The 144,179-nt window shown below is 41.2% G+C and overlaps 1 protein-coding gene and 2 long non-coding RNA genes across 9 annotated transcripts; 2 read left to right on the top strand and 1 right to left on the bottom strand.

Annotated features, from left to right (window-relative positions):
• The first annotated feature begins 22,588 nt into the window (after window positions 1-22,588).
• LOC139042282 (uncharacterized) lies at window positions 22,589-36,532 on the top strand. Its single transcript, XR_011498837.1, has 3 exons — window positions 22,589-22,730; window positions 34,890-34,975; window positions 36,041-36,532. It is a non-coding gene; the product is annotated as an uncharacterized lncRNA (long non-coding RNA).
• Window positions 36,533-48,101: 11,569 nt separating this feature from the next.
• On the top strand, window positions 48,102-142,491 carry ERI1 (exoribonuclease 1). Of its 7 annotated transcripts, XM_044760483.2 has the most exons (8): window positions 48,427-48,689; window positions 50,505-50,713; window positions 52,318-52,496; window positions 55,612-55,822; window positions 59,972-60,055; window positions 61,415-61,524; window positions 63,570-63,684; window positions 72,258-73,379. In XM_044760483.2, exons 3-8 carry the CDS (start codon window positions 52,444-52,446, stop codon window positions 72,498-72,500), a joined length of 816 nt encoding a protein of 271 aa, XP_044616418.1. In that variant the 5' UTR covers window positions 48,427-48,689; window positions 50,505-50,713; window positions 52,318-52,443; the 3' UTR covers window positions 72,501-73,379. The 7 variants fall into 7 exon arrangements, with proteins under 7 accessions (XP_044616414.1, XP_044616415.1, XP_044616417.1 ...); XM_044760479.2 differs by lacking the exons at window positions 48,427-48,689; window positions 50,505-50,713 and adding an exon at window positions 48,102-48,378; XM_044760480.2 differs by lacking the exons at window positions 48,427-48,689; window positions 50,505-50,713; window positions 72,258-73,379 and adding exons at window positions 48,121-48,378; window positions 142,240-142,491.
• On the bottom strand, window positions 119,587-131,942 carry LOC123281392 (uncharacterized). Its single transcript, XR_011498899.1, has 3 exons — window positions 131,806-131,942; window positions 123,588-123,643; window positions 119,587-119,944 (listed from the first exon to the last, which is right to left on the bottom strand). It is a non-coding gene; the product is annotated as an uncharacterized lncRNA (long non-coding RNA).
• Window positions 142,492-144,179: the final 1,688 nt, after the last annotated feature.

Raw genomic sequence — 144,179 nt, 5'->3', positions numbered from 1 at the left:
CCAATATGCCGGCACACTGGGAGTTTCTTGGGGCCATTCATTGTATTTTGATTTTTGGATTTTGAGCTCAGAATCTGGCAAATAGGCGCTTAATAATTGCTGAATAAACATTCACACCTGCATTCTAATCATCTCATCTTCAATTCCTGTTTAGAATAAGGTGGGGGGAGGGATTTAAGTGGATAAAAATTGGAAACTGACATGGAGGGATTTATATTAAACAATGTCTGGACTTCAATTTGCTCTATGGAAATTCATCTTTAAACAAAGAAAAATGGGACCAGATGACATAGGGTCCCTTTCCATTTCAAAGACCTGATCTAAGAGGAAAGTCCCTCAACACTCACATCATTCTCCCCCCATGAATTTCTCTTATACTGTCTACCAACCGCGGACCCATTTAGGTTAGCAAGTTACTCTTTTCAAAACATCATTCGCTAGGAAGGCTAAGCCTTATTTACCCCTTAGTGTGAATTGCTCTAAATAGACACCCTCCTACAGAGAGCTCTGTGCTGGGGGCAGTGAGCACTGGAGACGCATATTTGCATGGAGGGCTCTATCTTGGCATACAGGTCACAGCTCTATTACTAATTCATGCTCCTAAGTTGCAATCCACTCTTGGCCCAAATTCCTGGCCCATGGGAAGCCAGTCTCTGCAGTGTAAAGGGTCTGGGCATCCTCGCAGACGAAGCTCATTTCAAATCCTGGCTCTGTCAGCTACCAGCTCTCTGACTTTGGGTAAGCTACCTAACTTAGCAGAGCTTCTATTTTCTCCTCTGTAAAGTCGTAACAACAGTGAATACCTCACGGGTTGCTGAGAGGATTAAATGAGATAATGGGGGTCCCGTCATATAGCAGGTCCACATGAATAGTGACTCTGACATCTTTGAATGACTCTGGGGCTCCAGAGACTTCCCCCGAGTAGGTGTGGGTTGGTGGGTTATTGAGTCTTGCTCTGAACTGGCGATGGGTGGGGTGGGGGGTGGTTTGGTCATAGGACAGGATGCCTGGGGGATACTCAGTCAGGGATGGCACACTGTGCAGCCCTGAGGTTTGATCTGCTGGGGGACACAGTATTCCAGGAGCTCCAGGACAGTCATTACTCTCAGGCTGCCAAAGGAGGCACTGGCTGACCAGATTCTAGGGTCTACACCCTCTTCCGGTTGTGGACCTTTTCCATTCCTAGCTGTCTGAACTAAGGAAGCCCATTGCACTTTATAGAACTATAAAACACACAGAAACTCTTATTTCAGGCAAGATATAAAATACCAGAATCAGTTTTGTATGTGTATGTAATCCATCTCTCTATCTCACCTTTGGAGGAGAAGCCCGTGAAGGATTATTTCTCCAAGTGGGGCATTCAGGGCAGCTACACCTGAGCTCCATCTCTGACATGTTGAATCAAGATCTAGATGGGGATGGAGAGTCAGCATTAAGTCAAGTCCCCCAGGAATCCTGATGCACCTAAACCCTCGCTTCTTCAAGTGCGCTCCCTCGGACAGCAGCAGTGGCATCATTTGGGAACTTCTAAGAAATGCAGAATCTCAGGCCCTGCCCCAGACCTACTGATCTGCATTTTTAAAGAATCATGCTAAAACACACATAATACAAAATTTATCATCTTTATTTTTTTGAGGCAGATTAGCCTTGAACTAACATCCACCGCCAATCCTCCTCTTTTTGCTGAGGAAGACTGGCCCTGAGCTAACATCTGTGCCCATCTTCCTCTACTTTATATGTGGGATGCCACCACAGCATGGCTTGATAAGTGGTGCACAGGTTCATGCCCAGGATCCGGGCCGGGGAACCCTGGGCCACCGAAGCAGAGCACGCAAACTTCACTGCTATGCCACTGGCCGGCCCCAGCCATCTTAACTATTTTTGAGTGTACAGTTCAGTTGTGTTAAGTGCATTCACATCGTTGTGCACCAATCTCCAGAACTCTTGCCATCTCGCAAAACTGAATGTCTATGCTCATTAAAACAATTCCTCATTTTCCTCTCCCCCCAGCTTCTGGCAACTACCCAGAATCTGCATTTTACCGAGATCCCTGGGTGGTTCATATGCCCATTAGAGGTTGAGAAGCACTGTCCTAAGCATGAGAACCACAGATGAAATCAGGAGCCACTGGGAGCTTACTGGGGCAACCAGGCCACAACCTTGGGCAGTGGAAACCAGCCCGCAGAGCAACGACAAATCCCTCTAGGCAGTTCTGATGCATTCTCAAGTTTTGAGAACCACTGCTCTAGAACAGTGGCTTGTACCCCCTGCCTACATATTACAATACCTTGGAAATTTAAAAAAAGTTTATGCCCAGGACCCATCCCAAACTAACTCTAGTCTCTAGAGGCAGGGCCCAAGCATCTGTACTTTTGAAAGAGCTCCCAGCAATTCCAATAACTTAGCTAGGTTTCAGAACCACTGATCTGGAGGGAAGGGGCGGAGGAGGCTGTAAGGATGAAGTGGATTCTGCAACCATGCATGGGCATTAGAAGGAAATGGTGATTCCAAGGAAGGCGTTGTAACTGCGGTTCCGTTCTATCTCTGCTCAGCTACCCAGGAATGAGGGAGCATTCAGGGGGAGTTAAAATAAAGAAAAAAAAAGCTGTTTTTGCAAAGAAATAGCTGTCTTATTAGAAGCTCTAACATTTTAGATGCAAAAATCCCTACCACCTCTCTCCCATCGCATGTCCTTATTTCCTATCGCGGCGCTCTATTTTCTTAATAGCGTTTACCACAATTAGCAATTATCGTGCTTATTGTCTGCCTCCTCTCACCAGAGCAACAGCTGTGTCTGTGTTGAGTCAGGTTCACAGCTTCTGCTCGCCTCTCCCTCTCACAGAGGCTTAGTGACAAAACTGATCCCTCCTTAAATAGTTGAGTGAATGAAACACGTGCTCCAATCAACCGGCTATGCCACCGAGTCCCTTCCCACCTTGTGGCCCCAAAGCACTGAGCGTAATGTAGAAAGAGAGAAGATTGCTGAACTGCCAGACCCGAGAGAATCACAGGGAGGAGTGGGGAGGAGAGGGGATCTGCATGGAGCAGTCAAGGTCGGCGGCGGCCAGTTTTCCCCGGTGGAAGAGGCCAGCGTGCCTAGCGGTGCAGACTGATTCATTGGGTGAAATTAGAATTCTTAAATGAGTAATGGGGACTTTGAGCTGGTAAAATCTGAATACATATAAATGTGACTCATCCAGAACCTCCCAGCTGGTGAGGCTTCGATTACAATGCATTTATGAAATCCGAATGTAGAATTCTGTGGTGCAAAGAGCATAGACTTTGGAACAGACCTGATTTCAAATTCTGCTCCCTCTCCCGGCTGGCTGTTCAACCATGGGAAATTACCTATCTGAGCTCAGCTTCCTCCTCTAACATTGGAATAACAATGTTTATCCCATAGATTATGAACGCGCCTGGTAAAGTGCCTGACACATAGCAGCCCTCAATAAATGGTAACTCCTGATCTGCAATCTGGATTTCCTCGCCCTTTCCTTTTCAAATCTTTTCTTCCATTAGTTATGCTCTTATTTCCTCCCCACTAGAACCACATGCAATCATTTATAGTACTTGTGGTCTATACCATTTGATTAGAAAAAAAAAAATTACATACTGACTTACGGATTGTCTTCTATCACTATACTGAGAGCTCTTATATAGTGAATACATGAAAATTGAAGGATTTATTTGACTTGTCTCCCAGCCCAAATGCAAATGCCTTTTGGAACAGAAACCTTACCTTCTGCTTCCTTCTGTCCTCCAGCACCAAATTCTGCAGTCAGACACACAGATCTGATGTGCACTCTCCGGACCTCAATAAGTACAGTTAATTGTTCTGTTGGGGAGCAGTGGTTACTCCCTGAATATTCTGCACCCCTGCAAGCCACCTCTCCCCAAATACAGCCCATTTGTGTGTCGCTGACACTGGATCTGTTTAAATTCTGATGATATGCTATACTGATTGAACCAGGTTTTCCTCTTTGTTTAATGAGATTCTTATGTGCTTTACCTTTAACGGAATTCAAAGTATTATGAAAAGAGATGTAACATCCTTAAATCATCATGATGTTATTTAAGACAGTGGCAGGGAACACAAATTTCTTCCCCCAATCTAATCTCCCCTTTTCCTTTAGTAACAGATCCCAAATTTTTGGTTGGCACATTGCAGTCCAGTTAAAAGATGACATTTCCTAGCCTTATTTGCAGTTGAATGAGTCAGATAGCTAGGTATCTGCCATGGAGATGTAAGTAAGAGTACTGTGTAGTAGTTCTGGGGGAAGTCTCCTTATAAAGAAAGTATTATGTGTTTAGTCTTCCTCTTCTGTTGCCAGCCTGGAACATGGATAAGAAGGCTGGAGCACTAGTTGCCTTCTTAGACCATGAGTACAAGGGCCATACCTTAGAGATGCTAGAGCTGACAGCCAGAAGGAGATTGAGTCCTTAATGCATTTGGCTCACCTTGCCACACCAACACCAAACTGCCTACTTGTAAAAATTCCTTTCCAAGAGAAAGTGGCCCCCTGTTATATGCAGCTGAACCTAATTTGAGCTAATACAAGGGATAGTTAAGTTATGCTTATTTCATATTCAATTCACATGAATGAGGTTCAATCACAGATAATTAATCCACTGATTCCATGACGATCATGAATTTTATAGTCTACTAATTGTACTGACCTGCTGGGTGAATGTAGCCTTTGCTTTATAATGCAAAATAAAAAAACGTTAAGATGCTTAAGAAAGTGTAGCTGATCCAAAAAGCCAATTTTAGACAGTAATAAATAGCCCTAAACTTCTCTGGGCACCAAAGATTACCCTTAAGGAAAATACATGCAAAAAAAGCACATAATCTAGTCAAAGTAAAAGTATTGCTGTTGGTTTTATGGATTTTACTAGTGACTTTTCTCTGCCTTAAGTTTGAAATAGATTTTAGAAACATTTCTTGTGCTGGAGAATTTTCATCACTAGTAAGAAACACAGTCTCTGTCCCAGAAACACACATATATATAATTTTGTCTTTGCTTTTTATCGGAAAATGAGCAGAGTGGGAGAGAAATAGAGATGGCGTGGAGACCAAGGGAATAGAGCTTAAAGGGAATGGAGTGGAAGGTCATGACACTGGTCAGCAGGAAAACTGGGAAAAGTAGAATTTGGAGCAGAAGATGATAGAGGGTGTCCCATGGGCTGACTGGGACATAGGGTAGTGATAATATCTACTATTTGGATAGCGGATTTCTGTTTACAAAGCTGGTGAATTATCTCGCTCAGAGATAAGGTGTGGAAACACAGGGAGGGTTGCTGGGGATTATGGGTGAAGAAAGGGATGACTACAAAGGAAGAGCAGGAGGCAATTTTTTTGGATAGAAAAGTATGAAATCTCCATACTCTGACTGCCCAAGATAAGCACGGTTGTCCACAATGTTTGTCGTGTATATCAATATCGTGGGATGATTCAGCTTTTGTACCACATTCTTATGCCGTTTTGGAGACTCTCTTTATGAAAAGCACAGAATTAAGTTCAGAGACTCGTGCAAGTGAGAGCTCCAGAAGCTTAAGCTTCGTTAGCTCCACCATAATCCAACTCTGGTCATTATTTGTACTTTAAAAATAACCTATAGTAGACATTGTCTGTAAACGTTTTTCCCCTCAACTCTGTATCTTGGGTACCCTGTCAATACATATGATTCTAGTTCATCTTTTAAAATGATCCTGTGGTTCTCACAATACTCATTATACACTTATTGAATGATATTTAAATTACTTCCATACTTTGGTCCTCTCACTGGGGGATGCTTCACGTAACAACAGAGCCTGGAATCCAATAAGCCCTGAGTGAAGATTTGTTGAATCAGTGCATTGTTCTGAGCCGCGTAGTTTCTAGGTTTGACAGGGTTAAAAGATGGTGATCTCTCTTGGAAGTTGCCCCTGGCCAGGGTGGAGGGGGAGAGAACAAAGCTCCACTATTCTCTTCTTCCAGAGGCCTGGCCCTCTTCTGTGTATCCTGCCTCCCTCCCTCCCGCTTCCCTGGGCTGTCAACACGCAGCCTGGCTCCTAGTGAAGGGTGGGAAACCTCACTGAACAGGTTCGGCCAGAAAACACGACGGTGTTTCAGGAATATGCTTTAGATTTCAAAGCACTTTTAACTTTATAGGGAAAGTTTCCCGAACATTCTTTCTGCGGACCGATGACAGCAAAGTCCCAAACATAAAACTTAACAGAGAGTGGCAATCTGAGGGTCTTGAGTACATTTAGCTGCTGTGAATCTGAAAAACAAAGAATATTTAAAATGAATAAAAATTTCACAAGATCAAGGAATGTGGGACTCTAGAAATAAAGTTATCTTTATATTCTTACGTGATAGAATGGACGATGAATAAATCTACTTGAGCCGGGCCCAAAGGCATAATCGGTTCATTTGTGATTAGAGACATTCTCTAGAAATAATAAGCAGACTGAATGTACTAGCAGAAGACGCAATAGGTTCAAAAATCTGTCTTCCCAGAATAATGAATAGAGTTTTGGTGTTTTTAATGAGAAAGTTTGTATATGCTCATTTCCTTGAATAAATCTCTATTTCGTTCATGAAAGATGGTGGAATGTTAAGTCTATCAACTTCTCTTATTTCCAGCCTCTGTAGCCTTCTATTCTGAACTGGGACCACTCTTCTCCATGGATTTAGTCATGTCCCCAGGCTCAGGAGAATCTAAGGGACCCAAGGACAGGTGCTCAGCGCAAAGGACAGTTACTCTTGTTCCTTTCTACCTTCTCAGCTTTACAGTTTTATCGGGAGCAGAGCTCTCGCCTCATTCCCAGTGCCCAAGTGCCTGTCAAGCACGAGTTTGAGTAACCAGGTCACACATCTCTCCCATAGTTTGCTCCAGATCCTTGAGCTATCTTGGCACTTCTTTTCATATCCCAGTTTTTCCAGAGCTAGGATCCCGAGTGGACATTGTTAGTTCTCTAACCACCATCTGTTCCCATTTCCTAAAGTTACTTACACTGTCTTCCTGATATTTACCTCTTCCCCATGCAGCCCAGACATGTCAGGGAAAGCTGACCCCACCCCCAGCTCAAGAGATGGACTCTGGTGGGCTGAAGGCCATCAGCCCGTTGCAGTCCCCTGATCAGTTCAGCTGTTCAGGGATGTGCCTGCCACTCACGCAATCCAATCAGGGTGAATCTCAGTCTCTTGCCTAGAATGCTGGGACCAAGATGCTCTATTCTCTCTGGAAATAAGCTAGAAAACAGTTGACTCCGATTGCTGCTGGTAATTAGTAGTTAAATATTCACCAGTGTTTCCTTTTTTTCTTGGAAACACAGCTCAACTCCATTTCCTAGACTCCTTTGCAATTAAGTATAGCCATTTGACTGAGTTCTAGCCAACGGAACGTGGGCCAAATTGATGTCTCTGCTTTCAAGCCTGACCCCTCATGAGTGATCTTCCATCTTCTTTGCCTGTCTGCTGCCTGAATGGAGAACCACGACGGAAGGAGCCTGAGAAACCACTTGGAGGACAGCTTCCCAGGGCTGTTGCTTGACTGGGAACACTGGACTGAACGGTCTCATGGAGAAACAAATGTATACTCTGTTAAGTCCCCAGAATTTTGAAGTTATCAGTCACAGTGTTAATCTTCCCTGATGAGTTCACTTGCTTACGTCTGAATCTCCCTTTTTGTGATCCCCTAAGCCCTTTTTCTTGATTACACATGTTCAAGGTGGGGTTTTCTGTTACTACTTACAATATAACTGATACAGATCCTGCACCCCTGCACGCCATCTACATTGCACTGTGGCTTTTGGCTGTGCTGTTGATGCTTATTTGATTCAGTTTATTTCTGGCCTTCAATGTCACCTTGCCCGGGGAGAGTGGCTCTTGTTTGGTTAATGGCTCAACCAGCGATTGTGGTTGAGTGTTCTGCCTATTTTCTTCATTCACTAAGATAACTGTAATTTTCTCTCCATTTAGGGATTGAAGTTAATCATTATTGGCTCAGTGCTGCTCTTGGTTAATTATTTAATGCTTCCTAATTGCTTATTAAAGGGCCTAACAGCCAAATAGTTTAAATAATAGTACGAGGTAAGAAAAAAACATAAGTTTGGGGGCCTGCCCAGTAGCGCAGCGGTTAAGTACGCACGTTCCGATTCAGTGTCCCAGGGTCCGCCAGTTCAGATCCCAGATGCGGACATGGCACCGTTTGGCACGCCATGCTGTGGTAGGCATCCCACATATAAAGTAGAGGAAGATGGGTGTCGATGTTAGCTCAGGGCCAGTCTTCCTCAGCAAAAAGAGGAGGATTGGCAGCAGATGTTAGCTCAGAGCTAACCTTCCTCAATAAATAAATAAATAAATAAATAAATAAATAAAAACAAAGACAAAGAAACAAAAGTTTGCATAGGAGTGCCTCACCCTTACTTTAATGGGGGTTAGATTTCTCTACGACCAGATCAAATCTCCACATTCTCTGTTCCCATAACTTTCACAGGGACCAAGAGACCTGGGAGGCAAATGACAAGGGTCATGGCCAATGAGGTGGTTTGCTTTGTCCTTTGCAGAGCGTTGTCTGTTTAGAACAAGCAGCCTCCTTTGTTACTAGGAAAGGTCACACCCTTGTCATGTCATATTCATAAACAAACTAATGTTGAGGAAGTATCAGATATAACCAGGAGCAAGCTCTTTGCTTTTTGCACCTACCTTTCTTTTTCACACCATTTTACTGCCCCTCCTAAGGAAACATTCCTGTGCCACTTGCCCCGTCAGTCTAGATACCTCGAGCCAGTATCACAGCCAACACTTTTTAGCCTACTAATCCCACTTCCCGTTCTTTCCTGCCTCCATTTGCATCGAACATTGGAAGTACAAAAATGCTTAAGGTAAATCTCCTTCCTGAAACCACTTGCAGCCTCATGAAGGAGACGCATATACATTTCGTTTTAACAAAATGTGGGCAGTGCTATGATAGAGTCATACACATGCTGCTGTGAGGCACAGAGAAGAGCCACTTCGCCCAACAGGAAGCTCATAAAGGTTTTCAGGGAGGAAATGATACCTAAGCTGAACCACAAAAAGCTGAATACCATTGGAACATAAACCATGAGCAGGGAAGTGCCAGGATCTGATGGATGGAGGGATGTGTACAGGTAGGATGCTGGAGAGCGTGGGGGGTCAGGGCTTACAGGGGCATCCAAGCTTGTCTTCAAATTATTTGTTTCTATTAGAATTTAAGTTCCCTGGGGCTGGCCCCGTGGCAGAGTGGTTAAGTTCACGTGCTCTGCTTCAGTGGCCCAGGGTTTCGCTGGTTCGGGTCCTGGGTGCGGACTGGCACCGCTTGTCAAGCCATGCTGAGGCAGCATCCCACATGCCACAACTAGAAGGACCCACAACTAAAAAAACATATACAACTATGTACTGCGGGGTTTTAGGGAGAAAAAAAATTAAGTTCCTTGAGGGTAGGAACCTGATCTGTCTTGTGCACTGATGTATCTTCAGAACCCAAAACGTGCCTCGTACCTAAATAATACTACATAAGTATTTGTGGAACTGAACGAATGCTTGGAAATGATGCCATCAGATGTAAACTTCATAGAAATCACTTTGGTAGCTGTGTGGAAGCTGGCAGGGAGACCAGTCATGGGAATGAGACCTCCATATGGCAGTGAGAGCAGGACAAGAAAGAGGGGACATATCTGAGATATGTTTACAGAGTAAAATCAGCAGGACTTGGTAACTGGATGCGGGAGATGAAGGAGAGACTAGCACGATTCTTAGTGATAAAGGATACAGAGGAAGAAGAGATTGGGACAAGAGGGATAAAATAGTAGAAACCCACATGACTAGGAATTTGCTTTTAACAAAATCTTTCTCCAGCTGCCTTCTCTGTCATCCACCCTTGAGTCTCAGAGACCCCCAGAGAGGTAATGTTCAAGCCACATTTCTACTGCCGTATTCATTCAAACCACATTTATGTACTTTTAAAATTGCATAATTTATAAAATTATAATTTAGAATATAGTTATATACCCTAAATAATCTGTTATTTAAAAAATGTATGTTTGACTTTCTCACTGTATCTTTCAGTCATTTCTCTCTGCTTTGTTTTTTCCATATTTTTGACTCCCTGTTCTAAATTCTTGATGCGTATATACGTATGTACATGTAGATGTGTCTGTGTGATTTCGATAGTATCGAAATTACAATTTATGAAAGTGGTTTTATTTCAGAGAAGACATATTTCTCTAACCACGAGAAGATAGAAACTTTTTCCTCTAAGTGTATTATTTATTATTAGGATGTAACATAAGATTATTTTTATTTAAAAAGACAATTTGGATGCACTCAATCTGACATGTAAATACATTTTTAGTTATTAAGTTAATATTTAGTTTATAAATAACACATTTCTTTGTCTTCTCTTTTATTTTCTTTGTTTTTACTATTAGTGAATTAAAGTCTGTGAATGGCCAAAACAGGGAACGCAGCATGTTTTGATTTCTGACTATTAGGTAACATTATACACGATTATATCCTAACTCTACAACTCATCTGCTTTTGTTTTGTTAATTGTTTTTTTTTTAAAGATTGGCAGCTGAGCTAACAACTGTTGCCAATATTCTTTTTTTTTTTTCTGCCTTTTCTCCCCAAATCCCCCCAGTACATAGTTGTATATTCTAGTTGTGGGTCCTTCTAGTTGTGGCATGTGAGACGTCACCTCAGCACGGCCTGACAAGCGATGCCATGTCTGCGCCCAGGATTCGAACCAGCGAAACCTGGGGCTGCAGAAGCAGAGCGCGAGAACTTAACCACTTGGCCACGGGGCTGGCTCCTGTTTATTGTTATATTACATAAATATTATAGACACATCCAGGAATAAAAATAAATGATAAACTAAACACCTGCGTCTCTTCACCCAGCTTAAGAAATACCTATTAGATTTTAAAATAATTTTCTGATCATAAAAATCATATATATTTGTTATAGATATTTTAGAAAGTATAGGAAAGAATAAGAAAGAGGAAGAAAAACATCTATGATATTGTTACCCAAGAGTAACCCACAGAGCATTTTTATATTTTATATTTATTTATATTTATATTTCATATTTCCACGAAATATTTTTATTCGAAAAATCGTATTGTAGAAACAACTTTGCACCTTGCTTTTTCCTCTTAATATTGGATCATAAGTATTTTCTTCTATTACCACTACATAGGCATCCTTTTTAATAGCTACAAAATATTCCATTGTGTGACTGAATCAGAATTTTAAAACTTTCTCTTAAACTGTCCTCTAAATTGTTGGATTTGTAAGTTACTTCCAATTTTTCATGATCATTAACATATTCTGATGCATACCTTTTGCATAACAACTTTTCTGTATCGGGATGCTGTGGCCTGTGTGTGAATCGTGAATTCTATCTTCCCTTGGACAGATCCCCGACTCGTGGAATCACCAGACCAAAGGAAATGAACACTTTGAGGTTCTTGATACATACTGCCAAGTTGCTTTCCCAAAGACTCCAGCAATTAGTGTATTCGAGAGCACGTCTTTCACAGCACTCTCGTAAACACGGATCTAGTTAGCCTCTGTTTTTCGAAAGCGCACGGATGAGAAAGTATAAATGGGGCCGTACTATCCGAATTATCCTTTTGTCTTGATTCTGTGTCCTGTTGATGATAAACATAAACCAACCTAATTTTTTCAATCCTAAAGGAAAATTCTGTCAATGGAGAAATTAATATTAGATAATTATGAGTGGTGAGAATTTGGTGGGGAGGAAGGTGGAAATGAGAGACTACAAAGACGTGAGGACTTATTAGGCAATGATTCAAGTCACATATATTTGGGCATAATTTTATAGATATTGTGCTTATAAGATTTTATAAAATACAGAGCTTTAAGATTGTAAAATGCACATGAAAACTTTGCTTCTTGGAGGTCATTTTTTCTTTTTTTCAGAAGAGGGTAATTTTTTCAAGATTTTATTTTTTCCTTTTTCTCTCCAAAGCGCTCTCAGTACATAGCTGCATATTCTTACTTGTGGGTCCTTCTAGTTGTGGGATGCCACCTCAGCATGTCTTGATGAGCGGTGCCATGTCCGCACCCAGGATCTGAACCAGCAAAACCCTGGGCCGCTGAAGCAGAGGGCAAGAACTTAACCACTCGGCCACGGGGCCGGCCCCTGGAGGTCATTTTTGATGGAAGTAAGGTTTTTAGCTGCCAGTTATTTTCTATTAGCATTTGAAGATATCATACCACTGGTTTCTGGCTGCCATTGTGGCTATTTAGAAATCAACTCTGGGTCTCGCTGACCTTTCTTCAAAAGTCATCTGACTTTTTCTCTGACTAGTCTTCTCCCCTCCCTTACCCCTTTGTTTTTAGTTTTCTTCAATTTCACTCTGCTATATCTAGGTATGGATTTTTAAATTGTCCTTCTTGATAGTAACTCTCGTAGTGGGTCTGGAAATAGTGTCTTTCCGTCTTGCTGGAAAAGTCTTAGTCGTTATTTCTTCAAATATGGCATCTTCCCAATTCTCGGTTTCCTCTCCTTCGGGGATTTTGATCAAATGTATGTTAGATGACCTACATATTTGATAGTATTATGAGATTATTATACATTTTTAGGTGCAAGCACGATATTTTGGTTTTGTTGTCTTTTGAGTCCTTGTTTTTAAAGGACAGATTTTTTCAAAATGTAGGTTAGATCTCTCCCCCTTCTGGGTCTCCTTCCTTTGCTTTTATTGTGCTTTTTTTTTTTGTTTTTTGTGGAGGAATTTCGCCCTGAGCTAACATCTGTGCCGATCTTCCTCTGTTTTGTATGTGGGTCACTGCCACAGCATGGATGCTGACAAGTGGTGTAGGTTGGGGCCTGGGAACTGAACCCAGGCCATCGAAGCAGAGTGCACCAAACTTAACCAATAGGCCATGGGGCCGGCCCCTTTCTTGTTCATATCTTTGACTCCCTGTTCTAAATTCTTGACAATATATGCTGAGCTACTTTCCGTTTGCTAATCTTCTGCTATACCCAAACTGTTGCCAAAGATGTCCATCCAGATAATACATATGAAATTTATAGTAAATATATAGAGATTTTATAATAAATAGCTATGAATTTCGTTTGGTTCCTTAATCTATGTTATTTTATAGTTTTCTGTTTCCTGCAAATATTTTTAGTTTTGTCATTTATTTTTCTCAACCCGGCAAGCAAAGTGGCTCTATCACCTGAGTCTGGGAATTCTGATCCCTGAAAGCTGTGTGGCCCTTTTCTACTGTCTGTGGTTTCTGTCGGTTCTCCCTCATGTGGTCTTGCTTTCTTGTGAGCCTGGTTACCTGTAACCGTGTGCTTGCCATTGACCTCGACGACGACGGTTCATGAAGCTTCCTGAGGCCTCAGAAGAACAGGCCTCCTCCTGGAAGGCTTTGCATTTGCTGCTGTCAAAGTCTTAGAAACACTCCCACTTGGGAACCACCTCAAACCAAATTTAAGGAGTGAGGTTCTCCAGCCCCTCAAACTATATGTACCCAGAATGTGAATGCATGGGAGGTCTGGCCTGTGGTCAATTTTCTATAGGATTTATTTCCCTTTCCTTTTTTTTGTCCTGTTCTGCTCAGCTCCGAGGTAGCATCTGCTAGTCTTTTGTGGTTGTGAGGCAGAAGAGAATGTTTAGTTTTGCTTAACTCACACAGAGGGTGTTGCATTTTGCTGTTAAGGGCTGTAGGGCCAGTCTTCCAGAACTGCCCCCTATGCTGGACTGGGACCTGTGTCCCCCTTACGCCACAGGGCTAACAACCTCGGCCAACTAGGTGTTGTCTTCAATTCCCTCAGGGCATATGCAGCTTTGATTCCCCACCCCCCCCACCCCTTCCAACTATTATTCTGAAAACAACCTTTTATCCAAAAACTAGCCAGAGAGTCCCCACTTATCAATTTTTTTCAACTTTTCAATTTTTTAAAAGTGACCCAAATAACCTAGCCCTCCCTGTCTAGGAACAAGAAGTCTTCTGCTAGAAATTTTTAACTTTGTAATTAGCAAAAAGGAAAATGACTCAGTTTTTTGCTTTGGGAATCTGACAGTAAAAACGTGGATGAGTGGCAGCTTGATTTTACTAAAGGATAAAATGCTTATTATTAATAACCAACAACATAAATAATTTCCATTGGCATCATTAGTCTGTAATACTGTATGAAATTCCAGCTATTGCGGCCTCCCTTCTAGATACCTGATACCCAATTGGCAAAAGTGTTTTGAATAATCAAGGATGATTGACCGATGGCGACATCTACTAGGATCTAGTTATATAAGTGTAGGCTTCCATTTTCTCAGGTCTGAAATGAGAAGGTTGAACTCTGACCTCTGAAATGAGAGGGTCATTTCAGTTCAAAAAGTAATCTGGCTTTTTTGGAGCTAATAATCTGGGCTAATAATATTTCAGCTCTTTTCCCTGGGGAAGGGGGGCAGAAAGACAGGTTTATCCAGTTACTACTTTTTCCTCTCCTCGGTCCAAAAAATAATTTAAAAAAAGAGTTTGTAGCAGCCTACAAAAATAAATCAATATAATAATACAGAAAAATATATTGAGATTTTAAAATCAGAGGAAGAGAAAAGAGATGAGCACATACAAATTTATTCCATAATGTCCTATAGTTGGGTCACACAGTCTATGCAGAACTTTCTGGTGGCCCAAGCAGAAAAGAAAAATTGGGGGCCGGCCCAGTGGCACATCGATTAAGTGTTCACGTTCCACTTCGGCGGCCCAGGGTTTGCCGGTTCGGATCCCGGGGGCAGACATGGCACAAGCCATGCTGTAGTAGGCATCCCACATAGAAGGTGGAGGAAGATGGGCACAGATGTTAGCTCAGGGCCAGTTTTCCTCAGCAAAAAGAGGAGGAATGGCAGCAGACGTTAGGTCAGGGCTAATCTTCCTCAAAAAAAAAAAGAAAGAAAACGAAAAGAAAAATTGATTAGTTACTAAACTCACATTGTTCATAAGATAATAGCAACAGAAGCAAAGCGTTTCCTAGAACCTCATTCTGAGAAAATCTTCTCCCATGGGTCTTGTATTAGTTTCCTAGGGCCGCTGTACAAATTACCAGAAACTGGGAGGCTTAGAACAACGGGAATGTGTTCTCCCACAGTTCAGGAGGATAGAAGTATGGAATCCAGGTCTGGGCGGGGTTGGTTCCTTCTGGGGATCTGAAGGAGAATCTGTCCCATTCCTCTCTCCTGGCTGCTGGCAATCCTTGTTGCTCCTTGGCTTGTAGCTGCATCCCCCCAAACTTGTCCTGTTTTCACATGGCCTTCTTCTCTGTGTGTTTGTGTCTCTGTACCCAAATTTCCCTCTCCTTTCTCTTATAAAGACACCAGTCATTGGATTAAGGGCCCACCCTAATCCAGCATGACCTCATCTTAACTTGATTACATCTGCAAAGCCCCTATTTCCAATAAGGTCATGTTGACAGGTACTGGAGGTTAGGTCTTGAACATATCTTTTTGGGGGACACAATTCAACCCATTACAGGTCTTTATAAAAGAAACCCTGAGCGTTGTATAGGAAGCATTTATACCTCCTCCAGCTGCTCTGCTCCCAGAGTACCCGGTCCCTCCCACGTTCCATCCTCTATATCCCACCGCCTTGATGCTGACTCCCTGGCAGCTGGGTGTCCCTCATGTTCTGACAGATTGTTCTGGACAACCTGGAGGGTTATTAATAAATAACAATCACTAGACCAACCAGTTCTTGGTCCGGTGATAGAAAAGAGAGAGAGAAGAAATACTGTCAACGCTTACTGAGAGCCATAGCTCCCTGGAAGAGCACCAGATTTTAGAACTGTGACCACGTCATCCTGACTGAATCGAAGCAAGGTTTGGGGTGAGGACCTAGCCATCTCCATCTTTGCTCCGGGTTTCTATTTAAGTAAATGGCCATGCTTGCTTCTTTATTTTAGCTAAAGCAGGTCGTTGGGCAGAGTTTTTGTGCAGAAGCCTGGGGAAGAAGTTAGGACAATGGAGGGACTGGCCTGGTACGGTCCTCTTTCCAGTTCTTGGGCCAGTTTTGAGCCCCTGTGGTTCAGTGGGTTAGAGACAGAAGGTGTTCTAGGAGCAAATCGAGGAGCCTCAAGCCTCAAGCATTTTCAGTGGGGCCCAGGTTGTGGCATAGTGCACCGGGGAGAGGAGTACTTTCTCTATTCCTCCATGGGACACAGCTTGGCTGTGGAGCCGGGAGGACCCAAAGGGAAGCTGTGCTGTTTCGTGTGCAGGAGGATTTGTAGCATAAGGAAGCAGGAAGGAATCAGCCTTTTTATTTTCCTGTGGGAGACCCTGGTGGCAGTGGCAGTGGATAAGTGATCACACTCTCAAAAGCTTCTGTGCAGAAGACTTATATAAGAGAGCCAAAATGCTGAACAAGACCAAATTTGCTTCTGAGCAAATGTGAGACAATTCTGGGGTGTCCTAGAAACAAGCAGGAGAACTTTCTATTTTTTTTTTATTTTCAAATGCCAACTTTTTATTTTATTTATTGTAGCAAAATATATATAACATAAAATTTAAATCATTTTTAAGTGTACAGTTCGGTGGCATTAAGGACATTCACACTGTGGAGCAACCATCACCACCATTCATCTCCAGAACTTCTTCATCTTCCCAAATGGAAATGCTGTCCCCATTAAACACTACCTCTCCATTGCCCCCCGCCCCAGCCCCTTGTAACCTCTGTCCTACTTTCTGTCTCTATGGATTTGACTACTCGAGGTACCTCACGTAGGCGGAAGCATTCAATCTTTGCCCTTCTGTGTCTGGCTTCTATCGCTCAGCATAACGTCTTCAAGGTTCATCCATGTTGTAGCATGTGTCAGAACTTCCTCCCTTTTTATGGCTGAATGATATTCCATTGTATGTCTACACCCCATTTCGTCTATCATGCATCTGTCAACAACTAGAACCTTAAACATGGGGACTAAGGTCCTGCAGCTATGTAAGTGGGAACTAACAAGTAACAGAGTTCAGACACTAGTACGAACGTGAACTTAACTTTCACCCATAGACTTAGTGTAGCTGTGGACATTCAGGTTGCTGAATTGTATAATTTTTTTTTCATCTGGCACATATCTTAATTTATAGCTGAGGAAATGAAACCCAACTTGCCTAAAGCCACCTAGCCTGGCCTGGCATGTCCCCTGACAACTGGACAAGGGCTCTGACTCTACCAAGAATGAATGGGTGGCCTCTTTCCCTTAACCCTCATAAGGAAATATGGCTCCCAGCAGCATCTGGGGGGTCACCCCACCCTGTCAGAAGAAAACTGAGATGAACATCTTTTCTCTGCTGACTGCCGAGAGGGTGGATGGCAAGAAATAAACTCTTTCGATCCTTGTTGGAGTTCTCACTTCTTTTTATGAAAATAGATCCTATTCTAGATAGAATCCTTTTGGATTTACTTGTTCATATTCTGTTAATAGTTATACAGAATTCGTAAATGTATTACTGCCATGTGACCCATCTGACTGATGGAGTGTTGACAGCATGTGACTTATGTATGCAGAACGACACAGCTGGAGGGCTATTTGGCTGTAATTACTTAGGGTTTTATTACCCTCCCTGCAAATGGAAAGTGTTAAAATGTGAACGCACCAATTGTTCCCAATTACTTTGGACATTTACTGTAAATATCTAACCCCTTCCTGCAATTTTATTAGCGACATTGAAAGGAAAATTATCAGATTATTGCATAGAATTTTAAAGCGAACCAATGGGCCTTTAAAATTGCTTAATAAAACAATTAAGTGGTTGAAATAGGATCATCAGAAATGATATGTAAGTTCCATTAGGATGGTAGGTGTCACATTTCTGGTGCTCAATGGAATGTTAAATAACAAAATTAATAAAAATAGCCACACAGAAAATACAACATAACTTTTCATGAATAACAGTTTATTGCCATAACAAGATACGTAAAATCTACTTGACAGATATAAATAGCAAAAGGAAAACCCCAAAACAAAACTTTTTTTAAACCAATTTTTTTCTCCTCTTAAAAAAAAACCCTGAGAAGTAAAATAAAATTAAATTAAGAATTTTCTCTACCTACTCGTCTGTGTCCTTCCAATGGACACAAAAATTTAAAACATGCATTTGATTGTAGCAGCCTGTTGACCCACTTAACTGGTTCCCAGCAGCATCTGGGGGGTCACCCCACTCAGTCAGATGAAAACGGAGATGAACATCTCTTCTCTGCTGACGGCCGAGAGGGTGGATGGCAAGAAAAAGGGGGAGGAGTTTGATTTTGTTTATCTGGCCTTGTATGAATACAGGAGGGCTAGAGTTCTTCAACCTGAAGATATTTCAAAATAAGAAGTAGCAACGAATCTTCAGGTTACTTATGCTGCTTGGGTTGAATTGCTGTGGTACCCTGAGCTTGTCGTCAGAGCTGCTGGCTAGCTGTCCCCTTTGGACCGCCTGTACCAAGCGGGTGGACATCGTGGGCAAACTGAAGAGTATCAGAGAATCTCAGAGCTGGAGAGTATCTTCTTCCCAATGAACAGCCTGCACATGCTTATACATAAGCCGTTCCCTGACCTAGGTGTTCGTTTAATTACTATCTCAAAGCATAATCTAAATAGTGATACAACATTTGGTCAAGTAATTCGCAGTGTTTAGTAACTTACCTGTGGGAGACTTGGGCCTGGGAAATGGTCCCTTTAACCCACCTGATTTTAGGGCTTTAGGAATCTAAGAGGACCATGTGATTATGTGCTGGGTCAGCTCTACACCTCTGCACCCCACCACTTCCACATGCCCTAGTCTTTATGGCACAAGTGGGTTAGGAATTTTACAGATGGAAGATTAGCCATCTTAGACTTTTCTCCCACTTTAGTTCCCTTATGTTACACATTTACAGGTCAGAAATAGAACAAATGTGACCATTTGCTGGAAACATTGCTGGCTGACTGAAAAAATAGATTGCCCAACCTCTCCGATGCATACACATTTATCTATACAACTTAGGTAAGTGAGATCTGAATCTTCCACATGCTTCAGGTGAAAACCATCATTCTTCCCTTGCTGCTAAATCCCTAGAGAGTTCATATTTCCTAGTGCCCCTCATTTGGCTTCTTTCTACTTTCATTTTTCTACTTAGTTGATGCTCAAGAGCCTCCTGAAATAGACTAACAAGAACTGAATGGAATTTCTCAGGCAGGAGTTTCTTATATAAAGCGGTCTCTCCCTAAACTCTGGTTTGGCTCATATACCAAACATAAGGAGAGAAGCCCACTCGGTGAAAGGGTCCGTCAGTGGAAGCCCCCCAAGTGCCAAGGAGCGTGCCCCTTCATTCGTCAGAGCACACACACGGCGAGGACGTTCCTCTCCCAGCAGCCTAATAATACAGTGATGTTCAAACTCAAGTATCAAGACGGCTTTTAAAAGAAAACAACATCTTCCTACAGCTTCAAAGATCCTGTGCAAAAACACGACTATTTTATGCTATAAAAAACCTCTTCGATTGTAAGAGGGAGTGTTTTTTGTGACTGGGTTTTCTATATGGAAATGATGAACATTTGGTTACCTTTTGACCCCCTACTGTGGTTATTATTTCCCCTAATGGAGTTAGGAACTTGTATTTTTCCTAGTCCCATTTTCCAAAGAATTGCAGACGCACTTGGCAGGACACATATCTGAGGGAAGTGCCTAGGCTTTTTAAAAAACAGCCTGGGGGCCGGCCCAGTGGCGCAGCAGTTAAGTGCCCACGTTCTGCTTCTCGGGCCCGAGGTTCGCCGGTTGGGATCCCGGGTGCGGACATGGCACCGCTTGGCACACCATGCTGTGGCAGGTGTCCCACATATAAAATAGAGGAAGATGGGCATGATGTTAGCTCAAGGCCAGGCTTTCTCAGCAAAAAGAGGAGGACTGTCAGTAGTTAGGGCTAATCTTCCTCAAAAAAAAAAAAAACAGCCTGTGTGCTATTAGTACATACATGAGGAAGTTACATCATCCCCCTCCCCAAAAAATGAACTCCCAGAACTATATGAGAAACTCTGAACGGAACTTTCGTCACCAGGGAAGAGACAAGTCACTCCCTGTGGCAGGGGTGACATCACCAAGAACATCGGGAGAATGAAAGAATACAAATAATGGCTGATCTGAGAACTTGCAGTTGGAGGTGAGACGAATGACGCCCCCTTCCAAACTCTCTGCTGCTCAGGAGTGATATCAATGTGTTGCTCAGTGTGGCTCTAGGGCCCATGGCGCTGGGTAACATCTTAGAGAAAAGGAATCAAAAGTCTCTCGTTGCAGATGCCAAAAGGAGGATTTAAAATAAGTGCTCCACTAGACTTTATTTTCAAATGTACTTTCTTAAAAACAAAAATAGGACGTCCTTAGAAATGATTTACACACATGTATTTCAAAAGGCATATATATATATTGTCACCAAAAAGCAGATAATATTGTATATACATATGCGTGTATATGAAGAGGAAATAGCTAGTAAAATATGTATAAACATATTAAGAGTGGTTACCTCTGGGGAATGTGAATAGGGCTGGGGACCCCTGTAGAAGTGAGTTTTTCCTTCTTGCTTTATTCTATGTTTGAAAAACTGTTCACCTGAAGTGGGTATCATTTTTATGATAATTAAACTTAAAAAAATATTTCACTGTGTACCTGATCTGCACAAGGAGCGAAAGCAGAAGAGTTGTTAGAACAATGTGAGAGAGATGTCAGGGTGCCCAAATGTGTTTGGATCCAGTAAGTCACTAATAATCATGCTTGGCTAATAAATACTGCTATCAATTACTGATTTGTAATCTCTTTATTACAGATACATAAAAAGGGCCAGTAACTAATTGACAAAAATTGGAAGCAACCAAGATATCCTTCAATAGGTGAATGGATAAACAAACCGTAGCATATCCATCCATAAAATGGAATATTATGGGGCCATGCCAGTGGTGAAGTGGTTAGTTTTGCCTGTTCCGCTTTGGTGGCCTGGGGTTCGCCAGTTCGAATCCAGGGTGCGGACACGCCACCACTTGGCAAGCCATGCCGTGGTAGGCATCCTATATATAAAGTAGAGGAAGATGGGCATGGATTTTAGCTCAGGGCCAGTCTTCCTCAGCAAAAAGAGGAGGATTGGTGGCAGATGTTAGTTCAGGGCTAATCTTCCTCAAAAAGCAAAAAAAGGAATTATCAGTGATTTTTAAAAAAGACCTATCAAGCCATGAAATGACATGGAGGAACCTTAAATGTATATACTATGTGAAAGAAGCCAATCTGAATACATACTGTATGATTCCAACTGTATGACATTTTGGCAAAGGCAAAACGATGGAGACAATAAAAAGATCCGTGGTTGCCAGGGCTTGGTGGAGGGAGGGAGGCAGGAGCAAGCGGAGCACAGAGAATTTTTAGGGCAGCCGAACTATTCTGTGTGATACTGTAGTGACGGATGCATGACATACATTTGTCAAAACCCATAGAACAGTGCAATACAAAGAGGAAACCCTAATGTAAACTCTGGACTCAGTTAATAACAATGTATCTATATTGACCGGTCGGCTGTAGCAGATGTATTACACTAATGCAAGATGTTAACAATGGGGAATCTGTGCGGACGGGAGCGGGACACATGGGAAGTCTCTGTACTTTCTGCTCAATTTTTCTGTAAAACTATAGCTGCCCTTAAAAAAGTCTATGAACTTTTTAATAACTTAATGCTGTTTTAAAATATTTACATGTGATAATAAAAAACCACTAATAACATAATATGATTAAAAACTAGCATTTCAAAACCAAGTCGATGATGCTCTAAGCGGTGTTTTACAAAGTGAGGCGCGGGAAGGCTTTTCTTCGCGGTCTCGTTTGCGCAGCCGTCTTGGGACAGTCCAGGTCCTCCCTCGCGCCCTGCTGGCGTGGACCCGGGGCGCCCTCGTTCGTTGGCGCGGCCTTGGCAAGCGCTCACCTCGTGCGCCCTCCGCCGCCAGGATCCTTCCAGCTCCCACCAGGGTGTGGAGCACCACCGGCAGCTCCCGCGTGCTGGCGCGTTGGTGATCACCGCGGCCGCGCCACCCGCCCGCGCGCCCCGCTGCGCCCGCTCCACCTGCGCGCCCGGCCCCGCGAATCTCCACCGCGCCGCGCCCCGCACCAGGGATGCCGAAGGATGGCTTTGCTGAGCCCTCCCTGCGAAGGGCGGCCGCGGCTAAGGGTGCAGGAGCAGGCGGCCGCTGGGCCGTTCGGCTGGGAAGAGAAGCCCCGTGCGCGGCTGGTTTGCTTTCCAGAACCCTTGGCCCCGCTCAGGGCCCAGGGCCATAAACCCACAGTGCAAGCGCCGCACGTACACACCGCTCTGGACATTCCGTGTGTCCCTTGTAAAGCCTGGGTGGTGGCGCTTACAGCCTAAAAATAAACACTCACTTCCCTTGGGGACATTGGGATTTATTCTATTTAAATTGCACAGATTGTTTTCATTCCTTGGTGTCTGAAGTATTGAAGGCAGAAATGTGCTTCTCGGCTCTTGGCGTGTATTTGTTTTAGTGATGGAATCACCCTGCAACACGGGCTGCTCCTACGGCAACCGCAGCAAAACAGGAGCAGCCTTCCATGGGGTCTGGACAGGAAACTTCGCAAGAACGCGGGCACTGTAGTCACTGGTGTGGGTCTCCCTGGTAGGGCCTGGTTGGGGAGGGAGGGCCTGGTTAGCAGGCGTTGAAGGAAAGCAGTAGGACAACGGTGTTTTCATGGTAAGTTCTGCATTGTGCTAACTCAGCTGGAATTTTTTTTAAGTATGCCCTACTCTCTGGGTTAGTAGGAAATACTGGAATTCAGAGTTAATGCTTATTTAAATTACATGAAGGGAAAGTGTTCCACATTAGCTCATATTCATACAATGGCATGCATTGTCCTTGATGTTTTATGTATATAAACAACTTACACATACCTGCATACAATGTATGATGTATATATAATATATAATGTGTTGTATATGATGTAACTATATAACATTCCATTTATTTTGAAACTTTGTACTTCAAAGCAGATATTGTTTGGAAAACACTTGCACACATTATACTTCAAAGTTTAAGTTCTTATGTTAAATACAGAATTGAGGTTTAAGATTCATCTAGATCCAGCCTAAAATGCAAGGCTTTCATTTCCTTCTAAAGGAAGAGTTCTCAACCCTATTAGCCTCCAATACTCAGTTTTTATAACAAATATTTTGCAACACTTCTTAACTATGCTAAAGTAGGTTTCATAGTTAATATCACTTACCTACAACATACCTTAAAAAAAATCAACAAATGCTGTAACTAAAATATAAAGGAGAAATAAAAGGAAAGTAATTAATAATGATAGAATATGAGGGCACGACAAGAGAAGATGTAATGAAGTAGACATATGCGGGCCTTTATACGTAGAGTCGCATATGAAGGTGACAGCTACACATGAAGGCTAACACAGGTGTCTCATATTGGCAAGTAAAACATCCCAAATTGGTGATAGGATTTCCTGAAATGGCAAACAGCTCTCGGTAAAGCAAGCAGAATAAAGTACCATCGTCCCTCTTTTTACATCGTAGTTGCTTTTGTGGAATTCAGTGTATATTAAAACCAAACAAAAAATATTTTGTGTTTATCTGTAAAATGGAGTTGGGCTCTGGGCTCAGATAATCATAAATAGGGTATTTGGTTTATTCGACCTTCTTAGATAAAGATCTGATGGGGTATTCAGAAGTTGACAGAACTGTCCGGTGCCAACAGGGCGAACCAATACCGTGACAATGAATCCTCACTCCCACACAGATTTCCAGAACATCCCCCAGGGGTAATTCCAAAACACTCCACCTTTAAACCACCGTTTTAAAAGACAGAACTCCGACTCCAACAGGAACATAATGTTAACGTATTTTATTCATTGACTTGAGATTTGCATCAAAGAATGGAAGGCAAAGTTGCCGAAAACCAGACTGTCTTAAAATCAAAGAGTGAGAAACTGACCACAATGAAAGCAGTCTTTTCCTAGTGCTGGCTGCTTCGGGAGAGCACTGCAACGACCAGGGTATTCACAAACAAAAAGAGTGAGGGCTACCAAAAGCTGTTCTGAGCATTTTATAAGTGCAGCTGGCGCCAGTTATGGAGAATAACACTGTAGCAAATCTGTGCCCAGTGATGAGCTGAATGAAATGGGAATGAGATGCAGCATTCTCAGCTTCTCCGTCTCAAACAGCTGCCTTCTGTAGAAAGCTTGTCAAGCTGGCTGGAGCACAGCATCCCTTCTGCAGGGCTGCATGCCATTTGCTTGTCTGGAAATAACGTGTCACAGGCAGATTCCATATGCCGTGTACCAAATCGTGGAGAAGGGCAGGGTAGGAAGACTGGATTAAGAGGAAGGAAGCGAGGCAATAATTCTCAATCCTGGCAGGACACTGGGATCTCTTGGGAAGTCTTTAAAAAAATATTGATGCCTGGGCCCATCTTTTTGTTTTTTGTTCTGTTTTCTGGTTTTTTATTATTGAGGTCACATTGGCTTATAACATTACATAAATTTCAGGTGTACATCATTATATATAGACTCCATTGTGTCTATAAAAAGTCCAGTTGCCATCTGTCACCGTACAAATGTACCGTTTTACCCCTTTGCCCTCCCACCCCCTTCCGCTCTGGTAACCGCCAATCTGCTCTCTGTATCTATGTGCTTCTTTGTTGTTGCTGTTTTTTTCATCTTCCACATATGAGTGAAATCATATGATATTTGGCTTTCTCCATCTGACTTATTTCACTTAGCATAATACCCTCAAGCTCCATACATGTTGTCACAAATGGTCAGATTTCTTCTTTCTTTTTGTGGCTGAGTAGTATTCCATTGTATGTATATACCACATCTTTATCCATTCATCTGTCAATAGGCACTTAGGTTATTTCCTAGTCTTGGCTATTGTGAATAGTGCTGCAATGAACATAGGTGTGCATATATCTTTTTGAATTAGTGTTTTCATGTTCTTTGGATAAATACTCAGAAGTGGAATAGCTGGATCATAGGGTAGTTCTATACTTAATTTTTTGAGAAATCTGCATACTGTTTTCCATAGTAGCTTCACCAGTTTACATTCCCACTGGCAGCATATGAGGGTTGCCTTTTCTCCACACCCTCTCCAACACTTGTTATTTCTTGTCTTTTTAATAATAACCATTCTGATTGGCTTGGGGTGATATCTCGTGTTTTGGTTTGCATTTCCCTAATAATTGGTGATGTCAAACATCTTTTCAGGTGTCTGTTGGCCATCTGTATCTTCTTTGAAAAATATCTGTTCAGATGAGACCATCTCTTTGGCATTCATTTTTTTGCAGTAAATGCTAGCTAATCTTACTAGTTTTGTGTCCTTATTTTTGTATGCTAGCTGCCCCCAGTAAGGTTATTTTTGATATCTCAATAGTTTTCTCCTTCGGAATTCAGGGTTCAGGATACTTATTACACATCTTGTTATGAAACAGAAAACTAGTGAGTCTATTTTGTTTCATTATCCGTTACCCCTTCACTTAAGCTCCCACTCACCGGGGCTGAAAGCAACTGTGTAGTTCTCTCCCCTTCTCTCTCGAATTCTCCTACACATGAACTTACCGACACATTCGCAATGCAGTGAGAGTCCCTTTTCTTTTTCCATCTCAATCCATGCAGTTAGCTTAACCTGCTCCATGGTGATATCCACCCACAGCATCCTGACTTCCTTGGCGGGACGAGGGTGGGACATTGGTGTCATTTTACAAGCTCATCAGGTGATCTTAATGTGCAGTCAGGGTGAGAACACTAATCTGGCAACTGGGAACAAAAGAAGAGTGAACCTTTGTCCCCTTTGCCAGGACAGAGGCTTTACAAGGTAATTAAATACGTAGGGAAGCCCCCACAAAGGAGGTTTGGGCCACAATGTTGTGTTCATCCTGAAATATTAACTAGCAGCACGACCTTGAGCTGGTTAATCTATCTAAGACTCAATATCATCTGTCAAAGGAGGTAGTTCTAGTACCTGCCTTCCACAGGTATGATGCTTAAATGAGATGATATGTGTCAATCACTTAGCACTGTGCTTGATGGATTTCATCATCATCCTCATCATCATATTATTATTTAATGGAATAAAAAATATTGGATTGAAGATTCATTCATACACAGCATATATGCTTCCATAAAGAAGTGCACATTCTACGATGTAAACAAAAAATCTTTTAAAATCATTCCATATTCTTGGAGGGATTTTCCTTTGAACATACATGGGGGGACAATTTAATAGATTTTCAGTTTTCATAATTGAATCTGTTCCCAGTCTTTCTTGGCCTTCCCAGCCTTGAACCTCTATCTTGTTAATTCTCCTGCACAAAAGCCCATACTAGGGTTTATTTATTGTCTCATAATATCCCTTATCTGTAATTTCTGTCCATTTATGCTCTATAAATACTAATTCTAGACTTGTGTATCCAGCACTTCTTGGCCCAAAGGGTTCCACAAAATGGACTAGGACTTTCATGTATATTGCCTAGTCTCCCGGGCTGGTGTCAGGGGGTAAAATGATCTGGGATCCATGGTACTGACTTTGAAAGAACAGGCTGGGAGAGCCAAGCTCCCACTCACTTCAGTCCTTCCCCACCACCAGGGGAGAGCAAGATTGGTTCAAGGCCTCTAGAGGGTTGTGAGGTGGGCTAAATGAGGTGAAGGTTCATCTGGCCGAGGCTAGAGACAGGCCCAGTGGCTGCACCCCAGCAGTGGGATGAGCGGCCTCAGCGGCCCTCTTTCCTCTAAGCCCAGCCCCAGTCACAGCCTCCCCAGCAGCCTGAGGTGATGAGGCAAAGCTGAGGACATCAAGGGGAATGCACTCCCTCCTGGGAGCTAGAGCAGAGCGCCTTTAATCCCCGCACGTTGCATCTGGCAAGGGTCTTATTGTAAGTAACCTACTCCAACTCCAGCAACTTAGGAAGGAAGAACATTATTAGAAGGCTCTTCGGGTGCTCCCAGGCATGTGAGAAAGCTGGAGGAGCAGCCTTAGAGACAGACACAAAGGGCGTCGGGCGGCTGGCAGAGCCACAAGCTAGAGCAGCGAGCATGCCACTGTTGCTGTCGCTGAACACTAGACCCCACAGCCTGCCCACTGCTGGTGCTGGTGCGAGACGGTGAGCGCGGCTGCAGGCTTTACTGCGGCCCCCCTTTGGGAACTTGATGCGGCCCCCCAGCTGCCACCGTCCACCTGTAGGTGGTTTCTCCACCCCTCTGCTTCTTGGAGCATAGCAGCCCTCAAACAGAAGCAGCTTCAGGCTACCTACCATGCTAGACCAGCCCTGTGTCCACGCCAGACAGCGTCTGTTGGTTCTCGGCTCCACTCCCGCCCGCCTCTGCTTTCCTTTGTGTCATTTCTCATGCTCCCTCCCTCCAGGTGAAGATGAGCAGGTGGAAGGAAGAGAAAAGCTGTTCTACTTCTGGCTCCATCAGTGGCGGTACCCACAACTGCATACAACAGGGGGCCCAGACAGCATCCGAGGCTCAGGTAGTGGTGGCTGGGGTGAGCATCACCAGGCATGCGGCGGCTCCGGCCCTGAGAGGGCAGCAGCTTCTGAAAGGACAATGACTAAGGCAGATTTCCCATCTGTAGAATGGGAATAATAATAGTAATAAAAATAACAGGACCTGTCCTCTTTTACCGCACAGAACTGTTGTGAGCATCCATTATGTAATGGTTACTAGGTTGCTTAAAGGTTAATAAAGATCTAATTTCAAAGTATTATGATCATGCAAATAAGAGGCTTCTCATAAGGAAACAAGTAGAGAGTAGTGAGATTTCTCTGGAACACAGAAAAAAGACAGAAGATTTTTTTTAAAGTGCCCTTACTGTATCATGATGCATTCTCCCAGACCAGGTTGTCCTATTTTTACAGATATTTATACTCTGTTGTCATCCTGAAGCAGTATAGGGTGGCTATAAAGAGCTTAAGTTGGTAGTCAAATCCCAACTCCACCTTTTATTGCTGGGTTGTCTTAGGCAAGTTACTTAACCTCTCTGTGCCTCGTTTCCTCATCTGTAAAATGGGAACAACAATAGACCTACCTCATTGGGTTGCTATGCAAATGCAATAATTCATACACGACCAAGATGTTGGATAATCAAGATTCGTGTGACATAATCAGAAAGCACTTTATTTTGTTTCTTATAGTCCATTTAAAAGTTCTTCCGTGGAAGAAAGTCTTTCCCTGCCGTGAATGAAAAGTCAGGCAGTTCTCGAATGTTTCCACTATCTTTAGATGATAAAAAGTTCTACAACCCCATTAAGATGCAAAACCCAGTCTCATTTTGATGCTTAGGAAGTTACGGTTCCATCTAATAATAAAAGCTTCCCATTTCCTCCAGAGTTCCCCCTAGCTGGGGTCTTCCACGGAGAAGCCAGGGATAAGGGGCACGATTCTCTTTTCTCTTTCCTCCGATCTTGCTCTCCCAATTTAATAAGCAGGCTTTCTCGTCAGTGGAGATGGGAGGAAAGGTCAGGGGGTGGGCAGAAAAGTTCTTACATAATCGGCGCCCTTGGAAGATGGCATCCCGCTCTCTGGGCTTGGCAAATGTGGAAAAGTGACTATTTTTCTGGTGTTTCAGAGTTTCCCACCATGACATTCAACTGCACCTCCCATGTTGACAGCAATGTCTTCTCCTAGCCGCTGTCTGGTTGCTGCCCCCTCAGCCACGTGTGCTTGCAGGCGTGTGTGTGTGTGTGTGTGTGTGTGTGTTCAGTTGCCCACTCCACATAGAATCTCTGTTGGGGACCCGTTATTCCTCCAGGCAGTCCCTTGGCCAGGGTTGAGGAAACCTCCAAGCCAGCCGTCTCTCCCTCGTGCTCCACGCGTGGCCTCTGTCCCGACATTCTGGGAGTGCAGGCTGATTTTAATCCAGCAGCAACTCTCCTTCACTCTGCTTCTAGTCTGCCCTGCTCTCTCGCCCTCCAGATGCTTTGGGTGCACATCAGACAGCAACCCACTGTGCCTGCTCACTGCAGGGGACACATGCCGACCTCTGGATGGTCCCAAGGAGCCCTTCTTGGCTTGAGATGGAGAAGGAAGCATCCTCATCGCGCCCCTTTGGTGCATGTGGAAAAGGACCCAGAGAGCACCTGTCTCCAAATACATTTGCTTAACAATTTTTTCTCTCAATTTCAACTCTTTTGTATATTGGACTTGGCTGAAATAGTCAAGAGTTGTATAAATAGTTTTCAACTATATCCTACTTCGTAAGCCCTCTGGGGTGGTCTGTCTTAAAACTCACTTTGGTATTAAATATCTATTGTCTTCAGGGCTTAGCCAAAACTGGGAAAGGAAGAGACTCATTTTTACATCTTTTGCTTGTGAAGAGCATTTATAACAGTGCTTAATAAATGTTAGGTATTGTTACGACCCTGGATGTAAAACCAGACACGCGGTTAGTTTAAAATAAGTAAGTGGAACCAAAACAAAAGAATCACTCAAGTTGTCCTTTTCGAACAAATACCCTGGGATAATCAATTTGATGTTGTGGAATATCTTTTCCAGTTTATTTTCAGAGTGGAAGAGATTTTCCTCTATTTGGAATGAATCAACTAGAGTTCAGCTTAGGAAGAGCAATGGACTTGTGATGTCTTATTTGTAGTCAGTGATGCCTTGAAACTCAGCCACACCAAGCAAAGGTATGTGTGGTGACAACTGTGGCCAGTATGAGGCCAGCAAGTATACAGGGCCACGGTGTTTCATGCAAAGGAAAATATGGAAAGATTAACATCCAACCCCTTTGGCAATGCAGTTTCTGTCATTTCCTCCAGCAGATGTAGTAGGGAAATTGAATGGTGCTTTCATACGCTTGGAGCAATTCCTCTGTGGTTGATTTTTCTAGGGAAAAAGGCTTATTGCTTTTTTTTTTTGGTGAGGAAGATTGACTCTGAGCTAACATCTGTTGCCCATCTTCCTCTTTTTGCTTGAGAAGATTGTCGGTGAGCTAACATCTGTGTCAATCTTCCTCTGTTTTGTATGTGGGGTGCTGCCACAGCGTGGCTTGATGAGCGGTGTGTAGGTCTGTGCCCGCGATCTGAACCCGCAGACTCCAGGTCCCTGAAGTGGAGTTCATGAACTTAACCACTATGCCACCAGGCCAGGCTTGGCTTATTGCTTTTTAAAACTGAAATCTTTTCATACATTGGGAAAGGTATGATTTTTTGGTTATATAACTGCAGTCCCTTTTTTTTACGCTGTGTTTTCCAAAGAAAGATGAGAAGTTGACCGGATGTGGAGTAGAGGATGTGGTTCTGATTGGACCAGTCAACTCCCAGCTGTGAGAGCCTAGGATGGAAGCTCTTTGAATCCTTGGCACCCACTTCTCCTCCATCAAGTGGAGACCACAGACCTGCCTTGACTAACTCTCAAACCTATTTTAAGGATTTGATTGTCAATATGTGTAAAAATAGTAATACTATTATTTCATTATTAATGAAAGTACTTGATAAGTGCAGCAAAGTAGCTAGTTTTCCCGTTGAGTCTGGATTTAGACTTGCTGAAAATACATTTTATATTGAGCAGCCTGAAAGAGAAAGCAAAGACTCAGGGAGCCTAGAGTTTTCTGACTCATAGAAGAATCTACATAAGAACATGAGGAGTCCGTTAACACAAGCCTGGAGAGTTCATTGACTCTAGTAAGCAAATTACAATTTTTTCAATCAACCCAATCTCTAGAACAAAAATTAATTCAATGTTTTATAACAGTGTGGTCCTCACTCATTTTGTGAGTGAAAGTCACATTTCCAGGCAATGGAATGAGGCTAAGTTTTTAACAGTTGTGTCCTATGGGTTGCCTTGTTCCTTCTCAATAAGCATAATAAGTGGTAGATCCTGCATAGATGAATAAATAAGATAGCTGAGTGACGACACAGCAGGGGCCATGGAGATTGAGCAAGCATGGTAGGGATACTGGAATTAGCAAATCGCCAACTATATCAAGAACAACTGGCATTGGAGTTTTTACTGTGGGAGGAGAGATGACAAATACGGTAGGGGGAGGTGAACTCTGAGGTGTTGGGTTGAAACTGGTGATATTGATGTGAACTCAAAGTTAATACAGATAAAGATAGGCAAATAGAGAAATGGTTTTATAGAGCATGTGTCTGTGTATATCTTTAGCTCTGTTCATGAGAGGGCTCCTAAGCAATGACATCCCAGTGGAAATGAGTGCACTGGTTTCCAATATTATTCTTCATTCAAAGGAACCGGGGCACCTTAGAAAAATGGAGATTCCAGGGCCAGGCCGGGGTAGATATGTGGTGGGCTTCAAACTTTTGTTGCATAAGAAAGTAGGGAAATGCTGAAGAATGATGGGAACATGTCAAAAGGACACAGGAACTGGCTTGAAGGGACTCCCTTGGGACAATTTGGGCATAAAAAAATTTGATAGTAATGGATTATAATCCCTTGAATAAAATAAGAAGCCATGAGTCCACAATGATACAAATACACAAACAAATAAATAAATGTAAACTGGTACACTTATTACGGAAAACAGTATGGAGGTTCCTCAAAAGATTAAAAATAGAACTACCATATGATCCAGCAATCCCACTCCTGGGTTTTTATCCAAAGGAAGTGAAATCCCTATCTATGGCGATGCGATGTCTGGGCGTGTCCTTGTTGGGAGAGGTCCACATTTATGGCTGTAGAATGATGGAGCACCTGTCTGAAGCTTGCACACAATGGTTCCAAACAGACTAAAGACTAAAGACGAGAGAGAGGTGGGGTAGGAGTGAAGAGGGAGAGAAAGCAAGAGCAAAGGAAAACTGGGGCATCTGGGTGAAGTGCGTGTGGAAATTTTTTAAACTGCTTTTGCAACTTTCCTATACATTTGGAACTATTTAAAACTAAATTTATCAAGGTACTAAAACTGTTTCACCATCTACCAAGTCTCTGAACAGTGTCCTAGATTCACGGTGCTCCTCTGATTACAGATTTTCAATGTTACTTAAATTTCTATTCCTTATCTTAATATCAGCTGTGTGGTTACCAGGTCTAAAACCTCGTAGTTTCCTCTTGGCTTGTTTCCAGTGTGACATATGGTCAGCGTCAATACCTACTTGGAACCTCTGAGGGTTAGGTAAAAATGAGCATCCTGAGGCTCCCCAGATCTATGAAGTCAAAAAATTGGAATGAGGACCAAGAATCTACACTATTACCACGCTCCCCGGGTGATTTTTATGCACACTAAGATTTAAAAGCTCTTGTCACGTGGTTTCTATGGTGTCGAGCTCAGCAATTTTGACAAGGACCAAAGAAATGCCTTCAAGACACACACGATTGTATTATGAAATCCTCATTTTAAATCTAATTCTTTTTCAGTTGCTCGAAGTACTTATTCAAGTATTTTTTCTATGGGCCCTTGCATACCTGAAAATTTCCGTTTACATCACACATGACAGAAAGCTTGACTGAGTGTAAAATTCTTGGGATACAAACTTTCCCCCTAAAAATGCTGTCAATATTGTCAACTGACTTCTGGAATTTAATATTTCAGAGAAAACTGGGGAAAGCCTAATTTTTGTTCTGTTTTTAGAGTTCTAGTATTAATTTTCTGCCTAGATACTTCCATAATCTTTTATCATTTTAATTGAAAAATTGCCAAGATGTGCCATTGATCACGTCTGTTGTACCAGTAAGAATGTATAATACTAATATCCTATATTACTAAGAATGTTTTTCACTGTAGGATAATTTCCTTCCATTGCATCTTTGACTATTGGCCTGGCGAGTACCTTTAAGATACTCAAGGATCAAAGAGGCCAGACAACCTTCAAGCCTCCTCACCTTCTCTCATACTGTTCTGCATGGCCCTGAAATGTACTCTCGTCTCCTTTGCCTGGAAAATCCCTCCTCATCATTATTTTTGTCATGGCTTAATAAAACACACAAATTTATAATTATTTGTATTGTTTAAAAGCAAAGTAGATGTTTATAATCTTTTGCAAATGACGTTTTTCTCTTCTGTGCTTTTTAAAATTGTGAAATGTATCATACACACACAAGACTTAGAAATAATAATAATACAAAGTCTTGTGTACCCGCCATCCAGGATGAGAAACAGAATGTAAAAGTTCGTTAGAAGCCCCCTCTGTACCTCTCCTTTATTGCCTTTTAAAAATAGAGATATATACCTAGCTGTCATATTGTTTAGTTTTGAAAAAGTAAGAGGCAAACACAAATTTCGCTGTGTGAGGAAAGGCAGAATTGTCCCTATTTAATGAAGGCTCCTGATAATCTGAACAGTTTTGAGTCACAGTCTGGCTTGAACTTCTATGACTGTTGACACGAACGCTTTGGAAGTCAGTGGGCAAAGTTGTAAATGAGTCCTGGGAACTTTGGGCCTTAGGGCATCTGAGAGAACTGAGGAGTGGAGTCCAGGACATCCAGAAGAAACATGGTTAGAGAGAGTGAGTCGCACGGTATTTTCTCCTTCTTAGTTTACCATGTTCTACTTCCAGCTCTCAAGTAGTTCAAAGCAGAATGTTTCTGTGGAGTGAAATGAATCCCTTAACTTAACATGGCCGTGCAACTTGGAGGAGAGAGTAGTAACTTCATCAGCTCGTCATCAAGACAAAGCCAGTTCAGATAAAAACCCAGCCAGGTTCGCTGGACCTTCTGTGCACCTGTTAACTAGCATCAAGGATCTGGGTGACAATAGCACTCAGCATGCCTGACTCTTGTGTTGCACTGCTCTGACCTTCACTGGTGTCCCTTGTTGGAGCACAGCTGTCATGCTGGGGTCTTCCTTCGCCATCCTGGGGATTCCCTTTGCTCCCTTTGTCCTGTGTTAGATCTCCTGTTTTCTGAATGCTGCATCTTCCTCTTTCTTGACTGACTCTCACATTTTGGGGAGCGTATCCTCAGTAAAACTTTGAGAAAGGAGGCATAGAAGAAAAGATTTTTGAGACCTTGTAGTCCGAATAGCTTTGTCCTATTCTCATGCTCTGTGAAGAATTGATTAGGTATAGAACTCTAAATTCCAAATAATTTTCTTTCCGATTTTGGAAGGTATTGCTCCAGTGTTTTCTTGCTTCCAGTGTTACTACTGAGAAGTCAGAAGCCTTGCTGTCTCCTAATACTAGACATCCTCTACATTTTCCTGTCTGGAAATGTGTAATATCTTCTTTTTACCCCTAGTGTTCTAATATTTCACGAGAACATGCCTCAGAGTGGATGCATTAGACTCCATACTTACTGGGCTCTTTCAATCCTGCAACTTATAGCCTTCAGTTCCAGGAAATTTTCTTGAATATTTTCTTTGAGTATTTTCTTCGAGTATTTTCTTCCCTCCATTTTCTTTCTTCTTTCCTTCTGAAACTTTGATTATTTGATTGTTTGATCTCCTGGATGGCCCTTTGATTTTTTTCATCCTTTCTTTCTACTTTATAAGAGAAGTCCTCAAATTTACCTTCTCAAGTGCTGTCGATAGAACTTTCTGCAATGATGGAAATGTTCTGTGACTGAGCTTTCCAATATCTAGCCACTAGCCACATGTAGCTTTTGAGTATTTGAAAGGCAACTAGTGCAAACAAGAAGTTAAATTTTTAATTTTATTAATCTTAAGTAATTTAAGTTTAAATGTAGTGGCTAGTGGTTACCACCTGGGACAGCAGACTGTTTGTTTTCTGACACCATGTTTTTAATTTCCAAGAGCTCTTTTTAGTTTTTTTCCTAAATCTTCCATTTCCATAGCCTTGGTTCTTATTTGATAGATGAAATGTCCCCTCTTATCTCTCTGAGGATATGGTTACAGGTGTTGCTTTCAAATTTTAAGTAACTTCTGTTTCCTCCCAGATGCTGCTTCTGTTTGTGCCTGTTTGATTTGGTCTCTCTCTTCTGTATTCCAGGTTTCCATTGGATGTCTGGTAATCATTGGTGGTCTGCTCAAAATTCAGAGTGGGAAATTTAAAAGCGGACTAGAAGCTCTGAGCTTGTGAGTTTCACTATAGGGTGATGTCGGTGAGGCGGCTGTTGGGGAAACCTCAATGTCAGCATCTTTAAGCATTTTCTTTTTGGGTGGCCAAATTCCCCAGTGAAGAGTCTTCTAATCTCCCACCTCAAGAGTAAAGATTGAGCTGCTGCATTCTGGGGACCAAGTGGAGAAGAGATTTGGGTGGGGTGATCTCTTAATCCCCCTCCATGAGAGTAAACATCCAGACTTCTGCTGTGGTCAGGAGGGTCCAGGGCTCTGATTTCTTCTCAAACAGCTTTCCCCTTGGTCCTCCTTATATTGTTGGCTCTTCTCTCCGTTTAACCTCCAGTCCAAGACTCGTGGTCACAACTTAAAGAGCCCAAGAATTGTGCCCTTTGAAGATTTTGCTGTGTAAATATGGTTGGTTCTCAGCTTTCCCACTGACAGCCTGGGATGCTGTTTTCTTAGGTCTGTGAAATCACTTACCACTGATCCATCAGTTTTTCAGCTTCCAAAATTTTGTTGCTGGTGTCTCCTCTCCTCTTCTCCTAATCCTTGTGGGTTTAGGTCTTAAAACAAAACACTTCCTATTTGATGTTTGTTCAAGAGGGAGGAAAATTAAATGCACATGTTCAACCCACCACTTTAACTTGGAGGTTCATGCGTCTACACATTCTGTAAGGTCCAGTTCTAGAAGGCATCCTTCTGACTCATTTGCCTTCAGCAGACTTAATCCTGTCCTTCACTGCTTTCAAAAATTTCCAGTGGTGTACACAACAAATTGGATCCTAATCCATTTGTTTATATATGCCTCTTTCCTCAGAGAAAATATTAATCTTAAAATGTGAGGACCAAGTTTTATCAACAGCAGCTATCGCAGTTAATAGTAAGCACTCAGTAAAGGTTTGCCATATTCAGGAATGTATAATGAGTTTCCACAAGGGTCGCGGTGAAGCTTTTCAAAAATTGAACACCTATGCAGATACATTTTCTACTGACTAGAAATGTTTAATTCCTTTTTTTTTTTTTTTTTTTGCTGTCTTCCCAAACTAAAACTGAAAATCGGTTGGCGCCGCCACCGCACAGAAGCCTGTGGAGCAGTTTTTGGATCGATCGCCCTCTGGTGGCATTTCAAGGAACTAACTTCTTGTACTGCGTGCGAGTCGTCGTTAAAGAGGACATCTACCTGGCGCTGCTGCTGTGAAAATCTCAGCGGAATGCATCTCTCTCTCTTCCTAACTGAATACGCATGACTTCTGTAATCACAGAAAAGCTATAATTTTCAAAACAATTTGATGAGTTTCTGATACAATATAAGGACATTACAAAGCTGAACAAAATTACAAATAGAAATTATACTTGTTTTTAAAACACAATCTATTTCTAATGTTTACTTTGTTTTCCTTATTTCTCAACCCACCTCAGTTGAATTACGATAACCTTCAAATGAGTCATTTATGATTCAAATGGTAAATAAATATCTAAAGTTCTTTATAATAGAAAATCCATTTTATTTTATGTAACAAAAACCCAAATTGTTTCTTCTGCTCAATTTCAAAATAAATCTGAAATCTTTAATATGCAGGTTTAAGCTTGTTTATTTAAACAAAGGCATATAAAAATGTGCAAAATAAACTTTCTTGGATGATCTGTTTAATGAAAGGGTCAAATTTGTACGCATCTCCCCTGTCACTAGGTTGTCATGCAGGGCTGTGCTTGTCAGCAAGGCTACACAGCCCCGGGCTGCGTGCAGAGCAGAGGACGCCATTTGTCTTGTGTTCCAGAGGAGATAGGACATGATTTTTACCAGGCCTCACATGTGTTTCTAATACCATAGAGAAGAGAAACTATTCGAACAAAGAATTATTTAGCTCACAAATTATATATAGCTCATATGCATACATATATATTGATATCTAAATTGAATAAAATTATTTAAACTTTCAAATGTTTTACAAAGGAGTTCATGCCAAACAAACAAGAGAAACGGATATTATTGGATAGGAGCCACAGAGAATAAAGATGGGCAAGATGCCCCCCTCTGCTCCCCATTTTGCTGAGAGCAGAAGCAGTGTTTAACCAGCCTGGGCCCAGAGTCTTTTCACTTCCTGTTCAGCAGGAATAGACCATTTCTATAGCCTACTGACTGTCTATGCTTTCCATTCTTAATCTCCTTCTTCTTTTTTTCCAAATAAGCATTCCTATTCTAGTTATCCTGCCTCTGCCTCTACCATTTTATAATGGGTACAGTCAGAGCAGATAACTTGTCTTTTGGTTTATAAGCAGCTGGACCAAGAAGAGCCCATCTGAGCCTGATGGAGAGGCCTGCACATCCCCCGGGGATCGTAGACACTGAGCCGGACGCACTGGCTGAATAGGATTTGGGGGTTGTTTCCACTGGGGAAGCCATGAGTGTGCTGTATGTGCACAAAGAAGGGTGTGCCTGGATGCATGTGTTCACCAGGATTGTGGCAGAGACTGTTAGCTGTCCAAATATTTGATCTCCCCTTTTTCAACAACAATGTACTTTCAATTGTCAGTAGCTAACTGTTCACAGAACCAAGGCAACATTTTCCCCAGCCTCTTCTGCAACTTGTGTGTGGTTATGTGACTAAGTTCTAACAGATGAGATATAAGCACAAATAATGGGCATGACTTCTGGCTGTGACCTTAAAAGAAAATGCACAATCTCCCTTTCAATGTCTGCCTCTTCCCACTGGCTGGAATGCACACAGAATGCCGAGCTGTCTGGAGCACGAGGACAAGGACAACACACTAGGAACGGTGGAGTCACAAGATGGAAGGACCCTGGGCCCCTGACATCTTTGCATTACGGAGCCAAGCTTTAACTTCTGAGAGAGATAAACTTCTATGTCATTTAAGCTACTGCTATTTAAGGTCTTTTTCTTACACAGTCAAATCTCTATCTACAAAAATATGCCAAGGAAGGAAGTTGATCTCATAAAGGGCAGAATCTAACAAAATCTGGGGGTTTGGGGGAAACATTCTGGAGAAGTGAAGTTCAATCTCTGATCTGAACAATGAGAGAAATTAGCCTGGAAAAGCCCTGAGAGGAAAACTGGCACAGGACGTGGGGTACTGAAAGAAGTTAAGTTTTGAAGGAGACAGAAGGTATTTCATGCTAAACCTGGAGAGAGAAGCATAGCCTGGATCCTTCTGAGCCTTGTAGCCATCTTGATTAAGGAAAGTGAAGAAGATGAAAAGCCACAAGTGAATCCCATGTTTCCGGCCTGGTCAGCTGCGTGGTTTATAGAACCGTTTACTAAGAAAAGACATGATGGAGAAGTGGAAGGTTTCGGTGGGAAGATGGTGAGTTCGTTTTTGGCTATGTTGAGTTTGAGGTGTGTATAAGTAGGCAATTAGTTATGTGGATCTCGTGCTCAGAATTATGATCTTGGATGGAAACGTAAGTTTTGGAATCATTGGTAAGTGGATGGTAAATAAAGCTAGAGGAATGGATAAGAACACCTAGGGTGAAAGTCTATACTGAGAAAAAAATATATGAGAAGATAGGAGGGTCTAGAATCCTGAAAGAATTCCTCTATTAAAGGATTGGATCTAAGAGGGGGGAACTGACCAGGGAGATTGAGAAGGAACGGCCAGAGAGAAAGGAAGGAAGTCAAGCAAGTGTGTTGTCATGGAGACCAAAGTAAGACAGTATTTCAGTAAATAAAGAATGGCGGACATTGTTGGATGCTGTTGAAAGGTCACGTAGGATGAACTCTGACAGGAGCCTACTGGGTTTAACCACATGGAGAAAATTGGTGACTTCAACGGAGAGGTAAAGGCCCTGGACGGTGGGGGTGAAATTCAGATTAGGGTAGGTTGTATAGTGAATGCGTGGTGTGGAAAAAGAGACATTTCTTTCAAGATATTTAGCTCTGAAGGGGAAAAAGAGTGAGAGTGCAGCAGCTGCAGGGGTTCTGACATTGAGAGAGGTGTTTGGTTTGGTTTGGATTTTTAAGTTGAAAAAATTTGAGTTGAGCCCATTTAAACACAGAAGGGAAAGGTCCATTTGCAAGGAAATGGTTGAAAATACAGAAAAGAGAGTGTACAGTACGAAATTCAAGGTTCCTGAGAAGGTAGGAGAGGAGGGGAATTGAGAGAACATGCGGCATATTCAGCAGAAGGGGAAGGAGGGAAGGAAGAATGGCGGGATGGAGCAGGGCCGGGACTAGGCTGAAGCAAATGCGGCACTCACCTTGGGCCCACAGTTTAGGGAGGCAGCAAAAAGCTCAGTAATTAAGATAAACACTATTTCAGTGCAATCGCTTAACAAATCAAAATTAACGCAAAAAAACTATGATGAACAAAACACCAAATTTTAAACAAAGACAAGATGGTTTCTGGGTGGGTGAAGATTTGGTGGCGGAAAGCTAAAATAGTTTTCTTCAGAAGGTTTCTATTTTCTTCATGAAGCACGAGGTGAGGTCATCTGGTGAGTAAGGGGGGGAGCAGATGGGAGGTTGGAAGTGAGAGCAGAGAAGATTTGCATAGGATGTGGAGAGGGAAGGAATGATGAGGAGAGACACATGGTAGGGGTGCCAGTGGGGATCAGTGCCCGGGGGAAGCGCTGATCATTCACTTATCATGGCACTATCTACCTGTGGTGTGGTCCCTAAGGCACCTGTCAGAACTCAGAGCAAGCACAGAGAAGGCAGACAGATTTATCACCATGGGGGTTCAGTCAGGGGAAGAAATTTAAGATACTGGCCAGAGGTTTACTTTTGAAAATGGACCATACAAGCTTAGCTGGTGAGGGAGGAAGTCAGATCATGAGAAATAAGCTAAGTCAAATGTAAAATTACAGCTCCAAAATAGAATGTAAATGCCATATGTTTTGGGCTGAGTTGTGTACTCCCAAAATTTGTATGTTGAGGTCCTAACCCACAGTGCTTCAAAATGTGACTGTGTTAGGAGACAGGAGTGTTTAAAGAGCTAGTTAAGTTAAAAGGAGGTCATTATGGTGGGCCCTCATCCAATAGGACTGGTCTCCTTATAAGAAGAGGAAATTGGGATACAGATAGTTACAGAGGGAAGACCATGTGACGACCATGTGACGGGAGAAGATGGCCATGCACAAGCTGAGGAGAGAGGCCTTTGGAGAAACCAACCTTGTAGACACTTGGATCTTGGTCTTCTGGCCTCCAGAACTGTGAGAAAATAAATTTCTGTTGTTTAAGCCCCCCAGTCTGAGGTACTTTGTTATGGCATCTCTAGCAAACTAATATACAATATATCTTAATATTGTAGAAATAATAATGTAGCTTCATAACTCATTAGCCTCTTTCTCTCATGAACCCTAGAGAAATTCTAGAATTAAGAAAAAAAACATGGATTTGAGAAATGAAAAGCAACAAAAACAAAACAAGAAACTCCTTGGGAATCTGAAGGCAGTTTTGAAATGATGCGGGAGCCACATGTGTTTATTTGGGGGGGAGGAGGTGCTCATCCTGGGGTAGTGAGTGAGCAGGAGCAGCCATGAGAAGGCCTGCAGGGAAGCAGAAATCAGCAGCAACATCCCCAGCCTGACCGTGTCTTATATCACAGTAGCAGCATTAGGGCACCTGGCAGGAGAAAGCGGTTGATGAAAACAAGAACAGGCTGACCAGCTCCCCTGGTGTTCATTTCTTTGCCTCTCCCCCTCCAAATTCTAGGGCTGGTGGATTACGAACTGGGAAATCGGTCTCTCAAAACTACTTCTTCCAGAGAGATGAAAGGTGAAACCCTGGACTTAGTTGCCTGGTGGAGTGACAACAAATGGGAGTGATTAGCACTAATTCTGTGGTGACTGGGGCTCCCTGGCTTCCTTCTTAAATCCATCTGGAGGGTCACACATGCCTCCTCCCCAGTTCACATCACCAGACACTGCCCTGCGCACCTGAGCTCACCGGCCAAAATGACCTGGCACCTGTGGAGGAGCAAAGAGACCACGAGATGCAGATAACAAACTGAATCACAGACACCAACTGAATCAGAATCATTAGAACAGATGAACTGAGAATTTAAAATATGCATAAGGAATATACTTAAGGGGATAAATGAAGATATTAGCCATATGAGCAAAAAGAAATCACTAACAAGTGGAAATATGAGTTAGGAAAAAGAGAAATTCTGAGGGGCAAATGGTGTGGGTCTGGCCTCAACAAGATGGAGGGGCTGCTGCAAAGCCACTGGCAGCCACACAGACAGCCTGGAACGGAGGCTCCCAAGTTAACTTCTCGAGGTTTTCAAAAAACCCACAAACTACTGAAATTGTTTTCTCTGATACCGCTATTGGCTTATTCAAGCTGCTGGCTAACCCAAATATGTGCACACCAATCACTATTTCCAGACTGTGGCCTCTTCCCTCCCTCCTTTGTCTTTTAAATCCTGCTTTTGTCTTTGTTTCTTAACAACAATGACTGCCTTCTTCATGTGACGAAATTCCTGAAGAAAATTAACTAAAGGTCCTTGAGTTATTCTTCGTCTAAATAGAATAGCTGGAGGGAAAATACAATAAATGAGAAAAATGCCAGGGAGGTGATGGGGTTCAGGGCAGGCCACCCCAAGATGCACCAATCTGGTATGTGGAGTATTTCAAGCTGAAGACAATAAAGGCTCAGATTCAGTAAGAATATTCAACTTTTCCCCTCTGACTGCCTAAAAGAAATATAAAATAAAGGCCTGTGCCCAGGACAGGCCATCACCATAGATAACTTTGGGTTCCAGTAGACTGGGAGGATCCTTGCTAAGCCCACTCTTATCAAAGTTCTATTTGCCATACATTTGCTTTTCCACTTCCATGTGGGTTGCCTTCCTCCCCTTTGAAGACCCAAACCACTACCCCAAACGTCCTCCTTGTCTGGAGCTGAAGATACTTAAACAGGCAGCCTTGGCCAATTGGCCGAGTTGCTCCGTTTTCCTGAGCCTCTCCCATGTATACCTGTTATAAAGCTTTGTTTATTTTTCTCCTATTATTCTGTCTCATGTGAATTTAATTCGTTGTCTGGCCAGAAGGACCCAGAGAGGGTAGAGGAAATGTCTTCCTCCCCTACAGAGGATACAACTAAAGAATAAGTTAGAGATTTGTAAAATCAGATTGAGGGGCTTTCCCAGGAGGCAGTAGGAAAAATAAAGACCCATGGAAGACATAAAAGGAAAGATTCATGTAGAGGATATGGAAGGGTGAAGCATAATGCCAATATCTAGATATTATGGGTTCAAGATGGAAAGGAGAAAAAAATTGGAAAAGAGGATACATTTACGGAGTAATGAAGGTAAAAGTCCCTAAATTAAAGAAAAATGAAAGATGTCAAACTGAAAAGAGTCACAGAAAACCAAACTGAGACAAAAAAGAAAAATCCCTACCTTGACCCATTAAAGTGAAATTTAAAAACATCAATGACAAAGATAAAATATGCAAAGTTTCCAGAGAGAAAGGGCAGATTATCTAAAAAAGAGCAAGAATCACGCTGACATCAGACTTTCAAAGCAACATTACATACAAGAAGAAAATTAAGTAATATTTTTAAAGTATTGAAGGAAAAGATTTTGGAGGCTGCCGAAAACATTATACTAAATAAAGAAGTCTTCTATGCAATTCCCATGAAATCAGCACGACTACCATTAGTATTAACGTATCACCGAGGCTCCTGGCCATCGCAATAATAGAAGAAAAAGATAAAATGGGTGTAAGGGTAGGAAAGGTAAAACTAAAACATTATTTGCAGAACTAGGATCATCCATCTTAGAAAAAAACCAACAGAGGAAAAAAACTATTAAAATTCATAAGAAAGCTTAGCAATGATAAAAATCAATAGTATTTTTCTCACCACAAATAACGAACCTAAATTAAAGAAAAAAATAGGGGCCAGCTTGGTGGCGCAGCGGTTCAGTTTGCACGTTCTGCTTCTGGGTGGCCCGCTGTTCGCCGGTTCAGATCCCGGGTGCCGGCATGGCACCACTTGGCAAAAGCCATGCTGTGGTAGGCATCCCACATATAAAGTAGAGGAAGACAGGCATGAATGTTAGCTCAGGGCCAGTCTTCCTCAGCAAGAAGAGGAGGATTGGCAGTAGTTAGCTCAGGGCTAACCTTCCTCAAAAAAAAAAGAAGAAAATATATATAACATTCAAAATAATATAAAATAATATACCCTTCATAATGGCAACAAAACCCATAATGCATCTAGGAATTAATTAACCGAGAATGTGCAAGACCTTCATGGACAAAATTATAAAAATTTAAAGACATAAAAGACGATCTAAATAAAAAGTTATATTTTTCAATAGGATGACAATATTAATGTGAGTTCTCCTCAAATTAATCTAGCGGGTTCAATTTTAATCCAAATTTTTGTTGGATTTTTTTGAGGACCAACAAATTTGTCCCAAAATGTATGTGAAAGATCAAAAAATCCATAAGTAGCTAAGTCAGTCTTGAAAAACAATAAAGAGGAGGAATTTGTTTTATAAGATATTGAGACATACTGTACAGCCAAGCAATAAAAACAGCGTAGGAAGCGTGTGAGAACAGACACCAGAGACCAACAGCAGGATGATCAAATACAAACGTAAAAGCATAAATGTAAATACACAAATGCGACACCGGGCAGCAGTGGGTAAACGACTTAGAAACAAATGGCATTCTACCCCGTAAAGGTCACGTATTTAGTTCAGCCTAGAACAATATACAAACCTGGTATCTAACACTATACAGATCCATCACTGACAGCGGATTAACTCAGGGACATTGCAGCTAAATGAAGGGCGGGTACATCTTTCACTGGGGTTAAGAAGAGAATAACCAATTCCAAAACCTCTCCTTTCAGCTTGGGCCATACCCGAAACATTTAGGGAGGCTTTCCCCTTAGCTCTCCAACTAGGGCACGTATTTTCTAAGCAGAAGGCACGAGCATCATTGGGATTTCTCCCTCGGTGGTATGTGGAAAGTCTCAGCAGAGTCAACATGTCACAACATTTGGGTCTCCTGCATGCTGCTATCACACAGTCAAATGAAAGGATGTGACACTGTGGTCTTTCTAGAACATTCCAGGCACATTCTCTGCTAAGGGCCTTTTCACTTGTTGCTTGTTCTACCTGAAACTCTCTTCCCCAGATATCCTCACAGTTTGGTCCTTCACCTCCTTCAGGTCTTTGCTCCAGTAGCACATCATCAGAGAGACCTCCCATAACTACTCTATTTAAAATCCCCCCTCGTCCCCACATGGGGATCCCCCCATTCTCCTTACCTGCTTATTTTTTCTCCATATTGTAAACATTTTATTTATTTCTTTTCTTTATTGTCTGTATTCCACTTCTTGAATGTGAACTCCACTAGGGCAAAGAGCTTTTGTCATTTTGTTCAATGCTCATTCCTGACGCACAGAAGGTGCTCAATAAATATTTGTTGGAGGAATGAATGGTTCTAGTGTCTTAGCATTCCCACAGATACAGGCAACAGTACTAAGGTACAAGCTCATCATTTGCAGTGCAGATAAATTATTAGTCCTTGATAGTGAATCTTCTTAACAGTTGTGACACATGTTCAAATCAAAAAGTTCAAGTGCAACAGTTTGTTAACTACCGCTTATTAATGTTCATGTAATGTGGATTCTGATAGTGTTCACTGGTAGCCGTGCATCAGGACTCAGAGTCATTATCTGAAGAGAAAATGAATAAATTCTGGCAAAAAGAGTTTATTGGTTCAGGAGTTGTGCCTTAAAAATCTCAATGATTTCTGGGGCTGGCCCAGTGGTGCAGTGGTTAAGTTCACACGTTCCACTTTGGCAGCCCAGGGTTTGCGGGTTCGGATGCCAGGTGCAGACCTACACACGGCTTGTCACGCCATGCTGTGGCAGGCGTCCCACATATAAAGTAGAGGAAGATGGGCACAGATGTTAGCTCAGGGCCAGTCTTCCTCGAAAAAAATAATCTTAATGATTTCTGAACCTGTAAAACTTGGTTTATAAACACAAAGGTAAGTCTGTAGTCATGAGGTGAAAAATACAGTCCCCTTAGGAAGAAACAGGTGACATCAGAAGTAGAACACCTCTGGTAGATTTCCAGTTATGTCCCTTTGTCTATTAGGGAATTATATGCCCTCACACATTGCCACGTGACTTGAAGTGATCCTGTATTCGTTAATTATTTTTATAATAATGCTGAATAACGAAGCATCCCAGTGGCTTACAATCAGCATTCATTTTGCTTCCTCACAGGTGTGCAAGTCAGCTGGGATGGCTCTCCTTCAGGACGTGGCTTTCCTGGGCTCGTTTGCCTGAAAACGTCTTTGTCTCACCCTGCTGAGTAAAGAATTCCAAGTTGAAAATTTTGTTTTGTTTTTGAACTTTGAAGTCGTCGTTTCATTTTCTTTTGGCTTGTAAGATTTCTAATGAGAAATCTATGAAAATTTTTTTTTAATGATATTTGGTGAGGAAGATTGGCCCTGAGCTAACATCTGTTGCCAATCTTCCTCTTTTTTTTTTCTCCCCCAAGCCCCAGTCCATAGTTGTATATCCTAATTGTAAGTCATTCTAATTCTTCTGTGTGGGATGCCAGCACAGCATGGCTTTATGAGTGGTATGTAAGTCTGCACCCAGGATCCAAACTGGCAAACCCCAGGCTGCCGAAGCAGAGTGCACGAACTTAACCACTCGGCGACAGGGCTGGCCCCCTACGAAAATTCTTTTTGTTCCTTTGTATATAATGAATCTTTTTTCTCTAGCTGTTTTTAAGATTTTTTTCTTCATCACTGTTTTCCACCAATGTGATTATGATATGCCTTGGTGTAGTTTTCTGTATGTTTACCTTACTTGGACTTTTTTGACCTTCTTAGATCTGTGGTTTATAGGTTTCATCAACTTTGGACCATTTTTGTCCATTATTTCTTCAAATATTTTTTTCTCCACCTCCGTTCCCTTTATGAGACTGCAATTACATATAGATCAGGCCTCTTTGTATTGTCATGAGGCTCCGTTCATTTTTTTCCAGTCAATTTTCTCTGTGTGCATCATTTTGGATTGTTTCTATTGCTATGTCTTCAAAGTCATTACTTTTTTTTTCCCCTGCAGGGCCTAATGTACTATCCACCCCTCTTAGATATTTTTTAAAATTTCAGATATTACATTTTTCATCTCCAGAAATTCTATTTGCTGATTTTTTTTTAATCTCTTCAGTTTCTTTCCTGTTATTTTTTCCTTTAAATCCTTGAGCATATTGAGCACTTGTTTTTGCTTGAGGAAGATTTTCCCTGAGCTAACATCTGTGCCACTTGTCCTCTATTCTGCATGTGGGTCACCGTCACAGCATGGCTGCTGAGGAGTGGTATGGGACTGCACCCAGGACCCAAACTCATGCTGCTGAATAGGACCATGGTAAACAACCACTAGGCAACAGGGCTGGCCCTGCGCACGTTTATAATAGGTGTTTAAAGTCTTTATGTGTTAATGACATCATTTTCATCATTTCTGGACACGTTTCAATTGACTGACTCTATGATATATTTCCCTACTTCCTGGCATGTATTTTTGACTGGATGTCTGATATTTTGAGTTTCATGTTGTTGTCTTGGATTTTACTGTAGTGTTTTAGAGAGAATTAAACTTTGTTCTGGCAGACAGGTTACTTACAGTCTGCTCTTTTGAGAGTTTGTTTTAAATTCTCCAAAGGGTCTACAATATCTTTTACTCTAGACCCTAGAGGCCAGGGCTAGTCTACCTCCCTACCAAGGTGTGACACCTCTGGGATCTCTACCGCGTATTTCAGGTATTCAACAAAGTCTCTCCACTCCGGCTGCAGGGAAGTCAAATGATTCCTGGTCCTGTGTGAGCTCTCAGAATTGTTGGGTTTATGGTTCCCCAATAATTGTTCTTTCCTGGCCCTCTGGAGTTTCACATGACATGTTCACTGATTTTTATTCAGCTAAAGATTCAAGAACACTCCTCTGCAGATTTCTGAAGCTCTTTGTCTGTGAACGCCACTCCACAAATTCCAACCCACCTGGCCTCCCCAAATCTTCTAAACCCCAATCCCCATCTTCTCAGTTCAGTGAGACCTCTGTCTTGTCAGGGAGACCTGGGTCTCTGAGTGCCCCTTCCCTGCACCTCTAACTGGAAACAGCCTGTTGACGCAAATAATCCATCACAAATCTATAAATCAAACTTGGGATGAGTTTATTATGAGCCAGATTTGAGAACAATATAGCCTGGGAGAGTACTTCCACAAAGGAATGGAGCACTCCAAAGAAGCAGGGGAGTACAGAGTCAAGGAATATACAGTCAAAGAGCATGCATCACATATGATTGGAATGTCCCTTTTACAACAGTCACGAGATTGCCCTGTTGGCACAGCGATTGATGGACCCAGCAGGCAGCAGGTCAGTTCTCTCGAGCTGGGTCACAGGGTGAGTGTAGCAATCAGTTCCTAGCCCACAGAGAGATGCTCACCGGTAAGGAAATGCCAATGTGGGAGAAGCTGCACCTTTATCTTAAGGGTATTTGTTCTTGTCTTTGAGACACAGCAAATGCTTAAAGCAGCTGTACAGTGCATGCTCAGTGGCCACGTCAGGCCCCTTTGGAAAATACAAGGTCAGGAGGAATTAGTTTTACACCAAACGGGCTTCCTCATATTCTCCAATATCCTACTGCTTGCCATTTGCTGATCAGGCCTCTAGGCAGAAAGCCAGGGTGATGCACAGCTCATCTCATTCGTTTTTTTTCTCCCAGGTCTAACAGTTCAGAACTGCCTGTTGTCCAGGGTTTCAAAACAGTCGGTTCACGTATCTAGTTCAGTGTTCTACTAAGCCCAGACCCATTTCTTCGTCTTGTCCAGAAGCGGATGTCTTGCACTTCTTATGGGAAATGTACGTTGTTTTCTAAATATTTGCTATGGTTTAAATTCCTATAGGGTCCCCCTCGTTTTTCTTCTCAGGAACCGTGGGTGGGATCGTTTACTCCGGTAGTGTCCCAAGGGACTCGAAGCTAGCCTCTTGCGCACCCTCCACAGGACCCCCGTCCTGCGCGCGCGGGGACCTCTGAGCCCTCCCCACCTCGCGTCTCCCGCCTCCCCCGCGCTCCCGCCTTTCATCCTCCCTCCCCGGCGGCAGATGCGCTCGCGCCAGCCCACTGCGCCTGCGCGGCGTGGGGACGCCGCACGCTCCCGGAAGTGGGAGGTGTCCGCTCGAGTTTGTGTGGCCGCCGCCGCGGGAACGCTAGCCTGGTAATTTTTCAACGGAGAACGGCGGGGCGTTCGGGCTTGGCCGGTGAGAGGGCGCGCGGGCCGGGCGCCGGCGGCTCGCTTCTTCCGAGACCCCCGGCATGGAGGACGAGCAGAGCAAAGAGCCCGGCGGCGAGGCCGTGGCCCCCGCGCCGCGGGAGGAGCCGCGGCCGGAGCGTGGGGAGGAGCCGCGGCCGCCCAACGCCGAGGTGAGAGCCCGCCCGCGCCCCCTGCTTCTCGGGTGGCCCGCGGGAAGCGCCGCCCGCGCGCCTCGGAGCCCAGCCCCGGCCGCCGTCCCTGTCCCCAGCTCCGGGACCGTGCCTCGGGGTGGTTGTCATTGAGCCCCTGTGGTCGGGATTACTTCCTGGATGAGCGTGAACAGTCGAGACTGTGGTTCTCTGAGTTCTGAGTGGGAATCCTGCTGTAAACATTCCGTGCGTGGTGTCGCTGCGGTCGTTCTGTCTAGTCTTTGTAGGTAATTGGTAGGCTATTTTTAAACAAATCGCATCGTATGCTGCAGGTATGTCACTTTTTATGATCTTTAAGCCTGTCTCATTCCAGCCTTAACAGAAGGTGGTTGTTTCTCTTAGTTGGAGCTTGGTCCTTGATTTTTGCCCATTTACTGCTATCTCACATAGACATAGTATATGACTGATTTTCTTAATGATTTTGACAGTTCTCTGGTAGTTCCTAGTTACAGAGGCAAAATTGTAAAAACGCGCTTAAAACTTGTTTACTCATCTTAGTTAACGAATATAGTTATTTTGACCAGCGCTGCGGATTGTAAATAATCTGATACCAATATTGGTGTTTTATTATTATTATTATGAATATCAAACAAATGTTGAGCCCCTCCTAGAGTGGGTACTTGGCTGCCTAGCTCTTGCTCCTCCTCCTGCAGCCGGTTCTTCGCACAGCAGCTGGGATGGTCCTTTCATGACATCAATCTGTCCGGGTTACTCCTTCGTCTCCAGCGTGCTGCCCCGCACGACCTGGCCGCCGCCTGCGTCGCTAACTGCATCGCGCACAGTGCTTCCCTATTGCTCCCTCTGCGCCTGGCTTCCTTGCCACCTTTTATGGTGGAAAGTCTTTCTCTTTGGGGTCTTTGTATGCTGCCTGGGTCCTGCATGCTCTTCCTCTGGGTCTTTGCATAGTTATCTCGTTCTCCTTAAGGTATTGCTTTTCAAAGAGGCCTTCCACATCCCTCCTCTTTAAAGAACCGCTCTTCCACCGCATCTCCCTCTTCAATCTGAGGTACTCAGTGTGTGAGTATCTCAGCGTGTAACATCGTCGTGTAAGTCACTTTAAAAATAATTTTTCAAGTTTCTTTTTAATAAGAGACGTGTGATTGAATATGCTTCATTATATTTGAAAGTCTTGAAACTTTGAGATATAATGACTTAAAGCCTGGGTCTATGTTCCGAATTGGTTTTAGTGACTGTCATATGTTAAAAACCTATTGTTGGATGCTCTTAATCAATGATAGAGGCTTTTTAAAAAACCTCAATTAAGCAGAGTTTTTTGTTGGAAGTCGGCTAACTGAATTTGTATTATCCCTAATGTCGATTATTTTGTAAACTAATAGATGTTGCATTTTTATATTTTTAACAGATAGGTTCAAATTTTATCAGAATTCTTCCTTTGGAAGAATTTTAATCAAGTTAAATTCTGCATCTAAGTTTTGTTTTTTAGTGTGCAGATGCAGAGTTGTTTTTTTTTAATAGATGATGCAGTTTTTTGGGGACAATAAAATAACTTCTATTTTCTTTTGCCACAGAAAAAGTTTCTTTTGATAAGCAGTTACTATTTAACTTATTGTTAAAACATATTTCATCTTGAAACAACAAATTGTGTTTGTTAAAAAAAACAACTCTAAGGATCAAGCTATCCTTTTTTCATCACAGAAAATTACAATTTTGGAATACCTCTATCTTTTTGTAAAAGAAAATGTGTAACTCATATTTAGGTTCAACAACACTTAAGTACTTCACAGTATAGTTGGTAAGCCTCTGTTTGGTATTAAAGGGTTTCATGGTCACGCTCCCTAATGTACAGATTCTCTTATTTGGGATAATATAAACCGTACAACCACTTACTTGGACACATGAAAATTGCGAAATCCCACAGTACTGAGAAGGTGGATATTCCTCTCTGTGCTGTGGAGTCTGTGCCACTTCCTCATTATATGGCCAGTACTGTATGTGGCATGTGACAGATGGGCATAGAATTGGGGAGGATGCCATTGTCAATGTATGTATTATTTAGTAAACTAATTTTGTTTTTGTAGATTAACAATACGTTGTAGGGTTTTTAATATTTTCTTTCTGCTCCTTAGCAGTTGGCTTAAGTAAGCATCTTTCTTTGGACACCATTAGTGTAGACCTGACATTTGGGAGGAAATACGAATCGATCACTGAGACCTGGACCCTGGCTGTGCCCTGAACTTCACTGGAGGAACAGGGCTGGAGTTAGACCGAGGAGAGGAAGCAGATCTTTACAGAAATCCTGCCTTATAACATGCTAGAAGAGGCCTGAGTGTTACTTGTGGGTAATGTTTGTAGCTACAGTTTTAGATAAGGATTAAGCAAGTGAATCAGACAGAGGATTTAGCGTTGAGAAAACTTGGTTAAATTAACTGAGACAACAGTTTTGGTAGACAGGATGTTACTCAGTGTTGACCTATATTTTAAGCTGACTGCAGATGAAGTTTAAAATTCAGTGTAAGTTTAAAAACAAAGGATAAATTATGCTGATTAAATTCTAATGATAAAGTAAGCTGGTATTGTCAATTTATTGTATTATTGAAAGCTGATTGTTTTCTTAGCTTTAGTCAAAGATCAGTGTAGTAAAGTCTTTTAGCTGTTTGTCAGCAAGGAATTTGAGTATAGTTATTATTCAGTTAATGCACAGTTCACGTGTTGGAACTGTTGACGTCCTCCTCAGAGGGGGTGGGAGCGAGCAGTTCTTGAGTACTCGAGCACAGTACCTAGCATTGCATTTCCAGTAAATGTGTGTTGCATTAAATTGAGAGTTTAGAGTGAGGAACAGTCCCTGAACCATCAGGATCAGTCCTAAGCCAGGGACTGTGGCCTGTCAATGGTTACCGCTCCTTAATCTGTAATAAAGTTCACAGGGGGTTAATGTGGTCAATTCTGGCTAACTTAACAAGCTTTAAATGGGTTAATAGAAAGTACCAATGTGTTTTTGAAAATTCTGGAACACCTAATGTTTGTAACATTGCATGTGGAAAATAATTAACTTTTAAATGAATCTTTGAAACATACCATATTAGTAATTTCAGGGACTACCTGTGGAGTGATGAAATTGTCATGTTTTTTCTTAACACGGATTTTTGGTTTAAGAAAAGAGAAAAGGTTTATAATACAGTAACTGTATTTTCCTGAGCAACTGGTGTAGCTGTAACTTTTGGAAATTATGTGTTTTACCTTGGGTACTAGGAAGTTTTGAACTGCATTTCTAGTTCATTTTGTTTTTATATTGGGGAATTTCTGTTCACTTTGTGAAATGAAAGGTTAAAAAATTCTCAGAAAGTTACTGAGTTATACACGCGTAATGTTGCGAAGATTAACTTAAAAACTGGTTCGTTTGTAAATTTTAGAGTATTGTCTGTGAAAAGGTTTGTTCTGCAGTCTGTGTTGCTAATAAGTTGCCATCTGTTAATAGCCACTGTGGCTATGGTATTAGGAGCCTTGCTATACAGAATCTCATTTAATCCTTATAATAATCTTGCCTAAATACTGTTTATCATTACCAAACACCAACTGCCACTTAAGACTATTATTATTATGCCCTATTTTATAGATAAGGAAACTGAAGATCAGAGGCTAATAAGTAACTATGCACGGTCATGCTGCTAGCTAATGGTCGGCTGGGGCTCTGTGCTGAGGTGGCTCTGACCCCAGCAGCCAGTGCTCTTTTTACTTAGCTTGCCTGTAAGGACCCTCATGACTCAGAAGAGAGCACGGTAAATTGTGTTAGAAACACATCCTTCTTCTTCCTATCCTGCCCTCCCTCTGCTAGCGGCAGTAGGTACTTTTGGTTGAACACGTAGCACAAAGAGACCTCAGGAGTTCGAACCTTCAAGATGTTTATACTAATTATAAGCTATCCCTTTTTTTCTTTTGTAGAAAAAGCAACGATGTAGATTTGATGGCCAAGAAACAAAAGGATCTAAGTTCATTACCTCAAATTCAAGTGATTTCAGTGACCCAGTTTACAAAGAGATTGCTATTACGAATGGTTGCATTAATAGAATGAGCAAGGAAGAGCTCAGAGCTAAACTTTCAGAATTCAAGCTTGAAACCAGGTAATTAAAAATCACTTTTTAAAATTATAAAAGTAGTACATGCTCATCCTAGTGAAAACGCTGAAAATGTAAGTCATCTGTAATCCTACATAAAAAGGTAACCATTATTAACAATTTACGTAACAGCTAATTTACATTCTTGTACGTGAATCTTTGTGTGCAGCTCTGATTGCTTCTGTCCGTCTTTTAGGTGATAGGCTAGGATTGCTGAGTCAAAGTCTATGAATATTTTGACAATCTACCAGCAGTGGTTAGGAGTATCTGTCTTTCTATGCCAAGTATGTTTTAGATTTTTTTAGTTCATTTGGTTGATGGATTATTGTATCTTGTTTTATTAGTGAGATCGAATATTTTCCTTTTGTCCATTTGTATTATTTTTATAAAGAGAGTTTCTTTGAAATCAGGCAATTTAAGAAAGTCATTCACCTACTGTAAAATATTTTTTTCCTATTTTAGTTTCTACAAATATGCAGAATGATAGTATACATTATGTTTAACTGTAAATTGAATGAGAAAACAGTGCAGCTTAGCCAACTCTATTTGTGTGTGTGTATGTGTATTTTAATGAGATGTATACATACTTAAGTTTTTAATAACTTTTTCCAAAACAAATCACTATTTTGACTTGGGGCATGGGGCAGGAATGGCCTTTAGAATCCAGAAAAACGTAGAGATTTTTGATAGACAATGGAACTGCCAGGCATCAAGAAAAAAATTAACTACATGTAATAGATGAAAACTGTTCTTGTTTCTGGGTGCCCCTGAATCCTTACTCTCTTATAAGCAGTATTCCCCCTCTTTGCTTTAAAATAGAGCTTCGCTCCTTTTCAAAAGAGCACACATATATTCTTTTCCCTTCCAGATTGTCTGCATCGTAATTCGTGAAGAACGTTTTTGCCTCATTTCCCCCTGACTCTTTCTATTATGAGGATATAATCTGTAGCCTGTGGAAGATTTTCTGAGCAAAATTTCGGTCCTTCCCAGGTGTGAAGATCAGTTGCTCACTCCTGACTTGCATGGAGCTAGAGATCTAGATGTGTGTCTATCCATTTATTCCACAAGCGCTGACTGAATTCTGAGCGCTACACTGGGCATTGATGTTATAAAGGTGAAACAGATCTACTCCCTGCTGTGGAAAGCTCACCGTCTTTGGGAAAAACACAGTGGTAATCACAATACAGAGTGACCAGGGCCACATTGAAGGCCTGGCCAAATACAACATGAGAACACAGAAGAGAGTCTGTCTCAGGAATTCAAGGGTGACATTCGAATGGATGTGCCAAACAGAAAGGGGAGGAGGATGTTTCAGGCAAAAAGAACTCAGAACTCCTAATTTCTGTTTGTATGTTTTCTGCTGCATGATCTTTGTTTTTCTTCAGCTGTTGTACAAGCAGAGTTATAGAACGTGATGAAAGCGCACTGCATAGGCAGGCAATGACTTGTGGTATGTTTTGTCTGTCATATGCGATGTACTGTGGGGAGGGGAGCATCTGAAGGTGACACTGAAATGATAGGTCGTAGTCAAATTGTGAAGGAACTCCGTGCCAAAGTCTGCATTTTACCTTGTGAACTGAAGGGAGCCACTGAAGGTATTTCAGCAGGAAATTGGCCTTGGGGCTTAGTTCTCAAGTAGGGTAAAGAGGGGACAGGAGGGTTGTGATGATGGAGGCATTTGCTGTAGTCCAAGAAGCTAATGGGAGCCATACCAGAGAGAATAAAGGGGAACCAGATTCTGCATGTTTTTCTGAGTTGGAATTAGCAGAAATGGTGATTATTTGGATGTGGAGGGGCAAGAGAACTGTTTAAGATGTAAGTTTCTCTCTGGAGCAACTGATTATATGTTTGTGTTGCCCTTGGGTTTGCAGGCAACCCTTTAGTAAAGTATGGTTCCTCCAAAAAAGAAAGAGAGAAAGAAAAGAGAAATTGAGACAAAGTCATCCAAAGCTGTCACATGACACAAGGGTCACTCACAGTACCTTAATATGAAAGGGTTAAGGGGTTTCTTTCCTAGCTGTTGGTAATTTGGAAAAATCTCAAGCAAATAAACACATTAAGACACTTTGTCTTAAAACAGCTAACGGGTTAATTATCAGTATTTTCGTGGGTAGAATTGCTTGTCAGTGGTAGTGTAGAAAGGAAAACAAAAGGTTAAAGCAAGTTTTTTAAATAGTCACTCATCGGTGATGTGACCAAAATGCCTTACTTGTCACTACACATTAATTGCAATTTAGATCCTCTTATTTTTACTGCCATTTTATATTTGCAAGCCATTACCGGACCCAACCAAGTAATGCTGAAGGAAGTCTGAGCATTGGTCGTGACTTTTAATTTTTTGAAGAAATACGTATGGTTTGAAGAACGTGACCACCACTGCAACCGTTGTTATCTGTTAGAACAATCCTTTCCCCACCCCACTGTTTGTGGGACATATATTTCAAAAATACTCACGATACTAAAATCTCCTACATCCTGTTCTGTCCATGGTGAGTTAAGAAATCTACTTCCAGTTAAGAACCTACTGAATAGGACGTGTTCTCCTGGACACGGTTTACTCTACATATCTTCTAAATTAGTTTTTCTAGTTAAATAGCTAACATGTTCAACTTTATATACTGGGTTCATAGTGCTTTCATATTTGGATGGATTTTTTTAGTTGTCTAACCCATAAAAGCCAAAAGAAAGGAAAGAGATAGCACAATATGTTCAATTCAACTGGATTTTCATACTCTGAAATTTATATTTGGCCAGTAGAATAATGCAATATTAATTTCAGTTCTTGTATCATGTGTGTCATCTTAGTATATAAGGCAGTGTGGCGTTGTAGGTGGTCTATGCTGACAAGGCTTATGGTTTGTAGAACCAGTATATATTAGAGAAAATGCTCTTATGTAGTATAAAAATGAAGTTAGTTGCAAAGGAAAATATTGATGCTCTGTTAAACATTTTAATTAGTTCTTTGCTAACTTAACTTTGAGTCTTGCTTTCTTTACATTTATTTTAGCTAACATTTGCTAAATTATGCTGTAACTGTGTTCAATCCAGTGCCAGCAGGTAAGAGTTCAGGTTCTTGAGTGTAAGATTCACCTAAGAGTTCATTTTATTCTTATTTTTTTAGGGGAGTAAAGGATGTACTAAAGAAGAGGCTGAAAAACTATTATAAGAAGCAGAAGCTGATGTTAAAAGAGAGCAATGCTGCCGACAGTTACTATGACTACATTTGTATTATTGACTTTGAAGCCACCTGTGAAGAGGGTAACCCACCTGAGTTCATACATGAAATAATTGAATTTCCTGTCGTTTTACTGAATACTCATACTTTAGAAATAGTAAGTGAATTGTTATATTTTAATTTTATTTTAGCAGCTGTTCTGGAGTTTGCTAGTAAGATGAAGCATCTCATTTGCTGTTTTCGCTAGAATTAGAATTCTAAAGTGGGCTTTTTGCTTTTGCTGTGTCTTTTGTATCAGCTTGATTAATAGAAAAGCAATAATAAAATAATTTCAGAGTCTGCTTCTCTTCTTTTCCAGTAGCAAAAATTAGGGTGTTTTTTCTGTTTGTTTAGAACACACATCTGGCTGGACATCAGAATCTCCTAGGGAGTAAAAAAATAAAAATACTGATGCCTGGCCTCCGTCCCAGAGGTTCTGGTTTAGTTGTTCTGTGGTGGGGCCCCTGCTGTCAGCATTTTTTTTTAAATCTTCTCAGTTGATACACAGTCAGGATCGAGAACTGCTGCTGTAGACTAGTTTGTACTCTGATGTCTAACAATGATAATTTACAGACATCGCCTTTCAGCTTAGAACTGGCCATCTTTCTGGTGAAAAGTTCATGGGGGAACCGACTCTCATAACCTTGGCGTCTAAGCCATACAATATATGTGCTTTAGAAACTTGTCAGTGCATTGTTAGTTCAGGAAGTCAGCGGGAATTATCCAGAATAATACTGTTTGCCTTGTAAAATCTGAGTGAGGATATATCATAGCATCTCAAATGTCCAAAAGTTACTTATGTGGTATCTCCAGTTGCCCCCACCACACTGGGAGTAAGTATAACAAGGCTTTGTATGGGGCTGGCCCGAGGGCTGAGTGGTTAAGTTTGTGCACTCTGCTTCGGGGGCCCAGGGTTTCACCGGTTCAGATCCTGGGCGTGGACATGGCACCACTCGTCTGAGACGGTGCCCCATATGCCACAACTAGAAGGACCCACAACTAAAATATACAACTATGTCCTAGGGGGATTTTGAGAGAAAAAGCAGGAAAAAAAAAAAGGAACATTGACAGCAGTTGTTAGCTCAGGTGCCAATCTTAAAAAAGAAAAAAAGGCTTTGTGCATTAAGGTGCATAGATTTTTTTCTTGGTATTGTTCATAGCCTCTTTTAATTATATTCTTAATCAGCCTGTTTACCTAATTTTGTTGTCCAAAGCAGATTAAAGATCATCTGGGCATCTTGGCATCCAGACATAACTCAGTAGATTGCACTTCTCTCTTACTCGAGGTTGTTGCTCTCGCAATTCTCCTCCCTTATTTAGACATTAATGATTTATTGCTTTCTACTGTATTGTTTCCATCACATACAAACATGTTGGTATTTTTCTCACCATAAAAAGCCTTCACTTGATCTCACTTCCCTGCCAGCTAGCCCATTTCTTTGTTCCTATGTGGCAGATTTCTTTGAAAAAGTTATGTCTGTTTCCTCCTATTCTCTCTTAAACCCACACCACTGTGGATTGAAGTTACATGTTCAGTCCTCTTCTTCCACTAAAATTATTCATCAGTGTCATCTTGACCTTTACCTAAATCCGGGTAGAACTGATCACTCTCTCCTTGAAACACTTTCTGCAGGTGACTACCAGTACACCCCATTCTCTGGATTTTTCTCCACCCTCATTAGGTTCCCCTTCACAGTTTCCTGTGCTGGTTCCTCCTTTTATTCCCAGCTTCCTCTTCTCAGATGCCCCAGTTCAATGCGAGGTCCTCTTTATAGATCTCCTCCCTTAATGATCTCATCTATCATCTAGTTCGATAGCTTTTAGAAACTATATGCTCATCACTTCCAATTACATGTCTTCAACCTGGACCTCTGCCCCGAATCCAGACTGCTTCCTTAATATCTCTACTTGGACACCTAAACACGTTTCTTAACATGGCCCCAACTGAATATACCCTCAACCTGTTTTATCTTCAGGCTTCCATAGCTTGAGCGATGGCGACTCTGTCTTTCTAATTGCGCAGTTCAGAAACGTTGTGGTCATCCTTGACTCCTCTGTTTCTCTCACATCACACATCCAGTCCAACAGTGACTCCTGTTTGCTCATATATTGAGAACCAGACACTCAGCTGCACGGCTCTGCCTCTAGTGTGAGCCCCAATAATTTCCTGTCTGGATTTACTGCGTTCACTATCTAACTGGTCTCTGCGGTTCAATCCTTGTCCCCTACAGCCAGTTCTCAACATAGTGGCCGTAGCGATCATTTCACTCCTCTGCTCAAAACCCTTCAGTGGCTCCCCAGTTAACTTAGAGTAAAAGTCATATTCCTTATATGATCTGGCCTATTGTTACTTGATGGCACCATATTGACCTGCTTGCTGTTTCTCAAAAATGCCAGGTGTGCTCCACCCTCTCCCCTCCCAGGGCTTTAGCTCTAATTCTTTCCTTCAGGGGTCCTGCTGCTAATTCCCTCCCTCCCATGCTCCCTCCCTTCCTTCCTTCCTCCCTCCCTCCCTTCCTTCCTCCCTCCCTCCCTCCCTTCCTTCCTCCCTCCCTCCCTCCCTCCCTTCCCTTCCTCCCTCCCTCCCTCCCTCCCTTCCTTCCTTCCTTTCCTTCCTCCCTCCCTTCCTTCCTTCTTTCCTTCCTTCTTCCCTTCCTCCCTTCCTTCCTCCCTCCCTCCCCTCCCTTCCCTCCCTTCCACTCTCACCTTCTAAATAAAGCCTAACTGGTCATCTAATAGTGTAGCTTAACCACCCCCACACACCCAGTGTTTCTGAGCCCTCTTACCTACTTCATTTTTTGGCTTACTATGTAATTTATTTAAGTGATTATTAAATATTTGGTCAATGAATGCATAGTTCTCTATAGCATCGTTCTGTTCAAAGTATTAAATAGTGAGTCAGATTTCATTAATGTTATGCTTAGTATTACCTCCTTGTAATGGTAAGGGAAGTTGCCTTATATTTTTGAAAGATTTTCATTTAAAATTATAAACAAAATTTTGAAACTTAAAAGAATGTAGACTTCATTTATCTATGAAATTCAGTTAAGTAGAATTTTTCCTTTTCCAACATGTCTGGTAAGTAAAGAGGATCAAACTTTTGAAGTTGAAGTGTTCTTTGCTGTTCTTTAATTTTGCTGTTTTACAGTTGTTAATAAATATTTATATAATTTATCTGCTTAATAGTATGTAAAAAGAATTTATGCTTAGGAAAGATGAGCATTTATTTTTCTTAATTCTTTCATCTTCTACAAAGAATACTCTTTGTCTTTTTCTCCATATCTGCCTGCTATTAACAGTTGATGCCTGCAAATCTTCAGGCTTTGAAATTGTCCTTAATGTTTAACACATGACTTAGTGTGATCTGATTTGGGGTTAGAGGAAAAGGCAGCTGGCGGCCTGAGTCTGGTGATAACCACACTGGCTGCACTGAGTTCACGGAGTGCTTGTGATCAGAAAGTAAGAAGGCAAGCTTGACAGCTTCTTGAGGAAGTGAAAAATTGCTAAAAAATACAGTATTGTCACCCTTTAAACTACCACATATATAGTCAAATTTGGACTATTCAGAATTCAGTTTAATGGAATCTTAACATAAAAATAAGGACTATTCAGGAGTAAATGAGAGCAATAATCTGGAGCTAATTTCTTATAACTGAAGACTGGCATTTCTTCAAAAGAATTTATTATTTGAAAAGCTCTTAGTATCTTGAAGTAGAGCTTGTATTAATAGACTTTACAGTTTCAAAATACTACAAACAAAATTATCAACATTTTGCTCCTCAGGAAATGTTCATTTAAATTTTGGTTTGAGGGCTTGGTTTTAGACACTTGCTTTATCTTAAAATTTTTTAAGGTATGAAACAATTTCTTTTTTCTGCTTTTTCTCACCAAATCCCCCTAGTACATAGTTATATATTTTAGTTGTGGGTCCTTCTAGTTGTGGCATGTGGGACACTGCCTCAGCATGGCCTGATGAGGTGCCGTGTCCGCACCCAGGATCTGAACCAGCGAAACCCTGGGCCACTGAACCCGAGCACGGGAACTTACCCACTAGGCCATGGGACCGGCCCCTGGAACAATTTTTTAATTAAAAAAATTAGAGTGCTTTGGGAGTAGGGAATTATCCTTAAATTGTTAAAACTCTAGAAAGGTCTATGTCATGAGCACCTATAAAATTACAACCGCGTGTGGCTGAATTTGTCATGTATCATGTGTCATGTATCTTAAGTCACAGGAAATGCTTTAACTTCCTGTCTTTCCCTTGTAGGAAGATACGTTTCAGCAGTATGTGAGACCAGAGATTAACACACAGCTTTCTGATTTCTGCATCAATCTAACTGGAATTACTCAGGTTATAATTCTGTGTTCGTTTTTCTAGAGTTGGAAAGAAGTTTCGAAGTTAGGGATTTATTTCATAGTTTTTCAAAATTGTTGTTGTAAACAGTTTAAATTAATGTGATACTTTCCTTGCTTGTTAAAGATCCTTCGTATTTTAATTTTTAAAAAATAGAAAAGCACATTTTACACTTGGTAAAATTTTTCTCAGCCTTTTCTTTTAAGGTTTGTAACAATGAATCTGAAGGTCTTAGGTGTTGGGAGCATTAGTAAAGTCAATGTTACTATGCTGAACTTGGAGATAAAGTTTTAAAGTGTGCCTGTTTACAACCTGACTATAGCTCAGTTTTCCTTAGGTCTCTGATTTTTAGTTGTGTTCTAATGTGGTAGCCCTAGGATCATTTACTTAGTTCCCTTATTTATTCATTCATTCACTCAACAAATATTTGAGCGCCTACTATAATATTTGCCAGGGTACCACGGGAACAGAGATGATCAAGTCAGTCCCTCTCCTCAGCTCACTTAACGATCTCTAATCAGGAGGACAGACAGATTAAACCGGTGGTCAGAATATGATTAGGAAGACTGACAAGTCATTTGGTGTTTGATCGGGGTACTATGGGCACCTATACAAAGGACTTCCTATGACAGAGGGAATGGAGGGCTGTCCTGGGAAACACTTCTTCAAGTTGCCGAGCTTGGGCTCCATCATGATAGGTAATAGGCAGAAAAGAAGAGCTGGGTATTTCAGATGTGAAGGGTGCAATTGTAGGTAGTTTGGGATGATTCAGGTGTGTATGGGCTAATAAGAAAATGGTCACAAATAAAGCTAAAGTGAAGGTCAGAGGCAAGCCAGGTTGTGAAGAGTCTTGTGTCTTTTTAGCCCGAAAGCCTGGTGGGGTGTTGGGAGGACTGTGAGTATGGAAGGGTTGTGGTAGAGCAGATTTCCGTTTTGGGAGGCTCAGTCTGACAGCAGTGTGCGTGTGTCATGGGAAGAGGTGAGCTTCGGGATGGGGGAACCCCTTCAGAGGGAGGGCTGTGGCTTCCAGCTGAGCAGAGTTCCCTCTCTCAGCTCCGGAGGATTGGTGAGCTGCCAGGTTGAGGCCTGAAGAAAGAGCCACTGGGGATGATCTTAAATCTTCGTTTGGGGAGGATTGTGTACTTCAGTTGGAAGCAGTCTCTAATACTTGGCTATAAACACTTTTTAATTGTCTTAAAAATAAAGTGTTAGTGGATCTCCACCGCAGAAATCATGAAGAGTTTAAACATCACAGAAGACTTTCTCTCTGTTCCTTTCCCTCCGGTGTTTGTATCGGGTTTTGTAGGACTACGTGTAGCTACCGTGAGTTTCATAAAGTTTACTTTGTCTCCTCAGGATCTGGTAGACGGAGCTGATACCTTCCCTCAGGTACTAAGAAAGGTAGTTGACTGGATGAAACTGAAGGAACTAGGAACCAAGTATAAATATTCCATATTAACGGATGGGTATGTATTTAGGGAAATTATCTTTTTAATCGACTTTGTAAGATTAAAGATGTCCTTATTCATTTTACTTTCAGAATAACCATAAAAATATTATTTAGTAAAGATGCTAGAGTCCCTCACAGGAGACAGTACTTGTCCTTTCATGTTCTTATTCCTAGTTAAACTAATTTAACTAAATTATTCCTGTTAAATTAGAGATCAAAGAGAGGAGGGAAAGCAATGATAATGGTCTAATCTGGGAAATCTATAAGACTAGAGAAAGATAAATATTAACATGTGAAACTGAAGTAACTTTATTAAAACTCTGTTTTTATCAGGACACTTTCTTGCTCAGAAAGTCCAGACTCTTCAGTCTGGCTGTCAGGGTTCTCTCATCTGATCCTGCCCCACCTGTGCAACCACATCCACCAGCCGTTCTTTTTCACCCCAGTCAGGCTGGCTGTGAGTCACAGGGTTTGTCCCTTCTCTATGTACTCGCTCATGCTTTCCTCTCTACTGGAAGGAAGGCTCTCATCCTTGACTGCTGCTTTGTCGTCATTCAAAGCCCACTTTCTGTTTACTCCAAACACTGGAACTCATTGATCTTTTCTTTCTTGGCAGTCTTATAGCGTCTATATGTACCATTCATGTTGACATCTGACTAAATATTCTGATATCTCAACTTTATGTTTGTAAGACTTACATTTGCAAGGAGATGAAAAATCCTTTCAGAGTGCGGACTTTGCTCCTTGATAGTCTTCCATAATGCTTACTGGAGTGCTGGGCGCAAAATACGTTCTCAGAAAGCATTTGTTAAACGACAGGCTACTTGGGCAGATGAAAGCGCTTGAAACAAGGATTACGGCATTGTGCTGGGGCAGCTCTTGTCCCATGGTGCTGTTGAGATTGAAGAAAGTCCTAACGCACTTCTGTTTCAGACTGTGGACAGTTTGTGCGCTGAAGCTGGGGTGTCACCCTCGTGACGAGTTTAGAAGCCCTCACATACAGGAGGGGAAGAACACGGAATTTAATCACATCGTTGTTGTGTTTTGAAATGGAAGTTTGGGAAAATGTTGATAGACCTCTTTAGAAATCTATTATTGATTTTAAACCTGAATGAGCAGCGCTTCTGCTCAAGTATACGGGTGTTTCTGTCATAACACAGTATGTGCGACTTGGTAAAAACCTCATACTTTGGGGCAGATCATCAAAACCTGTGCAATTTTGTAACCAGAGCATTAAAAAACCAATAATGAGTACCTCTAGAAGCAATTTGGACAGCCCGGGAAAGCAGCGCAGGGTAGGTGGACGTTGCCCCCGAGGATCTTACAAATGCACAGAAGCAGCAGGATCCTGCGGATGGGCACTTGTTTTTAATTTTCTTAAAATGCACTTGAAAATACTCCTGTTGTCAGTGCAGCAGCTGAGTTGAGAGCTTTTTTTCTTTCCTGCTGAAGGTTATAATTCCTACTGCTGTTATTCTGACTCCATCTGCCTAGAAAGAACCATGTGTGAACCAACACAGTTGCCACGCTATACAGCCAGTATTCCCCTACCTCCATGGGATGATGAGTGTTGTAGAAACTGACACTGTAGCAGAACGAATTATATTCTACCTGCTTGATACCAACTACTTTTGTCTCTTTCGAGTATTTTGTTCATGTTTTTGATTTTTGTTTTATTTCAAAGCACACCCTCAAAGAATTTCCTGATATAAACCTGGCATTAAAAGTAAGCTTAGCAGTTATTTTAGAATTATGAAAAAATACTCAACGAACTAGAGATCTGCCCAGGTAATCAGAACCATAAAAATGACCAAGATGAGCCTAATAACAATCAGTTTGTGGCAAAAATTTAATTCACCTGACTTCTACTTTTCTTTGTTTTTTTAAAGGTTATTTTTGTATTAGTATTTTGGAGGAAGAGAGGTTAATTTTCTAAGCTTAATGTTGTGTGTGAATATAAGGTGATGTGTAAATAAAAAATAGAATGACTTAACATACTCATTTGTAAGAATAGTATAGCATTTATTTTATCCATTTTTTTCCCTGTTTTTGATTTTTAAGTTCGTGGGATATGAGTAAGTTCCTGAACATTCAGTGCCGGCTAAGCAGGCTCAAATATCCTCCTTTTGCTAAAAAGTGGATCAATATTCGAAAGTCCTATGGAAACTTTTACAAGGTAAAATTTCTATATTTTATTGACTACATTGCTCTTGATGATAAATTTATTATATCTTACCTGTACGTAACGTGATTTACTGGGTGCTTTTCACAGAAAAAGGCCATATAATTAGTTGTTACTTTTCAGATTCCAAATTAATTATGTTCATATGAGTTTAGAAAGTTAAGCTATTTTTCTCATTCGTACTATGACTTAAATGGGTTAACTATATATACATGATCTTTGATAACAGAGCTTTGAAACCATAGGGGTGTTCAATATGTAGATTGTTTGTGGAACAAATGCTCCCCACTGAACTTTAATTTTATCAAAGTTGATACCTAGGTATCATGTACATTTTTAAAACAGTATCGCAAAGCTTAGGACAAACTGCAGTCTTTCGCCCTGGCCCTCACCAGTCCCTGTTCTCCTGAGGCAAACACTTTGAGCTCTTGAAAGCTATTTCGTATACTAGTAACCTTTATATTTCTAAATTATATGTTTATGCTATTTGGTGAGTTTTCAGTTTGAGCTATCTGTTAAGTTCCTGCGATGGGTAATGAAGATTTAGCTCTATTAAAAAGCCACCATTCCTGCATGACCTTCCCCTCCCCGTGTCCTTCTAATACAGTTACATTACCTTTAAATCCAACCATTATTCAGTGTTGACATTCCTGTGACTAGAGAGTGTTCACAGCCTTGCCCCAGAGTTAATAATTAACTTCTTTAGTTGTTTTCTTGTCCCGTTGCTCTCCAGTCAAACTGTAAATCACTTGTCAGTACTCAAAACTCTCTGGTGGTCTGTCAGTTTCTCTTTTTTCCTTTTCTTTTTTTCCCTTGGCAACTACCTTCCTGAACGTTTAATCCTCTTGTGATCTGAGCTGTGTGTTCTACAGGCTTCTTGTGAAATCGCGTAGGAGGTTTCCTTTGCTTCTCTGTTGTGTGTTAGATCTTGTGTTGGGTCTTCTTTCTCCCCTTACCGCCTCATTTTCGTGAAGCACATCCTAAAGTAAGTTCATGAGAAAAGGTGCATTTTCTTAAAAGCATTTTTTTCTTGTGGTTTTAACACTTTTAAAATTGAGAACTATGTATACAGAAAAGTTGAATTTGACAGTTTGTTTTGAGTGAAATCCCTGGTGACTTCCACCCACTTAACCCCCTTCCTTTCTCCCAGAGTTCCCATAAGCCATGCCTTCATGGGAATCATTTTATTGTTTTTCCTTAGAGCTTTAATATTTATATGTTTATCCTTTTACCATATAGTTTAGTTTTGCCTGTTTTTGAACATGATATAATTAGCATCATACTGGCTGTATTGTTTATTTTGCTTTTTTTCTCAAAATTGTGTGAGATTCCTCCATGTCGTGTGTAGCTGTAGTTCATTTATTTTATTGTGTGTAGAATTCCATTGTGTGAATATACCAGAGTTTCTCTCTTCTACTTTGGCCATTTGAGTGGTTTTCAGTTGGGCTTTTGTGAACAGTGCTCCTGTAAATGTTCTTGTCCCTGTCTTCTGTCTGTGTGCACTCATTTCTCCAGGGTATAAATCTAGGCGTGGAATTGCTGGGTAATAGGATGTGTGCATCATTGACATTACTAGATAATGCAAAAATAGTTTTCGAAAGAGATTGTAGCAGTTTGCACTCTCACCAGAAGAGAGTGAATTTACAGTTGCTCCAGTGGGTCTTTGCCAGAATCTGGTATTGCCGGATGTTTTCACTGTAAATCTAACGGATGTGTAATTGCCATCTCATTGAGGTTTTAATGTGTGTTTGCTTAATTACTCATGAGGCTGGGCTCCTTTTCCTTTGTTAGCCATTTGAATTTCTTCCTTCTGTGATGTCCCTATTTAAATCTTCTACCCACTTTTTAAAAATTGGGTGGTTTGTCCTTTTGTTATTGGTTTGTAGATCCTTATTTTGGATATTATTCTCTTGATTGTATTTGATAAATATTTTTTCATTTTAGTGGATGTATCTTTTCACTCATTTTGTGATCTCTTAAAAATAGTTGGTTATAAAAAATTACAACCATGTACAAAAGTAGACAGGTCTGATGAACCCTGGTGACCCCATTTTAACGGTGATAAACTCATGGCCAACTTTGTTTCATCTGTATCCCCACCTGCTTTCCCCTTTCCTTAGTCTTTTGAAGCAGATCTTAAACAATATTTCATTTGATCTGTGAACATTTCAAGATTTAACTCGGAAAGATAAGGACTCTTAAAAAACATCACCACCATACCATTATCACACCTAAAAAATTAATTCCTTAATGTCATCAAATTATCATAAATAGTTCATTTTCTTTTACCTTTTGTGTGTTGAATCAGGATCAGAATAAGGTCCACACATTTGCAGTTGGTTCCTCTTCCACCTCCTTTTTCCCTCTAGCCATGTTTTTTTTTTTTTTTTTAAGAAACTGAGCCATTTGTCCTGTAGAGTTTCCCATAGTTTGGATTTTGCTAATTGTATCCTGTGATGTGGTTTTAAATGTGCCTCTCTCTTGTGTATTTCATGTAAATTTATAGGGGCTTGATCATCTTTAGGTGTTTTTTTTTTTTTTTTTTTTACTACAACTCCCAGGTGGTAATGCATTCTTATATTAGGGCATCTTTTTCGAACCTTTAACTAAGAGGAATAATTTATTCTAAAGATAATTATTAATAATTAACAAAACCATAAAATAATTTTCAGGTCTGCATAAAAACATCTACAGCTCGCCGTGCATTAGAGTGATCAGAAAGTTCTAGATATATTAAGGCAGTAAAATTGCCAGTGCTCTTTTGAGTAGAGAATAATGTTTTTCTGTGGATCTGTTTGTGTTGGCCAATTTCTTAGGCTGCTCTTTTCTGCATGATTTTCTCCTCTTCATAACAGATATCAACTATAATGCCAGTTAGTAGTATAAGTTGAAGAAACTTAGGTTTTCCTTTTTAAATTTTTTTCTTCTTTTTTTTGGTTTGCCTTATTCAAGTAGATGCAAAAGTCTTATCACAAATATGTGCTGTATACAGTGCTAACAAGGTATGGTCTTTGGTATATGATATGTGCAAAGTATTCTTTTCTCCTTTGTAAAATTAAAAGTGACTTTTTACCCAGTGTTTCTTGGGACTGGAGGGTGGAGATGGATAATTAAGCTTGAAATTAATCTCTTTCTTTCTTTTTCATAAACTTAAAAAACTTATAAGGCAAATGTCATACATCCTGTTAAATAACTGGCTTAAACTTAAAATAAAGTTTGATTTTTTTCTGTAAGTGTGCTGGAGCAATATGAATAAAAATACAGCCTAAGACATAATTTACACATCATTTTAGAAAATAAAAAAGTTTCTTTCTGGCACGATCAGACTCAAATGTAGGCTTACCTTTTACAAAATTACACAAATGTGTTAGTTTCTTTACTTCCTTTATAGTTCTATATACAAATTAAAATGTTTTTGAAGTAAAAGTAAAGAATGAAGTATATCTCTTTAAGGTGAAACCTGAGTTTGTTTTTGTTCTTTTTTTTTTCTGTACAGATAACTCAATTTTGGGATAAATTTGAGATGAGCTCACAGGCATTTCATTTTCCACTGAAATTAGAGTCCTGCCCTTGCTCTTCATGTTGTTAAGCAAGAAAAAGCTTGCTTACACATATAAGAAGTTGAAAAATGCAGTGAAATGTTCATTGCTTTCCTATAAATGACAGGACGCTCTTCTTTTGCAGAAATCTACAACTTTTCTAGCAGCAGATCAGTCAGTCTCATCTCCAGTGTGGTGTCAGACTACCTTACAAAGCTCTTTTCTCAAAGTCAAATTCTCAGGCTGAGCAGAAGATTCAGAGATAAGGTTCTTTGCTTAGTCTAGTCGGGTGTTGAAAGAGAAGAAAATACTCATTTTCTACAGTTTTCCAGGTGGCTTTCAGTAAGTCTTGAGACTTGCTATTAGCTTTCCTCACTATCAAGCGCACACAAAAGCATGAATATTTAAGATTTCCTTTTGCACTATGATATTTCCAAAGACTCCATTTCCTTTCAAATCCAAGAGTCTTGTCACTTGAAGTTACATGGTTTCTCCAGGGTCTTGCAGGCACTTATTCAGTTGGTTTATGTGATGAACGTATCTGCTAAGTAGGCTAGTTTTTGCAGCTCTTCTTCAAACCTCTTGGCAAAATCTGGCCACCTAGTTTCCTGCCACTCACCTTTCAAGTCAGACACCTAGCTGAACACTTTTCCTTGCTAGGCCAGAGGAAGTGTGAAGCTGATGTGTTCTTTATCCAGGTTTTCACACAGTTTACATTTTAAACATGATCGAATGAACTGGCCTTTGTGTAATAGAGTTAACTATTTTTCTAGCACTATCCAGGACTTTTCATTTTATCTCTGAGATTTTTTTTTATTGTGGTAAAATGTGCAGAACATAAAATTTACCATTTTAATCATTTTTTTAAAAAATTGAGGTCGTATTGGTTTACAACATTGTATTATTTCAGGTGTTCATTATTATATGTTAGTTTCTGTAGACTGCATCGTGTTTACCACCTATAGTCTAGTTTTTCTCTGTCATCATACATATGTGCCCCTTTACCCCTTTTGCCCTCCCCCAACCCCTCTGGTAACACTAATCTGTCTCCTTGGACATTAACCCCTTGTCAGATATATGATTTGAAATATTTTCTCCCAGTTGGTGGGTTGTCTTTTCGTTTTGTTTATGATTTCCTTTGCCTTGCAGAAGCTTTTTAGTCTCATGTGGTCCCATTTGTGTATTTTTTCTTTTGTTTCCCTTGTCTGAGTAGACATGGTATTATTTTAACCATTTTTAAGTGTATAGTTCACTGTCATCAAGAACATTCATATTGTCATGTAGCCATCACCACTATCCATCTTCAGAACTTTTTCATCTTCCAAAACTGAAACTCTGTGCCCTTTAAACAGTAACTCCCTATTACCCCTTCCTCCAACCCCTGTCAGCTACCGTTCTACTTTCTGTATCTATCAATTTGACTCTTCTGGGTACCTCATGTAAGTAGAATCAATAGTATTTGTCCTTTTGTCAATCTCTGTATGACTCCACCCATATGAGGAATTTAAAAATGTAGACAAAGAGAACAGATTAGTGGCTACCAGGGGAAAGGTGGGGTGGGGGGTGGGCACAAAAGGTGAAGTGGTGCACCTACAACACGACTGACAAACAATAATGTACAACAGAAATTTCACAAGATTGTAACCTATCCTTAACTCAATTAAAAAAAAAAGTATTTGTCCTTTTGTGAGTGACTTGTTTCACTTAGCATAATGTCTTCAAGGTTTGTACAAGTTGTAGTATGTGTCAAAATTTCCTTCCTTTGTAAGGCTAAATATATACCATTGTTTGAGAATTTCCTACCTTTTTTAAGGCCAAATAATATTCCATTGTATGTATATATGTACCATATTTTTATTCATTCAGCTGTCAGTGGACGCTTGGATTGCTTCCACCCTTTGGCTCTTGTGAGTAATGCTGCAGTGCACATGGATGTGCAAATATCTGTTTGAGTCCCTGCTTTCATTTCTTTGGGAAGACCCCGAAGTGGAATTGCTGGATCATGTGATAATTCTCTGTTTAATTTTTTAAGGAACTCCTATACTGTTTTTGCACAGTGGTTGCACCATTTTACATTCTCTTCAGCAATGCGCAAGGGTTCCAATTTCTTTACATCCTTGTCAACACTTATTTTCTATTTCCTTTTTTTTATAATGGCTATCTAATAGTATGAAGTGGTGTCTCATTGTGGCTTTGATTTGTATTTTCTGAATGATTAATGATGCTGAACATCTTTTCATGTGCTTATTGGCCATTTGTATATCTTCTTTGGAGAAATGTCAAATCCTTTGTCCATGTTTTAATCAGATTTTTTGTTGTTGAATTTTAGGAATTCTTTATATATTCTGGTTCTTACTCCATTTTCAGATATATGATTTGCAAATATTTTCTCCCATTCTGTGGGCTGCCTTTTCACTCTGTTGATAGTGTCCTTTGATATATAAAAGTTTTAAATTTTGATGAAGTCCAGTTTATTTTTTTCTTTTGTTGCCTCTGCTTTTGGTGTCATATCCAATATATCATTGGCAAATCCAGTGTCATGAAACTTTTCCCCTGTGTTTTCTTCTAAGAGTTTTATAGTTTTAGTTCTTAGGTTTAGGTCTTTGATCCATTTTGAGGTAATGTTTATATATGGTGTAAGGTAAAGGTCCAACTTCATTCTTTTGTGTATGGATATCCAGTTTTCCCAGCACCATTTGTTGAAAAAACTGTCCTTTCCCCATTGAACGGTCTCAGCACCTTTGTCAAAAATCACTTAAGAGTTTGTTTATTTTTGGGCTCACTATTATGTTCCACTGGTCAATATGTTGATATGCCAGTATATTATTTTGGTTACTGTAGCTTTTGTTAGTAAGTTTTGAACAGGAAGTGTGAGACCTCCAATTTATTTTGCAAGATTATTTTGGCTATTTGGGGTCTTTTGAGATTCCATGTGAATTTTAGGATGAGGTTTTCCATTTCTGCAAAAAATGTTGTTGTGATTTTTTAGTGATGGCATTGAACCTCTAGAACATTTTAAGTATTACTGATGGCTTGACAATATTAAGTCTTTCAGTCCATCAACACAGATGTCTTTCTGTGTCTTTAATTTCTTTCAGCAACGTTTTACAGTTTTCAGTGTACAAGTCTTTCAGCTCCTTGGTTAAATTTATTCCTAAGTGTTTTTTCTTTTTGATGCTGTTGAAGTGGAATTGTTTTCTTAATTTCCTTTTTGGGTTGTTCATTGTTAGTGTATAGAATTGCAACTGACTTCTGCACGTTGATTTTGTATCCTGTGACTTTGTTGTATTTGATTATTGGTTCAGACAGTTTTTGGTGGAGTCTTCAGAGTTTCTACATATAAGATCATGCCATCTGCAAACAGAGGTAACTGTACTTCTCCCTTTCCCGTTTGCATGCCTTTTCTTTTTCTTCCTTCCTTGTTCTGGTTAGAACTGGCAATACTGTGTTGAATGAAAGTGGTGAAAGTGGGCATCCTTGTCTTGTTCCTGGTCTTAGAGGAAAAGCTTTCAGCCTTTCACCATTGAGTATGATGTTCTACTGTGGGTTTTTCATATATGACGTTCGTTATTTTGGGGTAGTTTCCTAGTTTTCCTAGTTTGTTGAGTGTTTTTATCATGAAAGAATGCAGTTTTATCAAATGCTTTCTCTGCATCAATTGAGATGATGGTGTTTTTTCCCTTCATTCTCTTAATGTGGTGTGGTACATTGATTTTCACTTGTTGAACCATCCTTTCTTTCCAGGAATAAATTTGGTCATGGTATATAATCCATTTAATGTGCTGCTGAATTCAGTTTGCTGGTATCCTTGAGGATTTTTGCACCAATATTCATAAAGGATGTTGGTCTCTTGTTTTCTTCTCTTGTGGTGTCTTTTTTGGCTTTGGTGTCGGGGTAAAGCTGACCTCATTGAATGAGTTAGAAAATGTTCCCTCTTCAATTTTTTGCAAGAGTTTGAGAAGGATTGGTGTTAATTCTTCTTTAAGCATTTGGTAGAATTCACCAGTGAAGCCGTCTGGTCCTGGGCTTTTCTTTGTTGGAAGGTTTTTGATGTTTTTCATTACTTATTCAGTTCACCTTACTTTATATATATCTGTTCAGATTTTCTCTTTTCTTCATGATTCAGTGTTGATAGATTGTGTTTTCCTAGGAATAGTTCATTTCATGTAAGTTATTCACTGTTTCGGAAAAGTTATTTTTAGAAGCACATTTTCTAGGTGATGATTAGTGGAAGGCCCAGAATGCATTGTGGTATTACAGCTTAGGATAATTATTGATGTTTGTTATGGGGCTTTTATGTCATTTCCTTTGTGATTCTCCCAATAACCCAGTGAGTAAACAGTATAACTGTTGTTCTCATTTCCCAGATGAAGCTGCGGCTTCAAGATGCATAGGTGGCACAGCTATACCAACTACAGAATGTAAAGCTTGAATCTGATTCCTGATAGGGATGTGCAGAAGATAGAACAGTGCTTCTCAAAAGCAGGGAGGCATATTGGAATTGGAGGAGTGTGTGAGATTTTTATATTTATCAAAATGGAGAAGATATTTAAATAGGTTGAAAAATACCCCATGACGTTGTCTTTTCTTCTTGATCTTCATTATTTTTAGTCATCTAGAAAGGCTAAGTGTGTTTTGGTGTATCTGTCTGAGGAGTTAGTCAAGTGAAAATATATATTACAGAAAAATACCACACACATTAGTTTGGGTTAAAAAGGTAGAGAGCTTCAACTTAGACATCCAGAACAGTACATTTCCTTTCATAAATGATATATAAATTACAAAACTGTAGACTTTTCACGTCTTAAGGATTCCATCTCTTTATATGTATTTTCATCTAAAACTCTAGGATCTTTTTTTTAAAGCTCCAAAAGTGTGAGTTAGTTATTTGCTTCATTTGACCAGGAGTATTTGCCCTTTGCCTAACTTTATTTAGCTATTACTGTTAATTATCAGTTTCTTATTTTTCCACTTCATAGTGACTTAGAGAATACTAAAGAATTATTTACCAAGCTGTTTATTTTTCAGGTTCCTAGAAGCCAAACCAAACTGACAATAATGCTTGAGAAACTAGGAATGGATTATGATGGGCGGCCTCACAGTGGTCTTGACGATTCTAAGAACATTGCCCGAATAGCAGTTCGAATGCTTCAGGATGGGTGTGAACTCCGAATTAATGAGAAAATGCACGCAGGACAGCTAATGAGTGTGTCTTCTTCATTACCGATAGAGGGCACTCCAGCTCCACAAATGCCACATTCTAGAAAATAACAGCGTTTTTGCCCTTTGCCTGTGGATCATTCCCTCTAACTGGAGTTGCTACAAAGAGACAGCCGATGAATGCTTATTGGATTAGTCCTGCAGTGCAAAATTTAAGCACCTTAAACATTTAAAATCTTATTACAGCTATAGCTCTATATATGTATATGAGCAGATTTTGTGGGAAGGGCATATCAAATTCTTTGTCACCAGCACTTTTGATATGAGCAGTATTTGTTACATGGTAACAGTTCCTGCTTAGAACCGAATTTTATAATTTAAGGTGTCCAAGATGTGTTCCTTTTGGTTTTAAAATGCAAAGATTTATTGGCTCTCCCTTTGAATGTCATATCTTATTGATGCTAAGATATATGATGTATTTCTATGTTAACATCATTAGGTCAAATCATTTCTTAAAATGCAGAAAAGATTGGAAGGTGGGCCTAGTCTAGCCTTTGGGTTTTAAGAATATCATAGTCCTTTTAATTTTCGAAGTTTATATGTGAAGTTGAGCTGTGTGGTAAATTTCATGAAGTACTTTGTACACATATCTACTTAGATTTCTTTTCAATTCATAATTGGAAGACGTGATGGATTATAGGGTCCGGTTAAAAATTCAGTTACTGATGAGATTAGTGGAAAGTGAGAAGAGAACACTGTTTAAAGGAATATAAGGGCTGTAGCTCAAACTTTATAACACAGAGATAAATCAGTGGGGTTTTTTGAGCTTGGTTTTTTGGTTCCCCTCCCTCTCATAACACCTGTCGGCCCTAATAGTTAAATCGAAGAGACCATGCTTTGAAATAGACTTAAAATTAGGAGTCACCACTTAATTTTGCATTTGTATTCAACATTATGAGTGAGGTTAATAAAGTCAAATCATGCTTTCTACCATATCTTATGTTTTTATTATTAAAAACTGATTTTACATAGTGATCACTAAATGTTAAGTAGTTAGTTTTTAACTAATTCTAAAAAGAAAAATGTGTTTATGGAGTTGAGAAAATAAAACTCTTCTTATCTAGAAGCTGAAAATGCTTTCAGAATTCTGAAAAATAGTTTCAGAATTGAATTTCTCCCTGTGGCTTTCATGGAAAAATTTCTTTGACATTGTTTGCTTTTTTTCTATTACTTTTTAATAGTTATAATGCTACTTTATTTTGATGATTTATATATTATAATTGAATGATTTTTTTTTAAAGATTAGCACCTGAGCAATCATCTGTTGTCAGTCTTCTTTTTTTTTCCCTTCTTCTCCCCAAAGTCCCCCAGTACATAGTTGTATATTCTAGTTGTGAGTGCCTCTGGTTGTGCTATGTGGGATGCCACCCCAGCGTGGCTTGATGAGTGGTGCCATGTCTGCGCCCAGGATCTGAACCGATGAAACTCTGGGCCACCTAAGCAGAGTGTGTGAACTTGACCACTGGGCCAGGGACCGGCCCCTAATTGAATGAATTTTATAGGGGGTTTCCAACCCTGATGTGTAAGAGAAAAGTAGACATTTTTCTTGGTATGACAATTCTCTATGCAGTGCTGTAGGTTTCTTACTTGAAAGAATGAGTTTCTGCCTTTGAGTGTAGTTGTAGAATTCTGCATAATAAAGAATAACAAGTGGCTAACGGAAGGCACAAGGGTAGGCATGTGGAGTACAGTAAAACAAGGAACTTGAGATGTTTTAGGTTTATACAGTAAACTCTGGGGGTGACATGGATATATGCTGAGATTTTTGTGATCCCCAAATAGTACCATATAATATACTGTAAGGTATTCCTGAAAGTTTTTCAGAATTTCCTTCAAACTCCATGCCATAGCAAAACTACTTCTCTCATCAGCTTCCAGAGTCGCTCATCAATAGCTGAAACTTCAGTTGGGAATTCTGAGAATGGCAAAGAATACTACATTACCCTCCTCTTTTATTTTGTTTGTTTACATCAATCTGCTAATTTCCTTGCCTTTTTTTTTTGCTAAGTAGCCAAGTACGAACAAGCTCATTTTGTATTTCTTTTGTGTGTGTGTGTGTGAGGAAGATTGGGCCTGAGCCAACATCTGTTCCCAATCTTCCTCTTTGTAGTTGAGAAAGATTGTCACTGAGCTAACATCTGTGCCAATCCTCTGTTTTATGTGGGATGCTGTCACAGTGTGGCTTGATGAACCGTACTAGGTCTGTGCCTGGGATCCAAATCTGTGAAGCCCGGGCCGCCGAAGCAGAGCACACAAACTTAACCACTGTGCCACTGGGTCGGCCCCTGTATTTCTTTTTAAGACATTCAGCCTTATAAGCTCTCAATACCCTTTTGGCTCAAGCAAATATTTTATTTGGTGATGGTTTACTGTCCCCATTTTTTTTTTTTACCTTATTGAGGAATAACTGATAAATAGAAGTGTATATATTTAAAGAATAAATATGATGATTTGATAGTCATTGTAGAATGATTATCAAGATCTGAACACGTAAATCCCTCATATAGTTAACTGTTTTTTAATGATGAGAATGCTTAAGGTCTCTTAGCAACTTTCAAGTATACAATACCATATTATTAACTATAGTCACCATGCTGTACATTAGATCCTCAGAACCTATTATTGTAACTGTAAATTTGGACCCTTGGGCCAAATTTCCCCCATCCCCAACTCTTGGCAACCACTGTTCTATTCTCTCTTTCTATGAAATTAGCTGATTTTTTTTTTTAAGATTCCGTGTGTAAGTAATACTGTGCAGTACTTTGTCTTTCTCCATCTGGCTTATTTCACTTAGCCCTCCCAGGTTTAGCCCCATTGTTGCAAATGATAGGATTTCCTTCTTTTTTATGGTTGAATAATATTCCATTGTGTGTATATACACCGCTTTTGTTTGTTTGAAGATATTTTTTAATTTCCCTTTTGATTTCTTCTTTGACCTATTGCTTGCTCAGGGTGTGCTGTTTCATTTCCACATATTTTTGAACCTCTCAGCTCTGTTCTTTATTTCTGCCTTCAGATCATTGTAATCGGAAAAGATATTTGATAGGATTTCGATCTGAAATTTGTTAAGACTTACTTTGTGACCTAACATTTGATCTGTCTTGGAGACTGTTCCGTGTGCGCTTGAGAAGAATGTGTGTTCTGCTGATGTTGGATGGAATGTTCTGTATATGTCTGTTATGTCTATTTGGTCTAAAGTGTCATTCAAGTCCATTATTTCCTTATTGATTTTCTGTTTGGATGATCTATCCATTGTTGAAAGTGGGGTATTGAAATCCCCTACTATTGCTACATGGCTCTGTGTTTTTGCCTTCTGATATGTTAATAATTTTTTAATATATTTGGGTGTTCCAATGTTGGGTACATATATGTTTATAACTGTTGTGTCCTCTTGATGAATTGACCACTCTGTCGTTATATAGTGATCTTCTTTCTCTCTTGTTACAGCGTTCAAGTTAGTCTATTTTGTCTGGTATAAATATAGCTACCTCTGCTTTCTCTTTTGTTTTCTGTTTGCATGGAGTATCTTTTTCCATCCCTTCACTTTCAACTTATGAGCGTTCTTAAAGCTTAAGTAAATCTCTCTTAGGCAGCATTTACTGGGTCTTATATCTTTATATCCATTTAGCCACTCTATGTGATTTAATTGGAGAATTTAAACCATTTATATTCAGAGTAATTATTGATAGGCAAGGGCTCACTATCTCCATTTTGTTAATTGCTTTCTGGTTGTTTTGTAGTTCTTTGTTCCTTTCTTCCTGTCCTTGTGAGTTGATGGGTTTTTGTGTTGATATGCTTTGATTCTTTTCTCTTTATCGTTTGTGTATCTTTTAGAGGTTTTTGCTTTGTGATCACCATGAGACTTTCATAGTACATCTTACAGTTATAATGGTCTATTTTAAGCAAGCCCATGACAGCTTAACTTTAATTACATACGAAAAGTTCCACACTTTCACCTGCCCCCCCAACATTTTATGTTGTTGATGTCTCACTTTGCATCTATCTATAGTGTATCCATTAACAAAATAATTGGAACTGTTGTTATTTTTAACACATTTGTCTTTTAGCCTATATGCTAGAGTTCAAAGTGATTTACACACCACCACGGCAGTATTAAAAGAGAATTTCGAATGGGAGTATATATTTACTCCCATATTTACAGTGAATTTTATACTTTTAATATATTTTTATCTTAGTAATTGGTGTCCTTTCATTTCAGCTTGAAGGAACTCCCTTTGGTATTTCTTGTAAGTCCTGTCCAGTGGTGATGAATTCCCTCAGTTTTTGTTTGGGAAGTCTGCATCTTTCATCTGTGAAGGACAGCTTCGCTGGGTTAAGTGTTCCTGGTTGACAGGTTTTTCTTTGAGCACTCTGAATATATCATCCCACTCCCTCCTGGCCTGCAAGGTTTCTGCTCATAGCCTTATCAGATTTCCTTGGATGTGAGGAGTCTTTTTTTCTCTTGCTGTTTTCAGAATTCTTTGTTTTTCTTTGACTTTTGAGATCTTGATTATAATGTGTCTTGGTGAAGATCTCTTTGAGTTGAATCTGCTTGGGGATCTTATTGCTTCATCGACCTGGATGGCCATATCTCTCCCCAGATTTGGGAAGTTTGAGCCACTATTTCTTTAAATAAGTTTTCTGTCCCTTTCTTCTGGGGCTCCCGTAATGCGAATATTGTTTTATTTGATGGTGCCCCGTACAGTAGTCCCCCCTTATCTGCCGTTTTGCTGTCTGCAGTTTTAGTCACTCATGGTCACCTGCGGTCTGGAAGCAGTGATCCTCCTTCTGATTTCTTGTCAGAAGGTCAGTAGTCACCTAATGCTACGTCACAATGCCTGTGTCATTCACCTCATTTCAGCTCATCACACAGGCGTTTTATCATCTCACATCACAAGAAGAGGAAGCGTGATAAGTACAATAGGATATTTTGAGAGAGAGGGACCACATTCACATAACTTTTATTGCAGTATGTTAGTATTCCTTGTGTCAGATGGAGTTTTTGTTAGATTTTGCTGAGACTAATGATGCCTGTTCTGATGAGATGATCTTAAACGTCAGGAGTACTTCTTTCTACTTTTTGATTTTTGTTGTGTTCTGTTGGCTTTAAGGTATTCAGTACTGCTCATTCTTGTAAGGAAAATGCTTGAGAAGCGAATGCCATTTAGTATTCCAGAAAATTAAAAATATTAGTAATATTTTAGACTTGTCAGTTTTTATTGTTTATTAATACTGTGATATATACTATATATTACAATGATAGTAATATTTATTAATAATTATTTATTACTTACAAACAACCCTTTGTTTTTTCCTTAATCATTAACTGTGTTAATTTCTTTGCTTTCTACTTTTCACTTATGACACATTGGCATACTGGGTTTCTGCTGTATTATTTCAAATCCACAGTCTTTAGAACCAACTGAGGTATATACCAAAGCACCATATTTTGTCTGTATTTTACTTGTTTTGTATTCTTTTGGATAAAATACTTCAAAACATTTGCTGTGAAAAAGTCTTTCTGATGTGTCTTTTTTGCCTAAAGATAGGCCTGTTTAACCTGCCTCCTAGGGACAAATTTCTACCTGGATTGGAATGAAAAACCGTAGAAGTCACTAACATGTTATCTATTAAAAGGGAGACGGTATCTTTGAAGACTTGTTTAAATGGTCATTTTTTAAAGGTAGGACCAGTTGACTCGCTCTGTTTAGTACATCATCATAAATGTTATCCTCAAATTATCATGCAAAACCTAATAGTTTGGAGGAGAGGAAAAGAGCTAGTAGTAAAGTTACTGAGAAGCGAAGGAAGTAGGATGGTCAAGATAGCAGTGCACGTTTGGTGTAGGCTACAGGTGGGATCACCAAATAAACCACCTGCCTCTTCTGTGAGGATGCCTGTGTGCACACAAAAGCCTGATAGGATCTGTTGTATTTGGAATGGAGACTTTCAGTTTCTAAGCTGCTGTGGAGTATAAGCTTGAGAGCAGGGACTGTGACTTCTACATCTTTGATTCCAACAGTGTGTGGTTCCAAAAATGTTCTGCATTTAGTTGAGTCCTGTGTTAATAAGTGAACGACAGCATTAAATATCTTTTTTTCTATTATATTTAGAAGTTTTCTCTTTCTTCTGCACCACGAACCTGTCTTATTGCACTTTGCTTATTGCACTTTGCAGCTACTGCATTTTTTACAAATTGAAGGTTTCTGGCAATCTTGCCTCGAGCAAGTTTTTCACACCATTTTTCCAACAGCACTTGCTTACTTCGTGTCTGTATGTCACATTTTGGTAATTCTTGCAATATTTCAAACTTTTTCATTGTTATGGTGATCTGGGATCAGTGACCTCTGATGTTACTATGGTAGTATTTTGGGACACCACTATCCACGCCCATATAAGACAGCGATCTTAGTAAATATTGTGTGTATTCTGACTGCCCCACTGATCAGTTATTCCCCTATCTCTCTCCCTCTGCCCTGGCCTCCCTATTCCCTGAGACACAAGAATATTGAAATTAGGCTGAATGACAACCCTACAGTGGCCTTTTACTGTTCAGGTGAGAGGAAGAGTTGCACGTCTCTCACTTTAACCCAGAAGCTAGCAATGATTAAGCTTAGTGAGGAAGGCATGTTGAAAGCTGAGATAGGCCAACAGCTAGGCCTCTTGTGCCAAGCAGTTAGCTAAGTTGTGACTGCAAAGGAAAAGCTCCTGAAGGAAATTGAAAGTGCTACTTGAGTGAACACAAGAATGATAAGGAAGTGAAACAGCCTTATTGCTGATATGGAGAAAGTTTTAGTCGTCTGGATAGAAGATAAACCAGCCACAACATTCGCTTAAGCCAAAACCTCATCCAGAGCAAGGCCCCAACTCTTCAATTCTGTAAAAGCTGAGAGGTGAGGAAGCTGCAGAAGAAAAGTTTGGAGCTGGCAGAGGTTGCTTTATGAGGTTTAAGGAAAGAAGCTATCTCCGTAACATAAAAGTGCAGGGTGAGGCAGCAGTGCTGATGGAGAAGCTGCAGCAAGTTATCCAGAAGGTCTAGCTAAGGTAATTAATGAAGGTGGCTACCCCAAACAGCATATCTTCAGTGTAGACAAAACAGCCTTATATTGGAAGAAGATGCCATCTAGGACTTTCATAACTATAGAGGAGAAGTCAGTGCCTGGCTTCAAAGCTTCAAGGGACAGGCTGACTTTTGTTAGGGGCTAATGCAGCTGATGACTTTAAGTTGAAGCCAATGCTCATTTACCATTTTGAAAGTACCAAGGCCCATAAGAATTAGGCTAAATCTACTCTGCTGGTGCTCTGTGAGTGGAACAACAAAGCCTGAATGACAGGTTTGTAACATGGCCTTCTGAATATTTTAAACCCTCTGTTGAGAACTACTGCTCAGAAAAAGATTCAGAATATTACTGCTCATTGACAATGTGCCTGGTCAGCAAGAGCTCTGATGGAGACGTACAATGAGATGAATGTTGTTTTCATGTCTGCTATCATGACATCCATTCTGCAGCTTATGGATCAAGGAGTAATTTCAACTTTGAAGTCATGATTTAATAAATACATTTCACAAGGCTATAACTGCCTTAGACAGCAATTCCTCTGATGGATCTGGGCAAAGTAAATTGAAAACCTGGGAAGGATTCACCATTCTAGATGCCATTTTAAGAACATTCACAAGGGGCCAGCCCAGTGGTATAGTGGTTGTTTGCATGCTTCACTTTGCAGCCCAAGGTTTGTAGGTTTGGATCCTGGGTACAGACCTACACACCACTCATCAGGCCATGCTGTGGCAGTGTCCCACATATAAAATAGAGGAAGATTGACACAGGTGTTAGCTCAGGGACAATCTTCCTCAAGCAAAAAGAGGAAGATTGGCAACACGTGTTAGCTCAGGGCCAATATTCCTCTCCAAAAAAAAAAAAAAGGAACATTCACCATTCATGGAAGAGGTCAAAATATTAACAGGAATTTGGAAGAAGTGGATTCCAACCCTCATGGATGACTGTGGGGTTCAAGATTTCAGTGGTGCAAGTAACTACAGATGTGGAAAAAGCAAGAGAACTAGAATTAGAAGTGGAGCCTGGAGACGTCACTGAATGACTGCAATCTCACGATACAACTTTAATGGATGAGGAGTTGCTTCATATGGATGAGCAAAGAAAGCAGTTCCTTGAGATGGAATCTACTTCTGGTGAAGATGCTGTGAAGACTGTTGAAGTGACAACACAGGGTTTAGAATATTACATAAGCTGAGTTGATAAAGCAGCAGCAGGGTTTCAGAGGATTAATTCCAATTTCGAAATAAGTTCTACTGTGGGTAAAATGTTATCAAACAGCATCACATGCTACAGAGATGTTGTGAAAGGACAAGTCAATCCATCTGGCAAACTTCATTGTTGTCTTATTTTTAAAAATTGCCACAGCCACCCCAGCCTTCAGCAGCCACCACCCTGATCAGTCACCAGCCATCAACATCAAGGCAAGACCCTCCACCAGCAAAAAGATTACGATTTGTTGAAGGCTCAGATGATTAGCATTTTTGTCAATAAAGTATTTTTTAATTAAGGTATGTACACTGCTTTTTAGACATAATGCTATTGCACACTTGATAGACTACAGTATAATGTAAACATCACTTTTATAAGCACTGGGAGACCAAAAAGTTCATGTGACTTGCTTTATTGTGATATTTGTTTTACCGAAGTACTGTGGTCTGCTGTTTAACTAGAATCCTGCAGAACAGGCATTATCATCTCCATTTTATTTTTCTAAAGATTGGCACCAGAGCTAACATCTGTTGCCAATCTTTTTTTTTTTTTCTCCTTCTTCTCCCCAAAGCCCCCTGGTACATAGTTGTATATTCTAGTTGTAGGTCCTTCTGGTTGTGCTATGTGAGAGGCTCCCTCAGCATGGCCGGATGAGCAGTGCCATGTCTGCACCCAGGATCCGAACCGGAAAAACCCTGGGCAGCTGAAGCAGAGCCTGTGAACTTAACCACTCGCCACAGGGCCGGCCCCTATCACCTCCATTTTACAGATCAAAAAATTGAGGTGCAGAGAGGGTAACTTGGCAAAGTTTAAGTAGTGGGAGTTTCCAACTTAGGCAGTCTGCTTGAGCCTCTGCACTTTATCCCTTTGCTGTGTCGCCTCCCCTTACCGACTTCAGCTCGTTTGATGTTCTAAGAAGAGGTCAGTTGTCCTGCATACTATGAACATCTTCCTGCTGTGGTTTAAACTAGGCGTTTTCAATGTCTGATTGTACTAAACGTTACATATCAGGAAATAACTCAGTGGTCATTCTTTAAGCGAAACTGTTAACCTCAAAGGTAACAAAGTCGCAAGGCTTGTGGGCATGGGGGTCAGTGGGGAAGGAAAAGGATGTATGTTTAAAGTTTTCCCCAGTGTTCTCGAGGCGAGGACTGTAATGAGTCTGCGATGAGGCCTAGAGGTCAGAGGGCTTCAGCTTGGCGGCTGAGAGGTGGAGGTAACTGTGTTTTATGGATCTTGCCTCAAGACTTGAGTAAGAGGCTGATGATTCTGACGCTTTAAGCTAGATCTCCTTTTGTACTTCGAAATGAATGTTCTCAAGAGAAATTTCTTTAGGGTGAATACTGATAAATCATTGTGGAGTCATGTAGTACGATCAATAACAAGTTTAGAATACTAATCCTTTCCCCCCGCCATTGAGCGAGAGAACAGTAGGAGAAAGCGTATGGTTTTCTGCATAGTTGGTGCCAGAGGAGTTGAAGGGTGAAGCTTTCCCTTCATGTGTCCGTTCTTGCTTGCTGGCCCTGCTCCTTCGAACATAAACCTGCTTTCCCTTTGGCTGTGTTGTTGTCACTGGGACCATGACTGGCACAGGCACATAAGCTTGAAACCTTGGAATTACTAGTGGCCCCCCCTCCCCTGTTGGCACGACATCCTTTGATTATTTTCCAGTGACAGTATCCTTACCCAAGTTGGCTTCCATCCTAGCTACCCAGACTACTGCTAAAATTTAACTGACTCTTCTCTCTCTTCTATACACTACTGTCATAAAAAAAGCTTCCTGAAATGTTGCACATTTATCTCAGGAAACTTCACATTTCTTGTAGGAGAAAACACAGCTCTCTGTTGGCATTTAAAAGCCTCCACAGTCTGGTTTGTAGTTACCTTCCAGCTCTTACAGCAGCCATCTGCTCTGGACCAGTCACTGTGCCTCTCACCGCCATACCTGCATCACCTCCTACGCCTCCTACTTCCGTCCCTGGCAAATGAGCCGTCAATCTGGTTCTCTTGATTCTGTTTTTTTAAGGCCACTTTGATTGTAGCCTTCTCCTTCCCAAACTACCCTGACCTTTGCAACAACTCCCTCTCTTTGTTCCTTACACTTTTCTTGGACCCTTAATTTGTGCTATACAGATTTGTATTTATCTCAGTTTTTTTCTGTTTCTCCAACGAAATTGTAAATTGTTCCAGTGCAGGTTTTTCCATGTTGTATCCCCAGAATCTAATACATAAGGGGTGCTCAGTTAAAAATAATTAGTGGTGGGAAAATGTATTCCATGAGATCAGTACCTTTTCCTGAAATTGCGAGGAGTAGAGAGCCTAAGTCTTGACTACTGTCTGATGAAGAAGGACTTGCTGCTTGGGCAGAGTTATAAATATGAGCTGTTCCCTTGCCTGTTACTATGCACCATAAATAAATTTTTAGAGACTCTGACTCAAGAGCAGAAATGTTTAATCCCTGTCTGTGCTTGGCTTTCCTCTAGGTGCCAGGAAGAGCAAACAAATGTTAAGCTTTACTTCCTACTTGTTCCGTCTATGCACTGCTGATAAAAAAACCGCTCCAACTATATTTGGCCTTGAAAAGGTCGTTGTTTACCTTTCCTCTGTCTAGAGCAGTGATTTTCAAACTTCTTTGCACAAGTACTCCCTGTTTTTAAAAAACAGTTTTAAGAGGAAACTGTGTTCTTTTGCACATTTAAAGCAGTTCCTAAGTTTAAATATTGACAAAGGATCAATTTCCAGCACAGTATAAACGTTGACATTTTAAAACAAAACGTTCATCACTCTTTCAGATACATCCAGTGGAGGCCAAATACCATAGAAATTTAATACCATCAACCATATAGAAAATACATAAAGATATTTAAAAATTTATGCCTTTCCTTTTTCTCCTTGCACTTGTATTTGCATTGCAATTTGCCCACAAGATTTTATCCTAATGTAATACGGAAAACCCCCGCCATAATGCACAGATGGGACCGAAGAAGTTGAGTTGTGAAAATGTGGGATCATATTATTGTGATAATAATGAAAAAGAAAGTATGCTTTAGTCTGTACTGTCATACATAGGACAACAATAAAGGTAGTGAAACTTGTACAAACTGACCACTAACTGAGGAAGTCCCCATCCATCGCAAGGCAGTCACTTCCTGACTGCCCCACCCCGCCATGCCTTCCCCAGAGAAGCTTAGAAGGTTTGGGAATGGGGACTGGGCTGGAGGGTGGGGGCCAATTCCATGAGATCAGATTTTCATATTCCTGGAGTTGGTTGTCACAGAATTTTACTATGTATTTTTACCCCCAAAAGTCTTATTGATCACACTATGACACATCTTTGTAATAAAAATAAGTATATGCATTTAAAATTTTTAAGTTCTTGCGACCTCAAGGCTGTGCTAAATTTCTTCTATATTGAGTTAAAATTACTTTAGGTAATTGATCAAAATATGAATATATTTAAAAATTTGATACAGTCATGTGTTGCTTAACGATGGGGATATGCTCTGAGAAATGTGTCTCATTAGGCAATTTCCTCGTGCGAACATCATAGAGTGTGCTTGCACAAACCTAGATGGAGTAGTCTATTACACGCCTAGACTACATGGTACTCATCTTAGGGGACCACCATCATATATGCAGTCCATCGTTAACGAAACGTCTTTATGCAGTGCATGACTGTACTTATTAAATGAAATTTAAAACTTTTGGAAGTCCTCTTTTAATGAGATTAATCTTTCTGATGAGTTTATGTATCCTTGGATAAATATAGCATTGCTAGAGTGAAAGCAGGTTCAGCATCAATTTTATTTCTATGTTTCATTTCTATGTAAATGCCGAAAAACAGCCCCTAAATAAAAAGATGGGAATAAGACTAGCTTTATTAAAACAATTTTACTCAATTCTTTAAATTCCATGCCTAAAATCACATCATGTTTTTAATCATCCTTAATCTGCCAACATGATTAGTGTATTGTTCATTTTTTGTTGAAAACAGAATTGGTAGCTGCCTGACTTTTTAGAAGAGTTTGTTATTTAGAATTATTCACTCTCAAATTTGGGGATGGAAACCCAAAGGGCTTTACCAAAACTATCAAATAATTATCAACTTTACTGTTACTTTTTCACATAGAAAAACTTCATTTAATCCAGTATATTTAATCCAGTTGGACAATCCAGCCTGTAACTTTCAAAAGACCTTTTCAGATTTTTTTTTTTTAAAGATTGGCACCTGGGCTAACAACTGTTGCCAATCTTCTTTTTTTTTTTCTGCTTTATCTCCCCAGCTCCCCCGTACACAGTTGTATACCTTAGTTGCAGGTCCTTCTAGTTGTGGGATGTGGGACGCCGCCTCAACGTGTGTGGCTTGACGAGCGGTGCCATGTCCGTACCCAGGATCTGAACCCTGGGCCGCTGCAGCAGAGCTTGTAAACTTAACCATTCGGCCAAGGAGCTGGCCCCTCAGATATATTTTTCATACAAATAGTGCTTTAAATATATTTTCATCATAATATATATTTCATTAAATATATAATTCATCAAAACCTTGGACCTGCAGATTTAATCATTCAATTTATGGTAAATATCCACGTATATAATGAAATCAAATAAAATACCCACTCTCTCATCATTAAATCAAATAACTAAATCAGACTTCCTTTCTGTCAGAAAATGACTGACTTGAAAATTCAAATATTCTGGTAATGAATTTTGAAGGATATCATAAAAATCATTAAGAACACCAGAGAACACCTCTTGTAAGAGATTACTAAAAGGAGTCAAGGTTTAAAATAATAGATTTAACAATTTTCTTAAAAACAAGATAAATCAATATACTATTTCTCATCATTTAACTTGAAGAAGTCATAGTCCTCTGTAAGCTAAAATTGTAAGTTACTTAGGAAGCAAGTAGGTTGATAAGGCAAGATATTCTTTCAATAAAGGTGTGTGCATATATTGAAATAGAGTGTTTGGCTTTAGGTAGAGTTAGGAATCAAATAAAAAGCAACATTAATTTTATTAGATAGGATCAGAATTTTCCTATAGAGTGTTATAGACTGCTAAAAACTAACAAGTGTGGCAGCTGGAATCTAATTTATTTTCTGTTAATAGATGGTAGGAAATATCAACCATTTCCTAAGATTAAATAAGGATTTGACTGTATTTGGCATAAGTATTTCATGATCTGATCATGAGAAGTTTTCTCTGTAGATTTATTCAGTGTCTCATGAAAATTCAGGGCATCATGAAAATTCTAGTAGTCCTGAAGAATATTCCAAGTTACAATTAAAATAATCAGCATCACTAAACTGCTCTTGTTTTGACTGTTCAAAGGTACTTTTCTTTCCAGTCAAGATTGTTCTAAGGATGGGTATTTTAAATAGTGGAAAAAATTACTTATGAGAAAAGCTGTTTGTAGCATTCGATATTTCTCACAGGTCTTTGCTGCTTTGCTGGTGGAGCTCCCATCATGAGCCATGTATTTCTTCCTTGGCAAGGATCTGGAGATGGAAGTGGCCCATTTGTTAAATAAAAATCATCATTTCTCCCACTGTACCCCACTTTACCACATATCCAAATTTTGATCATCCTAATGATTTCCCAAATACCCCATCTCTAAATCTCCCTTAACAGAAATACAGAACAGGGAAATCAGGAAGCCCCCAGGACTGACGCTTGTGTACCCTCTAGACTTTAATGCCTCAGAGCAGTGCAGCCCAGCGTGAGTTGGGGAGGTGAGTCGTGTGCCTTTGGTTTGTAGAATGGAAGAAATATTGTGGATGCGGTGCTTTGGTGCTTTACAGATTGCTCGGTTTGAAGGAATGGTATGTATGAAAGGTGTGAATGTAGAGGAAGATTCCTTTAAAATTACGCCTTGGAAGATTTTGAGGTACCTTCATAGGATAGGCATACCCTATATGAAGACCTCTGGTCCAGAGTATTGACAATTTCTGTCCTTATTTCTGTATGTTCATAAAATGTTTTCATCAGCGATGTTGTGCTCTTTTGAGTTCCATTTGATAAAAGTTCTTATTTAGGACTTCCTTAGTGGGCACTGAGAAAACTGGGTTAATCTTTTGTAGGGGAAGTCTAAAGCAAACTAACCTGCCCCTGGCCCCTCCATGTCATAAAACTTATCCATCAACCAGCCAACACCGAGCCTTTTGAATTGTCTTTATCTGATAATGTCAAGAACACCTGGGTTAGCATGCCTCCCAGCTCCCTCAGTCTAGTGCTTGCTCCCTCATCCTGAGCCGTGGGGGACAGCGCACGCACACCAGGTGTAATGTTCTGGAACAGTTTTCGGTGCCGACAGCTGAAACCCAGTCACTCGCTCTGCTGAGTGTTTCGGCGATTACACGGCACTCCGGCTAGCTCGCTTAAAATGTCTAAGGGAACAATGACCATAACTTTTGTTTGTTGTGTGTGTACGTGAGAAAAACGTGGGAACTCCAAACAATAACTTAATGATGATTCAGGAAATTCAGGAAAGACAGGTAAAATATAGTAAATAGACCTGAAGTCATAAAACATGCATTCAATTTTCCATTCCTTCTACGGGCAACTTCCTTCTGCTCTCCCCATTAGTGTTTGGGGAAGAGAGAAGGAAGGGGAGCTTTTAAAACTTAGATGTGGTAAAGTTCCAACTTAGCAACTTAAAACATTCTCAGTCATTTTGGGGTCAAATATATGGATTAATGTCTGCTCAATAAGGATCTTATGCTGTCGTAGACGCCATGGTTCTTTTTCTTGAGAAAATTTATTAACCCATTCAAAGACCACAGTCTACTGCAACATTTCTTATGGCCGTGCTAAGTAAAGTCATTTATTCCAAGGCTCTATTTGACTGTCAGGTTTGGGAAGAAAATTTACTACTTCTGTTCAAGGTGGAAGGGAATAGAATAAGAGAAGCATTAGGAATTTCTCAAGGCCAAGAGGAAGGACTCAGGGACTGTGTGTCTCCCTCGGCTCACGTCCTTGGTCCTCACCTTGCTTCATTTTCTCCCTGTGACACACAAGATTTCATCACCTCCCTGCAAAAGATCCCAACAATCTGTTGCCCTGACCTCTATTTTGAGTTCCAGAAGTTCTTCTCAACCCCTTACTGGATATTTGATGAGTGTCACCAACATCTTAACCTTAATATATTAAGAAACAAGCACGTGTTTATCCCCCTGCCCAGACTATATTTCTGTCACCTGCTCATCACTCACATTCAAAATCTGTGGCAAAGCTACTGGCTCCCTATTCTTTATTCTTTGGGGATGCTTCATTTGTCGCACTGCAGACGAGCCGAGCCGTGGCTGTCTGCCCTTGGAGGAAGGCTAGATGTGATTGCCCTTTGCATCTAGCATGAAAAGTTTTCTAACAAAGCTGGAGGAAAGTGTTATGCCCTCAGGAGACGAAACCTGAGCCGGCTTGAATCAACCCTTTCCTCTCTTGCTCCCAAATGTGGGGTCATATATCGGCCTGGTGCATCTGTCATCTCTGGAAGGCTCTGGACTAGTTTACTGTAGCCCCCAGAGAGCAAAGTTTGGCTATTCTCTCCTAGCAGTCTAGGCTTCCTCGCTTCCGTTGGAATAGGTGGGGTTTGACTGTACTCTTATGTCTAAGTGCATCTCTTTAGGTTGAGAACCATGCTTGAGCGTAGAGAGGGTGCATAATTCTGATTTAGCTTTAAAATTTTCTTTCTACTTTCCCACTTAAATTGATGCAAACCATTTCTGACATCCCCTAGAACTCTTGTGTCTTCTTAAAAATCCCTCCTTTAAGACAGGTGGTGGATGTTTTCTTGTGTAGGCTGTCAGATATGGAGATGGTGTATTTGAGAGTGCCCTCCCCAAGTGCCCAGTTTCAGGCCTGGCTTGTGTTACTCTTTTGTGACTCAGTTATGAATACTCTGAGAGCTGAGGCTGGCCCCATCACCCTGTCTTGACACAGTGTCTTGCACATTCTCAGACCCTACCATGTACAGGCCACACCTAAAACCAACAGCACATACAATAGGGTTCCTTGGAGTTCAGGAATGTCTTATGGAAAATGAGGACAATAGTGGCGAAATCTTTTCCTCTGTCATGCTAAGTAGGTAAGATGCGATAAGGCCCAGGCTCACATTCTGTTGGAAACTTAAGCAAATACTTCTAGAAAATATTCCATACTTGATAACCAATAAGAGGAGGTTAGGCATTTTTTATTAATTCACACCCTCGTAAGTATATTGTTTGTATTCAGCTAATAGATACTTATTGACTATTTCATTCTAACTGAGGAAATAAGGCATACACAGGGAGAGAGAGAGATAACAGTGTAAAGTAAATTTTGAAAGGGGCCTAAAGAGCAGCCTAGTGTTTGACAGCATAAGGGTTAGGAGCCACATCTGGGTTTTGATCTTCGTTCTGACGCTGTGGTGTGGCCTAGGCAGGTTACTTAACCTTTCTGACTCCCAGGTTTCCCTCTAACACCTTCTTTGTCAGCTTGTTGTAGGAGTTAAGGGAAGTAATATGTGAATCATGCCTAGTGAACTACGGCTGAGTTAGCTAGAATATCATAGAGTAGAACACAAATAAAACATCTTCAAAATTCATCATGATACCAAGGGTGTCCTAATTAGCATGCATGCTGGATGTAGGGCCACAGGTCTAGGGCTCCTTAAGTTTTCCATGGTTAAGTATTGAGATTGTTGGCAAAAGTGAAATGGCTTTGGCCGTGGGAATAAGGGGGTTGTGAGGGACAGAAGGGAAGCCGGGGGCCAGATTCGGAGACTCTCACTACATCAATTCAGTAGAAGGACAGGTCAGGCCAGTCCCCATACAAGCTGATTTAGCTAACAAAATGCCAACCACCCATCATCAAGGAGAGGTGATGGGGAAGTCAAATGATTACAATCCATGGTGTGATCAAGGTATACGGAGGATGCTACAGGAGCAGAAGCAAAGATTAATGGACTAGGGAGCCAGAGAAGGCTTCCTCTAAGTGGGAACACAAGTTAAGTCCTAAAGAACAAACCAGTAGATGCTAGAAAGAGAAGAGGTAATAGTTTCCCAAGCAGCAGAAACGGCATGTGGAAGAAATAAAAGCATGGGAACATAAGACGCAACTTGGTTCCTTGTGATGGTATTTTCCCAGTGGAGTTCTATTTGTCTCCATATGAAGACCGAGATTATAAACCTGTTGTTGACCGTCACATTGACCCGCATCCCTGCATCATCTGCTTGGCTAACACTGAGCCACATTTCACCTGGTGAGAACTGTTGTTGAATTCTTGTCTCAAAAGTCCAGACCTTGAAGCCTTTAAGCATAATGCTATTAGATCCATCTCTGAGCTGGCTTCTCAGATTTCTGCCAGACTGGTTCTGCAGCAAGTGCTCTGCCAGGCAGGGAGTTCCCCATCGCACTCATGTACATTTGCACTGAAATGAATTGCTCACTCTGGCCCTATAGTCATAGCCTCTGCAAATAGTAGTCAGCTTAAAAGGCGTCTCTCGTTAGACCTTAGTAGAAAGATTAATGGACACCAAAGACTTCGGTTTCAGTGGCTCTCAAATCTAATTTATCATCAGAATTGCTTGAGGAATTTTTAATATGGAGTCTCAGGCCCTCCTCCTAGAGATTCTAAGGTGGAGCCTGGGTCTGTATTTAAAAAAAAAAATCTCCACAAGTGATTAATCATCAGCCAGCCTGGGAAGTTTGGTTGAGCAGAGAGTCGCTGGCCTATCTGTCCGGTGACCATCGCTGATGGAATCTGACCGACCAGGTTCCTTTCTTCTGAGAGTTGATGCCAAAAGACACCAGTCGTTTTGAGCACATCCCTGGAGAGGCAGTGATGGGAGCTCCCTCTGAGTGACAGCAGCATTTCTCCCCGTAGACAGAGGCAGTAAAAGCCAGTTGGCAGAGAGAGAAAAGCAGCACACAGCCGAGCTGCAGAGATGGGGCACGGCAGAGGTGTCTTGGCAGCCTTCCAGCTCCCGGTTCCTTCCTGCAGCCTGGCCACACTCCTGGCTTTGCTTCCTTGAGATGTTCCTTTCTCCTTGTAATAAATTCCCCTCTATGGCTCAAGCCAGCACAAACTGGTTTCTGTTACTTGCGATTCAAGAGCCCAGCTACCATGAGTCTAAGGAAAAGCTTCTCTAAAGAATAATCCAGGCAGGCATTTGAAACACACCATGGTATGAACTATCAACTTTCTTCCCAAACAAGTCTGGAAATAGGCTCAGGGGAGGAAAAAACAAAACGCTCTTACTATTGAGTAGTTTATTCAGCCGTTAACTTGGTACAAGGAATACCCCTTTATGAAAAAAAGACAGAGAGACGCTGTATTGATTGGAAGAAATGAAAAGAAACAGAGGAAGCCACACGCAAACAAGCAGGGCTCAGCTGGGCCTCCCCGAGGGAGAAGGGGCTACAGCCAATTTTGTGGCACAGATGATTTCTGAGGCACAGCCAACCTCAGTCACACGGATCCCAATCTGTGCCTTCTGCCTCACCCTCTCTGGATCGGCCTGGGGCTGGCAGAGGTCTCTGAACTGGGCTGAGATTTTTGACCAGTTGGGTTGAAACAATCAACACTGCCCAGAAACAAAGAGAGCACAGCTGTTCTCAGATGGGAACACAGGCAGCTACTCTTTCCAGAAGGGAGCGATCCTCGCCAAGCCAGCATGCCTTCAGGGTCTTCCTGCGCAGGGCACTTAAATAACTCCTACTCTGGAACAGGAAACGCGTTCAAGCCTCCTCGTCACCACCACACACCTAAAACCCAGAGACTTCATCCCACGGGGACTGGGAATTTACAGCAGCGTCTTCGGCGGGTCGATGAACTCAGTTAGTGGCTGTTGACTCCACTAATAAGCCTCAGGCCACAGAGGCCACTTGGGCCAAGCAGCCCTGCTCTGCTGTGTCCTGTGGCCACAGAGCGGCCCCTGAGCCCAGCCAGCTGGATGCCTGCCACTGGGAGAGAGACTGGAAAAGGAGCACAGCAGTTCTGAGGCAGAAAAAGCCACCCCAGACTAAAATTGGGCCTGTAATGTCATTATGTCCCATACTAGTGGTCTTCAAAGTATTTCCCAGAGCCCCTGAGGGTTCTGCAGAGCACCCTGGGAAAGGAGAGCGGGGTCTGAGTCTCTCCTGACCCCTGCCTTCCAACAGGGCAGTTCCGCCTTCATCTATTTATTCCTTGGGCTTTTTGTCATTCTGTGTGCAGAAGAGATTCATAACCCATGATACAAGAAATGCCTATTGAGTGTGTGGGAGCCTGAGTGCATGCAGGCCCACGCACGCCAGACGCTGTGCGAGGTGTGTCAGGTGCCTCAGCTCGATTCCTTCAAACAAGTCCAAGAGGGAGGTTCTATTACTATCTCCAGAGTACAGTTGAGGAAACAAAAGTCAGGTGTCTTATCCAAGGTCACAAGCCAGTATGTGGGAAAGCTGGGATCTGAGTCCAGCTCCCTCTGGCTCTGGAGCCCTGCCTGTTATTAGCCTCCAGGAAGGACCACAGGGAATTTCACTAAAGGGATCCTTCTCAACCTTGCCTGCACCTCGGGATCGCCTAGGAAGCTGTAAAGATTGCAGATGCCAGGCGCTCACCTCCGGAGATCCTGGTTTAATGGATCTGGGCAGCAGGCTGGGCATACAGATTAGCTTTTTAAAGATTGAGAATCACTGTGTTAGAGAAACAGTGATAGGAATTCAATAATTAAAATGACCTGTCAACACTGATTTGAGGGTGTCAAAGATAGGAATTTCCGTCATGGCGAATTACTCAACTGATGGTATAAAAAGTGTCCTTTAAGAAAGAGAAAGAAATGCAGCAAAACTCTTTCTATAGCTCTAGTGTGAGGTGATGAAGACTTTCTTTCCTCCTCCTCCTCGGCTCAGCTATGAACCTGAGTGCATATGGCGGGCACTTACTCAATGGGGCTGACACAGAGAACAGCTAACACACAGAGGAGGTGGGGAAGGACAGTCCACACCTGTGATGCATCCTTCATGTACCCAGTCCAGGACCGGGATACGGTGAGGCAAGTGAGGCTTCAGGCACAAAATTTAAGGAGACTCAGAAACAAAAAACCCAAAAACAACTCTGTCGCTGGGATGAATGATGTTTTAGTGCCATGTTTTAAAAAGTAAAAATTAATGCAAAACACGTCCAAAGTGACCAAGAGTTTAAATACAGTCAGGATCCATCAGGCTGGGACTGGGTGAGGGGATGGAGTGAGTGGTACAAGTGAAGAGTTGACTCTCTTGCCTTTATTTAAAATGTATTTTTTTTGCGTTAATTTTGATTTTTAAAGATATTGCATTAAAGTGTTATTTTTCTTAAATTTTGTGCCCCAACATGAGTTCCAGTAAACATTCCTGCCAGGGGAGTCAACGACTTCTTTTTTGGTTTGTTCAGATGCTTCTGAATTGAGGGAGGGAAATATCACAAAAGCATCAGAGTGCTAGCCTCCCAGAAGGCTGATGGGATTTCCTGCAGCAAAGAAGACTTCAGCAGAGAAATAGCTAGTTGCGCAGAGCCAGCAGGTGAGGAGAGGGGGAGTGGAAAGCTGTGCACAGAGAAGGGGAAGCTGAGGGCAGGACCGTCGACCCATGGCGCTGAGGGCAGTCTTGCAGTTCCTATCTCTGTTGATTCACTGGGCTGGCATGAGTTCTAGACCTCAACACAGAACTCTGTCATACAGGACGCTGTTACCTTGGTTTAAATGAACCTGTTTAATCTTCAGTTCCCTTATCTGTAAAATAGAGCTGCTAATATATATCCCTCCCAGGAATGTTTAAGGCTAGAGGAGGTAATATATTTAAAGCACTTTGCACACTGGTGTATTCTAAGTGCTAAAAGCATTTATTATTATATGACTATTCCATTTTCTAAGTCTCTTCTGGAAGCTCTACCTTCTTATCTCAGTCCACTTCTGGAACATCTCACTGCTCACTGAGAACTCACCAGAGGGTAGACCCAATCAGTCAGTTGTGTTGTTTATTAATAAATCTGAGATGTTGTCACTAAAGTGGGTCAGGATGAGAGAAGGAACAGAGAAGCCTGGATTCTAGTCTCAGGCTAAGACTTGTTAGCTGTGAACGTAGGTAAATCCCTTCACATCTCTGGACTTTCTTTATTTCTTCTATAAAAGGAGGATAATAATAGTTTCTTTCCTGTTGTCCTCCTGTTGTGGGGATCAAAGAGATAATAGTGCAAAAGTGACTCAGTTGCGCTCTCAGATGGAAATACGCTTAAAGGTGTAATTCTTTAAGTGGGCTCATTTCTTTGTCTGGGCTGCCTCACCTGGTGCTCACACTGAACTTCAGTAATCCTTGAAGTAGTTTCTTTATTCAGGACTTTAAAATGAGAGCAGAAAGGAATAATTGAGAATAACAAAACTCGGACTATGGAATGAATGACATATTCTTTGCTAAATTCTTATTTTAAGTGGGGAGAACAGACCTCAGGTCTGGTGTTAACTATATTACTTTCCTCTAGGGAATTGGGGGTACTTTTAAGAAGCATGATGAGGGGAAATGTCTTCCTCCTCATCCTGCCTATGACTACTTCTTTGTTGTCCTGAGTTTGTATATTTTGGTCTTCTCAAGTGTCCCATGTGGTTTACACCTTCTCCAGGAGTGTGTGTTTGAAGGATCCCTTCTTTTTCTCAAAGCTCACACACTAATTCATGAGAATTTTCAGTCCTTTTGGCTATAATTGTTTATAATTCAAACTTTAAATGCAGAGTCATTTTCCAGCCATGGTTAGAGAGTGAGTGTAGCGTAATGATGGAGAGCGTGGCCTCGGATGCCATGCTATGCCACTAAATAAGTGGCCTTCCTCTGTTCAGTAGGGGAATGGCAGCCCTGATCTCATAGGGTTGCAGTGAGAAATAAAACAAAGTTATAAAGCACTTAAAATAGTGCCTCGTGGATAGTAACCATTCAATAAATGTTCGCCATTATTGTATTGACCCCTGTTTGTGTTAGCTGTCACACTGATCTGTGCACTTCTGAAACTTGAAGCTTGTTCTATGAAGCAATTTCTGTGAATTTCAGCTGTTGCTCCCGATTACACTTTCTGGCAAGGTTTTCATTTCTCTTTTTCTTTGCTTTCTTCCTCTCTTCACAGTGGCAATGGGAAGAATTATATAGACTGACTCCTTCCAGGAAGTCTTTCCCTCTTGGCTCATAACATTAAGCATCTCTCCTCTTTGCCCTGGTCCACACACTGGTGGCAGCCACTGACACTTCTGTCATCCAGCAGTCCTATATCCATATGGATGGTCTGCAGTAGCGTTTTGTAAATTATGAAGAGTAAAGTTCTAATAAAATAGTTGACATCTGATTGGTATCTTAATGTTCAGTTATTTGTGTATTTATTGAAGCTAAATGGTTTTCACAAAACCAAAATAATTAGCAGTCATATCTAAAAACAATTCTAAGTTGTATTTGATAAGTAGAGAACTAGAAGTTGCTGTAAAGTTCTGGTACATCAGAACACGCACATTTTGGACTACCCGATGACAGGATAGTCAAGTTAGAAGTGTGACATCATCACTGATGTGGAAAACAGGTTTATCCACAAACATTTATTGAGCACCTACTGTCTGCTAGCTCCTGTTGGAGGCTCTTGGGGATACAAACAGGAATAGGTCTTGCCCCGGGATTTTGCATCTGAATGCTTAGACGTGCTGTATTCAACGATGTGGCTTGTTCTTCAGTATAGCATCACAGCAACCGATTTCATGCTGATTTATGAAATTAGACAATAATAATCTAGGATCCTTATTGTCTTCTTTTCAAAGGCTGTTGCTCAAGTAGTGGTAAATAAAACTCTATCGATGATTACCACAAATACGTATTTGATGACTGTAATTATTAATTGAAACAGAATATTAAAATAACAATCCAGCAAATAAGAAAATGTGATATAAAATAAGAATTGATAAACATTCCTGTGCTAATTTATTTTAAAATGACTTTGTTTATTTTAAAAGGAATATGTGTTAATGAGATATATATATGTATATGTATTTATCAACATATACATATATGAAATCACTTATTATCCCATTACTCAAAGCTTGTTAGCATCCAATTTCTGTTTTGAGTTGAAAGTAAGTATTTACCATTTAAGAAACGACAAAGCATTTTATCATATGATCTCCTATGATCTTTGCAACAGCTCTGAGGTGGGCAGTCCATATTGTAAATGGAAACTTCGCCTCTGAAAGGTTGAGGCTTGGCCCAGCTCACAGAGTTGGCAAGTGGAAGAACCAGGATTTATACTGGAGTTTTAACTTCAAACTCAGCATTCTTGACAGACACAGAAGACTAGATAGTGTGATTTTTTTTATTTGAAGTTCTAGAAGAGTCAAAACTAATCTGTGGGAATAGATGTCAGACCAGTGGTTGCCCAGGTGGTGGCGGCAGGGAGGTGCTGGGGAATGACTAGAAAGGGACATGAGGAATTTCTGGGATAGTGGAAATGTTCTAAACTTGATTTGGGTGTTGGTTACACAGATGTAGGCATTGGTCAAAACTCATTGAACTCTACACCTAGGATCTGTGCATACCACTGCACGTAAATTACACCTCAGTTTTAAAAATCGTTCTTCTACTTTGAATGATAGAATATTAAATATGGAAAATGGGAAATGCTGCAATGTCCTAATAATGTAAAAATATTAAATTATTTAATTTCTTAAAATATAAGCTATTTTAATCATCTAAGCAGACATCTTCCCTTTCCTTGCATATTAATTTCCTGTTACTGCTGTAACAAATTACCATGCTCTTATCGGCTTAAAAGAACACAAATATATCATCTCATGATTCTGGAAAAGAGAAAAATGGGTGTTGCTGGGCTAATTTCAGGGTGTTGGCAGAGCTGTGTTCCTTCTGGAGGTTCCACAGGAGAATCTATTTCCGTGGTTCAAAGAGAGGATTTCCAAATGACCCATAACCATGTGAGAGGTGCTCAGCCACATTCATAACCAAAGTAAAGTGAAATAAAAAACCACAGTGTCTATCAACAGTAAAATAGATAAATTGTGATCTGGTCATATAAGGGCATATTATATAGATATGAAAATGAATGAACTGCAAATATAAACAATAACAAGGATTGTGTATGTACTCAGGTATGATACTGACTGAAATTAGCCAGTCACAAAAGTTTACATAGTACGTGAGTCCATTTAGATAAAGTTAAAAGAAAAAAATGCAACACTAAACCACAGCGTTGAGCGACATCCTCTTAGATAGGAGGAACGTAAAGAGAAGCGAAGCAGTCAGAATAATCAGGGAGGGGTTGTGGAGAGGGATGCGTGGTATTCGGGAGGAGGCCTTTTGGGGTGCTGGCAATTCCTGTTTATTGACCTGGGTGGTGGTTAGATGGATATATATCTTGAGATAATCATTGTGCTGTACATTTTCGTTTTGTACACTCCTTTGGATGCTCTACTTCAAAATTAAAAAGTTAAAGAAACACCACCAAGATGGTTCAAGACAAAAAGGGAAATCAGGACTCGTTAGCAGGCATCCAAGAACCTCGGGTGATATTGGAACAATTAAGCACTCAATTTAACTTATGGTTCACAGGGGCCAATGCGAAGAGGAAAACGTGTGCTGAATAGTTCATATTGTCTGATAAGAATAAGCACACGTTTGCTGGAGAGACAAATACTTCTCTGGCTCTAAATTTTGGGCAGAATATTATGCTCATTATATAAGAAGTGAGGACAATGTGTTCGGTGGCAGATTTCCTGAAGACCACAGAATGTTCCTTAAATGGCCATTTCTTATCTGAATTCTTCACAAAAGCTGAGAGCAAGACATTAAATCAAAACGTGGTGAAGGCATTTCTGAGGGAATCTAAGTTGACACAGTCCTGTGGTTTTCTAGGGCAAGGACACACCAGGGGTGCGGGAGCTCTAAAAAGTTCCAACTGTTTCTTGAATACAACCTTTCATCTTCTCTTGTACGGACCCTCACAGAGAAGTGGCTGTACGCATCAGGGCCCCAGGCCCGCTCAGTCTCCTTAGACTCTTATTCTAGCCCTGGTTTCCCCCCATGGCTCTGTTGGCTCTCTTCCTTGACCTTGACCTTGACCACAGCTCTTCTCCTGCTGAGCATGCCTGACTCCCCAGCTTAGGGTTGAGGCTACAAAGAATTCCTAAAAGTGGCTGGCTTTGCATACTTAATGAATGCAATGGATTCAACATCTTATGTCTCTCCCCATTCTCCAAGGCAGGCATCCCTCGGCCCACAACCCTGCAGCACAGAGGAATGATTGAAAGCATGGGCTTTGGGTTCAGACTCTCTGAGTTTGAATCCTGACTCTGCCACTTAACAGGCATATTTTGTCTCTCATTTCTCCATGTGTAAAATGGAGATAATTACACTACTTTCCTCAAATATAGGTTAAAACATGTAATGTGGGGAGATGATATAGCACCATGTTGAAAGCACAAACTCGGGAACCAGACTGCCTAGTTCACATCCCAGCTCTGCCAATTACTAGCCATGTGATCTTGGACAAGTTTCTTAGGTCTTCATGCCTTGCTGGCTCACCTGTAATCTAACATAGCACCTGCTTAAGGGTTGTTGTGAGGATTCAATGGTTAATATCTATAAAGCACCTAAAATAGGGCACATACTGAGTGTTTTATAAGTGTTTGCTAACTGAAGATTAGAATGATGCTTGGTGTATAGTAAATTTCAATAAATATTAGACATTGTAATTATTTTCTGCTTATGTGACTCCTCTCCCTCCAGTTCCCCAACTATAGCGATTGATTAAGGAGTCAGAATCTGAGCCCAAGCCTTGGATATTTCCAACTGAAGTCTTAGGATGGGGTGGTGGGAAGACCAGTTTCCCTCTAGTCCCACAGCTGTTGCTGCAGTGTCAGGGAAGAAGTTAACATACAAAAGTAAACAATATTTGAGAGGATGGGAGCAGAGAGAGAAACAGAGACAGAAAGAGTGAGAGACAAAGAGACGGAAGCCTCATGGTGTTAGAGTCATGGTTCCCATGTCTGGAGTCCCAGAAGTTTCTTGGTTTTCTCTCTTTCTAATCATGGTTGAACAAGAGCTCTTTTTATTCCTTGAGCCACCTTCAAATATTTTTTTCAATAAATCTCCTTTCAGCAAATTTGAGTCAGGTTTCTGTCTCTTGCTACCAAAGGAATCTGAAAGAACACCGCTGGTTTGGGAACAGTCACCTCCTATTCTTAACTAATTGTCTAACCCTCCCAGGGCCCTTAGTCTTTGGGGATCCCAGCAATGCTCTCTCACTAACAATAGCCGCATTCTGGCCTAAGAGGCATGTACCAGCACTGTCAATTCATTAATTGAGAAACACACTAAGTACACACACACTGAGGTGCATTCTTTGTACAAGAACAGTGTTAAGCATTGTGGTGGATCCAGAGGGTCATAGTTTTTGAGAAAGTTAAATATTTTAACCTCAGGTTACATTTCAGAAAACTGAAGTAAAGAGATTTTTCCCAAAGACACTCTTCAGAACTGTAGTACGATAAAAAGTATATTTGGTCTTTGTCCCAGGTCTTTGTCCCAGCTCCTAGCACAGAGCTTCCAACACCCTTGGAATTTTCTGAGAGATAGGAATGTGTTTCGATATTCATAAAAAGCTTCTTTCTGACCAAATCTGAATTGATGCCAATGAGATGACTCATGTGGACCCTTAGTTTCAAGGGAGGGGCTGATCACACGAGACAGATCAAGCATGGGGTTTAATGCTTAGCACTTTCAAAACCTCACCCCCAACCTCCAGGGAGAGGAGATGGGCTGGCGGTTGAGTTCAATCACTAGTGGCCAATGATTTAACCAATAGTGCCTAAGTGATGAAGCCTCAATAAAAACTCTTGAACAACGACATTCTGAGATGCTTCCAGGTTAGTGAACTCACGGATGTTCTGGGAGGGTGAAGCACCCAAAAGGGCATGTGCCCTGTCCCCCACCCCTATACCTTGCCCTCTGCATCTCTTTCATTTGGCTGTTGTTGAGTTGTATCCTTTATAGTAAAACTGTGATTGTAAAGGTAGCTCTTTGCTGAATTCTATGAGTTGTTCTAGCAAATTATCGAACCTGAGGAGGATCTTGAAAACTCACGAATTTCTTTTGACTGTTTTTAAAAATTGAGATGGAATTGACATATAACATTATGTTACTGTCAAATGTACAACATAATGATTTCATATTTGTGTAGAAAGCCCCCAAATTATAGTCCGCTGGGCAGAAGTGCAGGTGGCCTGGGGACCCTACTTGTGCTGGTGTCTGAAGTGGGGGCAATCTTGTGAGACTGAATCCTTCACTTCTAGAATCTAATGCTCCCTCCAGGTGGTTAGTGTCAGAACTGATTGCATGGTAGGGCACCCAGTTGGTGTCGGAGAGCTAAGAACATTGGAAGAACTGGCTATGAGAACCCTCTTCTGAAGAGCAGCCAACCTCTCAGTCCTCTATTGCCTGCAGAAAAGCACTGTAAAACACTTGAAGACAGAGCATAACATTCAACAGATTCTTTTGAAGTGAAAGAAAATATATCCGTGATAGGTGATTAAACAGCATCCTGTGGCATGTGAAGGCCCAATGTGCTACCTGGGGTGATTCTGAGCTCCCATCTCCATGTTCACACACGAAGTTTATTTGATGTGTGATTTATTCTGCTGAAACCCCTCAGCGTGGATCCAATTATCTCACCGTGGAAAAGCAACGCCACGGAATTGGATGTATCAAAGGTAATATACATTGCAGTGGTAATGGCATTTTGGAGTATATTTAAAGTAACCTGTGACTGAACTTATCTGTGTGTCAGACTCCCCTTAGAAAACGGTTCTGAGGGTCAAATTATGCCTGTCAAAATATACCATTGTATGCCCAGTTAGTCCTGATTCTGATTCACTTTCTTATAGGATTCAGCTTTACTTTTCTACGAATGCATTTGTTGTCTATTTAACATCTCTATTCTTACGTTTTTGTTTGTGTTTATTTTTTATGTATTTGGAGTGAAGTCACTCTGGGGACTAATTCACAATGTCCTCAGCAACAACGGAGACAGATCTCAGGACAGGTCATTGGGAGGCTATGTGCTTACGGTTCCTGGAGCTCCAAGAAGACAGAGTAAGAGTTTGGAAACAGTAAGGTTTCTGGATGTTGGAACTAAGATCCTCAGATGCAACGGAGTGGAAGACACTATCGGTCTCTGAGGATTTGGGGTAAGATGGATGGGGTTGAACAGCCGGGAATCCAGGAGCACAGCTCTGTCCTGGCTGTGTTTATATATGAGCTACCTCCTTCCCATCTGTTTTCCCTAATCTATTGGGGTGGGGGTTATAGAGCATCACATTAGGATCTTTCCACATTGTTAAACTATTAACGAGTCATTATCAATGGAATCGAGTTGATGAGCCATGCATAGTTTGCTTAATCATTTTCTTACTGTGGGTCATTTTGGTTGCTTCCAAATTTTGCTTTTGTAAATATAGCAGTAATAAACTCTTTGCCTGTAAAGGTTTTTCCACATTTAGGGTAAAATTGCACAAATTAATTCCTGAATATTTTAAGGCTTCTGATGCGTTTGCCAAATAATTTTCCAAAAGTGTTCTATTTTCTAAAGGGCAGTACCAAAAAGTACATTTTTCTCTGTTCCTTTGCCAGCACTGAGAATTATAATTTTTTAACAGCTTTAGTACTGTAATAGTTGAAAAATGATCTTATTGCTTTGATACATATTTCTTCAATTATTCTTGAAGTTGAGCACTCTTTCCTTGTGTGCTTATGAAACACTTATTTCTTCTCTTCATATACCTTGCCCTGCTCTGGACGGTTCTTCCTCCCATGGCTTCTAACTGCAGAATGAGGTCCACAAATGTTGAATTCATTGGAATTGGCAGACGCTTCAGTAGCCACAGAGAAGACCCAGCATACAGCTCAGGAGTCCAGTCACTTTTGGGGTCCATGCTTCGAAATCACTCTTGTTTACACATTTGTGGTTTGCAAAACAAGAATCAGGCATTTCTGTTCATTCATTCCATCAACAAGTGGTTCTTATGAATCTTCTATGTGCTGGACACTGTTTTAGGCACAGTGAAAAATAGACACAAATCGCTCCCTTTACAGAGTGTGTATTCTAGTGAGGAGAGGAAGAAAGTAAACGTAGTAAGTGTCGACAAAAATAATCCATAACCAATCTATAAATGAAAATTTGGGTGAGTTTATTCTGAGCTGAAATCTGAGGACCATGGCCCGGGGGCTTTCTTCCCAAAGGAAGAAAGGGCACCAAAGAAGTGAGGTATACAGAGTGGTTATATACGCCTAAGCAGGATGTTTCACATATGATTGAAATGTCCCTCCGACAATAGTCACAAGATTGCCCTGTCAGCACAGAGCTTGATGGACACAGCAGGTAGTGGGTCTGCTATCTTGGTGGGCATAGCAGGAGGCAAGTCTATTGTCTCCAGTTGGGTGGTCACAGGTGAGTGCAGCAATCAGTTTCTAGCCTAAGGAAAGATGCTTAATCCTTAAGGAGATGCCAACGTTGGGAGGGGGAGGGAAGTTGCACCTTTATCTCAAGGGTCTTTGTTCTTGCCATAAGGAATATCTAAAGCAGATATACAATGCATGCTTAACAGCCTCGGTCAGGCCCTTTTGGAAAGACAAGTTCAGGCTGAATTAGGTTTACACCAAATGGCTTCCTCATATTCTCCAATATATCCTATTACTTGCCATTTTTATTTGTCATAAGTTATTTTGTACATTAGGAAATGTAAGTGCTGGAGGAAAAGGAGAGCTGAGTAAGAGGGGTTGAGAGCACTGGAGGAGGGTGGAGTGGTACATGCAACAATTTTAAACTGGGTGGTTGGGGGAGATCTTATCAAGTTGACATTTGAGCAGAGACTTGAAAGAGCTGAGAGAACGTGTCAAGGACAGTCAAGGGTAGATTGCTTCAGGCAGAGGCACCAGCCAAAGTGAAGGTTCTGTGGCAGGAATATGCCTGGTACGTTTGAAGACAGCAAGGAAACAGGGTGGCTAAAATGGAGTAATGGCAAGTAGAAGAATAGAAGTTGAGGTCAGAGAAGTCAAAGGGGTGGATCTTGTAGGGCCTTTGGGGTCGTTGTAAGGATTTGGGCCTTCCTCGGAGTGAGATGGGAGGCACTGGAACGTTTTGAACCAGAGGAGTGAGATGACTTGTCTCAAGCTGCATTAAAAACACATGGCAGGGTGTTGAAGGCAGAGCCGAGAGACCAGTTAGGAGACTACTGCAAATATCCAGAGGCCAATTGGCAACGGAGGTGGTGAGCAGCCCCCTGATTCTGGTAGAGCTCAGGGGATTTCCGGGTGGAGTGAATGTGAAGTGTGGAAAAGGGTGGAGTCAAGGCCTACTTCTTTTGAAGAACTCTTAGGTTTCTCTGTGCACAACGGACCCTTAATTAATGTTTCTGAACATTTCTAGAGTTAAAATTAGAAACAAACTTGCTCAGGGAGAGAGCTCCAGGTATCAAGGCCATGAGAATTAATTCCTGTCATGAGAAGTCAGAAGGGGCAGTGGTTTTATCCATTCTAATGAGATGACAAATAAAAATGATAACGAGATTGTGATATTTGGTCTATCCTTTTATGGTCTTCGTTTATTCCTGTTTAACATTACTTAATTGGATTAGGATAAACATTTCCTAACTTGGCAACCACTTGTGTTTCTTACATAGGATTTATGCCTGGTGTTTTTTGAACTCACCAACCTTGCAATGATTTGATTCTGTGTTCACATTGTGTTTGAGTTGTTAAGCGTATGAAAGTGGATGACAAATGAAAGGCAGACAGAAATCAGATGAATTATTTTGGGTAGTTGTAGGCCATTTTGTTATTCAAGATCTGTTCAGTTATGAATGATAGATATTCAATGCTAGTCATTATTTTTAAATGAAGGGGTTTAACATATTTTAGGTATTCTGTTTTCTTAACTAAAATTTAAGTGAGAACTGTTGGTGGGAATGCAAACTGGTGCAGCCACTATGGAAAACAGTATGGAGATTTCTCAAAAAGTTAAAAATAGAAATACCCTATGACCCAGCCATCCCATTACTGGGTATCTATCCTAAGAACCTGATATCAGAAATCTCAAGAGTCTGTTGCACCCCTATGTTCATCGCAGCATTATTTACAATAGCCAAGACGTGGAACCAGCCTACATGCCCAGAAACTGATGATTGGATAAAGAAGATGTGGTATATATACACAATGGAATACTACTCAGCCATAAAAAAAGACAAAATTGGCCCATTCACAACAACGTGGATGGACCTCGAGGGTATTATGTTAAGTGAAATAAGCCAGTCAGAGAAAGACAAACTCTATATGACTCCACTCATAGGTGGAAGTTAGTATATTGATAAGGAGATCTGATCGGTGGTTACCAGGGCAAATGGGGGGTGGGGGGAGGGCACAGAGGGGGAAGTGGTGTACCCACAACATGACTAACAAAAATGTACAACTGAAATCTCACAAGGTTGTAATCTATCATAACATTAATAAAAAAAAAAAAAATTTAAGTGAGAAGACAAAAGGGGTCTTGCAGACCCCACTGCAGAGACTGAAATGTGACTGCTCTGTGAGTTGAGAATGAAGCAGCTGGTTCAATATCTCTGTGATAGCTTCTATTTTATGAAAGTTTGGGAATCACATTGCCTCACTGTTCTGGTGTTTTCCGTGATTTCAGCTGACCTATGAGAAGGGGCGGTACAGAAAGGAGAAGTCAGAGGGTGAGGGAAACACTGCAGGCTGCCGTCATCCCATGGGCTTGGCGATGTGGCGGATGGCAATAAATCCTGGTGGAACTGGGAGAAGGTCCCGGGTTCTTCATTTTCTGGGTAAACTTGGGCAAGTCATTGAACACTTTCAAGTCTCAGTCTGTTTATTTTGTAAAAAGGAAATAATTCGTATGGCCCTACCTATTTCTTAAAGTATTTGTGAGGCTCAAAAGTGAAAATGATATGACATAAAATTGCTTTGTAAACACCAAAGCATGTACAAATATAAGCCTCTAATTATTGATTTAGCTATAAGGTACATTGTTCATACATATACAATATGTCATACCCAATTCTTCCATTATCCTAGAAGCTGTGTGAAATTTTCTGGACATAAATAGTCCATGATTTCATGATTGGAATTTTTCCTCCCTATGGCACAGTTCATTATAAAGGTCATAGTGAGACTTAATCTTTAACCCACGTGTTTATGTGTGTGTTTCGGTGTGTGTCTGGGTGATGTGTCTGTAGGTGTGGTGTCAATAGTAGGAGGGGAAAAAAGAAGAAATGTGGACAAGGCCTTACAGAAGGTGGATGTAAGAGGCCTTACAGATGACCTAGTTCAATTTCCTCATTTTAAGTTGTGGAGGCCAGACTCCGCGGTGTTATGTGTTGAATGCCAAGGTTACACAGCTTGCTAGAGCAGAACCAGGACTGGGAGCCAGGTCAATGGACTCCCAGTCCAATAATTTTTCTACCTCATTTTGCTTCTATCTTATATTGTACTATTTTTCTATATGTGTTTGCACAGAGGGTTATATCCCACATGTACATTATAGAACATTTTCCCCACAGTTCCTTCCCCAAGCAAGAAGTGTCCACCAAACCTTGAACAATCTCACTTAAAGCTCTACAGCTAAAAAGGAAGGAAGCAGAGGACACATATTTTCAGAGCCACAGCTAAGCTAGAATTACTTTTCTCCTCACCAGGAATTCAACCTCTTTTGAAATTCAAATTTTTTTCAGATATCTCTGAAATCTTATTACATGTGATTGACCTGACACTGTCCTGCTTTTGAAGAAGCATTTCTGGAAGCTCCACCTGACAACTTCCATTACCTCTCACAGGCTATCCTGCTTTTCAGGAAAGGCAGGTTTGGTTTTGAGTTTCCATTTTTCACTGGGGCTCTCTTACTAAGGTGAGTGGGAAGCTGCATATTGTGAAAGCGTCGGCCTCTGACACAGGGGTCTTTTCTGACACCAACAGAAGCAACCTCCTCCTTTGCCTTTAGTCTCCATCATATCCACGGTTTACTTTTCCTCCTAGGATGTATCACTCTGTTTATCTTCTCTCTTTTCCTGTGTGCTTATTCATTGCCCATTTGTCTCTTTTCACAAGAATGTAAGCTTCTCGAGAGCAGGGAGCTGGCCTGTGTTGTTCACCAGAGCATCTCGAGTGTTTAGCATGTGGTAGGCACTCAAATATTATTAAAAGAATGAAAGAAATTGTGAGGCCATGAGTTGAACATTTATAAGGCTTTGGATCCATATTATCAAATCGCCCCCCCAAAATGTCAGAATTCACAACCTCATCCGCAATGACTACAAGGATCTTTTCCTTTGCATCCTCTCTGAACCTGGGTATTATAACCTAATTATAACCTAATTGTTAATATGATAGGCCAAAAATTTTTTTAAAGGACTATTCTTATTCTTATTTTAATTTACATTTCTTTGTTGAAATGTTTTTTAGAGAGATTCTTATTCAGACTAGTTAATATGTTTTTTTTTTGATTGTGGTAACATACAGGGATAAGCTTTCATGGTCGAGAAGATTCTGTTAATCTTCCCTGAGAACGCTGGGTAAATTAAAGATTACTGTACCAGCTTCTCTCCGTTATGAAGTTCAAATATGTATGAAAGCATGTTAAGAAGTAGAAACAAGTTATGCAATCATAGTGATTTGTTCTACTCAAGATGTGAGTGTAGAGGACAATGATGGTTTTACTCAAAAAGCATTTAGAGTTCTGTAAAGATACCTAGTTATGTTGGTGGCACAGCAGTGGTGCTCAGAATGACCAGTATGGACAGAAAGAAAGAAATTGTTTGGCTCAGTTCCCAACCACTTCTTCAGCCACAGAGCATTCATAATGAATACCCACAAGAACTCATTGCTCAGAAGGACCAATTAACCCACTTAACCGATGCATTTTGTCTTCGCAAATGCACACGGAAAGAGAACACTTGCTATCTGAAAGGACCTGGCTCCAGTCTCATGTGGATAGGTCAAAGTTAATTTTTTTTTTTTAACTGTGATTCTCTGAACTATGTTTCTAACTTGAGGCTGACTTCATTTTAATCCCTCTTTTCCTCAGCATTTTGGCAGACCATGTGTGAAGGGCGTGGCAGGGCTGTTGTGGTGGCGGCCAGGGAGTGGGCAGAGAACATTTCAAGGGCATTGCAGTCTGCTTTGTCACTCTGAAGTTCTCCAGAGACTTCGGGGTGACTGGACTCCATCCTGTCTCTACTCAGTTCTGCTGGGTGTTTTGGTCTGTTGATTTTCCAGTGTTCGTAACCCAAAGCAACATATCTTTCTTGGCATGTTTGGAAAGGGAGCTGGTGCTAAGATTATTGGGCTCACGGGGAGTGTTCTTGTGTTTACACAGTATAATACAGGGTGTTATTCTAAGCTGAAGTTGGTATGGTTATAGACAGCTGTGAGGTTAGTTTCTCCTAACCATTTTAATAAAACTAATGATAACCAGTAGACTTGACACAGTGATTTCTCAAAGGAGCGTCAGCGTTCGATAAATACTTTTCCTTATCTAGGGTTTATATTCTAGCTATTACATTTAGAAGCAGAATGCACAGCCATCATAAAATGCCTAACCATTAAGATCCCTCTTGGAATTCAATATAATTAAAAGCAGCAAGAATTCATTAAGTTTCCAGTAATGCCAGCCCTATGCAAGGAGGTTTGGGGGACACCCAAGAAGTAAACCTCCTGTAAATGATGTCCTAATTATGTAAAGGAATAAAGAACCTTCTCCAGTTTTTAGTTCCCAATTCATTCATCTGAGAAATGCTTTCTCCAGGTAGGATAGGATAATTGACTCCTTCTGTTGGTCCCCCATTCTTCAGGGAAATGTGGAAAACGCTCCCATGTGATCCATTCTATGGCTGATACCTTCCTTTCAGGTGTTCAAACTGTGACACATTCCTCACACCCATAGTGTGTGAGCTCCAACAGGGCAAGGTGGTTTAACTTTGGAAATAGTGGTATCTAGAGAATAACAGAAAGGCACAGTTCTCCTAAGAAGCGTGAAATATGGAATATAATGATTTTGAGTTTTCCTGTGGTTTTTCACTTAGCATTTGATAATACCTTTCCTCTTTGGGGTGGGTGATACCCAGTCTTTACCTCCTAGCTGCATGAGATTGCTGGGTTAAGACTTAGTCTCACACCACATTGACCCCTCTCTTTAATTTCTTATAGGCTATAAAAAAAAGCCCAACAGCTTTATTGATATGTAATTCACTTACCATAGAATTCAATTATTTAAAGTGAACATTCACAGATATGCAGAACCATCACCATAGTTGATTTTAGAACATTTTCATCACTCAAAAAGAAATCCAGTATCTTTTAGCTATCACCTCCTTATTCCCCCATCTCCTCCATATCTAAACAACCGCTAATCTACTTTCTTTTCCTTTTTTTTTTAAACCTCTGAGGCCCTCATGAATCAGCACTTTGATATCAAATCTCCACTTTTTTTAAATGCTTTTTGGTGAGGAAGATTGGCCCTGAACTAACATCTGTTGCCAATCTTCCTCTTTTTTTTTCTCCCCAAACCCCAGTACATAGTTGTATATTCTTCTTGTAAGTCATTCTAGTTCTTCTATGTGGGATGCCACCACAGCATGGCTTGATGAGCAATGTGCAAGTCTGCGTCCAGGATCCAAACCGGCGAACCCATGGACTGCTGAAGCTGGGCATGCAAACTTAACCACTTGGCCACGGGGCTGGCCCCCAAATAGCCACAATTTTTTGGTCAGTTCTTCACCAGAACTTGATGTACACTCTACCCTTCAGCTGGAGCCAGTGTGCTAGGGACCAGCATGACCCGCCAACACCAGCAGCCCCCCAGAGAGAAGCTGAGGGTTAGGGTTAGCCCAGAGTGTTCTCAGGTGGACTGGAAATCCTGACCCAGCATTTGGAGGACCTCCTCAGCCTGAAGCTTCTCTTGGACAGCCAACTTCAGGGTTCATCTTTCCACCTCTTTGGAAGTACAAAAGCGTTTTGCTGGCTAGCTTTTCACTGTACCTTCATTCTATGGCTCTCTTTAATTTACATCCACCTTCTACTCTGCTCGCCTTCAGGATTTTTCATCTGCATCCACCACATTCATCACGGAACAAATGCCAAATCCTTCTTCTGACTTTTGCTGTCAGTCAGTTTGAATATTGGTTGTCTTCTCCGCCATAAACTTTATCACAGTTTTGTCCTTGGTTTTGGAAGAACAGTGAATGAACATTATTTTTCTTCACTGAAGGCTGTGTCTTAACCACCTTCTAGTAGCATTAATCTGTCAAATCAGCTCAAAGAGGTAAGGCACCATATATTACCTAACTTGAGACTTCTTGTCTATTGAAGGCTATTGTCCACTCTTATTAAAATAGCTCCACTTATGGTCCTGAATACTTCCAAGAAGGGTAAGCATGAGAGAAGGTGTATGTGCGACATTTTGGTGGGGAGGAGGGCCCCTCTCATCACTGGTGGGCACATTAGAAATAGGGCATGATAGAGATCGGTGAAATTAGTCACTTAAAAAATAAGAAGTAGAAGAATTTTCCTGATTTTCTTTTGGTTTTCCAGTTCAATTTTTATTTTAAAAATTATGAGGTTTTTAACCATTTCATATTCAACATTTTGTTTTGAAGACATGATGTCAGACTTTTAAAAATGTCACTATGTATAGAATAATGTAAGAATAGAAGAATAATTATATTCTTCTGGTGTGAAAAATTTGTGGCATTAGAAATGCCTCTTATTCTTTTTTTTCTTTATTTTTTGAGGAAGATCAGCCCTGAGCTAACATCTGTTGCCAATCCTCCTCTTTTTGCTAAGGAAGACTGGCCCTGAGCTAACTTCTGCACCCATCTTCCTGCACTTTCTATGTGGGATGCCTACCACAGCATGGCTTGCCAAGCAGTGCCATGTCCATACCTGGGATCCGAACCGGCGAACCCTGGGCCACCAAAGTGGAACATTAGAACTTAACTGCTGTGCCACCAGGCCAGCCCTGCCTCTTACTCTTAAATAGGCTTAAACATACTTCAACTGCTCTCCTTCTGAAGCAGTCAGGACTCTAAAGACTGAAATAAAACTATATCCAGTCCAGTAAAACTTTTCTTTTAGAGTCTTTCCCTTGTTAATAATTCACTTCATGAAAGATTCAAACCCTCTACTATTATAAAATTTCATGATTCAGTAAACCCGTACTTTGTTTTCATAGTGCCCACATTTATACGGATACTTCCTGTAATATATCCCCCAACCTTTTTTAAATTCTTGAAGCTTTAATTAATAGAGGGCATAGCCCTCTTGGCTTATTTTAGTTTTTCTAAGGGAAAATCAGCATTTCCTTGTATTGTTACTCTTCAGAGCCCTAAGAGCAAAGTTTTCTCCTCCAACCTCACAAGAGGTAACAGAAAAGAGTGGCAGGGAGCTGCCTTAGGTTTACGTGCATTCCTCTGGTCCTGGCTGAAGCAGTAATTTTCCCAGGGAAGTCCATTTTTCCTTTCCTGAACCATATCTGAGCCAAAGGCCCTATAAGGGCAAGATTCCCTGCTTTGTGATGAAGCGCCAGCACATGACATTCTTTCTAATGAGTCAGTCAATAAAAATTGTTTTGCAAATGAATCTAACTAGGCCTCCACGCCAAGCTACGTGAAAGAAAAATCTCTATCATATGAAAACATCTTGCTTCATCAACTGAACTCAGATAGGCCTTTCACTTTTGTAAGCAGAGTGAAATGTGTTTCCACACAAAGTGAAAATCCAATCTGTCCTTATTTTTCCTTAGACACGTGTCATACAGTGTGAGAAAGTGAAGGAGACACATCGGAAAGTGTTCTCAGGGCTTGGGGACTGAGGAGAAGCTAGTGAGTTTTGTGTACGTTAATAAGGAAATGTCTAAAAATATTTTGAACTCCTCAGAGCTTCATATAAACATTAGGTGACAGGATTTGTTTATACCGTGTGGTTGAACATGATCTTAACCTGGAATAGCACTGACCCGGTTATTAGGAGAAGGGGGAATTTATTAGCAGTGCATTTCTGTTATGTGGCTACTAAAGGACTGACAGTGGGCTTAGTGAACCCACAAATGGTCTCCAAGGTGGGCACACATCAGTTAACCCTTCAGGCTCAGGAAAATGGAAATGAAAGGAACAACAATGCAATGATTGTCTAGAGGTTAACTATCATTACAGTAAAAAGGAAGAAAGAAAAATTGAAGGAGAAAATGCAAGCAAGTCATGTGACTCACTTTAGGGTGCAGCAAAGAGGGTATAAATTTCAGGGCTGGCACCCATAAAATTCCCTTAGGGGAAAATAGACAACGTGTCAGATTCAATTATAAATCAGAATGACATGAAGGATTTAAATATGACCCAGGCTCCAAGGTTTAAGTGATGCTATAGACAAGTGAGAAAACACTTGGACTGTGAACTTGACTTTCTCTCAAGTGCTCTCAATAAAGTTACCCAGTAAGGAAAAGAGGCAGGTCAGGGAATTAATCCTAATCCATCCATTAAGAGTTTGTTTAAATTATCCAAGTGCCTTTGGAGATGCTGTGTGCTTCTCTTTCTATGGGAGAAACTAAATTCTATCCAAAGAAGGGTAACTAGAATGGCAGAAAAGTCTGTTAAATGAGAAATGACTGAAAAACCCAGGTGTGCTTAGCAACAAGAAGAGAAACCTGACTGAGGACAAGAGGGCTGCCAGGAATGTTAGGAGGGAGAGGGAAAGTGTGTTCCAGAATGCTCTGGAAGGCAGGGCTTAGACCAAAGCAGAGCTGCTCAGCACTTTGAAGGGGCTCTCTGAGGGGGATAATAATGATTCAGAGGATTGGGATTTATTATAAGGCTGCACTGTATGGGGCGGTGGATATGGAACAGGAGTGGGAAGATAGGGAGAGCTGTTATGGAAAATAGACTCGTAAATGGAAAATAGACTCGTAAAGATCTCCCTGCCTCCATTTTTGTCTCCCCCTTCTGATCTCCCTCATGCACAGACCAGTCTTAGCTTTCTTCTGAGCATGTTGAGTTGCTGATCAGAACCTTTAATTGGCTACCCATTACCTACTGAATCATGTGCAAACCCCTTTTCCTGGTATTCAAAGCTTTCTGTAATGTGGTTTTAAACTCCTTTCAGCTGTATCATTAGATTAATCATTTTCCTATACCCTCCAACTCCTAATACATCATACATTTTCCTGCCCATGCACCCTTCGCCTCTTGATACCTCCTTTCTCCACTCAATTCTCTGCTTGCTTAAAAGCTTCAGGGCCCAGCGAAAACTCCACTTTTTCCACCAAGGCTGCCCCATCCAACCCTTCCTCACGCTAGCTGAATGCACCACTTCTCCCTCCGTGTTCCCATAACACTCTGGCGGTCTTTCTGACACTGATCACAGGCTGTCTTCTTTTCTAATATTATGTATTTGTATAGTACTTTGAAGCTCACAAAGTGTTTTCACAAACACGGGTATTATCTACCTGGGAGGTTTTTATTTCTATTTTGTAGATAACTCAGGCTTTGAGAGTTTAAGTAACTTGTCCAAAGTCACAGAGCTAATATTTGCTAGAGCTGGAACTCAAACACAGGTTTTCTGACCCTAAATCCAGACCCTCCTAGGATTGTGGTGAGGTTTAGTTAAATAAAAAAATCTATTAAATATGAGAGCAATTTTCAAATTCTAAAGTGCTACCTAGATGAAAGGAGAGATTTATCCATCTGGCTGCAATCTTCTAGAAGCCAGAGACTAGGTCATTTTCATCTTTGTGTATAAATGCACGTTCTCAGGCCCACTGAGATCTGCTGAATCAGTGACTCCAGCAGTCTCTGTTCTGACAAGCCTTCTGGGTATTCTGATGCATACTCAAGTCTGAGAACCAGGAGTGGGAGAGAAGACGATCCTTTTAGTGGGGCCCTTCTCATCAAGAGGCTCCAGGGGCATTACCGGATCATTAGCAAGTACACAAACTTCAATTCTCAGGGGAGAGGATGGCTTCTAGTGCTGAGTGAGCTAAGATTTTTATCGGGGATAAAAGAATTTCAAGACTAAACTGGCAAGATTATGAGCTCTAAAGGGTGTTGTCTTACCTGGAAGGCAGGTGTCAACTGGAGCTTTAAGTGGAGGAGGTAAGAAGACAGGACTTTGAAAAGGAAATTCTTCATGGGTGTCAGAAAATCTTATGGGGAGGGGAAAAAAGGATTTATCATGGAATTTTAATTTGGGAAAGAAATGACATAAAAAAAGGTTTTTTTTGAAAACTGCTGACAACAGGCCTTTGGTGAAAGGGTAGAAAAATCCAGGAGGATGGCCAAGCGTAGAGAGCAGGTAACGAAGTACTGAGGGCAAGGCTAGCCCCTTAGTACTGAGGGCAAGGCTAGCCCCTTGGTCTGGAGAATGAACTTAGAGTTTTGAGTTCCTGTGACCATTTTATTTTGGAAACACTAACGTGAGTTCAGCTCTAGGCTGTTTTTATTTTCCTTAAACAATGCGTTGTTCTAAAGAGAAAAAACAAACTGAAATGTCCTTGGTTTCTTTAAGCTACTTTGAATAATGCAAAATGTTGGTTGTTACCCTCATTTGAAATGTGTACACAATTAGCTGGTGAAAAAGAGGAACTTGCTAAAGTTCAAAGTTCAAGTGACTGTGTAACACAAGTAGTCGGAATGGAAGTGTCCTGTGAGTCTCCAGGAGGCTTCTGGTGGGAACCTTGATTTAACATCCTGAGAGAATGGCTTGTGTCACCACCCATAGAAATATTGTGGGACGTCTATGACCCCTGCCCTGATCTGCCTGTGGGTTTCCATGGGTTTGCATTCTCCTAGTCACCCTTTCTCTCACCTTATTTCCCCATGGTCACTTGGTTTCTACCTGTTTCTTTGAGCTCTGGCAGCTCAGAATCTGACTGGCACTCTATCAGTGTGGAACTTGGTTGCTTCTTTCTCATGTCTCCCCCTCCCCAGAGCACCACTAATGAGGCTCCTGTAGGTAACAGACTGTAATATTGTGATTTATAATTAAAAAAATACATATTTGGTCTTTGTCCCTGTTTCTGGCACAGAGCTCCTAAAACCCTAGGAATTTCCTAGAAATGAGGAGAGTCATAAAGGTGTCTTTTGTTATTCTTAACAAGCCCCTTTCAACCACACTTGAGTTTGCGTTAATGAGGTGACTCTTGGAAAGCCACTAAGGATGGGGGCTGGTTGCCAGGGGAACCGACCCTGTGATTAGAGGGTTGGAACTTTCAGCCCCACCTCCCAGACCTCTGGAGAGGGGAGAGTGGCTGCATATCGAGTTCAATCACCAATGGCCAATGATTCAATCATCATGCCTACATAATGAAGCCACCATAAAAACCCAAAGGATGGTTCCAACAGCTTCTGGGTTGGTGAATGCGTGGAGGTACTGGGAGGGTGGCACACCTGGAGGGTGGAAGCTCCGAGTCCTTCCCCACGTATCAGGACCTATGCATCTCTTCTATCTGGCTGTTCCTGAGTTGGTTATATCTTTTTATAATAAACCGGAAATCTAGTAAGTAAAATGTGCTGTGAGCCACTCTAGCAAATAATCAAACTTGAGGAGGGGTTTGTGGGAACCTCTGATTTATAGCCTGTTGGTCAGAAGCACAGGTGACAACTTGGACTTGTGATTGACATCTGCATTGGGGGTCTGGGTAATCTCATGGGACTGAGCCCTTAACCTGTGGTATCTGATGCTATCCCCTGGTAGATAGTGTCAGAATTGAGTTAAATTGTAGGATACCTAGCTGGTGATGCAGAATTGCTTGGTGTAACAAAACTACCATCCGTCTGGTGTCCAAAATGCAGCAGTGCTGTCATAGATTATTGAGAGTAAAGGAGACACACAGGAATGTGCTTTTCCTTCATACAGACTTTTAGTGAGTGATGAGGATTTTAGGCTGGTGAATTTTAAAACTGCAGATGAGAAGCAGGCTCCGAGGACTTGAGTTTGATTGCCCTTTGCTGAGAGACATTTACATTTGTAAGGGAAACCTCCATCTGTAAAGATGCCTCCCTCTCTGTGCCAGGAAGAAGGTGGGATGGCCTTATCTCTGGAAACTCTTAATGGGGAAGGCAAGGACTTAAGTTGGTTACTGTCTGGCAACCTCATGTAACTGATTTAGGGTGGTGGCTTCTGGCCTTTACTTAATCCGATTTGATTCTTATCTAAAAGTTGTGGGACTACCCAATGGCCAGACCCCACCTGCACTGATACCATTTTAACTTTTTTACATGTTCTTTCTCTTGTCTTGTAAAAAGATGGCTTACATACCTATGCCTTAAATTTAGCCTTACTCTCCACCCATGTTTGCAGCAGAAGTGGCAGCAGCAGCGGCTCTTCCTGCCCGTGGGTCCTGTCCCCACGCACCAGCTCTGCCTGCCCATGGGTCCTGTCCCCGTGCCAGCAGCAGCAGCTCTGACAGCCCATGGGTCCTGTCCCCATGCTATTCCACACTATTCTCTAAATAAAAGAGCACAGCTACCAGACCTTGAGAGTCCAAGAAATCTTTCTTTCGACTCCTTGGCTCACCGATCCCGCATCAGTGAGGATATCGGCTGACTTAGGGAGACAACAGTACAGCACAGAATAGGCGACTACTTAAAATTGACTGCTACATTAAAATGTTTACCAGTGAAATGTGATGTCTGGAATTTCCTTCAAAATAATTTATGAGGGAGGGTTGAGTGGGTGGGGCATTCTGGATGAAATGTCCATTTTAGATGAAAGATTGGCTGTGAGTTAATGGGAGGTTGTCAGTGCAAATAACCCATAACCAATCTATAAATCAAATTCGGGTGAGTTTATTATGAGCTAGATCTGAGGACTAGCCTAGGGCCTTTCCTCCCCAAGGAAGGAAGGGCACCAAAGAAATAGGGTGTACAGAGTGGTTATATGCAGTCAAAGAGCATGTATCACACGTGATTGGAATGTCCCTTTTACAACAGTCACGAGATTGCCCTGTTGACACAGTGATTGATGGACACAGCAGGTAGCAGGTCTGCTGTCTTGAGTTAGGCGGTTACAGCAGGACAGCAATCAATTCCTAGCCCAGGGTGAGATGCTCATCCTTAAGAAAATGCCAGAAGTTGCATCTTTATCTTAAGGGCACTGTTCTTGTCTTTGGGACACAGCAAATGCTTAAAGCAGATATACAATACATGCTCAATGGCCACGTCAGCCCCTTTTGGAAAAACAAGGTCAGGCTGAATTAGTTTTACACCAGATGGCTTCCTCATATACTCCAATATATCCTATCGCTTGCCATTTATTTATCAAGGTTTACTATACTAGTCTATTTACTTTGGTATATGCTTGAAATTTTCCATAATAAGTATTTTTTGAAAGTGGATGCCAGATAGATAGACAGACAGCCAGATAGATAGACAGCCAGACAGATAGATAGATAGATAGATAGATAGATAGATAGATAGATAGATAGATAGATGCTAGCTAGCTAGCTAGATCCTAGAATCCCTCAGCTGTCCCTGGCATGGGAGGTTTCTCTCTGGCTATCCTTCTCTCTGCGGCCTGTCTACTGGTATGTTTGCTCGATCCACCTTCTCCTCTGCCACCATTTCTTCACCTCTCTCTCCCTTTCTATGACCCACTAAGACCCTGTCATCCCCACTTAAGGGGTACACTAAAAAAAAAAAATAGTAATAATCCTGTTCTGTGCAAAGCGAGCAATTTAATTCTTCTTTGTTTAGATTTATCATCAGCCTACACTGCAAGAAACTACTTTTTTTTATAATCGAATACACCCATTCATATTGTTTTTCTGAACAAAAGCAGTTCTAACCTCATGAAGAATTCTGCCTTCTTCCTAGTTCATTTGCATCCTGCCACCAGTTTTTAAAATCGCTGAATTTCCCCCACTAGGACTCTAAAATTTGTTTAACCTCAGAGTAGAAGGCATGAATGGTAGATACTTCGTATGACTCCAGGAAAAGGAATTTAGTCTTTGTCTAGAAACTTCCATCAGCAGAGGTCTAACTATAAGTCTTGATTCTTGATTTGCCTCTGGTTTAGAGGGGCAGGAGAATGGAAATCCCCACAATGTACGAAAACTCATTTTCTACGTATTTCTCTTCCTTTAAACTCCTCTTACTCCTTTTACCAGAACTTCTGGCAAGTAACATGTTGACTCACGATGTTTGATCACTTCCTTCCTCTGGAGATGCTAATGAGTTGTCAAGTGACCAATAGGCAGGATGAGACGAAAGGGCCCTCCGTGTTGCAGAAACTCGATCGTCTGGGTGTTAACAATTTGGAACGAGCAGTGACAAACTGAGACAGAATTAGGTTGGATGAGGAGGTGTCTCTTGCCTTCCAGCATGAAATCACTCTTTCTTTGTTTCGTTTTAAGTTCGGATTCTCTGGAGCCCATTTGGGTGTGTAAAGGTTGCAGCAGCAGGAATGACTGTATGTCTTAGGGATCTTAATCTCAGCCGTGTTGGAAAGACATTGAAAAGACCTTGTGGGGCAGCTAAGTCTGGCTTCCTCATCTTAGAGAGAAGGCATTCGCTTGGGAACATTTAGACAAATCGCTTCTCTCCTTCTCCACTTCTCTTTCAGGGCCAGAAGGTCCATCTGACAGTCCAGCTTGAACCTCTCTAGGGTAGGGAAGAACGCCTTTCTAGGAACATATGGAATGTTGATGGTGAAATGCCTGGAGAGTCATAATTATTGGAGACAAGTCTTTAATTCCAGGCGACGCAATATGTGGCATGAGTTGGAGAAGGGTGGGGAAGATGGACTCTCCTAAATTTTATAAGCCATAGACGTAGAGCTGCCAGGTAAAATGTGGAATACTCACTTAAATTTGAATTTCAGATAAACAAATACATTTTTAGTATAAGCTTGTCCCACATATTGCATGGGACACATGCATAGTAAAGAAAATATATTTGCTCTTTATCTGAAGTTCAGATTTAACTGAGGCCCTGCATTTTTATTTGCTGGCAACCCTGTATAGTCGCCCAGTCATTCAGACTTTGTTTTGCTCCACTGAATGTAACAAGTGTTCGTGGGTGAAACAAACACAATGAGTGTGATAGTGCCTTGTGTTGACCTACTTTCAGTGAAAAAGTCACTTATTGTTTTCCCTTTGGGAATGTTGTTAACACGCTGATTGTGCTATGGAAATAACTCCCATCCAAAGGTCTTTTATTACATCATATGTGCTGCACGGAGAGAGCGTACCATCTAGGCTTCAGAAATCACTGCTTACTCCATTCTTTTCCTGCTTTTGATGCCTTTTTAAATTGTACTTTTTATTATGGAAAATTTCAAGCATACACTAAAGAAGAAAGAGCTGAACAATGGATCTCCACGTACTCATCATTCAGCTTCGGCAACCATCAATTCAGAATTAATACTACCTCTTCTATACCGCCCTGACTCTATCCATCCCAACCCCATTATTTTAAAATACAACCCAGAGAGCTGGAGCTTGATTGCTTTATAACTTTCTGTTCCCCACTGTACGTTTTCTTTCCCAGGAATGGGATTATATGCATAATGGCTACCCCAAATCATCTAAATGCTGCTCTCCGTTTTCATAGTTCTGTAGTTGCCTGCCTTCCCAAATATAAAATCCAAAAAAATCAACATTTCCCAGCCTCCCTTGCCCCAGGGCCCATACATGAGACTTGAGTTTTGAAAGTCAGACCCACTTGGCACAAGCGTTTGGCTGGGACTCGAGCTATGGGAGGAAATAGGAGGGGTGGTGCGTATGTGCCCACCCTGCAGTGTCGTTCTGCGAGCTGTTCCTGGAAGCTGACCTGGGAACATATTCCTTCAGCTTTTCCAATGAGTCTGTGAATATTCTAACATACCTTAACGCGTCCTTCCTTCAAACACTAGCTAGAGAAGCTTCCGTTGACTTGAACTCGGGTAGCTTGACTGATAGAAAAGTTAATCCTTCTTACCTTCCAAAGAGGCAAGAGAAGAGAAGCACACACACGCATTGAAGTCACTCAGAAGAAAAATGTGATGATCTGTGTGAGTTTAATAATTTATTGAGCACTTCAGGCTAATGGGACCGCCCTAGAGCAAAGCAAGGCCTTCTACCTGCAGCATCAGCATCACTAAAGACTTGTGAATTCAAATTCTTGGCCCGCTCCCAAGACCTAGTGAATCAGAAACCTTGGGGGGAGCCCAGCGATCTCTGTTTTAATGAAGCAGTGATAATTTAAGTCTGGGGTCCGCAACGACAGCCTGAGAGCCAAATCCTGCCCACCGCCTGTTTTTGCAAATAAAATTTTATTGGAACCCAGCCACAATCATTTATGTATTGTCCCTGCTTTTGTGCTACAATGGCAGGGTTGAGTCCTCGTGACAGAGACCATATGGCCCACAAAGCCTGAAATATTTACTACCCGGCTTTTTACAGAAAAAGTTTGCTGACCTCTAATTTAGATTCACGCTAAAAGATGAGTCGATAAAAGTTAGAAGATGAGTCGATAAGAGTTGAACAGGAATGCCTGACACTAATTTGTAACAAAGTATAGCTGTTGGGATTGGTTTCCACGAAAGAGCTGTCTTCTACCATTTAGCTGAGGTCGGTGAATATAGAATAGCTGGCTATTTCTAACTTCTATCAATAGCAATCTTTGCTGCTGAGGACTTAAATTTAACAAAATCTTATTTGATCAAAATACATTGAAAAAAAAAAGTGTGTGTGTGTGTGTATGTGTATCCAGCAGACCAATAATCTCTCAAACAGCCAAGAGCAATCACAGGAAAAGCCAACAAAGGCCTAATTCTATCCTTACTATTAGAGAAATAATTCCAATACTCTTCCCAATCTGAATTTGTTTATCTGTGTTGTTGGGGCATTTTTCACAAATGCTATAAGTTAGGGACGGTGGATCTACAAAGTGAGTTCAGGGGGTGCAGAGAGTGGCCGGGGTAAACTATTTGAAATTGATATAAGGCAATCGAATTCTTCAGAACTGAGGATAGACAACTCTTACTTGATTGTTCTTCATTTCACTCTGCTCTGATCCTGCGGCTTGAAGAAGAGGCAGCCACACAGTGGGGGCTCCACCCACGTTCTAGTCCCTCATGAAGTGAGCCCAGGGTAATGCAGGAGCCTGTTCACTAGGTACCGTTGATCCTGGGCAAGCATTTTTCCTCCCTGGTGGTCAGTTTTCTCACCTGGAGAAGATGAAGTGGGGCTGGATGATCTCTAAGATTCTTTCTAATTCTAAAAATACATTAATTGCTTTTCAAGTGATCCAGTTCTTCTTGTTGCACTGCTTATAGCTTCTAAGATACCTCTTAGAGACCATGCGGTACTCAAACCTAGGCTCTTCAAGGAAGAAGGAAATAACCCTTCTCAGACACTGCTGGTATGATAGCTTTTCTGGAAGACATGTTTATGGCGTCGATCAGAAGACTTAAAAACAATGCAATCTCTTTGGTCCAGCAATTGCACTTTTGAATATTTATTCTAAGAAAATAAGACAGGGTGTGTTCAATGATATAGCAACAAGCATGTTGGTTTCAGCACTGTTTATAACAATGAAAAACTGAGACAGCCTAAATGTCCTACCTAATCAATTTGGTTGAGTAATCCGTGGCACATACATATTATGGAATATTATGTGGCCATTTAAAATGATGTCATAAAATTATACTTATTCCCATAGATAAATACTCATACTGTTGAGTGATCAAAGCCTCATTTTTGTTATATTTTTCTGAAATGGACTTATTTATACCTATGTATGTTTACTATGTTACTATATTTATACCTATCTGTATGCCTGCATTATAATCTACAAGGGTACACATGAAAATTTTCAAAATGGTTACTGTTGGGTCATAGGATTATGAGTATCTTTGATCCCCTTCTTGTCTTATCTTTATTTGTGATTTTCTACAGTGATGATGTATTACTTGTGTATGTATGTTAATACACACATCTCAGTTCAGAGAAGTAACACAAAATTTCAGTGGATAACTTTGGACTCCCTACCCTCAGCCTTAAATGACATAAGTGCCCTCCCCATGCAGCTAGATGGGGACAGCAGGCCCACAAGTGTTACAGGCCACCCTACTTTTGTAGAGAGGGAAAGAGGCAGGTATGACACTGCAGTCTCTTGCTCCTCCCTCCTTTCCTGGCTAGGATGACCAACCAGCCCAGTTCACTTGGCACTGAGTGATTTCTGAGGATGTGAGACTTTCAACACTCAACTGGGAAAATCCCAGGCAAACTGGGACAAGTTGGTCACTCTATTCCTGGCAGACTTGGGAAGACTGGCTAGTACTTGCACAGGGACATGGAGGTGCATTTCTGATTCACTCCATGGTATGTGTTCTCTTGAGAGATTACTTAGGAAACTCTTGCTGACCCCGGGCTCTCCTGGCCAGGAGGGCCTATGAGCTCAGCAGGGTGGGGTCAGTACTCAGAGGAGGTCTTCCAACCCTCAAGAAAGCAGAGCTCATTTCAGGTGACACCTTCTCTTCTCTGCATTTATCTCAGTGCATGCATTTGTTCTGTGTCTGAACCTCTGTAAGTAAAATGAAACAAAGTGTTATCTGAATAATTCAGGCCAAATTAGCCATTCAGTGACTTAATTTCCCACTTCAACTATTACTGAACATTGAACTAATTAATATTGCTGCAGTTGCATTTATGGTATCCCATTAGCCCAATTGTGCCCGTTCCACTAAAGCTCCTGCCATCATTTTTATGAAGAGTGAAAGAGGAAAGGGATCAGAAGTGGGGACCAGCAAACCACAGTGGTGTGGAAAGGAAATGTGACGTGATGAAAGCGGAAGTCTGTGTAGACTGCTGGGAGATTAACACTGCATCTCTCTCTTTTTGTTGCACATGCACACACTTGTAAGTGGTGGGCGAGATAGTGCAAAGCAGGACTAATGCCAGTTCAACAAATGAAAGTTGTGGTCTCATCTTGCTGCCTGTCATCCTTCATTTGAAAGTAGCACCCCTTCTTTGCTACAGGTGAGCCGGGAGACGTTCTCATGGGTAATTTCAGGGAATCTGTCACACTGCTCACAGTCACATGATTCCCCTTGGATCTTAGTGTGCTAGAGTGCCCTGTTGGGGAATGTGTGAAGGGGAGCATCTCCCCAAAACAGACTGGGCACATTCCCTGGTGAGGTCATGCAGGTGAGTTAACAGGTGTTCCTTCTGTCCTCTACCCTAACGTGCGAGATTGCATTCGTTCCTAGTCCCCAAGGTCAGCACGTGGAGTGGAGTGGCCTAGACTTCAGAATTAGCCACATTTAGGATTGAACTGCAGTTCAATCACTTCCCAACTGGATGGCATTTGTCAAGTTATTTAGTGTCACTAAGTCTCAGTTTCCTCAGATGTACAATGGGAATAATCCAGTTCTACCTCATTCTCATTTTTCTCCTCTGCTGCGTTTCTTTGACCTGTGCTTCTTCATTGTCTGTAAAACACACGGAAAGAGAGTAGAGTTGATGCAGGGGTATTCCAGATTATTCTCATCTTTGGGACCACAGTGGCCACAAGCATGGAGCCTGGATCTTCCTCCACAGGGGAACTTTACCTTCATTTTTCTTTTCTGAGAAAGACTTTGATGCAGGAGTTTGTAAAGCACGTTCCATGGACCATTGGCCGTTCACCATGGCTCTCCAGGTGTGGTAAAATTCAGGGTGAGAAAGTGCTCACATTTCCTCGTAAGGGGGAGACAGAGTGAGAGGCCACACTGACTCTGGGTGAGGACTCAGTTCTGCTTTCAGAGCTCTGGGAAGATCAGATTTTTTTCTTCTTCTAGTCACTGTAAGTCCTACCAAGAGCCCACAGAATTCAATCCTTTGTTGTTGTCCACCTCTTCTTCACTAGCAGCGCAAGACGACCAGGTCTGGGTAGCCAAAGCAATCCCTTGGCTTTTTGTTGTTTGTTTTACACCACTAAGAAGAACAGGGGGATTAGGTAGGAGAGTCCACTTAGCTGTTTGGTGAAGAAATAAGAGACGTGGTGAGATTCAGGTTCAGGTGCATTTTGCTGGTGGGAATGCAAATAAGATCCAGAGAAAGGTGATGTGAATGTGAGCCATGAGAGAGGTTCCCTGAAGGACCCACGAGAACGTCTTCTGACAAGACTGACGGAAAAGAGGGTGGGCCACTTTCAAAGGAAGGATGACTGGCGGCAAGATGAGATCACAACTAGCATATTTTCTTTGAATTGGCATCAGTCTCACTCTACATCACATTTCCCACATGCACATGTGTGCCTGTGCAACATTAAAGAGGGGGTGATGAAAATCCCACCTCTTCTTTGTAAGCAAACCGAATCCAAGGACTCAAGACACTTGCTTGACCCAATTATCCAGAAATTAACTCCTTCATCCTCCTCCTTGTATTTTGAGAGAGAGGAAAGGTGGGTAGTGGAGCAGTGAGAGGACAAGTGAGGTGTGCTCAAGTGTATTTTGCTGGTGGGAGGTCACATTAATGCCAACTTTTAGAAAACAATTTGCCTGAATATGTAAAAGACTTTAAAAGTTTCCACTCGTTGATCCAATAATTCTAGTTCTAGGTATCCAGCCAAAGGAAATAATCAGTAAGGCAGATGAGCATGTATGTTAAGGGTACTCACTTGTAGCATTATAGTAAAATATTGGGAAAAATGAATATGACCGAGGATGGGAAATATCTAAATATATTAAGTATATCCATAGGATATACTTACACAGCCAGTGAAGGTGATATTTTAGACATATGCATTTTCTAGATTGAAAAGATATACATGTACGTTGTTTGAAAGTTTAAATAGTGTAACAAAGAAGAAGGAAGTCTCCATCTCACCTCAGACTCCGGTCCTTCTCTGTAGGTACGACTATTGTCATCAGTTATAGAGTGAGCTTTCGAAAAGAAAAAGAGAAAGTGAAATAAGAAAATAATTCCAAAGTAATGGTTAGTGGAAGAAACATACAGAAAAAAAAAAGCTAACTTTTTGGTATAATTACAGTTCAAGAAGGTCGGGATGAGAATAATATAGAAAAGAAATATTCCATGCTGTTTCTGAGTGGTGAAATTAAGGGTAATTTTTGTTTCTGCGTTGTAAAATTTCATTAATAATATGTAATTTTGCTTTCCAATACTCAGCGTTTAGGGAGTGGAAGACTATTCAAGTTCAGAATTCAGCAAAGAGCACAAATCATCTCTAAATAATAAATTTTTTCCCAAATCAAGGACTTTTATATTTATACATATATGCTCCCCTATTTTCCTCATGTGTAAGTTTCAAATAGCACAGCAGGCCAATTATAAGCCTATATGCTTTCATTCTAGAATACCCAGAAAAGGAGTTTTATCTCCCCACCAACCTTCTCCATCATCCCACTAAATCCACACACAGAGGAAAGTTGGAAAACACCACCCCAAGAAAGTCAGAGTGCTTGCTATTACTTGGTGGTCTTGTGCTCAAATAAAAGAGTTCCTCTAATTTTGCCTTGAAATGCCAAATGCTGAAGTTGGAACTTTGTCTTTCTATAAATGAATCCATCAGGGAAAATAAATTTGACATTGGTTCTTAGGTCAAGATCTAATGTTATGAGATTTTTCACAAGAATCCCAAGGGGAAATATTTGTCTGGTTTGTATATGACAGTGCTTAGGAACAAACTCTCCAAGGTCCCCAAAATGTTAAATGTTCATTTGAGAGTCAAATACAGGTTTTTAGATTTACAATGGTATTTGAGTCCGTACACAAATTTTAAAGAGAAAGGCATTCCTAAATACACCTAAAAGGATAAAGTGTTCACTTCCGATATTGGAAAGAGCCCTCTGAACTTCCGTTGAAGTGTGTGTTTGTGTTCTCATGCTGAGATTCCCATGGTGCTGTGAAAACTCTTACTGGAGAGGAGGTGGAAGGGTATTGGCTTCTCATTCTGTTCAGAATCTTCCTATCTACCCCATTGTCCCTATGGCCAGTGGTCAGGTTCACCTGAGTCTGGGCTGGAACAAGCAAATATCCTATTTGTAGTATATCCACATAGCATAGTATTGGTTAATTGGTCAAGAAGATGATGATGTTAGTAATTACTTGAACTAAGATTTGCTCTTGCCATGGGTAAACAGATTACTCACAGCAGAGATGAGGCAAACTTCAAGTAGCACCAAATGCCATTTTGAAGTAATCTGAAGATTACTTGGTACCACATGAACAATTTTTTCCTTTAGTCCTTCCCACACTTATCACTTTATTAGGCTAAATTTGACAGCTGTGAGCTGGTAGTTCTAGAAGCAATAAGGAGCCAGGGCTGTGGGCAGAGGTCTGCCACTGGAACTAGATTCAAATTTGTATTTCCTCACGTTTCGAGTTCTTGAGTCCCTGGTGATTTATAGATTTATAGACGTATTTTGTATTAGTTTGCTAGGGTCACTGCAACAAGGTAATACAAGCTGGGTGACTTAACAGAAATTTATTTTCTCACAGTTCTGGAGGTTAGAAGTCCAAGTTCAAGGTATCAGTAGGGTTGGTTCCTTCCGAGGCTGCGAGGGGGACAGCTGGCCCGGGCCCCTCCCAGCTCCTGGTGGTTAGCTGGCACTCTGGCGTCCTTGGGCTTGTCGATGCATCAGCCCGATCTCCTCCTTCACGTTCACATGGTGTTTTCCTTGTGTGTGAATCTGTCTCCACATTTCTCCTTTTTATGAGGACACCAGTCCTATTGCATTAGGGTCCCGCCCTCTCCCAGTATGACCTCATCTTAATTACATCTGCAACAACTCTATTTCTAAATAAGGTCACCTTCCGAGGTATTGGGGAGTCAGGACTTCAACACATGAATTGTTAGGGGACACAATTCAGCTTGTAAGAAATATACACACAGACAATGTATAATGTTTTTGAGGGGAGACAAACACAGTGAAGGCCAGTTTGGCCTGCTCCAGACACTGATGGCATGACAGAGTCTTCCTCGAAGCCCACAGCATTGCTGTGAGACATGTATGTCTGCTGCTGGCCACCACAGTTATGCATTAAGTACATTTGTGGCATTGCCTTTGCATTTGATGGTAGAATGATGTTGCATGTATCAGTATATTTTTTGGCAATAATCATAGCTACATATGCATGCAACTAGCAAATGGGCCAGTTGAAAAGTGTATGAAATGTGGTTTAAGATTTCACAGAATTTCTTCCGTTTTTTAGGGTAAATAGCCTCATTTACTTCTTCATTCCAGTTTAGATACTTATCTATTCCACACTGGTTCACTTTCAGCTTGGGCAATTGTGCATCATCAGAGCAGACACTCATGAGGTGGGCCCCGGAAGTGACAGGATTGGATCAGCTAGAACTTGAAAATTTCTACAGCCTTGTGGATTCTGAGAAAATGGCATTTGGTGCTACTTGAAGTTTGCCTCATCTCTGCTGTGAGTACAATGGGCCACCGCACGTTTAACAAGGGAAGTCCTGCGATGTTGCCCCCATAGTCCTGAAGATCCAGGATCTCATCGTTCTTTGAAGTCGTCATGGAGAAACCAGTGGGTACCGAGTGGCTATTACGAGTGTGCCAACGCCAATCTGTCAGAAAACAGATCTGGATTCACCTCTCACCAGCAGTCAGGAGACTATCACATCTGGCCAATAGAGCAAAGCACACATTTAAGGAAACAGAACGTAAGTTCTTGAGTGTTCTAGAGAGCGTAATCTACCAGAAGACATTTGCTGAGTGTCAGATACAGATACAAGGACATCAGGGGACTACAAAACGAAAAGGCACAACATCCATATAAAGAATGTTTGGGGGCCGGCTTGGTGGTATAGTGGTTAAGTTTGCATGCTCTGCTTTGGTGGCCTGGGGTTCGCTGGTTCAGATCCTAGGCGCAAACCTACACACTTCTCATCAAGCCATGCTGTGGCCACATCCCACATACAAAATAGAGGAAAATTGGCACAGATGTTAGCTCAGTGACAATCTTCCTCAAGCAAAAAGAGGAAGATTGGCAACAGATGTTAGCTCAGGGTCAATCTTCCTCACCAAAAAAAAAAGTTTATAAAACAACTTAAGACTTTAAAAATAATTATTTTTTTGAAAGACAGATATTTTTCCTTAAGTTTTAAGGGAGGATGCTAATGAGTTTTAAATATTATTTATCATTCAAATGCAGAAAAAAACCTCTTTTAAAATTATGGTACTCCACATACCCATCAGCTAGCTTCAACAATTATTAATACTTGTTATAAGTTAACTGTTTAATAATGACAATGACAGTAGCAATTATTGGCAATTTAAAAGCTTTGTCAGAGAATATTACAAATAGCGGACGAGGCATTAAGGAAAATGGAAAAATGAGCTGGGATATTTCTTGACAAGCTCCAATTCCTAAAATAATATCCAATTACATTATGGACATTGAGGATCACTGTGGACTCTCATAACGAGTCCAAGCAGCCAGTTGAGTTTCCGATGGCAGAGGATCTCACCCCCATTCTAAGTGCTGAGTTAGGCAACATCCCAGGGGCCTCTCTACAAGAGCTAAGGGCTGATATTTGCCCAGCAACCCCTCTCTCTGCAGTTGCTGTGAGCACCGAGTCTCTCAAGCTCTTCAGTCTGTGAACCTCTTTGATGAGGCAAAACCCCTCCCACCGTCTGCCCTACCTGTCCGCTCTGACCACGAGGGAGGGCCTGCCTTCGCTCGCTTTTTCTGTCCAGTGTTTTGATGGATGATGAGTTTCCAGAAACCCAGCTGCTCCGAACAAAAACCACATCTCCTTTTCTCTGTTCTCTTTGTGGTAGTCGGGGAACATAAATGTGTTTCCCATTATTGGGTCTGTTTTACAATGTGAGTTCCTGTTGGGGTTCATTGTTTTGGGCATTACTAGCGATTTCAGCTCATACAAGACTGGCCTTTCCTTAATGTTTAACAATGGCAATCTGAGAGGAAGACAGGAAAACCTGAAGTGTTTTGCTAAATTTAAAGACTCAACCAGATATTAAGGTTGGGGAGATTTTTCTTGCTTTAAAACACTTGTAATCCCCTAGTGTGTGTATGCATTATGACGGTGGGGTGGGGCACCTGGAATGGGGTGATGGCTGATAGGACAGACCCTAAGAGAATTCCAAGATTAAAAGCCATCGTGGCACATGGAAAGAGAAGAGGAATTAGAACCAGAAGGTCTGGTTTGAATCCTGAGTCTTCCTTCTTGGCTGTTTGCACAGCTAGCGACTTTGGGTAAGTTAGTTCACCCTGCTGAGCCCTACATTCATCGTCTGCAAGAAGAAGAGAACATAACCTACTCCTTAGAGTTGTTGTGAAGATTAAATGAGATGCCGAATGGAAGCATCTGGCACTTTATGTGTGTTCAATAATCGGTACTCCTTATTATTTCTTATCTCCCTGTGTGCTGGCAAGGAGTGACAGCATTGCAAATACAGGGCCTGTGACCAAGGGATACCCAAATCCACGGAACAGCTGTGTGCAGTAGAGATTTGCTCTGTGTTTAAGGATCATCTATGGGGGCAGGAGGAGACCATTGATTAACCTAGCTCTGTGACCTGGGCAAGTCGCTTAGCCTTCATAACCTTATTAAGAAAACATCTATTGAGCCCCTGCCTCCTAGCTCCAGGGCGTTGGGTCATCTGTGATATGGAAACCATAGTATCCCCACTTTCATCACAGGGCTGACCTGGGGATCAAATGAGAGAATGTCTGTGAAAGTACTTGGTAAACTTTAAGCACTATCTAAATGTCCTGCTGTGGACCTGAGGCAGAGAGAACATTTACTCTGTCCCATTCATGAGGTCCAAATACAAACTCTCCATCCGTCTGCATTCAGCAGAGAACAAACACATTCTATTTGGCTTTAGCGTTGAATGAAAGGTAAACAGTACCTTTTCAGTTGCTTTGAAAGAGAGTTCCTCTCTGCTCCCTTCACAACAAAGGCAGGCCCTTTGACTACTTCCTGCTGAGTTTAGAAGAGATGCTGGATTCCAAGGGCCTTAGAGGATGTGGAAAGTGAAGCGACGGAACAAGTGTGTCTAAAGACACCCACACTTGGTTCTCAATGGACTGGCTTTTTCTGAAGCCCCAAACGAAGGCCAAGCACCCCGAGGCAATTGCCTTCTTCTTGCATGGGGTAATCCCAGGGAAAACACATGTGAAAGCTCTTGGACAATATCACTGCTGGGTTGTGTAATGTATTACCATGAAGGTGATGAGGAGGGCAGAGTGGTGGCCTGGAGCTGGCCTGGGAAGTTGGTCCAGTGGCTTGACTTTCATGGTACCTTTCAGGATGACTGTGAGAAGAGTCCTAAGTGAATCCAAAGTCCTGCAAGGTTTGTCCTTGAAATGTCTATCACTTCCTGTCTATCACCATTCTCCATCGGACTTCCTCACTAGCACGCTTTCCTTCAGTCTTACCAGTCCATCCCGCGTGTCCTAAATACTGCCTCTGGGATGGGGAATTCAGGCTTTTCACTATCTAGATGAGCCAACTTTTCGTACCTAAGTCCCAAACAAACTCACGTCCCCATCATATCTTTACTTTTGCTCCAGCTGTCACTTTCTCTGCAGGCTCCTTTTTATACCCTCACTACCCTTCAGGACACTGTGCTTTACCTTCCTGTGAAGGCTTTTGTGACAATTCAATCCCACTGCTCTTTCTCCCTCTCTGGTGTAATATAGTATAGGATACTACGTATTTTCCGTATTACTCTCTGGCCTTTAACAATTTTCTATTCCTTATTCATTCATTAACAATTTGCCTTTGTACCAGGCACTGTATTGTGTACTGGGATCCAATGGTGAACCAAACTTGGCCTCTCCCAAGAAGAAATTTACCATTTAATAAGAGAGAAGGGAGATTTCAAGAAAAAAAGGAAAATAATATGTAATACATCATAAAGAGGATGGATATTATTCTAAAAGTAATGAAAGCCATTATAGTTTTAAAACATTTTTTAACCAGCTTTATTGGGGTATAATTAACATACAGTAAACTGCACTTATTTAAAATATACAACTTGATAAGTTTTGACATAGGTATGTACCCATAAGACCATCATGACAATAGAGTGAGCATATTCATCAACCCCAAAAGTTTTCTCGTGCTTCCTCCTTCTCCTACCCCTGCCCTAAGCAACAGCTGATCTGCAACACTACTGATTAGTTTGAATTTTCTGGAATTTTATATAAATAATCATGCAATATATATTCTTTTCTGTGTGTGGCTTCTTTCATTCAGTGTATTTATTTTGAGATTCCTTCATGTTGTAGCCTGTACAAAAAAAAAAAAAAAAGCTCCTGCTTTTTCTGCTGAATAGTATTCTGTTGTATGATGTATCAGTCTGTTTATCCAAACACCTGTTGATGGACCTTTGGTTGGTTTCCACTTTGGGGCTATTATAATAGTGTTGCTATGAACCTTTGCCTACAAGTATTTATGTGGACATATGTTTTCATTTCTTTTGGGTAGACAACTAGGAGTGGAATTTCTCTGTTGTATGGTAAATTTATGTTTAATTTTCTAAGGAACTGCCAGGTCCCTTTGACTCAGGGCCATCATTCTGTTCATGTCAGCTCATTGGGGAATAATGTAGACATAGACAAAGATGGTGAAGCAAGAAAATAATAGCTAACATTTATTATACATTTCCCACATGCAGGGCGTTGTGCTACGAATTTTAAATGCATTATTCCTTAATCCCTCTGACAAACACCCTGAGATGGGCTTATGATTATCCTCATTTATGGATGAAGCAACTGAGACTTTTTGAAATTAAGTAACTTCCCAAGATCTCTTATCTACCAGCAAAGAAGCCAAAACTCAAACCTAGGCCTTTCTGACCCCAAAGTTTATAATCAGAACCACAGTGTGAGTAAGATTGAGCTACGGATGCTAAAGTCAAGACACTTGTCTTGTGCTTTGCTTTCTTCTCAGGCTGGGAAGGGGGACAGCACAACATTCTGTTCCTCCGAGGCGGGGTTCTGTTTCGCTGACATGTTGCTTTCATTTTTCTGTACCCGTTAGTCTAAGAATTCAAGCAAAATATTATGTGCAAGTTACAGTTTAGAAATCATTTTATAGATTTCTCTAGAACTCTATAGAAATCATTTATAAAGTTGTCTAATCCAAATGTATGACTATATTTAAAATGTATTTCTTTTTTACTAGGCTTAGATCATAGTTCTTTAGTGGGCCTCATCCATCAAAATGCAATCAATGGGAATGACTGTGTGAGGAATCCCGAGGATCTATACTATTTGGAGGCAGACTGATACAGCAGAAAGAACACGAGTTTGGGAGTAAGAGACTTGGGTTGGCTACGCAGTCTGATAGTTTGCAGGGGGAAAGCTATTTAAACTTTGTTTTCCTCATCTGTGGAGCGGAGACAGTAATATCTATTTTAGAGAGTGGTTTTAAGGATTAAAGAAGATTACAAGTCAAAGCCTTAGGCTCTTGGTGAGTGTCAGTTCCTAGTTCCTTTTTCCACTTCTCTTTTTTTTAAAGGACTCAAACTTTTTCATCCTAGCTTAATATCTGAAGCCCTTGCAGCTAGAGGTTGGTAATCCCTCCCGAACCGTAGGCAAGATTTTGCATGTTTGTTCATGTACATTTTGGCGAGAAAATGTCCTTGGCTTCCATCAGGTTTCAAAGCAATCCATGATTCTAAAACAGTTCAGAACCACCGTGAGACTGTTCTTCATTCATTTATTCACTCGACAACATTTATTGAATACCCACTATGGGTGAGCCCCTAAGTAGAGAATGAGAAACTGCAGGGTTTTGTGAATTTGCAGGTTACCACACTAAATACACACATCCGAGAGAACGTTTGGTGCATGAAGAAGAAAGCAGAAGAGTCCTAGGGTGGAGATGAAGATGATATGAGGTAAGCAGGGAAAAGACTCAGGAATCAAGGATATGAACTTTCCTGACTTTCACCCACGGCTGCAGACGCTGCAGACAACCGTGCAGGTTCTCCCTGGACAGCAGTGCCAGCCGTGGGGAGAGGGGGCGTGGTGGTGGGGAAATGCAGCCTGACCTCCCCTCACCCCTCTGAGGGCCCTCAGAACCTACCTGGAGGGGGCTCCTTTTTCTGGTTTGCCAGAAGGTGCCCTGCAGGCTGCCAGCCCAGTGGGGTGCTGCTACACAGCGTAACATTTTCCTTTAGTGGTTTAGCTGTTAAACTTTAAAGTGGATCAACTCTAGCCCTGAAAAAAAAAAAAGAGTGTTCTTTGCTCAATTGATCTCTTAAAGGACATGATAAAGATAACAGTCAGTCGGGTCACTATGTCAACAGTGTTTTGAAAACAAAGGAGGTGTCTTTTGGTCTTCCCAGGTAGTTAGCAAGCGGAGCTGGAAAACTCCTAAAGCCAGTGGGGAATTTGGGTATTATGTGGCTCAAACCCCTCATTTTACAGATGAAGAAACTGGGGCCCAGGGAAATTGTGACTTTTCCGAGGTTTCATGGCCTTTTCTTAAGCGAGGGCTGCTGTCAGTAAGTGAAGCGGCTGGGGAGCAGATGGTGAATGAAGGCGGGTTCTGGATGATTCATTGTAGGTGCCGTGAGCATTTAATAGTGGGAAAGGCCCCCGTGCGGTGGACCCCATTTCTGTGGACCAGGCCACAGTGACCAGCTCCACCTGCCCCATCCTATCTCGGCCTGGAGCCTGTGCATATTTATTCTTTGGAGTCTTGTACTTTGCTCTTTTATTTTTACTGGCTGTGCGCTTGTGTTTGTTCTTGGCGCTCTCTTCATGCATATTTCAGGCGGCCCCATGTTTAACTTGAGCTCAGGACTAAATATAACCACTCTTATCACCAGAGCCAGCCATACATGTCAGCCCCTTTCGGTGTGTGTGTCAACTCCACTCCAGTTTGCCTGCCACAGACCTGAGACCCAAGGTTCTCAGGAAATTGCTACCACATCCACATTGCACAAGGACAAGCTTCCAACCCCACCCCCTCCGTGGGGTTCTCCTATCAACCATGTTCTCGCCCGTCTAGGTGATTCCTGTGCTGATTAACAGTTTTCTATAGGGTTCATAAATTATTTTGTGGTTTTAATGTTGTCAAAACAAGAGTGTCTGTGTCTTCTACCTACCTTTTCCCATTCACTCCGCTCAATGCTGAGAATACATTAGGTGCTTGCCAATTTCTCACTTTCTTGAGAACATGGAAGAACATTCCAGCTAACATTTCCCTTCTTTGCCAGATACAGTAGAATCTGCTATGACCTGTGTTACAAGGCCGGGTGAATTATAGACAAGAAGAGTGGCCGAGAGCGACAGCAGGACCTCTTATACGAATACACTTAGTGAGGGAGGAAAGAGGACAGTTGCTCTTCAGCCAGTTGAATCAACCTAGGAACGATGAGATAACAGAACTGGAAACCACATTGCTTTCACATCCTCAGACTTGTCTGAAAGCAGATCCTTTAAAAGCTCTCCGAGGTCCATAAGGTCAGAGATTCGCTCCTTTGCAAGAATACTATAGGCAATGACATCATTTCCCAAACCAGTCCCTCTTTCCCTCCCTCCCTTCCTTCTAGCAATTATTGAGTACCTACTATGTATAAAGCTCTGGGTTAGCAAGGAAGACCAACATGTGCTCCTTGTACTTAAGGAGCTTACTATTTAGGAGAAAAGACAAACAGCTACATTAAAAGGACTAAGAAAAGGCCATTAGGTAAGATGACTGGGCTGCTATTGGGGGCTGTCAGGAGAGCAATTCAGATGTTTAGAAGCAGAGGCCATTTTGGCAGGGGTTTAGGGCAAGTAAGAAAGCAGAGAAAGAAGATGGTAAAGAGAAGACGAGAAGAAGATTCTGTGTGTTTGTTTGTGTGGTTTTGAGCTTGTGTCAACCCCAGGAAGGAAGCAAGTGGAGAAGATGAGATTGCAGGTACTGAGGAATGCATGCAATGGACCACAAATGGGATTCCATCAGAGAAGGCGAGAACATGTGTATCGGGGCAGGGCGTGGGGCCATGCTTTGTGTGCTGCTCAATCAGGATGATTCTGATTGTTTCTTCATCCTGTAGATGTGTAAGTAGTGAATTTTCTGCGTGGCTGACTGGCTACAAAAGGCTGTTCTCCAAAAGATCTTCTCCATTTTTGTGCTGGCTGTAGGTGAGGAAGGGAAATCGTTTTTGCTCTTTGCCCTCTGTTCTGTGTTTACAGGGTTACCTCATGCCATCAGGACCTTGCGTGAGGACACAGTGTCCAAAACCATTCATTAGAAGAACCATTCTGGTCGGTGCGCATCCAGTGGCTGCAGGGCTGCTGGTGGGGACAGGGTGGGCACGGATGGTGAGAACTGGAGGCTGCCTAGCTTTGACATCTCTACAGCAGTGAGCCTGAGAGGGCCTAAGGAGGGTGTCCTCACGGTGCAGCTGAGAACACACAGCATGGGGGAGCCTGCTGACAAGGAGGTGGGGCTGGCTGCGAGCTCAAGATGGGGCCTTCTGACTTTCAGTGATTCATTGTTAGAACCGGAATTTCTGGGTTCCTGTAGCCTGGGGTCCACATAGGTAGGTGTTAGAAAACTGGAATTACTAGATGATTAAGCGGTATGGCATGTGGATATATTCAGAGTGTGAAAGCTTTACCCAAGAACACAGAGCAGGATCTTATCTCTACTGCCTCAGTTGGACATATGATATTACACTGGACATAAGATCATAGCCTTTGTCTCCCTTGGAAACAGGCAGTAAAATGAGATGAAAAAATGTTCAGCTTATATTTTAAATCAGATTGAAAGACCAATTCATTTTGATCACAAGCATATGGCTTTTGTTATTCCACAGCCCATATAAAATGAGATAACATGAGTCGTGTGTATCCCACAACTGGGTAGATGCTCGAACATGCTAATCTCTACCCCATACCACCTGTTTCCCAGAGAAGAAAGTCTCAACTCCACACACTGCAAGCCTTTCTGCGCAGCCTGGTTCCCTTTGTTGTGTTCAATAATACTTGAGCCCCAACTGTGTGTCAGGCTGAGGAACACAGGAAAGTCCCTGCTCTCATGGAATTTAAATTCAATAGGAGAAAAAGTGGAGAAACAAATAAAACAAAGTGTATAATGTCAGGTAGTGAAAAGTACTATAAAAAAACGCAGCTGAGTAAGAGAAGAGAGCTTCTGCCTTTATTATCTTTATCTCACCCTTAGCCACCAGAGGAACTGTCTGCTGTAGCCAGGCAGACATCCCACCGTCCCAGCAGAGAGCTCCCTGAGGGACAAAGTGGGTGCATTTCAACAATTTCTTTCACCAGAAATCCCTCCAACTCCCTTACCCTTATCTCGCCTGCCTACGGTTATGTTGTCATTGATTCCGATCTCAATACTTCTTCCATTTGGTTTCAGTTTCCTTCTTAAAGTACATCCTTTTCATTGAGTAGTATATTCTCTCAGTCTTTGACTATATCTTTATTTCATCTCTACTTTGTTTAAAAGTTTAGCCCTGTGTAGATTCTAGGTTAAGATTATTTTCCCTCATCGGTTGGAAATATTATTCCATTGTCTTCTAGTGTCTATTGCAGCTGTTGAGAAATCTTCAGTCAGGCTAATTGTTGTCCTTTGTATAATTCGGTTTTTTCTCTTCTCTTCCCTTCCCTCTCTCTCTCTGTTTTTTCTTTTTCTCTCTTTCTCACTTTTTCCTTTGGCTGCTTTTAAGTTTTTTGGTTTTTTAAAAAAATTGTGTGAGTGTATGACTGCATGTTTTCTGGAGCTTGACCACAGGTCATGTTGGTATAGATTTATTTTTCTCTGTCTTGCCTGGAACTGATGTCTCCATATCTTCAAATATGAATTCTTTTCATTCTCCCAAAACTTAAACTTCAATTAAATATTGGTCCTTCTTTTCTATCTTCTATTTCTCTTAATATTTTTTAATATTTTCTCTCTCTTTACATCTCTGGCTTCATAATGGGTAATCTGTTTATATCTACTTCACAATTACAAATTACAATGACCTATTTTGCAATCCACAGATTCTCTCTTCAGTTTTGCTAATCTGCAGTTAAACTGTAAATTGCATTTTAATCTTAAGGATGACATTTATTTGTTTTTAGAAAAATTTTTGTCAAATCTTTTTTTCTTTTTCCATAGTGCCCTGTTCTTCTCTTGGGGTTTTGCCTTTTTTGGGGTTTGTATTTAATCATTTCAAACGTATTTCTTTTACATTCTCTTTCAGATTGCCGTTCTATTCCATCTAGTCTAATTGTCCATTTTATTTTGTCTTCTTATTCTTGCAAATGGTGGGTTATTTCCTTATGTATTTTGTCATTATTTTTTCATTTGTGCTCTAATAGAGTTTGTGCAGCCAGCCCTGGTGGTCTGGTGGTTAAGATTCACTGCTCTCACCACTGTGGCTGGGGTTCCTTCCTGCTCAGACAACCACAACACCCGTCTGTTGGTTGTCATACTGTGGTGGCTGCATGTTGCTGTGATACTGAAAGTTATGCCACTGGTATTTCAAATACCAGCATGGTTATCCATGGTGGACAGGTTTCAGTGGAGCTTCCAGACTAGACAGACTAGGAAGAAGGACCTGGCCACCGACTTCCAAAAACACTGGCCTTGAAAACCCTGTGAATAACAGCGGAGCATTGTCTGATGGAGCTGGAAGGTGAGAGGATGGTGCAAAAAGACTGGGCAGGGCTCAATTCTGCTTTACACAGGGTCACTAGGAGTTGGAATCAACTCCATGGCGCTCACAAGAGACTGTGTGTGTGTGTGTGAAAGTTTTTGTGGCATGAATTTTGAGAGCATCCTTCTAATGGTTGCCTCTGTTCCTGCCAAGGACTCTATGGGTATCACTGGCTGAAGACCAGGTTTTTACGTTAATTCCTGAATTTAGGATTTTCTAGACCACACAGGTGAATCTGAAGCTTTCATCCATCCAAGATACAGGCCTAGAGTTCCTGTGTTTCAGGGGAGACTTTATTTCTTTACCAGGAGTCCAACCAGGAACAGAAGAACTTTCTAGTGATATCTTTGTACTGACGGGTGGATTTTTCTTGTCTCTCTTTTACCTGAGTTGGTAGCTCTATCAGAGTCCCAGCTCAGTGCAGGAATTTCAGTTTCCAGCTCCATATCTCTATCAGTCCCAAAGCCTTGTTGAGGTCGAATATGCAGGCTAAATATTTACTTTAAAACCCAGTGCTGCTGAGATCCTAAAAGCAGTCCTTGAAACAGCAGCATCAGCAGTGCCTTGGAGATTACTAGAAATGCGGAATCTCAGTCCCACTCAGACCCATAGCATCGGAATTTTCCTCCTAACAAGATCCCAGGTGATTCATGTGCACATTAGAGTTTGAGAAGCATTGTCCCAGATCCCCATGTTATATAGTCCTCTTTCTTCCAGCCTCTCCCCTAGAGAGGTACAACATCAGCTCATGTGTTTTCTAGTTTGCTTTTTTAAAACTTTCCTCTGCATTTTGAAAGTGAGAACTTCTCTTTCTTGGGAGCTCATCTATGCATTTTAAAACACTTTTGTTAAAACCTTCTTAGTCTGCCATATCACCTGGCCTGGAAGGCCAATCCTCCTCGTTCTTCCAAGTCCAGCTTTTAAGTATTTAGCAGCTTCCGAGGCTAGACCCTAGCTTAGTGCCTCGTGAATGCAGATACTCAATAACTCTGTAGCTTCTATGTTCCAATGATGGATTAGAAATGTTCTTTTGAAAGTTGCATAGTCAAGTGCATAGTTTTTGCTTGGTTCCTCCCTTGCATGGTAGCCTCCTCTTTTTTTATCTATTAATGCTTTGATCCGTAACATCCTCTGGTCCTGCATTATACTTTTTACAAAGCTGGGTCTGGCTCAATGCTAGGTCTCTTCTCTTGCACCACGGAATTTCTCTAGCGAGATAGGAGAAATCAGTTGTGCTCTCAGAGTTACAGACACTGAACAACACAGCAGGGGCCAGTTTATCAGTGGACCCCTCTTTCAGAGTGTCTGATGAATAGTTGGTTATCTCAACCCATGCCCGGTCAGCCCGTGCATGGAGGCCTGGGGAGTAAAAGCTCCCGTAGAGGCAGGTTTCTCCAGATTCGTTCCACAGGAATTAACTGCACACTCATTCATGGCATTGCAGCATCCTGAACCCTAGGGATGCCTGAAGGGGAAGAGGAAGCAACCTCTTACTTTGGGGAGCTTATTGTCATATGACACCAAGGTATGCATGTCCAAAAGAAAGAGAAGAAAAATCCCAAGATGTTAGATAAGCAAGTGCCTGCTAGAGAGGTAGAGACTGTACGAAAGTGCTCAGGGAACATCAAATAAAGAGAAGGATCTCCATAGGATGGGGCAGGGTGACAGTGTTCCTTCATTTGTTTAAGTGGCTGCTAAATCCTTATCCCCTGCCTGCTTCTGCTTGGGGCAAATCATTCTCCTTTGTTTCAAAGAGAAGGAAGGAGCCCTTTGCCCTCGCTTGCCTGGGACATCCATCACACCAACCACGGAGGCCTTGGCTATGTATACCATTTTGGGGGCTCTGCTTGGCATAAAAAAGATATCTTCCCCGCATGAAATGAGGAGGGATTTCTGCTTTCTTTCCACCTCCTGTAGGGTACATCTGGCCCACAGTCCCTGATCATTGTTTGCATAGCTTTAATCCAAATGCCTACATTGTTTTTTGAATGGTGAAACACTGAGCCAACAATAACCTTAGGTCTTGATCTGCTCTGTTCATCTGGAGGGTAGGATTATTATCTGAAGCTCCCTTCCAGCCAGTCTGCTACGCTCTTTGTTTCCTGGAAAGCCAAGATCATTGTCTTTGAAACTTTGCTCACAGTACTCCCACCCCTGGAATCCTTTACCCCACTCCTTTCTGAATCCTACTCATTCTTAAGAGTCATCCTACTCTTACCAGGGTGACTTTGTGTCTGCACTAGTTATTTGAAACTTCAGTTGTGCCTTATATGGTTAGGAATTCCTTTTTTGCCATTCTGACTTATCTCCCCAAATATATTTTAAGCTTTTTGAAGTCAGAGAGCTTATAGCATGCAGCATAATGGCAGGTAGAGAGCAAGTTTTCAAAGGCCTCGGGAAAGTCTGTTGATTCCAAACTCATATTATTGAATATCAATATAGTATTCAATTATTCACATGATCCAATGAATTATTTCTATATGATGCCCAGGTTGTAGTGGAAATCGTATCAAAGAGTAGCTAAAAACATAGGACCGTCTTGTTCATAATGGTTATAGGAAATGAGCCAGGTTTTCCCCTGTCCGGGGAGGTGGAATGCCTCACTCGTGCTTGCCTACACACAGTGCCTCCCTCCACCTGCCACCAACACTTCCTACTATCTTTTCTCTCATGTAGGATAGTAAAACGTCACATGCAACTTCCTCATTGTATGTATTTGGAAGCTCTGTAATTAGGTCCACACACATATATAATTGTTATGTCTTCCTGATAAACTGATAATTTTATCATTATGAAGTCAACTTCATCTGATATTATTGCTGCTTGGCCTTACTATGCTTACTGTTTGCATATGTGTCTTTTTCTATTACTTTGCTTTCAACCTATCTGTCTTTATATTTATAATGCATCTCTTGTAGACACTGTGTGTTTAGGTCTTGCTTTTTGATCCATTATGACAATCTCTGTTTTTTAATTGGAATGTTCAGTCCATTAATATTTAATATATTATTGTTATGGTTGAATTTAGGCCTATTATTTTCTATTTGTTTTCTTTTGGTCCCATCTACTTTTTGTTCCTCTGTTTCTCCTTTCCTTCCTTCTTTTGAGTTAATTGAACATTTTAGAATTTTATTTTAATTCATTTATTGGCTTTTTAGTTATGCCTCTTTGCATTAGTTTTTGGTGGTTATTTAGGGATTAGAATGCACGTCTTTAACTTTCATTGTCCACTAGAGTTACTTCTGGACTGCTTCACATAAAGCATAAAAATCTTGCACCTGCACAGCTCCCTTTACTATACCATTCTTTATGACACAGTTGTCGCGCATCTATGTACATTACACATATCCATATATATCCTTATACATTATAAAATAATGTTTTAATTTTTGCATTAACCAATTACATGTATTTTAAAGAAATTAAAGGGAAAAAGTATTTTATGTTTACCCAAATGTTTACCATTTCTGATGCTTTTTATTTCTCCTTGGAAATCCAAGTGGCTATAGCTTTTCCATCATCCTAAAGAACGTGTCCTGTAGCATTTCTTATAGTTTAGATCTGCTGGTGATGAATTATCTTAGTTGTTTGTTTGAAAATGTCTTTATTTCACTAAAAACACATTTATTTCCATCATTCTTGAAGGATATTGTTTACTGGATAGAATTCTGAGTTGGCAGTTGTTTATCATTCTGCTGTCTTCTGTCGTCCATTGTTTCTGATGTGAAGTTAGTGATAATTGAAATTGTTGCTCTTCTTTGTAATATGTTGTTTTCTCTAGCTAATTTCAAGATTTTCTATTTGTCTTCGGTTTTTAGTAAATTGACTATGATGTACCTAGATGTGATTTCTTTGTATATATCATACTTGGGGTTTGCTGAGTTTCTTGAATCTACAAATTATTCCCTTTCACCACACTTGAAAAATCTTCAGTTGTTATTTCTTAAAATATTTTTTTCTGACCCATTGTCACTCTCTTTTCCTTCTGGCACTCCAATTACTCATATATTAGATCTTCTGATATTGTGCTACAAGTCACTGAGGCTCTGTTAATTTTTTTTCAATATCTTCCTCTTTTTTCTTTTTTGATTGGGTAATTTCTACTCTTCTGTTTTCGAGTTCACTTACTCAGTGTTCTCTTTTATCTAATACATTGTTAAGTATGTCCAGTGAGTTTTTTAATTCTGATATTGTGTATTTTAGTTCTTTCTCCTGGTTCTTTTTTAAAGTTTCCCTTTCTCTGCTGAGATTTCCTATTTATTCACTTATTATGAGTGTATTTTTTATGGTCTTGAGAATAGTTATAATAGATGCTTTAAAATCCATTTCTGCTCATTCTAACATCTGTCATTCTCAGGGTTTTCCTTCATTGATTACTTTTTTAAAAAAGTCACATTTTTCTGACTCTTCATAAATCATCTAATTTTAGATTATATACAAGACATAAATGATGCATTATAGAGAGTCTGGATTCTGTTATATTCCTCCAAAGACATAGATTTTTTTGTTAAAGGGCCATTAACTTGCCTGGCCTCAAACTTCAAACTCTGTTCACCTTATGGTGGGAAGAGGTTGAAATCTATTTTCAGTTTTTTCATTCAGGGGCTCTTTGGAGTCTGCCCCACACATGCATGATTCAGGGGTCAGTCAGAGATTTGGGAAAAATTTAAATGCAGAATTTGGGGCTCCCCTTCCCCAATTTCTCCTTTCCCAGACTATGCTTTTCCTTCTCATTTTCCAGCTACTGAGGTTACATCAAGTTATTCAAACTGTAGGATTCTGTCTGAGTTTTAGGTATCCTGTGTGTCAGGAGCAAGAGCTGGAGAAAAAAGTTTTGAAAAAGGCAAGAATTCACCAGGTACACATCTCTCCTTTCAAGGGTTGGCTCTCTGCTAATTGTTGCCTGCTTTTGGGCATTCTCCAGTGCTTTCTGATAATTGTCCTTGCTATTTTATACAGAGTTTATGGTTGCTATCTGCAGGATTGGTGCAGAGAATGCTAAGGCTTGGCCGGAGGGGTGTGCGTGCCCATGTGAAATGAGAGACAGAGACCCAGGCTGAGGATCCCTGTGACAGTTCTCTAAGGTGTTCGTAAGGTCCCATGCAAACCACATCTCAGAACACTGGCCCCTAATGCACAGAAAAGGGTCCTCTTGGATCTGGGATAGCCTTTGAGGTGACTGAGTGGAGCTGACTGGTCATGCCCACTTACCACGCAGAAGCCAAAGTAATCCTGATAGCTCCTCTATTCTTTGCAAGGCACAGTGCTAAATGTTCCATAGACATGATCTCATTTAGCCCTCCCCCAAACCTTTAAATTAGGTCTAATTATTATCCTCATTATGCAAATGAATTAGTGAGACCCAAAGAGATCAAGCAATTTGTCTCTCAGTCACACAGCTGAATGTGTGCAGAAGAAGTACTGACATCAGGGGCCAGCCCTGTGGCCGAGTGGTTAAATTTGCTTGCTCCACATCGGTGGCCTGGGTTTTCCTGGTTTGGATCCTGGGCGCAGACCTAGCACCACTCATTAAGCCATGCTGAGGTGGCGTCCCACACAGTAGAATTAGGAGGACCCACAACTAGAGTAAACAACTATGTACTGAAGGGCTTGGGGGAGAAGAAGAAAAAAAAAGATTGGCAACAGATGTTAGCTCAGGGCCAATCTTTAAAAAAGAAAAAAAGAAAAGAATGACTGCAATCTGGATCTGCCTGACTTTAAGCCCTCTTTTCTTCTAAGCATAGGAGAAATATACATTCTACCTCTCCTTCTCTGTAGACATGAAATGGTGGCAGAGTTCATAGTCATGTAAATACATACTCTGAAGATTTACCTTTCTTATTCCCTTGTCTCTTTGCTAGATATGGAAAATATCTAGGTCCAAGTGGCCCCTGCAGTGCCAGGTGTCCCCAAAGGAGGGAATTCCTGCAGACGTGGAAGACTTGCTCTCCTCTGAGAGTTCAGGGATCTGACTGCAGACCTCGTTGTTGCCAGCTCCTGGTGTGATGTTGGGCAAGTCAGCATGCCTTCCCTTACCTCAACGTGCTCATCAGTAAATCTGGATGAACTCTGAGATCTTTACACAGCTGCTTAACAGCCTAATTCTGAGGTTTATTTTTGGTGGCCAGGAACTAGAAAGAAGTCTCTTGGCAAAATTTTGCTTGTGGACCCTGAATTTAACGGGATCCATGGCAAGGTCATTGATATCTTTAATCCCCAGATATCTCCCAGTAAGTAAACTCAGATAATAAAACCGGGATCTCTAGTTATTAAGAACATGGTGTTCTTCAATCTCTGACTCCATCTAGAGCCTCCCTCTCTGCTGGGTCCATCAGGTTCCAATCGGTGCTATGGGCCTATCTGTTGTCCCTCAGGAGCTCCTTGATCCTGGTTGGGTTACTGTTTGCTTCCAGGGCTGTAATTCCTACAGAGGGAGCAAACTCAAGAATACAATAGTCCTCTATATTGGTGGCCTGTGGTCTGGGGTTCGGTGCTTAACCTTTCCCACCTACAGAAAGAATCTACCTGCCTAACCTGTTCAGGGTGGCAGAAAAAGGTTGTTTGCATTTCCAACTCCCTGTGGAATTCAGTTTCCATGCCTGCTTTTCAGTCCCTCTGCTCAGCCCTAGACTCATAGCCGAGTAGGTTGGCTGCGGGACCTGAGGAATTCATCAATCTACAAGTTTTCACTAGGTAAATCAAACAATTAAAATCCTGACTGAAATGCCTTTCTGGCACCAGAATCTTGTCAGTTTCTGGAATCTCTAAGGTCCACTTCTCCCCTTCTGCACCCCACCTTGTTCTTCTTTTTTTTTTTTAATCATGCTGGAAAAATCATCCTGTTGGGAAAAAAAAAGTGAAGGAAGTGTGTACCAACTCAGCGTGCTAGAGCAGTCCTTTTGAAAATGACAGCTTGGGCCACAGCCGGTGGTGGCCTTCACCTTCCTGATCTTCCCAGAAATGGCTTTAGTAGGAGTTTATGAACATAAACCATACTTTCCTTTTGACTCCCTGTGCAACTTTGGGAAATGAATTGAACCTTTCAGTGGTCCATGTGGGAATGATAGCTGCCAAGGTGTGGCCTCTCATAATTTTGTGACGATGAAGACCCTTGAAATATTAGGAGAGTCTTGGAAAAATAAAGTGACCTTCCAAGGGTGACATTTCTGGTCACAGCTAAAATGACAACAGTATTTAAATGGTGTCTTCTGGTTTGTCATAAACTTATGTCCTCAATTTACTCTGAGACTGAACTCTGCAGTTTATTCTGCAGATATCTAAACCAGATGTTGACATCGTACAGTCTGTGTGTCAAAGATGACGAGGGCCTGATTTTCACTCATGAGGGGCAAAAAAAAAAAAAAGTGTCACCACTTTTGCTTACAACTTCTACTTGCCTTCTCCCTTTTCACACTTCTGCCGCTTCCAAGAACTGAGCCACATTTTCTAAGCCAGACCTGGAGGGTTAGAGTCACCAAAGAAGAAGAGGAAGCCCTCATCTTGGCAAAACTTTTGAAGTTTCCACTTCCTTATTTAAAAGGGGGAAATATCCATTCCTTAGAATGAAGATTGAAGTTTTCCCAGGACTGCCGAAGTAACCGCCGATGCACAATGAAATGCTGTCAAATTCTCACAGCAAGAATTTCCCAGAAGGCAACAGGTAACTGGATGTCATTTAACTTCTCTGGGCCTCGGTTTTCTCATCTGTGAAATGAGGCAATAGGAGTCACAGGTGGTCGAAGGTTCTTCTCTATGTCAACAGTCTGAGTCTCTCTCTTTGCTATTATTGTGTTCAATTATC

Source organism: Equus asinus, chromosome 27 (genome assembly GCF_041296235.1).
Source record: "Equus asinus isolate D_3611 breed Donkey chromosome 27, EquAss-T2T_v2, whole genome shotgun sequence".
NCBI classification, from domain to species: domain Eukaryota; kingdom Metazoa; phylum Chordata; class Mammalia; order Perissodactyla; family Equidae; genus Equus; species Equus asinus.
The sequence above is the reverse complement of the archived record's forward strand: the minus strand, read 5'-3'. Positions and strand labels throughout refer to the sequence as shown.

Coding starts and splice junctions, on each gene's coding strand:
- ERI1 (XM_044760479.2), top strand. CDS start 48,271: ATGGAGGACGAGCAGAGCAAAGAGCCCGGCGGCGAGGCCGTGGCCCCC. Junction 55,823..59,971: donor ATACTCATACTTTAGAAATA/GTAAGTGAATTG, acceptor TTTCCCTTGTAG/GAAGATACGTTTCAGCAGTA. Junction 63,685..72,257: donor CCTATGGAAACTTTTACAAG/GTAAAATTTCTA, acceptor TTTATTTTTCAG/GTTCCTAGAAGCCAAACCAA.